Raw genomic sequence first — 144,179 nt, 5'->3', positions numbered from 1 at the left:
TATGCCACAAATGAGTGAGATCATGTGATATTTATATTTCTCTGACTGGCTTATTTTGCTTAGCATAATGCTCTCCAGTTCCATCCATGCTGTTGCAAATGGTAAGAATTCCTTCTTTTTTACCACAGCGTAGTATTCCATTGTGTAGATGTACCACTGTTTTTAATCCACTCATCTGCTGATGGGCACTTAGGCTGTTTCCAAATCTTAGCTATGGTAAATTGTGCTGCTATGAACATAGGGGTGCATATATCCTTTCTGATTGGTGTTTCTAGTTTCTTGGAATATATTCTTAGAAGTGGGATCACTGGGTCAAATGGGAGTTCCATTTTTAGTTTTTTGAGGAAACTCCATACTGTTCTCCACAGTGGTTGCTTTTTAGATCATATATTTTTCATTTTCAGTTTGTGAAAATCACTCTGGGGAATCAGTGGCAAGAATAGTAACCACAGACCTGAGACAGAGTGTAATGTGTTTCCCTATTGATTTGTTGTAAGTCCCCTCAAGGCACAGAAGAGTTTTCTTCCTTTCCCCTTTAAGAAAGATAACTGAGTTGGGCAGTAGCTGGAGTGGAAAGTTTTCTTTTCTTCTGGTGATGCCAAAAAAAGAAAAAGTAGATAGCAGATGCCCCCAAAGTCTCAGGTACAATAACACAAACCTCTCTTCATGTCCAAGATGAATTGACTTTGACCTGGACTTGGTGTCAGGACTTTGGTCCCAGAATAGAGACCACATCCTCTGCTTGCAAGCACCTCCACCAGACCCAGAAAGAGGCAATACTGCCAGGTCAGTCTCTCCTCCTGAGCCACACTGCCCTTCTATCCTGTCCTGCTGTCCCTCCTTGACCTCCAGCCAACATGAAGGGAAAGAAAGAGGCACAGAAGTCCCTTTTGCAGGAATAAAAACCACACACACTCCCATTTATGTGAGTGGGAAAGATGCCTTGCTTTCCCATCTGGTTCACCACAGTATCTAAGAACAACCGATAAACACTTTTAGGAATATTTTCCCTTGGCCTTCAGTCTCTCGTAGGCACCACTGACTTCTGGTTGAGGGTAAACCTCCAAATTCAAGCACTGGCTTCTTCATCTTGATTTTTCATTCATTCACTCAACAAATATTTATTGCTCATTTACTATGAGTCAAAAACACTGTTGGAAATTTAATACATACAAAATCAGATATGCTCCCTTTCCTCGTGGAGCTTATAGTGTCATGCAAGAGGAGCACGTGCATCAAACTATTTCATGAAATAATGTAATGTGGCACCAGTAATGGGCACAGTGGAAATATGTATGATGGTATGGGAGGGGCTGAAGGTGTGATGGGACTAACATTGGTGTTATGTGCTTATTGCAGGTATGATAATTTTATAATACACTAGAGGCCCAGTGCACAAAATTTGTTCATGGAGGGGGGTGTCCCTCAGCCCGGCCTGCACCCTCTCTAATCCAGGACCCCTCAAGGGATGTCTGATCAGGCCTGAACCAGCAGTCAGACATCCCTCTCGCAATCTGGGACCGCTGGCTCCTAACCGCTCACCTGCCTGCCTGCCTGATCACCCCTAACCTCTCTGCCTGCCTGCCTGATCACCCCTAACTGCTTCTGCCTGCTGACCTGATCGCCCCTATCTTGCCCCTCTGCTGGCCTGATCGTCCCTACCTTGCCCCCCTCCTAGCCTGATCACCTCTACCTTGCACCTCTGCCAACCTGATTGCCCCTACCTTGCCCCCCTCCTGGTCTGATCACTCTTAACTTGCCCCCCTGCCAGCCTGATTGCCCCTAACTTGCTCCCCTGCTGGCCTGATCACCCCTAACTGCCTCTGCCTTGGCCCCTGGCATAAGCCACAGTCTGGCCTCCCTCTGCAGGATGCAACCTAGTGGATCAGAGGAAGGCGCTGCCCCCATTACCCCACTGCTACTGCCACTGCCGGCCTGAGCCTGGGTCCTTTGCAGACGCGCCTCGGCCCTTGGAAGCCACCCGTGAAGGGATCTACACAGCCAGCCTGGGGCCCACAGACCCTTCTCGCCACCACACCACAGAGGCCTGGGGCCCACAGATCCCTCCCGCTGCCACGCCCCAGCGGCCCGGGGCTCACTGTTCAGTTGTCCGTCCGATCATGATGGACCCTGGCTCTTTATATATTAGGATAGTTATTAAATTTATGTGGAAACAGTGGCACATGTGGTTCATCCAAAAACATAATTTTTGGTTTTGTGTTAACGGGGTAGTATAATAAGAGATTTGTAGTCAGAAGACCTGGGTATGTGTTCTAGTTCTGCTATTCATTAGGTGTGTACCCACCAACAAGCTTTGAAGTCCTCTTTCCCTAGGTATAAAATATAAATAATCATATGATTTGTTCCTACTAAATTACAGATTTGTTGAAGAAATAAGTAACATGGCACATATAAAACCACCTATAAACGCTCTATGATTACAAAAAGATTCTTTTTTTTAACAGGCATTTTTAACAACATAAGGTACATATGTAATTTATGTTTTCACTTAATATAGGGTAAACATAGTACATTTCTAAAACGTAATTAATGATATATTTTGGTCAGCCTTTAACATTTTGTTGTCCATAGAAAGTTACATTCTTATCTTTATCAATGATGCTTCTATCCCTTGGCTGTGTTACTATTCAGGTGCACGGAGGACACCATGTCGAGGGAAAGCGAGGCATCCTTTCCAATTTATGTAAACGGGAGTCATGTGGCTTTTACTCCTGGGAGGGCCTTCTGTGGCTCTTCCTTTTCCTTCACGTTGGCTTTTCCTCAGATTGGAGGATACTGGTACCAGCCCCGCATCCTTTAAAATGAACCTGCTTTTCCTTTACTTAGCCCATAAAATCTGCATCCTTGGGGAAGGCCTGACTTTCCTAAGTGGAAAGAAATCAAAGGAAGGAGGAAACAGGGCTAAACGCAGCCGGTGGGCTTTGAGACTTACTTGGTGTCCCTTTGCAGCCTCGCTGCCTGCCAAGGGGGCAGATGTGAGGACCCCCGGGGGTCCAGGAGAGCCGCCTGAGACTGCACAGGAGGAGATTTAGGAGCAGAGGGGAACATGAACCCCAGGCAGATCCCAGCTGGGATGTAAAATGGGTCAAACCAAGAGCGCTGCTCACTCACAAATCAAAGAAAAATTCTCAGTGGGGCTGTCATCAGAAGCAATCTGGATCCTAGCCAAGGGGAAAACAGGGAGGATTATAGACTCCCATTAAAATAAATCCACACAAGCAAGCAGATCTATTTTCCCTAATGAGAAGGTGGGTGTAGCCGTACTGCCTTGGTTCACTCAGGATCGCTGCCCTCATTCTAGCACATTTTACAGGGCAAAGGGTGTCATGGCATATGCCTTGCTGCACCAAGCACAAGAGCTCATGCTTGTGTGAATTTAATTGAATCAAATGACTAAGGTCAACAAAAGAAATGAACAAACATGAACTATTTTCCGAGCACACACCGTGCACAATGAACTCTGCAAGGTGCATACAGGTGCGACTGTAAAGCAGAGGAAGACTGTGTAGCTGGTGGGAGCAGACCAGTTACTCTTCAGTGTCATGTTATGCTTTATGCATATCAAGCCCATGTTTGTTGCAAGTGTTGGGGACCACCTGGCCGGTGTGGCTCAGTGGTTGAGCATCGACCTACGAACCAGGAAATCATGGTTCATTCCTGGTCAGGGCACATGCCCAGGTTGCAGGCTCGATCCCCAGTCAGGAGCATGCAGGAGGCAGCTGATCAGTGATTCTCATCATTGATGTTTCTCTCTCTCTTTCTCTCTCTCTCTCTCTCTCTCTCTCTCTCTCTCTCTCTCTCCTCTCTCTCTCTCTCCCTCTCCCTCCCTCTCTCCTGCTCCCTTCCTCTCTGAAATCAATAAAAATGTATTTTTTTAAAAAAATAAAGAGTTGGAGAACCTCATTTAAAGACAAAATTCCCAAGAGCATCAAGAGCCCTCCTCAACTACCTTGGACTTCATTTGCAAATCCAGGCTAAAGATCATCCTATTTTACAAATGAGGAAACTGAGGGCTGCAGCTACTGCTGGGACTAGGAGTCAGACTCAGTGTTTTGCATCACAGGATTACACTGACTACCAGCAAGTTGTCTCTGCCACTAGAGGATCTAGGAAGGATCATGTCCGATGGCCTGAGAGCTCCATTCAAATAGATCTGAGCACATAGAAGCAACAGCACTCTGGTCCTTAGCAGGTAGAACCCAGGCACCTTGGCTCTGACTTAGTGGTGAGATTAAGGGGACCCCCGTGCAGGTTCTGTGCTCTGGGGAGGACCTTCTAATGACCCACCTCTCATGATTCACTGCCTTCATCCAAAAGTTCCTCCATCTTGAATATTTCCTTCTTCAATATCTACAGGTTGGGAATATCTATAGCTGTGCTCTGAAAGGTACTCCAACATCTGGAAAACAATTACTGTGGCTAGGAGTGTGTGATTTTCTGATTGGTCAGACTAACGGTTCACATGCCTACCCCTGGGACCTGGGGTTGGTCAATGACACCCAAACCAACTGGAAGCTGTTACCAGAAGAACAGAAGTTGTGGAACAAAGGAAGAGGAAATGGATGTTGGAAGAGAGGAGCCAAGGGCTGGATTTCACCCCATGAAATTCTAAGGAGTCGAAAATTCTAAATTTGAATTTGATCTTTCAGCTAATTATAAAAGTGTATTTGTCAAGGAAGGGGGATTTAACATATTTTATAATAGGCTCTTCATTTGATTTATAACATACTTTTAATTTCTAAATATTTAGACATATGGTACCGAGCCTCCACTCTAGCCACCGGTCTTGCAATTGGTAATAAAAGGTTTGGTCTTTGGTGCCAGAGGCAATTGGCAGGCGAGTGCTCACCAGATGGTTCATGGGGCATGGCTTTCCTACACTCGCTGCCTATCAAATTCCTCTCCTGCCTACCTCCTAAGCCCGGCCTCTCTCTATGGCAGTAATTGCCTTTTAGTAATGCTCTTTTATTTATTTATTTTTTTAAAGAGGGCATACTCAATTTCTCTTGAATGCAACTAAGTGCATCAAATGGGAAAAAAAAACCCAAAACACTTCAATGGCCTGTGAGTTCACTGAAAAGCATAGAACCATCTAAAGAAAACCCTCCTTTGCTGCTAGCTGCCTGGATCTAGCATCCTTATTCTCATTTATAAAAACTCTAGCCTTTCTAGCACTCATGTGACCCGGGAAGAGTGAGCTGTTCTCTATAATCACAGCCATAGTTAGAGGGCCTCTGGGGACTGTGAGCCGTGCAGCTGTGGGTCTGGGAAATATTGTACTGACTGTTTCCTACCCAGGCCTTAATCCTGAGTCACCTTTGGGACTATTATGTAAAGGATCACTCTCCAATCACAGGTTTAAAGAAAAAAATAATTTCTAAGAGCATACCATGTCTTGGCAAGGGCACCTCCAACCCAGATTTAAACTAAAATATTAGGCGTTCCACATCTTGTGCCATGATCCCAAATGTGTTAGGGATCTCTGTCCTGTCCATTATAAACTACTTTATAATTCTACATTGCACACTCACACACCACATCATATACACACAAACATACATACACATTTTATAGCAGAATGCAAAAACCATAGGATAGTCGCCCATGTGTTTACTGTGATTATTGATTGGTGGTAAGATTACAGATGATTTTTTTCTATTTATTTATATTTCCTACTTTTTCAACAATAAGCAGATTTCATTGTGTAATTAAAATCCAAAAAGCATGAAAAAGAAAAAAGATCAACTGGGGAAAACACATCAAATCCTAAAACTGAGAGTTTAAGTTTATATAAGTACAAGATCAAGGCTCATGAGTCTCCACTACTGATAAACTCAGCCAAAATCTTATTAGTTTTATTTGTTGAGAACTTCAGAATTACAACAGACTCAACGTTTCCCTGGAATCACCCCCTTAATGATGTGTTAGTAGTCATTCCAAAAGAATATTTAATAAGCTTGTATCTATTTTTTTGTGAATTGTGTTGGCCTGAGTGTCTTTCCATTCTGTGGAGTTTCATTGAGGATTCCTGGAACCACTATAAACACACATCAGTACATCTTCCAACAGAGAAGTCTTCTTGCCATTTCTCACCATAAAGGTTGGAAGCTGACTTGAAATTTGGACCTCATTTTTTCTTCCATTCAAACTTTAGGGACATCTTCACAATGAGAGCTCTTTTTTCTTTATTCTTTTTCCTTCTTAATTCAAAGACTATAATCTTTGACCAAAGCTCTTGTGTTTATGATGAAAATGTATTATTATATAAGTTCTCAACCTAAATTTGCCTCATTGTATGCAAGGACAAAAATTCAGGATCCCAGTAAACTGGTATTCTGTACAAAAGAAATATCTCAAATCACTCTCTAATATTATGGAGCCTCTTGAGTTTTCCATGTGGTACTCATTAGAGGGAGAATGAAAAATCCAGAAGAATAAGTATCTGCAGAAGGTGGACATCAGACAAGGCAAGTCTTTTTACAGTTTTGTTTAAGCAGCAAGAGCTAGAAATAGGAGATATAGGAAGAGACTGGTTAAGAGCTTGCCTTTGGCAACCAAACGTATTTGGATGCAGACCACAATCGCACCATGTATTAGCCTGATGATCTTGAAGAAACTACTTAGTCTCTCTATGTCCTGACTTTTTCATCTATGAAAAAGAAATTCTTATAATAACTATTTCCTAGTTCTTTTTTCGTTTGCTTTTACATTGTTATTCTGTTTTATTTTTGAGGATTAACTAAGATATAGCATGTAAAGTACCAAGCATCATGTCCAGAACATAGTTCTCAATACACGCTACCTTTCAAAGTCTATCTGGGGAACACTTCCAGCCAACATGAAGTAACAGGAACCAGATTTACCCTCCTGCCTGGACAACTTAAAAAACAGACAAAGAATATACAGCAAAATTTTCAAGGTATTGAACATTAGGCAATGAAGGACAATGATCCCTAATTGATGGAAACAAATGAACTGAGCCCTTTAATTTTCCCAACTTACTACCCAAGAAGAGTTTCCAGACCACAGAGCAAGGACTGGGAACCCAGGTACAACCTGGCCATCTCTCTGTATTGAAAAGACAGAGATGAGAGTCCGGGAAGGCCCAAGAGTGTAAAGTTTCAGGGCAAAGGACTAAAGAGAGAACAATACAGAGTGAGAACCCTAGAGGTCTGTCTGTAGATGGTTAGGGTGAATATATATTTTGGTGCCAGGACCCAGGAATCCGCCGCCCGCCCTCCCCCCCCCCCCCCCCCCGCCCCCGGCCTCCTCCGTCCCAAGGAACCCAGGAATCAGTCCCTTGGCTCATCCTCACCAGGGACCCAGGAGTTCAGGCCCCCAACCCCTTCCTCCCCAAGGTCCCTGGAGTTCAGGCCCCAGCCCCCTCCTCCCTCAGCTCTGAGTCCAGCCTGGCCTGTCTGCCTGGGGAAGGCACAGACAGCCCGGCCCCCTGGATGCGGGTCAGAGGAAACCTCACCTGTCTGGGAGTTTGGCCCCTGGGATCAGAAGGCTCCCTACCCACCTGTCAGGTTCAGGCCGAGGCAGCCCAGGGGCTACAAAAGCTTCAAAGCTTCTCTGGGTCTTTTCCCCTCTCTTATCCCTTCTTTTGGTCTCTCATCATTTACAGTATAATGACAACAAACATGATCCCTGAGCTCCAGCACTGCCCCAGGCCTCCGCCATCTTGGTCCAGCGACCCAGGTACCTTCAGGACTCTGCCTCCCATCCTTCCCCCCTTTTTTGCAGGTGGGAAGACTGAGCCTCAGGGAGTTTCAGGGACTTGGGCACTGTAAGTGGCGGGAGGCTTCCCAGGGTGGGCAGCACCCAGGATATGAGGGTGAATATTGACCAGCACCTGAATGTAAGGAAGCTACCCAAAGCCCGGAAAAGATCCACCTTGGAAGGATGAGAGCGAACAGACCCCCAAAATCACACCCGGCCAGGAATAACTCTTGTTCCTACCAGCCAGAGTGGAAAAACCTCATAACTCATGGGCATTAAGTAGAGTACCCTGAAGGGTTTTGCCTCAATCATGTGAGAAAATCAGCCCTACACTAAATGCTGCTTGGGTATCGCCAAACAAAGCTTGAGAGCAAGCCCCAGGAGGATCAAACTGTTACCAAGTAAGTTAATTAATATATTAGCTTTCTGCTGCTGCATTAAAAACTACCCCAAAACTTCGTGGCTTAAAACACAAGCTATCATTACTCTCTGGCAGTTTCTGTAAGTCAGGAGTCCAGGAGCAGCTTTCCTGGGTGCTTCTGGCTCAGGGTTGCTCAAGAGGCTGTACTCGAGCTGTCAGCTGGGGCTGCAGGAGCAGAAGGCCTGACTAGACATGGAGGGTCTACCTCCAAGATGACCCACTTACATGCCCATTATCTAGAGCAGTGGTTCTCAACCTTCCTAATGCCGCGATCCTTAATACAGGTCCTCATGTTGTGGTGACCCCCAATTTCATTGTTACAAATTGAACATAATTAAAGCATAGTGATTAATCACAAAAACAATATGTGATTATACATGTGTTTTCCGATGGTCTTAGGCGACCCCTGTGAAAGGGTCGTTCGACCCCCAAAGGGGTCGCGACCCACAGGTTGAGAACCGCTGATCTAGAGGCCTTGATTCCTTGCTGACAGTTAGCAAGAAGATTCTGTTTCTCACCACATGAACCTCTCCATAGGTTGGCTTGAGGGACCTAATGACATGATAAACTTATAGGCAGACTGACCAGGAAAATAAAAGAGAAGGCAGATTTCCATTATGAGAAATGAGAGAGGTGACATCACTAAAGATTCTATAGCTATTCAGAAAATAATAAGGGAATATTATAAACTACACTATGCCAACAAATTAAACAACATAGATGTAATGGACAAATTCCTTGAAACAAACTACTAATGTTCCCCAAGAAGAAACCGATAACCTGAAAACCATTATATCTATTTTTAAAAATGAAATTTTTAGTTTAAAAAATCTTCTCACGAAGAAAACTCTAGGGCCAGATGGCTTCACTGAAGAATTCTACCGAACAATTAAGGAGTAAATAATTCCAATTATACGCAAACTCTTTCCAAAAATGGAATGGGAGAGAATACTTCCCAACTCATTTTATAAGGCCAGCATTTTATTACTAAAACTAAAGATAGGATAAGAAAAAAATAAAACCACAGACAAATATCCTTCAAGAACATAAATGTACTATTTCAAGAAATCTAAACTAAAAATATGTAAAAAGAATAATATATAATAACCAAGTGGGATTTATCCCAGGAGTAAAGATTGTTTTGACATTCAAAATCAGTCACCAATCATTGTATATTGCTGTATATATATAATTCACTGTTATTACAAAACTAAAAATGAAAAGGCATAAACTATTTCAATAATGAAGAAAAAGCATTTGGTGAAATCCAACATCCATTCTTGATTTAAAAAAAAAAAACAGCTTTCAGCAAACTAGAAATACAAGGGAATTTCCTCAACCTAAAAGGGGCATTTGTAAAAATCTACAGCAAATATCATATGAAATGGTAAAATACTGATTGCTTTCCCTCCAAGATCAGAACAAGATAAAGATGTCCATTCTCACAACTTTTATTCATCAGGAACAAGATAAAGAAGTCCACTTTTACTGCATTTATTCAACAGTTATACTGGAGGTTCTAGCCAAAGCAATTAAGCAAGAAAAAAGAAATAAACAATTATCCAGATAGAAAATGAAGACAGAAAATTGTTTTTATTTATAGATGACATGATTATGATTATCTCTGAAAAAAATGCTATAAAATATACCCCAAAAGAGTTCTAGAAATAATAAGTAGATTTTGCATGGTTGTAGGACTCAAAGTAAATATTCAAAAATAAATTTTATTTCTGCCCTAGCCAGTTTGGCTCAGTGGATAGAGTGTCGGCCTGTGGACTGAGGGTCTCAAGCATGTACCTAGGTTGGAGGCTCCATCCCTGGCCCAAGTCAGGGTGTGTGTGGGAGGCAACCAATTGATGTGTTCTCATATTGATGTTTCTGTGTGTGTGTGTGTGTGTGTGTGTCTCCCCCCTCCCTTTCACTCTCTCCAAAAAAATAGTCAATGGAAAATATCCTTGGGTGAGGATTAACAAAAAATTAAAGTAAATAAATTTTATTTCCATATACAGTAAGAAACATTTAAAAATTGACATTTTTAAAGTAGCATTTACAATAGTATCAATGACAAAATCTGAGTGATAATTCTGAAAAATATATGTAAAATCTGTGCACTGGAAACCATGTAACATTGCTGAGAAAAATTAAAGAAGATCTGAATAAACAGAGAGATAGATTATCTTTATGAACCAGGCACACATTATTAAGATGTTAATTCTCCATTATTAAGATGTTAACCAACCTAAGTCCAATCAAATCCCAACAAGCTTTTTTTGCAAAAATTGACAAGCTAATTCTAAAATGTATATGAAAACAACTTGGGAAAAAATTGAAAGACTTATACTGCCTGACTTCAAGACTTATTAAAAAGCTACAATTATTAAAACAGTATGTTATTGGTGTCCAAGTAATCAAAGATCAATGGAACAAAACAGAAAGTACAGAGATAGACCCACACATGTATGATATACTTATTTTTGACAAATGTGCAAAGGCAATTCAGTCAGGAAAGGATAGTATTTTCAACAGATATGTTTTGGATAAATTAATATCCATATGCAGAAACAAACAAACTAACTTAAATCCACACCTCACACCAAATACAAAAATTAACTCAAAATAGATTATAGACCTAAATATAAAACAGTAAAATTTCTAGAAGGATATAGAGAAGAAAATATTCATGGCCATGGGTTAGGCAAAGATTTCTTAGATAACATCAAAAGCATGAGCTTTAAAAGACTAAAAATGTATACCTTGGTCTACATCAAAATTAAGAATCTCTGTCCTTTGAAAGACACTGTTAAGAGAGTAAAAATAAAATTCATAGATTGAGAGAAAATATTTGCAAATGATATATCTGTTAAAGAGCTTGCACCCAAAATTTATTAAGAATCCTCAAAACTAAATAGTAAGAAGAAAACAAATAATTAAATTGAAAGTGAGTAAAAAATTTTCCCTTTATTTTATTTTTTCCATCACCATTTATCAAAAGTGAGTAAAAATTCTGAACAAACTATATATCAAAGAGGGTAGATGAATGGAAGGAAGAGAGAGAGAGAGAGAGAGAGAGAGAGAGAGAGAGAGAGAGAGAGAGAGAGAGAGAGAGAGAGAGAGAAAGAAAGAAGAAAGAAAGAAAGAAAGAAAGAAAGAAAGAAGAAGAAGGAAGAAAGAAAGGGAGAAAGAAAGAGAGAAAGAAAGAAAAGAAAAAATTTATCTTTAGTGAAAAATCTGCCTAGGTGCATTACTGCTGATATCTCCAAAAAGGTGTTCAGGAATCTGGAACTAAGACCTCACAGCTCCCCCAACCAAGAGCAGAAAAGTAAGTAAAATAACTAAACTTCAAAGATTCTTTTTTTTTTTGGAGACTTTTCCTTCTAGTTTGTTAGACCTCTTGCTAAATTACACAAAGCTTATTTCAGTTCCAGTTTTCCAATGTATACTGCAGAATTTTTAGTCAGGCAATACCTTCATAATATAGGTTAAAACTTAATAAGTTTACAGTGTGTATTAAAAGGCTTTTTATTGGTGTGTTCCTAACAGATAACGATAAACTATTCAAGACATTTATATGTTCTTCTCTTTCTCTTCTTCTCTTCCTATTCCCAGCTTGTATCCTTTCTTTAGGCCAAATACTAAACAGTGTATGTCAAAAGTCACTGGAAGGCAATAAGGAAATAAAAATTGCTATTTTTTCAAACAGCAATTGTTTGTTTCAGAATCCATATGAAAATAAGTGGTTAACTGGGCTTGATCTTATTAAGTGAAAAAAGAAAGGATATTGAAAGCATCACACACACACACAAAAGAATTATTAAATTTCATTTATAGTACAATGAAATCTACACAATGCAACTGAAAAACACTTGCTGTAAATGACTACCTCACTATGAGCAGATGTTGCTGCCTTTAACAAATTTTAGACCAACAGTGGGTGAAGAGCTTTCTAAATAGTATACACACACACACACACACACACACACACACACACACAACACATATATTTACAAGTTATCCAATAGTCAAGTGGCATAGATTCATTTTTTTAAAATCTGGGATTCAATTTCCTCTTGATTGCCTTGATCTGTCTAATAAGTTTCAAGTAATTATGACCTTCATCAGATCCCCACACTGAATGGATTTGGCAAGAAATAAATAGGACTTTGATTTTCTCTTCATCCACTCATCAAGGTTATTATGTGCTGTTTGTTTGGTTCTTTATTCCTCTGGCTCACAATCTGTTTTACTAAAAAGACATGCATGATGCAGAAAAATTTAAGGCAGGATTATCTCCTGGCAATCAGTGACCAAATGTGATTACTAAATTTGTCAGTTGTAGGTGCCTTAAAGAGCATTTGGGAGAAAGACCATTTATTCAGTCTCACTTCATTTGTAATAAAAAATTTTAAAGTGGACCCTGGATGAATCATCACCTATTGACACTTATGTTTTTATTTTCTCTGCAAATCTAGTGAATAAAAATTTCTGCTACATTTCTGCTGAGATGACCAATATAAATACTGAATTTATTTTCTTAGATGGATTAATTCTTCATAAATATTCCCCCTTTTTCTTAAAAAAAAAAACAAAAAACACAACAAATTTCATTGACTTTTTCATATGTTAAAAAAAAAATAAGGTATCAATTTGTCTTGTACATGGATTCTTCCTAAAACTTTCTGGTTTTATAACTTAACGAGAGGCCCAGTGCACGAATTTTGTGCACAGGTAGGGTCCCTAGGCCTGGCCAGTGATCAGGGCCAATCAGGACCTCTGGCTGCCAGCCAGGGCCTCCCTTCCCCAGCTGCCAGCTGCCAGCTAGTGCCTTCCTTCCATGGATGCCAGCTGCAGACCAGGGCCTTCCTTTGTTCCATGCCACCCCCTGGTGATCAGCACATGTCATAGCAAGCGATCAAACTCCTGGTCTCCCAGTCGAACTCCTGAGGGGACAATTTGCATATTACGCTTTTATATATAGACTAGTAGCCCGGTGCACAAAATTCATGCACTGGGGTAGGGGGGGAAGGGGACCCTCAGTCTGGCCTTCACCCTCTCCAATCTGAGACCCCTCAGGGAATGTCCAACTACCTGTTTGTGCCCACACTTTTAACAGATAACAGCTCCATTGTTGTTTCTTTCTTATGCTTAAAACCATTGGCATTAGTAGGTATTCAAAGTGTGTATACATTTTGGGGGGACACCCTGTATATCTCTAGTCAGCAGTGAAATAAACCAACAGCAGATTTGGAACCCCTAGACAGGGAACCTCGCTCACTCCCCACATGTCTCCCCACTTCACTTTCCACCTTCGTGGGCAGCAGGAGAATCAACGTTTTCTCTCATTAATTCGGAAAAGCACGTCCTGTCACCCGCTGCCCGGCAGGAGTGCGCTAGGCCCCAAGCAAGCGAGGCTCAGTCAGGGCAGCCTTCGCTCATGGGTGCTGGCACCCAAAGTGCACATTCCTCCTCTACAGTCACCCTGACTATCCCACTGTTTCACTGAGAGGATGGAATTCCTCTCCGCCTCTGGGTTCTTGATCTTGAATATTGACCGAAGGCACTTCAGCGAGGGCCGCCTGTGCCCACCAGGTGTGTCTATCTGCACCTGCTCCTGCCTCAGCTCCTGCATTAACCCCCCAGAGGCGATCTCGTAGCTGCACTGGACTCCATGGGAATAGGGCATCACCACTCCGCCCTCTCACTGTCATCTCACAGGCGCCCACTCTCAGCACCCAGACACTCTCCAAAGGATGTGAGCGCATGAGAGGGGATGTGTGCACATCCTGTGGGGGTGTTAGGCATGCTGGTTTGATGGAAGTGCGGTGGAGAGGCGGGGGGAACTTGTGCATGCCTTGGTTTGCAACTGTTGCAGGCGTGGGAGGGTGACAGTGTGCTGGGGGATGTTCGCACGCCAGGGGGTGATGTGCACACCAGAGGCCTCTGGCTTTGCAGATCCGCAAACCCCCATGGTGTGGCCAGGAGGACGTCAGTCTGGCCCGCCACGGTGGCTGTCCCTGCAATCCTGCACCTTCTGGGCCAGGAGGCGGATCTTGCACAGCCACTCCTGGGCGCTGATGGCCTGCAGGCGCTACTTCAGCTCAGCCTGCAGGCTCCGCTTGGTGCGCTCACAGCTGTCACCACCGCCATGTGGGGAGTACAGGCCGCCCTCTGCTGGCCTGCCTCCCCTGTCCAGAGGCTCTCTGCGCTGCTCACCTGCCCAGAGTGACTGGGGCTGGGCGGAGGCCAGGCGTCCTGCCCTGCCCAACCCCAGCCAATCCACCCCTGTGCGAGCTGCCGCCCCACCGGGAAGGGTCATGGATCCAGGTCCCAGGACTGCGGAAAGCCTCAAGCGCTGCCCCCTGCCCAGCAGGGTCACAGATCCGTGTCTTGGTCCTGTGGACAGCCTCAAGCACTGCCCCCCACCCGGCAGTGTCACAAATCCGGGTCTGGGGACCACGGAAAGCGTCAAGCACTGCCCCCCGCCTGCCAGGTCACAGATCCGGGTCCCAGGACCACGGACAGCCTCAAGCGCTGCCCCCTGCCGCCAGGTCACGGATCTGGGTCCCAGACCGCCAACAGCCTCAAGCGCTGTCCCCCGCCCGGCAGAGTCACAGATCCAGTCCTGGGACAGCGGACAGCCTCCCACGGTGCCCCCCACCCGGCAGGGTCACGGATCCGGGTCCCGGGACCACGGACAGCCTCCCGCGGCACCCCCCGCCTGCCAGGTCATGGATCCGGGTCCCGGACTGCGGACAGCCTCAAGCACTGCCCCCCACCCGGCAGGGTCACAGATCTGGGTCCTGGGACCACGGACAGCCTTGCTCACTGCCGCCTGCCTTCAGTATGCAAATTAGCCGCTATCTTGTTGCTTCAGGGTGGGGGTCCCTACTGGGGTGCCTGGCCAGTCCGGGAGAGGGGTTGAGGGCCGTTTTCAGGCTGGCGGGTGACTGAAGCTCCCAACCTCTCCTTTTTTTCTTTTTTCTTTTACTCTGGGATTTATTTACCTTCTATGGCTGTCACTGGAGCTGAGAACCGGCTTTAGCTCTGAGGGTCGGCTCCAGCTCTGAGACCTCAGCTGCTGAAAGCAGGTACTGGGTTTGTTAGGGTTCTATAATTGAAACACTGTTGCGGTCCTGCTGGCTGAAGCCCTGCTGGCTAAAAGCAGGTTTCTGGAGTTTGTTTAGCTTCTATACTTGCAACATAGTTTCTTAGAGTGCAAGCTCAGAGGCCGGCAGCAGCAGGCGGGGAACCTTGGCTTCCTCCATCACTGGAGCAAGCAAGCCTCCTGTTCGCTTCAGTGCCTGGCTGCCGGCCGCCATCTTGGTTGGCAGTTAATTTGCATAAGGATATGCTGATTAACCAATGGGAAGGGTGTCGGGGTTATTGTCAATTTGCATGTTTCTCTTTTATTAGATAGGACTAGAGGCCTGGTACACAAAATTCATGCACGGGAGGGGCGGTCCCCTCAGCCCAGCCTGCACTCTCTCCAATCCAGGACCCCTCAGGGAATGTCCAACTGCTGGTTTATGCCCAATCTTGTTACTGTTACTGTGATGGCATTCTGGACAATTTGCATATTCCTCTATTATTAGTATAGATTCCTTCAAGTACAGTATTGACTGCCTGATAAACCAGCAATCAGACATCCCTCTCACAATCCAGGACCGCTGGCTCCTAACTGCTCACCTGCCTGCCTACCTGATTGCCCCTAACTGCCCCCCCCCCCCCCGCCAGCCTGATCACCCCTAACCACCTCTGCCTGCTGGCCTGATCACCCCAACCTTCCCCCTCCTGCTGGCCTGGTCGCCCCCAACTGCCCCCCTGCTGGCCTAGTTTCCCCTAACTGCCCCCCCTGCCAGCCTGGTTGCCCTTTACTACCTCCCCCTGCCCCCGCCGGCCTGTTCGCCCCTTAGTGCCCCCTTTGCTGGCCTGGTTGCCCCAAACTGCCCCACTCTGCTGGCCTGGTCACCCCCAACTGCACCTTGTGTTGGCCTGGTTGCCCCAACTGCATCCCCACTGCTGGCCTGGTTGCCCCACACAGCCTGCTGTTCAGTCGTTACTGTTACTGTGATGGCGTCCTGGACAATTAGCATATTCCTCTATTATTAGTATAAATTCCTTCAAAAGCTGGCTTCATGTGGGTGTGATCCATGCGCCTCACTGGGTATCTCCCCTCAGAAGGGCCCCATGCTAGGTTTAATACTCTGCTGTCAGCATTTGAAACTCTTAATAATTATTAAACAAGGAACCCCACATGTTTAATTTATACTGCCCCCCCCCCCAATTATGTAGCAGGTCCTGCTCAGTTTATGTAATTGACCATCAAAGTTCAAGTGAAAGATTATAATGGACCTTTGGGGTATAACAATAATAGAGAACATTTGTTAAGCATTATGTGCTGCTCTGAGAACTTTATTGGAATTAACTCATTTGAGCCTTGAGAAAGCTACCACAAGGTAAGTGTTATTATTGGCCTCATTTTACAGATGGGAAAATTGAAACATGGAGGTTAATGAAATTAATCACTCAGTTAATTGAGGGGCCAGAATTAGATCCCAGACAGCCTGACTCCAGAGCCTGCTACGTTAGCAGTCTTGAGAGCAGTTAAAGAAAACTTCAGAGTCACATGGCTTCCATAACAGTCTCCACCCCCAGAAGCTCACACATCCAATCTTGTTGTGTGCCTCTATTCCCCCCCGCACACACTTTCAGACATTATCTGGGTAACTGGTATGCTGTAAATGTTTTATTTAGCAGAATTTTATATAATGCTCCCATTTTTTGCTCCATAAAGTATAACTATGGACCAAAGGATCACATTTTAATATCTCTGGGAGCATCCACATTGCTTCAGTATATCAAGGGGGAGTTAAGATTTATTTCCTAATTCATTTATTTGCTAACTCAGGAGACTCTTCCTTTTTAGTTCTTATTTAAGGTGGTTCAATTCCTTGGCTGAACTAATAATGCATTTTGCCCCATAAAAGTTGCTCCAGCAGACTTCTAATTAGTTTGCCTTCTGTCAGCAATGGGGAAACCAGCTTCTGGACACTAATATTTTCAGGCAGGGAAAGTAGTAAAATCTGGCAGTCAGCATGTATGAATAAAAACAAAGAAAGCAGAAAGGAATTCCCATTTTTGAGACATGGTAATAATGCAAGGCCAAAATGTCTATGTGGTAAGTGATTGGTTTAAAAGTATTTTAAACATATAAAAGAAGGTGTAGCATAAATACCTCATTGAAGGAAACATGGCTGAAGGTGCTAGAAAGGCTTGCCAACATATGCCCAGTAAAGACAGTGAGAAGAGTTTAGCCTGGTGGCTATGAGCTCTATTGCTCAAAGACCTGGCTTTAAATACTGACTTTACCACTTACTGAAATTTTAGGCAATGGTTTCTCATATGGAAAATGAACACCTACTATGTGCCAAGTGTTTTTGCTAAATTCTGGATACATAGAAGTGTCTGAAAAAAAGCCAACAGGGTGTCCACCTTCGAGGCACTTGTGGCCTAATGAGATAATAGAGTTCCACACATATAGAACATTGTAGAAGACATATAGTGAGTTCCCGCAGCACTCTATATTCTCCTTCTCTAAGGAGCTGATTATAATTCTTAACCAAGCGCTAACAAAACTATCGGTACTGAGCCATGAGTGCCTGGTTTCTGAGTTCTTACTTGCAGTGACAAATAGAGTTCACTCTCTGCTTAATGCTCCTCAAGAAGGAAGTCTTTGCTTCTTTCCACTGGGCTGTGCACAGTATTGACTAATATATATATATATATATATATATATATATATATACATTCTCTCTCTCTCTCTCTCTCTCTCTCTCTCTCTCTCTCTCTCTCTCTGCCCAGTGCATGAATTTGTGCACTGGTGGGGTCTGGACAGCCCACCCCGATGGGGGCCCATCCGGGGTGGGGCTGGCTGGGGGGAGGGCTGCAGGAGGGCTCCAGGGCATGTCCAGCCCATCTTGCTCAGTCCTGATCGGCTGGACCCCAGCAGCAAGCTAACCTACCGGTTGACTGTCTGCCCCCTGGTGGTCAGTGCACATCATAATGAGCGGTTGAACAGCCTTAGCATATCATTAGCATATTATGTTTTGATTGGTTGAATGGGCAACCGGATGACTGGACACTTAGCATATTAGGCTTTTATTATATAGGGTATACTTACTTATTTTGTAATCCTCACCTGAGGACATTTTTCCATTGATTTTTAGAGAGAGTAGAAGAGAGAGGGAAAGACAGAGAGAAATATTGATGTGAGAGAAACACATCAATTGGTTGCCTCCGACACATGCCCCAACCAGGGCCTGGGCCAGGAAGGAGCCTTCAACCGAGGTATGCGCCCTTGACCAGAATCAAACCCAGGACCCTTTGATCCGCAGGCCAACACTCTATCCACTGAGCCAAACCAGCTAGGGCAATTATGTCTTTATGATGCTGCAACTCAGTGTGCTTCTGACCTGTGTTATGTCTGGATTCCCTCTGCAATGGAGTACCTCCAGCAACCTGTAGAAATGGGAAGGTGCATTTAAATTCCTTCGTTGGCAAGAGTCCCTCTCCACTGAGAATCCAAGCTAAAAACGATGCCACATTGTGAAAACATGCATCCCTCTGAACAGTGCCACAAAACTTCCCATATATGCAGTGACCCTTAACAACTGTACATATGCTACCCAGTATCAGGTAAATGCATACTCCCCAAGAATCTAAGGTACAACGAGCACATGAAGTCTCAATAGAAATTGCCCTGAAGCATCAATTCGCTCAAAGATCTGAGAGGAAAACATATATTTGGCATTTTTATATTCTTATTCATATGAATCTGGATTATCAAAATCTGGCATCTATGCGGTAGAAAAAATGAAACAGACTGACAGCTGGGGGGTAGGGGAATACTGGATGGAAGAAGATGAAGGGATTAGCTAAAGAACATATATTCATGACAAATAGTTACAGACAACAGTGTGGTGATGGCCAGAGGGAAGTTGGGGTGGGAGCTGGGTGGAGGTGGGCAAAGGTGGGGAAGTCAGTGCATCTGTAATAGTGTCAGCAATAAAATAAAGTTAAAAAAAGAGAGTAGGAAAAGGACCCAATGCTGACCTAATGTGCAAGGTTGGTTCTCTGCCATTGAATCCGGTTCCCAAAATTTACATAATCTATTTTATCCAGTGATCGGAAGAACAAGCAGGACTTGATTTGGGGCTTTTAAGATAAAGCTGGAGCTCTCAGAGTTCCTTGCTTGTAAAAGTATATTTTCGGCTACCTTTCCGCACTGAGCAGGCATGACACGGTAGGGCCGATGTTAATTCTCTTCTATTATTGGATGTTTCCATGAACAATATGAGGAAAACACTGATCCCGGTGATACTTGTGCACTCTGGGTGTTGCTGATTCTCACAACACCAAAGAGGTTAAATATTAGAATTTTCAATCTACGGGAACCCTTAGGTTCCTGAGGGCCTAAGGGGCCATGGCAGAGGTGAGGTGAGGCCAAGGGGGAGTAGCTCTGTCTCCCCTACATCGTTGCTTCTGCCACCGACATTGCCCATTCCCCTCATCAACCACGGCAATAGGATCTACTTTGATCTTTTTTTTCCTATTTGACTAGTATTTCCAAGTAAGATTTCAGTTAAGGAAAAGGTTCTAAGAAAAGAAGTTTGAAAGTAGCCGATCTGCTCCAACTCTCTTATTTTGTTGACTATTACCAAAATGACATCATGCCCCAACTCAGTCCCACCCACCCTGACCTGAAGCCAGCAAGCACCTAACAGGGACGCGGAGCCAGCCCCGCTCCGGAGGCTGGGCAGGCATCTCCATTCTCCTTTACGCGGCTGTCACCAGCATTATGGCTAATTAGCCAACTGAGTGAACCTAAGAAAGTATTGCTCTCTGACCATTTGTTTCAGGTGGTGTATAACTTTCCAGCATTAGGGGACAGTAGATGTGATCCTTTCAGAACAGGACACTCGGAAACTGTGGCACAAAACCCCCAGCGCCTCCAATTTGGCCCTTCTTTCCTGCAGGGAGCAGCCAGCCCCTTCCTGCTCTCTCCCATGCTCCACCCCCTTCAGAGCCTAGACTCAGGAAGGGTGATAACCCGAGTGTTTCCCGAGACGCCAGTCATTCTATGCCATTTTTATGGCTTTCATTATATCGACATACCAATTGCTCTTTCGTTTACTTAACTTACTCTTTATATCAGCTCAAGTTTCAATGTTAGCCATGCCCTAAGCAATAATATCCATTAAATCATGAGAAAGTATGTCTTTTTACTGATACACCTTAAATACAAAATTATTAAATAAAAAATTTTGCATCTATGCCAAACCATCTCACATAACTTTTTTTGGAAAACATTGATCTAATTCAGTCACTCAACAAATAGTCCCTGAATCCTTCTCTGGCAGGCACTGCACTAGGTGTTAGATATACAAAAATTAGTAAGGGGGTATGGTGAGTTGGTTTTTTCTGGCTAAGATGATGTAAGTACCTGTGCTGAAGTCCCAGGTGCTTAATGAGAACATGTACCCTTGAGAGAATCAGTTTCAATGGTGAGTGTGTGTGTGTGTGTGTGTGTGTGTGTGTGTGTGTGTGTTTTAACCAAGGCATGTTACCATCATTCATAGCAAATAATCATTTGCCCTGGAGACTCTTGCCTGAAATGAGGCATTATCCTCTGAAAGCACTTTTGCGAGAGAAAAGAGAACGCTCAAATCTCCATGAGACAGGACCATAAGTGGCTGTTGAGGACTCAAGAGGTCACAACCCCCACCCCAAAAAATAGCAATAGTCATTACCTACCCTTTTTCTCCAATGTGACTTTTTAAAATATCAGGTGCCTATACTTGTATGTAAGGATTTCTGCTACCAAGAATTAACCAATCAGATGCAACCATATTATGCGATGTGACCAATAAGATGCAACTCAGCCTGGCCGGTGTGGCTCAGTGGTTGAGCATAGACCCATGACTCGGGAGGCATTGGTTCAATTCCAGGTCAGGGCATGTGCCTGGTTACAGTCTTGATCCCTAGTAGGGGGCATGCAGGATTCTCTCTCACCATTGATGTTTCTATCTCTCTCTCCCTCTCCCTTCCTCTCTGATATCAATAAAATCTATATATTTTAAAGTCTGAAGTCTTGTCCCATACAACTGGACCAGTGTTGCCCTTAAGAAAAAAAAAGGATGCAGCTCTATTATATGGCCTATATATTTATGGTTTAAGACATGACATTCACACCAGGTGGCTATTGTTATTTTAAAAAAAAAAATAATCAGGTATGGCATGTTTTAAAAATTCTTGCAGTGCACCGGTCAAATATCGCTGCCCTATGAGATAAAAGAGCTTCGCCTCACTCGGAGGGTCTCCCACAGTCTGGGGCTAGGAGAGGACACACAACACATGACGTCAGCTGCACACAGGGGCCGGGCCCACTCAACACTTGCCTTCAGCTGCTAATGGTGTTTAGGGTTCTGCCCTGGGAACATTTAAAGTACTGAGTCAATGAAGATGACTAAATATTTTCTTAGGGCTAACACTAAATTCAACTAGAAAATTGGGAAATTTTCAACCCTATTTCTCCAAAATGTGGGTGTTTGGGGTTTTTCAAAATACTTTCCCAGGAAATTGCACACGGCTTGTCCACAGAAGTAAACAGCAACCCAAGGGCAGATGGTGGAAATCAGGGTCCTCGGAGCGTGAGCTGTGAGAACATTTCTCCCTGAAATGTCACTGACCTTCTGCAGCCAAGTTAAGCACGGCGTGTGTGCCATATTTATTCCCCGGGCAACGCTTACTCTTATTCCCAGCAGCAAAGGTTCTGCATCATGGTTGGGTGTCTTGCAGCTTCGTAAATTGTGGTAAATGGAGTCAATATTCTTTTTTCCAATGTAAATGAGCAACGAAAACCATTGCTCTTGATAATACAAAAGTAGAGTTGTTGACATGGGCTCGCTGGGCATATGACAGGTTTATAGGTCCTTTCATAAGATTTCCCATGTAAGGTCCAAGTTTGTCCAGTGCAGACCTGAGTGTCGGTTTAAGTGATTTTTCATTTTTTTTTTGTTTTGAAATACTTTTATTGATTTCAGAGAGGAAGGGAGAGGGAGGGAGAGATAGAAACATCAATGACGAGAGAGAATCATTGATCAGCTGTCTCCTGCATGCCCCACACCAGGGATCGAGCCCGCAACCCAGGCATGTTCTATGACCAGGAATCGAACCATGACCTCCTGTTTCATAGGTCGATGTTCAACCACTGAGCCACACCAGCCGAGCTGGTTTTTATTCTGATGGTCGCTCTGGATTGAAATACAAGTCTCTTGTCAAGTTAAACTTTCCAACTAGTTGTGTGCTTTTTTTTATAATGTGCTAGCAAATTTGTCAAGCAAATCTAGTTAAAAAAAAGCCCAGGGGCATGGATGAGGGATGAGCTAACAGGGATGGATAAGAAGAAAACTTTAGGTCCAGCCGACGTGGCTCAGTGGTTGAGCGTTGACCTATGAACCGGGGGGTCCTGGTTCAATTCCCGATTAGGACACATGCCTGGGTTTTGGGCTCAATCCCCAGTGTGGGGCGTGTAAGAGGCAGCTGATCAATGATTCTCTCTCATCCTTGATGTTTCTACCTCTCTTTCTCTCCATTTCTGAAATCAATAAAACTATATCTTAAACAAAGAAGTGAGCTATCAAGTTACGAAAATACATGGAGGAACTTTAAATGCATATTACTAAGTGAAAGGAGCAAATCTGAAAAGGCTACCTACCGTAGGATTCCAGCGACATGACTTCCTGGAAAAGGCAAAACCATGGAGACAGTAAAATTCCAGTGTTACTAAGGGCGGGGGGGGGGGGAGAGAGCACAGTGAAATACTCTGTATAACATTACGATGATGATGACCATATATCATCATACATTTCTCCAAACTTATAGAATATACCTCAAGAGTGAGCCCTTAGGTAAACTATGGATTTTAGGGGTTTATGATGTGTCATTGGGGGTTTCATCCTTGGTGAAAAAAAAAATTTTTAAATGTACCATTCTGGTGAGCGATATTGATAATGCGGAGGCTGTGTATGTGTGGGGTAGGGAGGAAGTCCCACATCTGCAGCAAGATGGGTGAACCTGGAGCACATTATGCTAAGTGAAATAAGCCAGTCACAGAAGAACAAATACTGTGTGATATGACTTAGGTGGAGTATCTAAAAATAGTCAGACTCATAGAATCATCAAATAGAATGGCAGTTGAAAGGGAGAAATGAAGACATTTTTCAATGGGTACAAAGTTTCTGTTATGCAAGATTAATAAGTTCTAGAGATCTGCTGTACAACACAGTACCTGTAGTTAACAATATGGTATTATACACTTTGAGACAGAACTCATGTTAAGTGTTCTTACAAAAAAAAAGAAAACCAAAAATTCATAAAAGAACATAAGGAAAGTCTTGCAGATGACAGATATGTATGTTTAGTACTTTGGTCATGGTGATGATATCACTGGTGTATGCATATGTCCAAATCCATTCAGGTGTATATATTAAATGTGTAAAATTTTTATATCTCAACTATACCTCAATAAAACCTTTAAAAGAATAAAACTGAATATATAGTTTTACACTGATTGCTGTGCAGTGTAGTGGTATGAAGCTCCTTCACACTGATGCACCGACCTTTAGCATCCACAGCTGTGTATTTACCATTGTTTGGGGAGAAAGATCAAGAAGAAGACCCTAATTCTGGAGCAATATGGAGCAGAGAAAAAAGAAACAGCACTAAGATACAAAGTACAAAACAAGACTTCAGAGGACTCAGGAAATCAGAACCTGAGGTGGCAATGAATTTCAGAATCTTAGGCAGACATTGAAGTTAACATGTCTTTATTTGGGGGCCTAGGCCACACTTACCTAGATCGAAAGGGTCCAGGAAACTCCAGATGGTGCCCAAGTTACACAACCATTGTGTTTCATCAAGAATTTCTCATTGAAGTCTCCCATCTGGTTCCATTCTTCCTGCCCTAGGCAAATGCAAACCACAGGTATTCAACCTCTGTGGGGGGACAGAGTGTCCAGACAGAGTGAATATGTGGGCTGTGATGTGTGTATTTTCCCAGCAGCCTCTGCAATTAAAGAAGTTGTAATTCAAGATTGGCATAAGTAGTTGTTTAAGAGAAAGTGGAATCTGTTTGAGGTTTCTAGATGAGGTACGAATACCTAAATCTTTAACTTGCATTGAAATTTTTACTTTTAAAAGTATGTATTCAGAGTATATGACATTTTGCCATTTTTTTAAAAAAACGTATTTTATTGATTTTTTACAGAGAGGAAGAGAGAGAGAGAGTTAGAAACATTGATGAGAGACAAACATCGATCAGCTGCCTCCTGCACACCCCCAACTGGGGATGTGCCCACAACCAAGGTACATGCCCTTGACCGAAATCGAACCCGGGACCCTTCAGTTCACAGGCCGACACTCTATCCACTGGGCCAAACCGATTAGGGCGACATTTTGCCATTTTCGACCTGGTGGAAAGTTTAATCTCAAGCTCTTGACACTAAGAACTATTTCGCTATACATTTTAATCAGTATGGTATCAATACTGATAAATTTCATATACCATTTTTCAGTACAAACTTAATTAAGCCAGTATACCAGTAAGGAATTATACTCAGCTCTGAATAAACTGAGACATGAAAAAAATAGTATATTGATCACAGTAGAGTTTATTCTCTCATGTAAAAGAAATCTGAAAATAGGTGCTCCAGGAATGATATTGTGATTCTACGTGGTCATCGGGATCCATGCCTCTCCCATCATCCTACTGCTCCATCCTCAGCCTGTGGCTTCTGCCTTTAAGGTCCCATTTTTGCCTGAAGCTGCTGGAAACTCAGCAACGACAGGAGGAAAAAGGAAGGAAGATGAAGAGCTTGTCTCCTCTTCTCAATGAGCCCCTTCAGAAATCCTCCCCAATTACCTATAGTGACACCTCATTGGCCAGATCACAGACATATGGTTACCCTTGAAAGCAAGGAACACTGGGAAATGTAGTTTTCACTAGGATGCTTTACCTGAAGTTCCACTGAGAAAGTTGGGAAAGAGGGTATGGAAGGCAACCTTAAATCTAACTGCACCACATCAATTCTTTGATTAATATTGCACTTTTTAGTTACCTCAAAAATTTTATTCTACCCCAATTAATATTTCAGAAAGAGTAAAAAGAATATGTTTCAAGACTTGGGAATTCAAACAGCCCAATGTATATAAAATGAAAATAAACATCCTCACCTCTATTGCTTTCCTCAGAGGTTACGACTATTAGACATTTCTTATGTGTCCTTCCATAAAAAGCTTAATGTCTATTATATTTATTTCTTAGCTAAGTCGAGGGGGAAATAGAGAATAATTTGGTAAAAGAGAACCTTAGGAAAGCATGGAGGAGAAGACTGCAGGAGAAACCCACAAAACCCATTTAACACAAGGAAGCCCAAGTAGACAGAAGGGCAAACAAAAGAACAACTTGCTCCATCCGCCTCAACGGATTTTGAGGTGAGGCAGGTGAGCTGGTGGTTGGGGAGACAAGAGGTCAGAAATGTGCCCCGTCTCCCTCCTCCTGATTGGGTAGAAGTGCAGTGGCTCAGTGAGGACCTCTTGCCTTGTGGGCTGTTTGAGACTAGCTGGAGACACTGTACAAGGTCATCCTGTACTTTTGCTACCTGAAAGGATTCAGTTTCTTGAATGCTGGCTTGCAACTAGCTGGTCTGCATGGTACACCCACAGCCCCTACTGCAGGTTAGACAGCCTAGACCAGAAACTAAATGGACACATGCCAGGGACTCCAAAAGAAAGGATGGAGGAGAGCATTGAAGGGCTTCCTGACTCTGACCGGTCTAAGACTAGACCACACAGGTAAAACCCACAAAGATGCAGCGATGCCAGCAGAACATCCAAAGACAGGACCAGGCCAGCCATACTTCAGGGGCACAAGTTCTGCACCCCAGAAGTCCAATACAAGGTCAAAAGTGCCCTGCCCTACAAGACCATGAGGTTGTGGAAGCCTATGGGTACCATCTTAGAGAAGAGTAGGGGAGAGAAGAAAGAGATCTGAAGCACCAAGAAATTATTCCCTGGGCCACTGGACTAAAACATGAATAATTTTACATCATGAAATCAGGCCAAGTTTTAAATTGGATTGGCTAAATGAGTTCACCCACCCCCTTCCCACTTCCCAAAGGAATTGAGGATGAGAGGAGATCCTGAGGCAGAGCTTATCAGTCGTGTATAACTACAGAAGCTTTCTTTACATATGAGATTAGGGAGGGGCCATGTGTGACTTCAACAGAACTGCTAAACTTTTTAATAATCCAAGGGTTGAAGTGTTCTGCTTCCTTCCTTAACTACTGTCCCATGCGAGTCTCACTTGAGGTGGCTCCGGAGACATGACTACCTTCATTGCACAAATAACCAGAGTTGAAGGATGTGGGTCATAAACTAGGAAGAGGCAGGGCTGGAGGGAAGGATCTGATTTCTCCAGCCAGTTCTTTCCCCGGAGCAGATGGATGTAAAGGGCTCCAGATTCGCCACCAAAGCCTGGAAGCCCAGCTTTTCCAGGACAATGGACTGCTCTCTAGACACACGGACATTTCTCACTCCAGCTTTGGACAGAGAAGGCCCCACACATCAAGGTCTGGGAGAAGCTATCTGGCTGCCCTCGGCCTCTGTTCTGTTTTCCCCAAGCATTCATGAAACCTGTGAAAGCTCCAGACCCCCTTTCTCATTTCACTTTATGCCAGGGACAACTTATTTACAGCTTTACCAAGTCCTCACTATAGCTCTATTGATCTGATGTCATTAAAATCAAGTCTTGAAAAAAACTCACATACAGGACTTACCATATCCATTGTTCTTCTTTCCTAATTTACTGGAAAACTATACATGGACCCAACTGTAGGATGACCAATTAGTTATTCCTCACTTCTCAAACTAATTACATACCCAGGTTCAGGTTCCCGGGAAGCCCCAAGATCTCATGCAACTTCTCAGGGTCCAGGGATCTGAGCTGTGTTCCCTTTAAGATGGACTGGAAATCTAGCATCGAAATGATGTTTCTAAATCAGATTCTCTCCATCTGTGGGTTCCAGCTGCTCGGATTTCATGAGGATGACTTCTCGGGGCCTTTGGATCTTATTTCACATCAAGCTAAGTCTGGTCTTGATTAAAGCTGCAGTGAGGAAAGCATATGGCCGTCAGAGAGGCCGAGGCTGGGTAATCAGCCCCTGCAGGCTCGCGCTAAAGAAAGTAAGAGCCCATAAACTGTCTGCCATCTATTGAAGTTGGGCTCCAAATGAAACACGAGCTTGCACATTCCCCGTGTTTACGTATTTGAGTTAATTGAGATTTTAATTATTAAAGGCGAGGAAAGCCAGGCAAGGGATTTAGTGAACTAAGTATTAAAATAACACATCATTGAGGCCAATGTTCTCCAAAGTCCCCCGAACACATTGCGTGTGGAGACGCTTGGCTGTGATATACTTTCACGGAAAAGCAGGGCTGAAGCTGAGACCATGCACATTGTACTAAGCTTTTGCATCTGCAGAGAGGACGAGATAATGCCTGTAGCTTTTTAATTCCGTTAGGACGAGACAAAACACTTCTCCTAGGAAACGCTTCCATTGGCTGCAAGAACGGGCCATACGCACAGGAAAGGGAGGCTCTCTTCCTGTCATCAAAGCCCCCGGCCAGACCGGCCAGAAGTCACACCACGACACCGCAGGGGAGCGTCTCTGCACAGAGGTCTCAGTGCAGAAGGCCTCGGCGATGGGTTTGGCCTTCAGTGCTCAGGAGTTCTTCATGCCGTAGGAAAAGAGCTTTAGAGGCAGTTAAGTTCCCCGGCCTCACAAATGGTTCTTTTTTAATATAACAGTGCAGAACAGCGATTTTCAACCTTTTACATCACATGGCACACATAAACTAATGTCAGTACAACATTCTGTGGCACACCAAAAAAAATACATTTTTTGCTAATCTGGCCAAAAAAAATAGGTATGATCTTGATTGGTTTACAAAAATAATAATAATAGTAATTACCTCCCCTTTTTGCTCCAAAGTGACTTAAAAACAAAACAAAACAGGTGCCTATCCTTATATATAAGGATTTCTAGTACCAAAAATTAACCAATCAGACGCAACCTTATTATACTACATGACCAATAAAATGCCACTTTATTATATGACCTATAGGGGCATTCACACCAGATGGCTATTGTTAGTTGGCTGTTGTCATTTCTTTATCTGACAATCTAAGGCAGCGGTTCTCAACCTGTGGGTTGCAACCCCTTTGGGGGTCGAACGACCCTTTCACAGGGGTTGCCTAAGACCATCGGAAAACAGATATATAATTACATATTGTTTTTTGATTAATCACTATGCTTTAATTATGTGCAATTTGTAACAATGAAATTGGGGGTCACCACAACATGAGGAACTGTATTGTATTAAAGGGTCGCGGCATTAGGAAGGTTGAGAACCACTGATCTAAGGGGTCAAAAGAGGTCAGTGTCCCTGACTAAATAGTCAGGTATTGCCTGATTTAAAATTTCTTGTGGCTCAGTGGTTGAAAATCACTGGTGTAGAATATTTCAAAATAGAACAATAGCATTGCAAGCAGGGTGCTCCTGTGTTTTAAGATGTCTGCTCCCTTTCCTGTTAAAACAGCATGCTATTCGGTTCTTTTTTTTATGCACAGTTTTTACGACTACATTTCAAAAATATTAATTCTTTCTAAAGAATTAGAAAGGTGGCCGTAACCGGTTTGGCTCAGCGGATAGAGCGTCGGCCTGTGGACTGGAGGGTCCCAGGTTCGATTCCGGTCAAGGGCATGTACCTTGGTTGTGGGCACATCCCCAGTGGGGAGTGTGCAGGAGGCAGCTGATTGATGTTTCTCTCTCATCAATGTTTCTAACTCTCTATTTCTCTCCCTTCCTCTCTGTAAAAAATCAATAAAATATATTTAAAAAAAAAAAAAAAAGAATTAGAAAGGTGTGTTTCCACTGCAGCCAGTGGGAAAACCAGGTTTGACCTGGTCACCTGGCCACTGGCGTCTCCTTCACTAGCAGAGTGAGCTGCCCAACAAGAAAGCAGTGTCCTCGTCGAAACCGTACCTCCAACCTCCCCATGTCCCCACCTCCCAACCTCTCTCCTTAACTCTGGCCCTTATTTTGCACAGAATAGTCCACTGCTCTCAAAGCTTAGCCAACAGAATGTGATCAAGTAGAGAACCCAGCTCTCTTCTCTCAATAAAACCTGGAGAAGTCTTCTATTTAGGAAGACAGCTCCACACCAGTTCTTGCTTCCACAGTCTTTGGTGTGGCCCCCTCGTGGCTCTGAGACACCATGCACAAAGCTGCCTCGGCGGGGCCAGCACTGAGGTTAGGACCCTCTGCCTGGGACCCTGCAGGGTACTGAGCGGAGGGGCTCCCAGGTCACCTGGGGTCTTTGCTACACGTGGGCCATAAGGAGCAGGGGCAACGGGACTCCTCAAGACACTCAGAACCTCTTTTCCAGTCTGGGTTCCTGGTCACAACAGGCAGGCCCGGCACCCAGGGAATCCTGATGGGAGACATCACAAGAGGCTCTGGGGACCAAGCCCGCTGACCATTTTCTCCAAAGCCTTCTGTAGACAGACTGGCTTCATGTCTTCTCCCTTGTGGGTGTTATTTTGCCTTCAATGACCTTGAGCCGGAAGAAATTATGGTGCACCACCCCCGCATTGCATTTTTTACCGTCTAAATTCAAAGGTAAGGAGGTCCAACAAAATCCTGATTTTTTTTTTTGTAGAGCTACTTACAGTACTTTTGCTTAAATAACAGACACTAAATTGTTTGATTTTGGAGGCGACCTTGCTTTGTGGATCCCCTGGTTCATGCTAAATCTGACTAGCCGCAGCCAGGATTGGTCCTGGTCCTCTTTTTCCAACTTTAAAAGTCAAAACAGAGCGTCACTACTGGTTGGAAGCGTACACACATCTGCAGCTTCATGGGGAAAAGGTAAACAAGCTTTGTTTTGTTTTCAGAATTCTGTTATCACAATTAAGAATATTTAGAAATTCAAAACATCATGTAAATATATTGACAGCTCTTGGAAAGGGGCTATTCAATGAGAGGAGGCTTAGTGGGACATCGGGATTGTCTCCAATGGACTATCTCTCCGAAGTTGCTTTATAAAATTCTCAATGTTCTTCAAATCCAAGATCAGTCATTGCATCCTGCAGTGACTAAATTAACTCTTTCTAAGGCAACTGTCCAGTGTACAGAGACTAGAGCCACACAAGACACGTTTTTCAGAAAGCTCCCTCAAGGAAAGCACCACGGAATCGCATCCAGTGACGAACAAACAAGCGCCCATTATCTCCGGCTTCCCAGGAAACGCCTGCCTCACTGACAGGAGATGCTCTCTTTCAGCGCGAACGTCACAGACTGTATTTTGCTCAAATAAAACAGTTCCTGTGTTGTTGGATCTCTTTACATTTTTATTCACTGCACCCTTGATTAGGGATGGCCGTTAGGTCCACCAGAACTAATGTCCTGACAATTCCATCCTATCTCCACGCTGGCCTGAAGCACACCTAGGAATAGAAAGGAAGCGTATTAAGCAGATCAATGTAATACGGTTCATGTGAACAGAAACTGGAATTGGGCAAGTTCTCATTACTTCTTAGATCTAGCACTTTGCATTGTGTGGCTTCCGAGAAAAGTTGCTGATAAACGCAATTTCACTGAGGCCAGAAACTGCTACCTTGGGGTTGTTTTTGTTTTCGATCCGATTTACTGAAAAGATACAGAGCACAAAGCAGCTCTCTCATCAGAGCCCAGGGATACTGGCAATACTGAGCTACTCTGCAGACGATTCGGAGCAGCCATTCAAAACCTGGGAAAATGTGTCATCAGTATCATTCTGTCTTCATTTAAAATGCTGACACTTTGGTCACCAAGGGTTTTTTCATTAATTTTGATTTAAAAATATATATATATATATATATGTGTGTGTGTGTGTATATATATACACACACACACACATATATATATACACACATATATACATATATACACACATATATATACATATATATACATATATACATATACATATATATACATATATACATACATATATATATATATTGCATTAAAGTATTATTTATTACTGAGTGTTTTGTACCCAGTGCAACTGCATTGCTTGCTTCACCCTTGTCCAGATTCTGGTCCATACTTTTCCTAAAGAACTCGGAAGAAAGGCAGAAGCCTTGTTTGAGGAATATGGTTTCTATCCCTCATCAGGCAAATCGCCAAAATGATCATCTCTTCTTACATGAGTCTTTCTAAGAACTTTGAAGATGCCATCAAACCAATACTGAAGCCTCCCTCCTCTTACGCCGGGCCCCTGCACATTATCAGGCAGTCTATTCCAGTGGTTCTCAACCTTCTGGCCCTTTAAATACAGTTCCTCACGTTGTGACCCAACCATAAAATTATTTTCGTTGCTACTTCATAACTGTAATGTTGCTACTGTTATGAATCATCATGGAAATATCTGATATGCAGGATGGTCTTAGGCGACCCCTGTGAAAGGGTCGTTTGACCGCCAAAGGGGCCGCGACCCACAGGTTGAGAACCGCTGGTCTACTCGGAGCTACTGGGTGCTACCGCCAGTCCACAAGCTGTTGGCTATAGGTTCACCATCAAAAAGAAGCTTGTGTCAGAGCTTTACATCAGCTGTGTCCCTACACATGCTGTTGGGTGCAGTTTGAGTTTTTTTGTTCGTTTCCATTTTTAACATGTGAAACTTTTCCTTTCTGTTTCCTGGCTTGGCTCTGAGGCAAAGGTTCTAGCACACTATTCTGGCTACAACAGACCTGACCCAGGATGACTTCTGGACCCCTGATGTCATGCACGACGTCTAGTTGTTAAAATTCAGTACAAATAAGGGAGAGGCTCCCAGCCTGCTGAGTGCCTATGATACGAAGCAGCAGCTTCCTTGTTGTTAATAAACCCACACCAAAGGAGTGTCCTTGCCTTCGGCCATCAGCGGCAATATCCTAGAACCTCGGGACCTCTAAGAATGCCAGCGAAGCGGAGCCCCACCCACAAAAGTCTGACCTCCATGGTGTGGACCCTGAAGAGCTGGGTTGGAGGCTGGGTGGGGTGGGGGAAATGGAAAGACCTTTGTAAAGTTTTGCTCGGAGATTTTTTTTTTTTAATATATTTTATTGATTTTTTACAGCGAGGAAGGGAGAGGAATAGAGAGTTAGAAACATCGATCAGCTGCCTCTTGCACGCCCCCCACTGGGGATGTGCCCGCAACCAAGGTACATGCCCTTGACCGGAATCGAACCCGGGACCCTTCGGCCCGCAGGCGAACGCTCTATCCACTGAGCCAAACTGGTCAGGGCATGCTCAGAGATTTTTAACTTAAACTTTGGTATGTAGTCATTGCTGGGAGGCATATGTAACTGATCAATTCATTGTAAAGTCATCAATTTTAAGATAGCTGTTCTCTGAAAAATTACCTTGTTAAAAAATAAAATAGGTGGGGGGAGAGCAGGCTTAGGGAAACCAAATAGAAATCTACATGTTCAGCAGGAAAAACCTCTGTTTCTGTGGAAATAATCTTTTAAAGAAAGTAAATAGTTTTATTAATGCCAGAAGCTTTTTTCCCCCTTTCATACTGAATTGTGGCTTTTTCAAACACTCTTACAATATTATTCTGCTGAATTCCTGCAATTTCTTAGAGAGTTTCTTAGAAATATTATTTCATCTTCCAGATGAAAACTGAAATATTTGCTTGAAATAAGCCCACGGGTTTCTGAAACTGAGATCCCTGCCCAGGAACTGGGGAGTTTGGGCTGCGTCAAACACTAACAATTTGAAAAATCTTGGAAATCTTAGAGGATCATTAAAGAAACCACCCATTTCTCCTCTTCTATGTTTAAGAGCAAAGAGCTATGTTCAAAACATTTACTAACAAACTGAATTGTGTCTCAGTAAGAACTCTAAGTTAGCAAGATGGTGGTGTTAGGTTTCATCAACGGATTTTAAAATGAACACACACATAAAATCTTTGTTTGCCATGGCCAGTTCATTCAAACAGGTTCATTTCCCATCTTCTCTTTGGCTCAGTTGATTGGAGCTTCGTCCCATTCACTAAAAGGTTACAAGTTTGATTCCCCGTCAGGGCACATACCTAGGTTGTGGGTTTGGTCCTCATACATCGATGTTTCTCGCTCTCTCTCTCTCGTTCTCTCTCTCTCTCTCTTCGTTCCTCTCTATTATAAATAAACATATCTTTGGTTGAGGATTAAAGAAAAAAAATTTTTGTTCTAGCAGAGGAATTGCTTTCTGAACCTTGGAGATCAAATGCATAAATCCCTTATTAGGTATAATAAAATAGTTATTTAATACTACATTTTCCCCCATAATCTGTATTTTATGCCTGTACACCCTCCATTAATTTAAGTCATTCTCCAAATTTGTGAAGAGCAATAAAACTAAAATTAAGTTATAGATTGTATCTGAGGCATTACTATTTATTTCTGTTTGTCTTGTTACTACTAGCATTCTCTCATTTCTTAAGCAACATTGCCATCTGGTGGCTAAGTCCATATATTTCCTAGGGCAACGGGCTTAAAGAGACCCCACAGCACCAAAGATTGGAATTTAGTTATGTCCCTAGAATTTCCTCCAATTGTGGATCTTAGTTAGAAAGGGAGAGGTCATACTAAGACATTTCACAACTTTCGTTTCCAATACTAAATGTTGTTTTGTTTTACATTTCCACCTTTGGCTATTCAATGAAGAAAAGCTGAATTCAGACAAGGAAAACATTAAGAAAAAAGTCTATCGTTATTTCCACCCAACTCTCTATTAGAACTATTAGCCCATGTACTTCAAATCCTGGCATATTCAGAACTGACGTTCCGTTTGGCCCTCTGCATCAATATTTCCTTCCTGGAACTTTGCCAAGCCTGCTTTTCAACTTAACACTGTAGTGACGAGAGTCTTTTGGGGTCTAAAACGAAAAGAAGTGCTTCAGTTTTTGCCAATAGGTATTGAAACAGGTTCATTTCCAATCTTCTCTTTAAGACATTTAGTACTTTGCAAAGTAAACAGAAAAGGCCAAACTTCTCTCCTCTATTCAACGTTTGGGATCATTCCAGTTGAGATGGGCCACCTGTGAGGTCTAATATTTGGATGTCAGTTTCACTCTACTTTAGATTTTTCTCTAGAGACTCACATGAATATTCATAAAGATGCTCCTAACTCTGAGTCATCCAGGTGACTAGCTCCGTCTGGCAGACAACCACGAGGAGGCAGAACATGGCCGATGGGGTCTCATTGTTCTCACCATGACTCTAACTCTCAGTTATACACAGTGAACACAGGTCTACAAGGTGGAAGGGAACGGCTTGTGGGTTTACTATGAAATATATTTCGTGTCAGCTCAACAAAAAAGCTGTCCAAATACAAAACATGAGAGGAAAATTCTAACCTTTAGGGAAGAAAATTAAAATTGCTATTCTTTTTCATCCCTTTCTCTTATTGAAAATCTAATTGCATAGCCCATGATTGGCCATGTTTTTATATGTATGTATGCGCATAAAGAATATGTGTATTAAATCTTTAGTAATTTGCATATTACTGGAGTGTAGCAAATAATATTCTTTTAAATAACATGTAACATATGCAATAAAGCATTTATGCAATATCTTGTTTGTGGGTCATCAAAGCCAGATCTAGATGAGTGTTTCACAAACTCATTCACTGATATTAACAGATGCCCCTAGGGAGTCTGATGCAGTGTACTTGGCGTGGAATTCAGTAATGTATCTCTGATAAGCGTGCCAAGTGAGTTTCGTCACCAAACAAATTTGGGAAACACAAGTCAACATGTATATTGAAGCGACATAAGATGTAAATCAAAGCATAGCTCTGACTTATTGGAAGTTTATCATTCAAGAATCGACTGTCACTTTAATAGCGCAAGCATTCAAAAATTTAGAAAATAACTATTTGACATTTTCATAAAATCGATGTATTGTATAAATCAGAAGTGAAGATGCAAAGGTGAGGGATTTAAGGAAAAACACGAATGCTGGAAAAACAACAATGACAACTATTGGGCTAAAGGGAATTTTATTTCATGATACAAATGATAGAAGGGTGAAGAAAATAAGATGAAAAGAAAAGATCAGCAGAAGTATAAGGAACAGGGATAAATAAGACATGTCTTGCTTTGGCCTTTCATTAACTAATTTATTGTATGAAAGTCTTGTCAGGTGATAAGAGTCAGGATTCTTCCTTCACTTGTAAAAATGGATAAAACCTAACTCCCAATGGTCAGCAGCATCTGCAGTTCTCAAAAATTAAATAGGTCCTAAGGAAGCATTTCCTGAAACAGGTCTTCTAGCACAGTACTTCTATAAGAGCTGCATGCAAAGAAAAGGGTTCCATGGTGGGATAAATTAGAATCCTGCACATGACATTGACCTTGAAGTTGCCCATGAACAGTAAACAGTGAGGCTCTGCAGATCTGTTCAACTCACTTTATTTTTTATTCTCTAAAGTTTTACATATGTCTCCTTTTTCCCCAATTGGCGCCCCCTCCCCTGCCCCCAGCCATTCCCACCCCGGGAAAGCCTTTTTTAACTTATTTTTCAAACCTACATGACCACAGACACTTTTTTTTCAATCGACATCTTATTATCCTGTAGAATCAGTGAAAAGAGTATGAGTTCAACATAAGAAAACTTGGCTTTGAACTTTTGCTCCAACATTTATTTACTAGGATAGCTTACTTAATAATGACCTGGAGCCTTAGTTCCTCCATCTATAAAACAGGTTTAATAATATAAAATGCTTGCCCTAACCAGTTTGGCTCAGTGGATAGAGCTTTGGCCTGCAGACACAAGGTTCGATTCCGGTCAAGGGCATGTACCTTGGTAGCGGGCACATACTCTGTGGGGAGTGTGCAGGAGGCAGCTGGTCGATGTTTCTCTCTCATCGATGTTTCTAACTCTCTATTCCTCTCCCTTCCTCTCTGTAAAAAATCAGTAAAATATATTTAAAACAATAATAATAATATAAAGTGCTTAACACATCTGGCATACAGTAAATGTTAGGTTAAGTACTAGTTATTTGTATTTTACAGATGATATTCTGGGAAACTTAAGGTCATCTTAAACTTTCCATCAGATTATCAATACTAAGTATATGTATTAAATTATGTCAATCATTTATAACACCCAGAAAAAAAACAAAACAAAAAACACCTACCCTCTTCCTTTCAGTTAAACCATTTCAAATCAAAACCAAGAAAGGTTAGAAGTCAGTCACATCAAGTCAAGGCCAGCGAATGAGTGTCACATCAGCCACTGGATATACAAGAATACCAATGGGTCTTGGATCAAAGATAACCATTGTCTTAGTCTGTTCGAGCTGCTGTAACAAGAACGGCATAGACTGGGTGGCTTAGGCAACAGACATGTATTTCTCCAGTTCTGGAGGCTGGGAAGTCCAAGATCAAGTGCCAGCAGATTTGCTATCTGCTGAGGACCCACTTCCTCCCTCATAGAAGACTGTCTTCTGCTGTCTCCTTGATGATGAAGAGGTGAGGGTGCTCTCTGGGGGTCCTTTTATAGGGGCACTAATCTCATTCATGAGGGCTCCACCTTCAGGACCCAGTCACCTCCCAAAAGCCCACCTGCCACCTCCCAAAATCCCATCACAATGGGATTAGGTTGCAACATATAAATGTGTGGGGGACACAAATACTAGCAGCTAATTCATAGCAACCATTTCCAAGATGAAGCAGCCTTTGGGGAGACAGAACTTTCTCTGGCCGGTAAGTCTGTGCTCACACCAAATACAGCAGCAGGAGGGGTGAAACCTGGTTCTCATGCCCTGGGCCATCTCATTCAAAGCGAAAAACCTTTCCATTATATACCCTGAGCTCTAACCATGTTCTAAGGACCCTAATAGTTCCTCATCTCTCCCTTTATCCATAAGACTTTCAGAAGAGAATCTAAAACCTAATTCGTACTACGGGGTTACTGCTCCAAGGCATTCACGTTTGCGCTCTAACAGCCTTCAAAATCTTAAATCTGAGCATAGCTTGAAAAGTGAAATGTCAAGAGAAACCATGAGTGGGGAGGCCTTCCTGGGAAGGCTCCTAAATTTACTTCTGTGGAAAGTAGGTTCTCCGAACTCGACCGTGTGTCTTCTCTTGCTGTATTAATGCGTCTTTTCCACGGGTAAGTACATTTCTAGCCCATTATTTAAGCTGCATCTGTATTTTCTCTGATCATTCTCATCATGTATTACTTTATGCTGGGTAACCTCCCTGATGAGATATCACCTGGTGCTAAGTCTGGGCTTCCAGGAGGCAGTGCATGGCAGACTGATTCGACCCCCTATCCACGTATAATTGACTTCAGCTTATCTCCCAAACAAGAGCTCATTACCAGTCATTGCCCTGTCTTTCAGAGGGAGCACAGACCCACCCCTTTGGCATAGACTGCTCTCGAGTGTGAGCACCTTTTCTCCACAACTGAAAGTCTTGGTCACTGATGTATCCCCAGAGCCTAACACAGTGCCTGGGGCCTCCGTTAACAAGCATCAGCAAATGCTTCTTTTTTAAAATTTATTTTGATTATTTTTTTATTGGTTTCAGAGAGGAATGGAGAGGGAGAGAGAGATGGAAACATCAATGGTGAAAGAGAATCATTGATCAGCTGTCTCCTGCATGCCCCCTACTCAGGATCGAGTCTGCAATCCAGGCATGTGTCCAGACTAGAATTGAACCCTGAGCTCCTGGTTCATAGGTTGATGCTCATCCACTGAGCCACGCCAACTGGGCAGCAAATGCTTCTTAAATGAGTAAATGATGAATGAACAGATAACTTTTTCCATTCTCACTTCAACCTGCGGCCCACAGAGCGAGGCCAATCCAATCCTGAAGTCTGTTGCTCTGTAGCAACGGCTCTGAAACTTGTTCTCTGGCCTAAGACAACAGAGAAAAGTGTAATGTCTCATCGCCAGCATTGCAGCACCAGAAATCGATTGCAAATGGGTCCCACTCATCAACGACGCTCAAGGTCTTCTGATAATTGTCCGGTGACTAAAAACCTTTTCTGAAACATATTTCACATCACATTTCAAGACATTATTTTGGTTGTATCACTAAAATTATGGCTTAACCTATATTAAAATAAAGCTGTAACATACTCATTTATCATATCCTTGTGTTTTTCACCCAATAGAAAAGAGAGCTAGCTGCCCAGTTTTGATATATAATTGCCAGTGATACTATGGAAAGTATGACATTCATGCTGGCACCCAGTGGGCAATTTTTTTTAAGTGTGAAATTGTCCCATCTTTAATTTTAAAAATTAGTTCCAGCTTCATTTTCAAGGTCCCTGTTCACTGACTGTATGAAGGCCAACAAAATTCACTGCTTTGGTATTTAAATGGCAAATACCGAAATGTCACCCATATGGTTCCTGGGCTCACATTTCAGTGACCTAATGCAGTTTGTAATACTAGTTTCGTAAACGCTCTGCTTCCCTTTCCCCTTAATTATAGATATGATACCATTCGAAGTCATACTACTAAGAATTCTTCCACTCAAAACTTTATAGAACGTTATTGGCAGCAATCTGCCCCATGAAGGTTTGTGGGGTGCCTCAAAGTGAACTATAATGGTCTGCAAATTGTCCTGTTACTCAGGAATATGGCAGCGTGGTAATGAGAAGTGTTGGAATTTATCTTATGAGTTTCTCCTCCCCAGACTCATTTTATGATTAATGATCCTAGGGCAGTGATGGCGAACCTTTTGAGCTCGGCGTGTCAGCACTTTGAAAAACCCTAAGTTAACTCTGGTGCCGTGTCACATATAGAAATTTTTTGATATTTGCAACCATAGTAAAACAAAGACTTATATTTTTGATATTTATTTTATATATTTAAATGCCATTTAACAAAGAAAAATCAACCAAAAAAATGAGTTCGCGTGTCACCTCTGACACGCATGTCATAGGTTCGCCATCACTGTCCTAGGATCATAGGTTCAGTAGGTATTTGTTAAAAGACTGAGTAACTCACCGTGGATGACATGACTGAGTTGCATTCTCTTGTGCAGCTCACCACACTTCCATCATTGCCTGGCATAGCTCTCTATATTGCAGGTATCCCCCCACCCCCAAAAAAATTAACATATTTAATCTCTTCAGTTAATATGTGGCATTTCCTCTTTTAAATTTACTGTAGGACTCCATTTTTCCTTTCCACCATCATATCTGCTCTCTATGACAGGGAAATCACCAAAGAATACAACTGGACATGACATTAAGAGCCATTGGAGACGGAACCCCGTCCACCACCATATCCCTAGAGTATGTGTTGTGTCTGGCGCACAGGAAGTACTCACCAAATGAGTATTGGTGACTATATGAATGAATGAATGAGTGAATGAATGAATGAACGAATGAACCAGTAAATAAACGAACTGATGCTACAGGCCGTGGAGGGACAAAAGAAAACAGGGTAGAATATTATTCCAAAATGAAAGGCCTTGGAAGAGGACTGTGCGGTACATTGAACAGGTTCCTGATCTGTAAGGCTGAAGACATCTGCATTTGTTTGGGGCAGCAACTGAAATAACTAAGTGAAAGCTGCATGAGGATGGTAAAGTACTACTCAGAGAGAGCGTCTTGAATATGATGACAATGAATTGTGAACAACATGAACTAAAGCTAGCAATTGAGCTACAGCATGGGATTGCAGCAATCACAGCATTAACCAGACAGGGCACAGCTGGTATTATTCACTGAACGAACTCCGCCCTGCTCCAGGCCCCACAGAATGGGGGTGGGTGAAAGGCATTGCTGACCTTGGGAACCTGGAAGGAAAGCATTTTATAGCAAAGAACCTACAGTTAGTTACAGAAGCAGTTTTTTTCCTCAATTTTATTATTCGATATTAAACCAATAATACAGAAGCTAATATTTACCCAGATTATGAAGTAAGAGCTTTTCATTTTTCAAAGTCACTCAGGTTAAGGTGCCTACCCAGGTGAAAGGAGCACAGGTCGGCCTCCTTTGGTTTTGTGGATTTTTTTCCAAAAATTACTCTAGACTACCCACCATTCCCTGTTGTGGTTATAGTTCAAACTGGAGACCTGAGAAAGGGCACGTGGCCAGACAGGGTACGGAGCACATACACTGAATACAGGTGTCCTTTTTCCAAATCAGGGCATGAACTTCCACATCCAACTCCACAAAGAAAATTCTGGTATGTAAGCATTCTCTTTACTCAGTGAGATGTTAGAAATGACCTTTCGACATATAGCTAAAGGTAATTGTTGCATGGTTTTACTATCCAGCGACTATTCCAGGAATGCGTGTACAAGGCACAACTCTAAGACTTTTGTTCAAAACTTTCCAAGAGCTGTCTATCACTTCAGAGAATCATACCCAGTGACAACCCTATGTGGAATGTTGCCAATGCAACACACACTGGTCTGCCCTGGGAGCTTGTGATGCTACACACGGTGAAAGCATCTGATGACTTCATTCTGTCTTCCAGATGGTCACACCCAAGCTTTGCTATTAAATACATTTTATTCTCTTAAAAACTGCCTTTCCTTTTTACTGCATCCTATTACAGTTAGGGTATTATATTCATTGTTTAAAAATATATGTCATGTTGACCCCATTAACTTTGAATTTCACTTCAGAATTGCCAGAAAAAAAATATTTGTTTGAAAAAGGGGGCACTGACACTGGGAGGGTGCAGAGAACCACTAATCTCATCCAGCCTCTCACTCCACAGGGGACAAAGGCTCAGAGAGGTGAAGTAACGTGCTCAAGGCCACAAAGCCAGCTAATGACCAAACGGAACTGGAGTTACCCGACACCAGGTTCTCCTTCTAGCACCCTGCATGGCCCCGCAGAGAGAACTACACAAATACTCCGCGTAGGGAAAACCAACTCACCCTGCAGGATGCGCTGGTGACATTACACCCAAGGGCAGCACTGGGCGATCTCTCCCCCCTCTCTAGGGACAGATGTTTTAGAGAAATTCGGCAGGGAAGCGGGGAGGTTCCACCTGAAAAGCTTCAGGTGCTGGGATTGGCACTGAGTTGATGCAAGCTGAGCTGTGGCCAATTCAGAGTTCCTCTCTAAAAGGCACTTGGCGAAAGCAGTCATTTGTCAGGCTTGTGTACAAGGCCGGTGTTAAAGTAAAAAAATAAATAAATAAACAAAAAGCCTAAAAAGACTATTGCTTATCTTGAAAAGCCACATTCCATTTTTATCTTGAATTTACAACAGAACTTCACAGTGAAGAAATTGAAGAATAAAATCAGTAAATGGTGTTCCTAGTTTTAGGCCTTGAGTTTAGGTATTTGGGGTCAGACAGAGTTCATAGGAGGTCTGAATTTGTGACCAAGTAGGTGGAATAGGGAAAGGGCGTGGCCCAGGTAGCTGTTATATTTAACACATACATTAAAGCTGTATGAAACATTCCCAGGAGATAAGCATAAGGTAATGAACATTTATCTCAATGCTGCCTTCTGTCCAAATCACTGCTCCGCACTTATGAAGCGAGAAAACTCTCTCAACTCAGTAGCTTCAACGTACAGTACTCAGCTCAACCAAACTGGGCACCCAAAGTAAGAAAGCAGAAGCAAGCCAATGAATGACCTACAGCCTGGTCACTCACCATCATCTGTATGCAGCCTAAAGTCACCATTCCTGCTACAAGTTCCCCAACCTGAGCTTAGGGCTGGCTTCCAAACCTCAAAAGCAAAGTAAAACACCCAATTTTGTTTTCAAGTTAGAGCTAATCCTATTAATTATAATGCTGATGATCAAACTGTAAACTACGACCTCTCCTGTCTTTTGGACTCGGCATGGTAAAGGTTTTCCGAGGGCGTTCACCCAGTTGCCATGAGAACCCTGAACCTGGGCAATGGACTCCTTCGAATGAATGTGATCCTAAACACCCATGCAATCGTTTTTATCAAAGTCATGGGGTTGGTACCTATCAAATAAAATAAAATGCAATATATCTGAAGTTACAAATGCGTCAAGCCAAAACATTTAAGTCTCTGTGTGGAGTGATACACAGAATTGCCCTTTCACATTATCCTAAGTGAGGAGTGCGGCAGACACAGCGGGCGGGCGGGCGGGCGCCGGGGAGGCTGGCTGGTGCAGATGCGCTGGTGCGGGTGATGTGCTGTGGCAGAGGAACACGCCTGGTGGTTTAATACCCTAGGGAGGGGAAAAAAGTTCATTGTGGCCCTTCCTGCAGGGTCCCTCCTGGTAGGACCTAAATGAAGCAGGGTGCTTGATCTAGGTTTATGTCCATCAAGTCTCTCAATTGGAGGCTCCGTCTATGTCTCCCCCCACCCCCCACCCCCACATGGGACCTGCTCAGGGGCCACCCATCCAGAAATACAAGGTGTCAGGTGGCGGTAAAAGATGTTCCCTGTGAAGCAAAACATTCCTTTTGCTGCACAAGGCTGAGTATTAAAAGGAGCATTAAAAAACAGGAGACTGTTCTATCTAACATCTAAACCAGCCCACTTACTTGGCAGTGCACATCTTATTGGAGAAGGACTCCGGCTTCGAGATATCTGGAAAATATACAAGTGGAAAGTGGCTTACACAGTAGGTGGAGCCCGATGAATGATTCCCTTTGACTTTTTTTTTCCCTGAACCGTCAGCTAGCTAGTTGCTCTGAGACACTTCAGAACGTGATTTCCCCGCTCAGGCTGGGCACCGCGTTTCCTTTTTTACTTCCTGAAATAAATGGGCACTCGATTTAGTTTAAATTATTATTAATTAAAACCTGGGCCCAGTGTCTTCGTTTGTTTTTGTTGTTGTTGCTTTCTGTTGTTGCTGTTTAATGGTTTCTAAATACTTTGAGATTGAATGCTCAGTGGCCATAATGAATTCAAAGCTTCCCAGAACATTATTATTAACGAATTAAAGCGCCAACGGTCAGATACTGTCTGGCAGATCCTTCCTATGAATTGCCCCCTGTGTCCCAAGCACTGCCCTATGAAGGGAAGTCACTAGGCAAGTAAAAAAAAAAAAAAAAAATTGATTTTTCAAATCTCACCTTTACTTTCACTAAGCAAAAGCCAGCGCCTGTGCCTGCAAACCTGCTACAGCTCAGAAATAACCGCCTACAAGCTTCACTCTTGCTCTGAGCTCTCAAACACTTCAGAGAGGCACTCGCGAAGATGGAAGCTGTTCTGCACACAAGACCTCAAATAAGCCAGCACCAGATCAACCAAAAACATTTGCATTTCATTTTGCAGGTGTACCAGACTGGCTATAAGGAGGGGGTGCTGGAGAGGGACGGAATTTTGGCAGCAGTTTCGCCTTTGAGAATATAGTTTATTCTCACCTAAAGTTTAAATTACTTTGTTCTGCCTGTGCACACAATGGGGAGGAGGAGGCAGGTCGAACCATAGAGGGGCTTATTGCAGAGGGATGGTGCCCATCATCCCTGGGGCATGTCGGAGGGAACATTTGCCAGGGATGTCAGCACATAGATATCTGATTTGCTCTCTTCTGACATGCCATTTCCTCTTAGGTTGGGGAGAATTGTGATCTTCCAGATAAAATTCCCAAGATTTCCTTTTTATTTATCAGTTTACTAAAAGCACTATCCTTTTGCTTTTGCTTACTGTAAAACTTATTCCTGGATGAGGACCATTAAGTGATATTAAAATCTCCAAGAGCAAAAGAACTGTGTCAAAATCATGCCTTTTCCATTCTCAGGCCACTTCCTTCATCAGAATTTTTTCTCCCCAATTCCCCAGCTCACTGAAATTCTGCCAAATCTAATAGAAACTCCCTCATGCACCCCTTCCTCACCACCAAACCCAGAAGGCATCTTACCTCTCCTAATAACTCTAGCACTTCCTGCTTCTTTATGAACCAAATCATATACCCCATTCAGTTACTTTATTTACAAAATATTGAAGCCCATCCATGGGAAAGACCATGTTTCAGTTATTTTTGTGTCCCGTTCCCCCATCCCGAAATCTAGCATCCATCCGATACGGAAGGAAGGAATGTTTGGTGAAGAAATGTCAAACATAATGGAGTGGTGGCGTAACAACAGATGCTCACTAAACTCGGCTACTCAGGTGGGTCTTATCACTACAAGGGGTTTGTTTCTGTTTTGCCGGGGGCGGGGGGCTAGAAGTGTGGGGCTAGAGCTGCGTTGCTAGAGATAACTTCAGAGAAGTGGGTGTGGTTCTCCTTTCCCACCACCCTCTCTAAAACAAGGTTGAAGCAAACATTTTAATTTTTTTTATTTGAAGGGACAGGACCTTGTTAGCCTGCCTGGTGTCCACATGTCTTGGTCCAGCCCTGTATTCAAAAGGCATTGACTAAATATTATTTGTTGAATAAATAAACATACTTATTTATGATGAATCATACTAACCTTTTTCATTTTCAGAGGTGTTATTGCTATCTTCTTCCCTTTGACAGAAGTATTAGTCATTCTCTCAAGAACTAATATAAAAGGAAACTAATCTTATTTTTCCTACTTTTAAATTGGGAGGAAAATTAATACCTGCAGTGCCCTCTATACAGTACTGAAATCCAGACTATTGGATCAGTTTCTCCAAATCACAGAGTAAGTTCCAGAGGGAGCAGGGACCTGTGCTGAGATCAGTTGACTAAGGTGTCCCACTCTCTATAACTGACACCTAATAGCCCATTTTCTTTAAAACAAACAAAAAGACTACCTCTACTTCTTTCTAGGTCAGTGGTTCTCAACCTTCTTAATGCTGCAACCCTTTAATACAGTTCTTCATGTTGTGGTGACCCCCAACCATAAAATTATTTTTGTTGCTACTTCATAACTGTAATTTTGCTACTGTTATGAATCGTAATGTAAATATCTGATATGCAAAATGTATTTTCATTGTTACAAATTGAACATAATTAAAGCATAGTGATTAATCACAAAAACAATATGTAATTATATATGTGTTTTCCGATGGTCTTAGGCAACCCCTGTGAAAGGGTCGTTCAACCCCTAAAGGGGTTGCGACCCACAGGTTGAGAACCGCTGTTCTAGGTGATCAATTCCTTAGTCCAAAGTAGCATAAAAATCAGTTTGGGGTTATTGCAACAGGTTCTCTTTCTACCTACAGACTTATAATCACCTCTTTGATAGGCTACTGTTGAATTTTAAAATATCAATCATAGGATGATTTTGTATAAAATGATTAGATACCTACCAGGCTCATACCAATACGGCTACGGGGGCAGATGGGACTTAAACTCCTGCTTCGACTTCGGCTTAGCGGTCGCACAGAATTCCACTAAAAAGAGAGAGAAATATAGTCAATTGTTCATAAATGCTCACATGGCTTATGACAATATGCATATCCCACCGGTAGAGAGGTTTTGCTGATATGATTACATTTGCCCATTACTGGTCATCAGCATTAGGTATACATACTCCTTTCGTTTACTACAGCTGCCCAATATTTGACAATAACTTTAGAGTATTTCTCAAATAAAATCCCATTACAATGAACTTTGGGATATTCAAACTCTTGGTGCTAGTAGAATTCTGTTTTGATGAATAAGTTGCAAAGTGCATTAAGTTTGCAAGTGTTGGAGAATGTAAGCTCCCTGTGGGAGGTGTCTGAGTCTGTTTTGTTCACTGCTGAACCCCAGCACCCGTGTTATAGATGACTACAGAGCAACTATTGTTGAATGAAATGAATTGAGTGACTAAGTAAATCACCATTGCTGTCCACCTACTCTTCAACTAAATTAATCAGTAAGAAAATAGATATATACATATTCACTATAGTGAGATCCCACTAATAAAAAGCCTTCTTAAAAATTTCCCTTCATTCAACCCTTTCCTTCTCCAAGTTCTTCCTTTTAGGGCAGCGGTTCTCAACCTGTGGGTCACGACCCCTTTGGCGGTCGAACGACCCTTTCACAGGGGTCGCCTAAGACCATCCTGCATATCAGATATTTACATGACTATTCATAACAGTAGCAACATTACAGTTATGAAGTAGCAACGAAAATACTTTTATGGTTGGGTCACAACATGAGGAACTGTATTTAAAGGGCCAGAAGGTTGAGGACCACTGTTTTAGGGTATTCTCATTTTGTATGAGGAGTTTAAGCTTAGGCAAATGTTGGTGCCATGCTTGATGAGAGCAAAGGAAACTAAAAGGCAAGTGCTAATAGTGGCTACTTCTTCTTCTTCCCTTCTAAATTGTACTGCAGACAGTCTACAATAAGAATCTTTCAACGGGAGTGATTATCATAGGGGCAAGAAGCATGGTTTATGAGCTCATTCATTGCACAGCACATGTGGTTGTCAGCACAGCACAACCCAACTTCTATGGGCTCAACTTTCATTGCACAAAGTGTTTTATTGAGATACAGTTAGCTGGAGTGGGCTGCTTCCGCTGCGAAAACCCTTGTCTTGAGTTCTGTTACAATGCACGACTTCCCTCCTCCCCTCTATGGGTGAACGCTGCCTGAAACACGTCCCCTGTTCTCCAGCTCAAAGAGTGCAGAACAGAAGTCACCCGGATGGTGGCTTTGATCTGGACTGAGGAGCTTCACTTCAAATTTGGCTTAACTCTTTCCAGGAAGGGCAGGGTCAAAACTGCATCATGTTCACATCGTGTCCAGCACTTGTGGGCACTAGTTCCAATACCAAGTCACACTAAGACTCTATTTTGAAGGCTGTCCAATTATTTAACATGCTCAAAACATTCTATAGCCACCGTAGACAAGAAGCTAACTTCCAAAACTGATTGGACCCTCTCTTCCACCTCCTCTGCCCACTTTTTCTCCATCCCTCCCCTCTCCCCACATCATACCAAGGAGAGAAAAATGGCACATTCATCATTTCCTGAAATGGCGACTTATCAGTAAAAATTTGGCAAACTCTTTCTTGAAAGTTTATCCCTTTTAAATGCTTAGCGTTACAGAGAGCCTCTCATAAGATGAGCTCAAAAGGTTTTGCCTTTGTAATGGTTTAATATTTCTAAGATAGGGGAGGCAGGTAGGACTAGTTCTATCTTATAAATAAAGCAACAGGCAAAGAAATAACTGCCAAGAAATTATGAAGAATTGTGGACGAATCAAAGAAAAGAATCTGCTCTCTCCCAGCCAATCCCTTTCCTCTCCTTTGCATGAAATCTTATCAAGCAACTCTTTATGAGCTTCTTTTATAGAATCTCTGGGTGTATAAATGTTCTCGAACTTGTGAATCAAACACTTGGGACGAATTGTCACAACGCAAGGCCACCGTACAAAAGCCCCTCTCTTGGTGACAGCTTCCCCCTTCATAGCGACGATGTCATTCTCCATGAGGGCAGGCCACACGTGATAGAAGACCAAGGGTGCCGTGAAATCCGAGTCATAGCTGCGACGGTACCTATTTGAAACACACAAAAGAAGGAGAAAGAGAAGTGAAGCAATTAGGTAGCACAACCGGAAGAGGGGAAACAGCCGTGTAAATTTCCATTTTGATTATGCTTAGAACTAGATAAACATGGATCCTGATTCTGTTATTAAAGAGATGGTTACAGACCCTTAGAATAGGAACCAGAGATAAGGAGGATCCACATGGACTGACTAAGAACAAGTCATGCCAGGCTAATCATGCCCTTCTCTTCTCCAGATTATAAGAGTTGCAATTCAGGGAAATGCTAGAGACCATGTGAAGTCCCATAGGTTTCCTACAAGATTTTTCATGCTACCTTTGTGGACAAAACAGGAGAAATATAAATGGATGATTAACTCAAGTAGGTGGGTTGGAAACTGGTTCAAGGATCAGACCCAAGGAGAGGTAATTAATGAATCCATGAGAATGTGAGTGAAGGTGCAAAGGGCTTTCTCTCAATCCCATGATAAACCGATATTGTCATCAATGATTTGCATGAAAAATCACTCAAAGGTGGGGAGTGGGTCAAAAAAACAACAACACAGATCACAGTATCAAAAAATAGCTCGCCTGGCCAGTTTGGTTCAGTGGTTGAGTGTTGACCTATGAACCAAAAGGTCATGGTTCGATTCCTGGTCAGGGCACATGCCCAGGTTGCAGGCTTGAGCCCCAGTGTGGGGCATGCAGGAAGCAACCTATCAATGGTTCTCTCTAATCACTGATGTTTTTTTCTCTCTCTCCGTTCTCCCTTCCTCTCTGAAATCAATAAAATACTGTTTTATGAAATTGTTCAATTGGCTGGGGAAAATAAGCTAAATCTAATAAGACAGCATGTAATTTGGATACCTATGGGTTCCTGCAATTAAATATTAAAAAAAATTAACTACAAAGTTAGAGGTAATGAATGGCTTACATAGCTCAAGTAAAAATATAATAACAGATTTCAGTTGAACTCAAAATGAGTGAATAGTGTTATATGGGGGGCGGAGAAAAAAACTTTAAAAGTTAGCTGACAGCATGGATGGAACTGGAGAGCATTATGCTAAGTGAAATAAGCCAGTCAATGAAGGAAAAATACCACATGATCTCACTCATTCAGGGATAATAAAGACCATTATAAACTTATGAACAATAATAGATACAGAGGCAGAGCTGCCTCAAACTGATTGTCAAACTGCAGCAGGAAGGCCAGGGAGGGTTGGGGGGCAGGAGGGAGGGGGGTAAGAGATCAACCGAAGGACTTGTATGTATGCATATAAGCATAACCAATGGACATAAGACATTAGGGGGAAGGGAGGCCAGGGGATTGTCAAGGGCGGGGGGAAAAAAAGGACACATATGTAATACCCTTTGTAATACTTTAAGCAATAAAACAATTTTTTAAAAAAAGTTAGCTGAATTAATAGAGAAGAAGAATGGAAAGAGTGTTGGTCTCTCCAGACTGGCCAGTCAAACCAGGGGACTGCATTCAGTGTGGACACTCAGTTAACAAGGGATGCTCAGCAGAGCATGGAGCACAGGCCAAGGAAACAGATATATTTGTCAAGAAGTCTCAACCCCCAGCCCCTACATATGGAAAAAACATGAAGGCGTGAGGCCAGAAGGAGGAGAATTTGAGTAATTGCTTTTAAATGTGTGAAAGGCTGCCAGAGTTTTTTAAAAAAAAATTTTTTTTTTTAAGAATTATGCTTGTGCTGTGAAGTCCTAAAAGGAGAACCAAATCCAATCGTTACTAAGAACTCCAGTTTCCGCTCCACAGCCAACCAGGACAGTCCACAGGATGCTCCAAGATGCTGCCTACTCCCCCTGATAAAGGCATGCAAGCAGGAGGCCCGCCAGAGGTTTAGGAAATGTGCGGACCTCATAAACCAAAATGGATGAATATTTCTTTCTTTCTTTTGTTTCTTTTTTTTAATCCCCACATAGGATATCTACACTAATAAAAGACAAAGATGCTAATTGACTGTACCTTCGCTACACTCACCAGCCAATCAGAAGAGTATGCAAATTAACCCAACAAAGATGGCCACTAAATTTGCATACTGCAGGTGGGGCGGGCAGCACCAGACGTCGCCCACAGGATCCGGGCTGCAGATCGGGGACCGGGGAGGTGGGGCAGGCAGCGCCAGATGCCACCTGGGGAGGCGGAGCCGGTGACCGCCCCAGCCAGAAGCCTGAGGCCTGGGCAGGGGCAGAGCCTGCCATCGCACAGGGCTGGGGGACCCTGCCCAGGCCTAACACCCCAGCCAGAGGCCTGAGGCCTGGGCAGGGGTGGAGCGGGCCATCAGAGCAGGCTGGGGGTTCCCTGCCCAGGCCTAATGCCTGGCCAGAGGCCTGAGGCCTGGGAAGGGGTGGAGTGGGCCATCAGAGCAGGCTGGGGGTTCCCTGCCCAGGCCTAATGCCTGGCCAGAGGCCTGAGGCCTGGGCAGGGGTGGAGTGGGCCATCGGAGCGGGCTGGGGGTCCCCTGCCCAGGCCTAATGCCCTGGCCAAAGGCCTGAGGCCTAGGAAGCAATCAGAGTGGCCTGGGGGTCGCCTGCCCAGGCCTAACACCCGGCCTAAGGCCTTAGGTCTGGGCAGGGGCCGAGCCGGAGATCGGTGTGAATTACAGAGGAAACACCTATTCTGACCGTTCATTGGCTAAGCTCCCTGTATGCCACTGGTAATATTCTTAGTAACTTGGGTAATAAGAATCCAAGAAGGTGATGTAGGGTTTTTCCACCTCACTCCTGGAGAAAAAAATGAAGGTCTGCTGCTGGAGGGGCTAAGAAATATCATATCCTGCCCTAGCCGGTTTGTCTCAGTAGATAATGCCTCAGCCTGCCTACCTCAGGGTCTGGGTTCAATTCTGACCAAGGGCATGTACCTAGGTTGCAGGCTCCTCCCTGACTGGGGCCCAGGTCAACGTTCATGCAGGAGGCAACCAAGCAAAGTGTTCCTCTCACTTTGATGTTTCTCTCTGTCTTTCCCTTTCTCTTCCACATTCTCTAAAAATCAATGGAAACATATCCTCAGGTGAAGATAAAAAAAAATAATAAAGAAATGTCATATCCTATGAAAGACACATCTAAAAAATGCCTAAAGTAAGTTGTCATTTTTTCATGGTGAAGGGACTGGAGTCCATGTTGATGAAAACACCTTGGTCGCTGCGGTGACTGGCAGTGGCTGCAGCAGCGGGGTGATGGGGCTGGTGCCTGCCCCTGATCAGCCTGGTCACCTCCCACAAAGGGAGGCCAGACTGCAGCTTAGGCCCGCTCCCCAAGGGGAGCAGGGAGCGAGCCTAAGCCGTCAGTAGGACATCCCCTGAGGGCTCCCAGTATGTGAGAGGGGGCAGGCTGGGCTGAGGGACCACCCCCCCCAAGTGCACGAATTTCATGCACCGGGCCCCTAGTGGTTAGATAAAGGAAGCGGGGGGGAGAGAGAGAAATATCGAGGTGAGAGAAACATCTATCAGTTGAGTCCCATACCTGTTCCCAACCCGGGAATCAAACTCGCAACCTTTTGGTGTATGGGAAGATGCTTGAACTAACTGAGCCACTTGGCCAGGGCAAGGGGATGAATATTTCTAAATGGGAACAGGCATTCTCTAAGAGAAGAAGGAATTTTTTAAAAGAGGGATGCAAATATGTTCTCTAAGAAAATCAGAAAGACCCAGCAGCAGTGTAATTCAGCTCTTCCTTGAGTGGAGGAGGCCAGGGGCAGTCATCTGAAAGAAACAAGGCAATGGCAAGAAAATATGACAGGCTGTAAGGCACTTAGAAACACCACCGCTGTGATTTGCATCAGCAAAAGGTATGTTAATTATGCCTCAATGGGTCGGGGGCTGCACCAACCCATCCCTCTGCAGCCTGAATGAAGACCCAGAGCTAGTGTCTCCTGTGTGTACACAGTATGCTGGGCAGTGTCCGTAAGTTCTTTATCTGAGTGATTTCAATGAAGCTTCTACAGCCCTAGGAAGTAGGGGTTGATATTTCCCCCATTTGACAGAGAAGAAATAAGGAACAGAACAATTAGGTGATATGCCCAGATTGTACAGCTAGTTACTGGTGGAGATGGAACTGGAGCCCAGGTAGCTTGACATCTGGCCTCCTCCCAGATCATCTCTAGCTGTATCTTAAGATCTCACAAAATCCCAGGAAAATGTTCCAAATTAACTTAATTTCTTCTCATTTATAAAGGAAATATTTACCATGATACACCTGGTAGAAACCTAATGGTCCCAGATAAAAGAGTCAAGAGCATCATTGTCAAATGTTAGTGTGCATAGAGAATACTTGGGTGCCTGCTAAATTACAGATTCCCAAGCCCCACTCCAGACCTACTGCATAAAATATCACGGCATGCGATCCAGGAATCTGCAGTTTTAACAAATATCTTGAGCAATTCCAATGCAGGTGATCTATGCACCATACTTTGAGAAACCTGGTCTAAATAACGCAATAAAAACCAATAGAAGAAAACAACAATCTGATTTTAAAATGGGCCAATACTCTGAATGAACATTTTTCCAAAGAAGATATACAGATGGCCAACAGGTACATGAAAAGGTGCTCAACGTCATTAATCATCAGTGAAATGTGACTCAAAACCACAAGGAGCTGTCACCTCACACCTGTTAGGATGGCTATTATCAAAACGACAAGAAATAAGTGTTGGCGAGGATGTGGAGAAAAGGGAACCCTTGTGCAATGTGGCGGGGGTGGGGACATAAATTGGCTCAGTCACTATGGAAAATAGTATGGACGTTCCTCAAAAAAATTCAAAATAGAACTAACATAAAATCCAGCAATTCCACTTCTGGGTATTATCTGAAGAAAACAGAAACACAAATTCGAAAAGATATATGCACCCCCATGTACACTGCAGCATTATTTACAATAGCAAAGAAATGGAAGCAACATAAGTGTCCACTGATGGATGAATAGATAAAGAAGATGTGACACATATATACAGTGGAATATTATTCAGCCATAAAAAGAATGAAAGCTTGCCATTAGCAACAACATGAATGGACTTTAAGGGCATTATGCTAAGAGATATAAGACAGACAGAGAAAGACAAAACCATTATGATCTCACTTATATTCCTTATATAAAACCAAAAAACAGGTTGGTTGTTGCCAGAGGCATGGGAGTGGGAAAAATAAGTTAAGGGGGTCAAAAGATACAAACTTTCAGGTATAAAATAAATAAGTCAAGAGATGTAATGTACACCGTGATGACTATAGTTAATAATACTGTATTGCATATTTGAAAGTTGCCAAAAGAGTAAATCTTAAATGTTTTCAGCCCAAGAAAAAAATTGTGTAACCATGTCTGGTGACAGTTGTTGCAATACATAAAAATCACATCATTATGTTGTATACCTGAAACTCATATAGAGTTATATGCTAATCATACCTCAATTAAAAAGTTTTAAACAATAAACATTAATACATGCTTGTATTTATACAGTACCTTTCTTTTAAAATGTTCCAGACAGGCTCCAGGTACTTATTAATTCTCCCCAAGACCAATATGATCAATGAAAATCATATCGTCCCCTCTGAAGCCCATTTGACTGAGAAGGAAAGTGACCCCAGGAGAGGGCCCTGTCCTGTAGTAACAGAGAAGTATATGGCAGGGCCTGGAAATCAGGTAGTATCTGGTGATTTCCCCACCCAGTGTTCTTTTCCCTAAATTGTTCCCAGAAAATAGAGACGAGATCACTTATTTCTATTAAAAAGCTTCTGCTCCTGTGTCTCTTACTTGCAATCATTAAACATTTCTCCATCGGCCCCAAATGCAATATCTAGGGGTGGCTCTAAAGTCTGCATCGCAAAGGCAATGCAACATATCTCCTGGATGAAGTTACTGAGGAGGCAAAAATCAACTTCCGGAGGGAATGAAATCTTGGGATTGACATTCATGGCTCGAATCACGTCCTGAAAAACAAAAAGATGGCATCCCCTTGTTACCATCCTGTGGCCAGAAACTCTGACAGCCCCAAGGACATTATGACCGATGGAGTTGGGGAAAGAAAGGGTGAGTGAACGCAAGTTAAAAATGAGAGGAGTGCATGTGCTAAAAGGAGGAAGCCTTATGAATCGGAACGGGAGAAGATGGCAGAATACGAATGACATATTAACAGCCAGGAGAGGCTCAAAAAAACTAAAGAAAAACCCCTTAGTAGCTTTTATTTATTCTTTCCCCTTTTTAAAATTCTGGGCAAGTTATATGATAATGCCCACACAGAACTCTGACTTGTTCATAATCTATAGTAATACCAATTATAATAGCTTGCGTTTATTGAGAGTTCACTATATGCCAGGTCTTGTGCTAAGCAAATGACCTGCTTTCTTTCATTTAAGCCCCTCAAGAACTCGATGGGGTCGTGACTATTGCTGTTCCCATTTAAAGATTAGAAAACTAAAGAACAGAGAGGTTAAGTAAATGTGCAAGGTCACACAGCTAGTAAGTGGCAGAACCAGATGCAAATCCACACCTATCTTTCCCCAAATCTTAGGAACAATGATGTTCTATCTTCCGATTTTAAGGGCCCAACTAAAGAAGTAATTTTCATCTTTTTTCATCTCATGGCACACAAACTAATTACTAAAACTCTGCGGCACAGCAAAAAAAATTTATTTTTTGCCGATCTGACAAAAAAAAAAAATATAGGTATGCCCTGACCGGTTTGGCTCAGTGGATAGAGCGTCGGCCTGCGGACTCAAAGGTCCCGGGTTCCATTCTGGTCAAGGGCATGTGCCTTGGTTGTGGGTACATCCCCATGGGGGGTGTGCAGGAGGCAGCTGATTGATTTTTCTCTCTCTATGATCGATGTTTCTGACTCTCTATCCCTCTCCCTTCCTCTCTGCAAAAAATCAATAAAATATATTTAAAAATATATAGGTATAATTTTGATTCATTCACAGTGGACAGCTATTGTTGTGTTGACTGTTGTCATCTTTTTTACTTGACAATCTAAGGGAAAAGAGGTCAGTGTCCCTAACTAGTCAGGTATTTCACGTTTTAAAAATCCGTGCAGCAATCAGTGTGTTGCGGCACACTGGTTGGAAATCACTGATTTAAAGACTAGAACTAGCAAGCTCAAAATATTTCTTTCATACAATGTCTAAGAAAGAGCGAGCCATTATTGGCTGGTTCTACAAAGTAACTTGCGTGCTGCTCGTTTCTGCTTTTCCATTACCTAAAGAAGCACTGAATGGGTTCCTGAGTTATTGAAATTCCATGTAAATATCATTAGCAGCAAACTAGCCCCAAGAAGAGACCCAACACTTACGTTGACACTGTTTTGGGAATCGTATAGATCAAGGTGACAAATTATATAATCCGTGACGGCATCCTCAAAGTCATTTGCCCCCATATAAGATGGTGTCAAAGATTTCCTTACGCGGATTTTGAAATGTCTGAACGCCATTTTAGCTACATGGAATGCCTCCTGCACATAAAAATTGCAGCAAATTTATTTGGTGAGACGAGAGGAGCAAAGAAGTTCAAAGCAAGGAATGAAAAAATTCATCAAAAATTAAACATCATATGGGTTTTCTGACAGCTAAACACAAATGGTCAAAACTATTTTTAATCTAGGAGAAAATATATCTCTCAATTTTGAAAAGGATATAAATACAAATAAGACCATTCACGTTCTCTCATTTTAAGACAGTGGACCATTGTTTTGGTAATACAGAGTGCAGGACGGTACAGAAGTTCAAGGAAGTAAATCACCTGTGGTTACATAAATATTTGGAAGATGCTAGCTGATGCTATCTATGATCCCACAGTAACACCATATTACTTGTCTCTTAAGAAATAAGAGAAAAATTATCAATTGAGTGTTTACTATACATAGACACATAGCAGGTATTGGGCATGTTTCTTGACATATATTAATTCATCAAACACTTATTAAATGCCTGTTATATAGTCAGCACTGAGAAAACCTAGTTATACATGCAATACATGGCCTCTATGCTCACAGAACTTTAACCAACCCCGTAAGAGATTCTCAAACCAGGCACTGGCAAACTTGTTTCTGGAAAGAGCCAGATATGTATTTTAGGCTTTGCTGGTCACATACTGTGTCGCATTTTTTTTAACAACCCTTTAAAAATGTAAAACTATTCTTATAGTCTTAGCTCTTGGGTGGTATTTTTCTTAGAAATTTAGGTCACTGTCAGATATGGCCCGCAGGTCCTAATTAGCTGACTCATGACATCAATTCATAAATACAGGATAAAGGTCAGTAGATTCTGATCATTCTGCTCTCATACCAATGTCCTGTTTTATTTAATATTTAATTGTTCTCATGTTGAACTCAGTATCTCAATATGGTACCAAAGGAACAACCCTTAATTGCTTTGGGAACTAAGGATTACAGATGAGCACTTTGTAATCTGCCATATTCAACTAGCTATGTTCCCAGTGTGGGTAACTACTCTTCTGATCTTTCGAAGAACAGAAGGAAGTCAGTCAAATGATAGCCATTAGCAATCATATATACACTGGTATATCCATGCCCATTTTGAAGATTCCATGCACATCGACTAAGGTATATAACCACTCCAGATTATCCTATAATTATAAACCCTTCAACAAATGTCTGGTCAATATCAATATATTAATACATATGAATAGTTACTGATTGTGAAAAAATGATTCATCCCAAATACTTGCAATGGATGGAAGGAAGGAAGGAAGGAAGGAAGGAAGGAAGGAAGGAAGGAAGGAAGGAAGGAAGGAAGGAAGGAGGAAAGAAGGAAGGAAGGAAGGAAAGAAGGGAAGGAAGGAAGGAAGGAAGGAAGGAAGGAAGGAAGGAAGGAAGGAAGGAAGGAAGGAAGGAAGGAAGGAAGGAAGGAAGGAAGGAAGGAAGGAAAAGGAGAGGGAGGGAGGGAGAAAAGGGAGGTGGGAACGCATGGAAATCCCATCCTCTTGCGGGGACCTCAGGATCTAAGTCCTTTTCAGCTGTGCTGTTCAGTTTCCCGAACCCACTGTCCCGCGCGCGCCCAGAGGTCCCCCGCACCCACCACGGTGGCGATGTAGATGATGCGCTGCACGGTCTCGGCGTTGTCGATGCATTGCCGCAGCATGCACTGCGCGTCCAGGCGGGCCTGGGAGTAGGCGTCGCTGAACCGGGACAGGAGCGCGGCCTTGCGCGCCGCACTGGACAGTTTGGCGCGGTTCGGGGACGGCGTCCTGATCTTCACCATCGCGTTGGAGGGGCTGCCCGACCGGCTGCGGCTGCCGCTGGGGCTGCGGCTGCGGCTGCCTCTGCGACTGCGACTGCGGCTGTGACTGCGGCTGCGGCTTTCGCTGCGGCTGCCTCTGCGGCTGCGGCTGCGGCTGCGGCTGGGGCTGGGGCTGGGGCTGCGAGCGCCTGGGCTGCGGCTGCGAGCGACCGGGCTGGGAGACTGGCTCCGGGCGGACCTGTTGGGAAGCAAGAATCAGCGGGGAAACACTCGGATTCACGTTTCTGTCCCTCCTGGACTCTGCTTCTCCCCACAGCAACTGCAAAGGAGGCTCAGGAGCCGCGGGCCCTGCAGGCCCCGAGAGCCGCTGCCTCCGGGGCCTTCCACTGCGCCTGACCCGGGCACCGTCTCCACGCGGCCTCAGATGGGACCACGGACATGAAACAAGACGCGTTGGCCGGGCGCAGGCCGCTCGGTAAAGCACGCTCGCTCCTGAGCACCTGTTTAGCCTGTCGCAGCCGGTGAGCCCAGCATTGATGGTTGGCCACGTTACGGATGAGGAACTGGAAGCTCAGGAAAGTTAGTGGGGGCCCTGGAGTCACACAGCCAGGAAGCCAGAGGTAAAGGAGAAGCCAGTTGTCTTTGCTTCGTGCCCCAGCCTTGGCGAGCTTATGGTATAAAATGAGGTGCACACTGAGCAATGAGGAAATCTGTGCTGTAGTTCCGGCCCCACCGCGTCACCCCAGAAGGAGCGACTGAAATCCTTTCTCCCCTGCGGAGCTTCCGGCCACTGTTGCGGGCTGGGGTGGAGGATGGGGGGTGGGAAGAGCAGGTGAGCTGATAATAATACAGGTGGAAGTACTTGGCGAATGGAAAGCACCATATCAGTAAAACGTTTATGGCCACCAAGTACAATAGAAATTACCAGACTAGCTAGCCCAAAGGCAATGGGCTCCCCCCCCCAAAAAAGGAGGTTTTGTAGAAGAAACTATAGGGCAAGGTGTGTGATGTCACTAAACTCAGAATGAGGCAGAAATGCACGCCAACAGGAGCCAGCAGCAGCGCAACACTGAAGGAGTGATTCCCCACCATGAAAGACCAAGGTGACATTTAGGGACATGGGGACCGGGCATGGGGGCGGCTTTAGTAACTTGAATCGGGGCATGTTATCAGGCTGGGAAGGGGAGGGGGGTAGCCAGCACAAGGAACGTTGCAACGACTACAGAGAGAAACACCCTGCTTTGTCCTCACTCAACACTGTTTGAACGGCCTGCCTTAGTATCTGTCCGTCGGTAGAAAGGGATTCCACAGGAGCAGGTACCTACACCTTCATCAAAGGGAACCACCCTACAGTAAAACGACAGCTGGTCCTCCCCGGGGCTCACTCTCGGGCCTTAAGAGAGCGGCCCCTCGAATCCTGGAACATTCTCGCAGTATGGGGACCACCTCTTGCCTTACGGGCTCGCTCAGCTCTGGTTTCAAGCCGAAGAACTTCCCTTTCTCACATTGCTCAGCCCCATGCCTTACGCTTCCGCGTCAGCCCCACACCCACGAGTGCCTGGATTTGGCAATCCAGGAGGTAGTTTCTCTCTCTCCGAAGGGTCAGATAGAGAAGACAATTTACCATTCAAAGCTTCCCGTATTGTTGGGGTCTGGGTTCAAGGGAGTCACTTTGCTTGGTTTCCCAACCACAGTAATAGTTACTGTGTTGTTTCACTAGCACAGGCACTAAGAGAGAAGCTGTGTGAGAATGTGTCAGACCTTCCTTGGAGGGCAGACTTTTCGGCCGTCAGAGCAGCGATCTCGTCCTTCAGCGAGCGGACCTGCTTCTCATAATCGGATATCACTTCGGGGTCACACCGGTCACGGTCACGGTCACGGTCACGGTCACGGTCACGGTCACGCTTGTCCAAGCCGGAGATGCGCTTGTCCAAGCCGCTGCGCTTTTCGGAGCTGCGATGCTCTGACCGCCTCAACTCTGAGATCCTCCACTCCGGGCCTCTGGACTCCGCACCTCTGGGCTCCGCACCTCGCTCTGAGCTCTTTTGCACAGCGGCTCTATGCGCTGAGCCTCTCTGGCGGGACTCCTCCTGGGATTGAAGAGATTTAAGCCTGAAGAGAGAAAAAAAAATTATTTTGTAAGTCAAGAAAGAAGCGAGGGAGGGAGGAAAGGTAATAAGCAACAGTTGGCATAGTACTTAAAACAGAGGCTACTCTACTTCGTGTGCCATTATTGCATTGGACAACTCTAAAGGAAATACATAGGAGCAAACACAGATTAGCAAAGAGTAGATTGCAGGGTCAGGGGGCCACTCCACCTCTGCAGCTTGCATTGGAAAATACTTCCGAAGAAAAGAAAGCTATGCAGACCCTCCAGCAAAAGCAGAGTGGACCTGTAGTCATATTGTTCTAGATTGGGCTGATATGAACCACACAAAATTCTAGAAGCATCTGACCTCCAAAACCTAGTCCAGAAGCTGGGCAAAGGTGTTATGAACTATGGGGAGAAACTACAACGGAAATTGAACAACACCTACAAGACTAGGTGGCAGTGTGGACCTACGAAAATAATGTATTACAGAAACAAACGGAGGTTCAGAAATAATATTGGCATCCTCATAAAGATACAAAGAGGCATGGCCATCGTAAAACGGGAGCAAAAGCCACACAAAGAGGACATGCTGTGATGAAAATGACAATGGTGTGAGACGGAAGTGTAAGGGGTAAGATTGAGAAGGATGTAGAGAAGCTAAAAACGCCAACAGCAGAATTCAAAGCTGTGCTAGAAGCAGTAAAGAACAGAATCACTGAGTGATCTGATCAATGCATTTGAGAAGGTATATCAAATAGGAATAAGAGATTAAAGTGATGAAAGGGGAGATTTATGTGGAAAATAGGAGAGTTCTCCAAGCTAAAATTTAGGGGGATTCCTGAAGAAATCAGAACAATTGGAATGTGTGTGAAGCAACAGAACAGTATTCATATATTAAAAAATATATAGTATATATTATATGTTAAATATAATATAAATATATATTATATAGTATATTATATACTTAAAAATTATTATATAATATATATAATATATATTTTTAATACAATGTTTACTTGCTCTTTGGGATGGAGGGAAAATCAAAATGAAAATCAAGGAAGGTATATAACCTTAAATTATCAGTGTTTGTTTTCCCCTTCTAGAAATTTATCTTTAGAGAATACCCAGAAATTTAACTAAGATTTGCTACAGAAATCATCACAACGTTATTTCCAATGCTGAAAATTGGTATCAAAGTAAATAGTTGATATTAAAGAAACACCCAAATGATGGAACATGATGCACCTATTCAGAAGTAAGTTCTGCAGAAGGTTTGTTTGTTTGTTTTAGTAAAAGGGGGAAACAATGTTAACTGAACAATTGGGGTCCAAAGTTATAAACTTACACTTATTTTGTAGCCTTAACTCTATTTCTAATGTATGAATTGGAAGAAATGTCAGATGGTAACAGTAACTGGTTCTGGAATTATGAGCGGGTCTTTAGTTTCCTTTATATTACACTGTGCTTTGGAAATTCTCTCCAGTAGGTAGGTAACGTTTTTGAACAATATATAAAACACTAATAAAAATATTGTTCCCTTTCCTCTTTGATTGTGAACAGATTCTTTCGTATTGTAATGGAACACCAAAAAAGCGAAATGCAAAGATTAATCAGCAGGCTGCAATGCTCCTGTCTTTTTTATTTTTTTCCTTACTGCTTTTTTAGCTGATTTATTTCCTCCTCTGCAGCCAAAAGGGATATGGCCGAACTGTTCTTGGTTGCTTCAAGAGTCTTTGGAGAGTCAGGCAGACTGTAAGAGAAATCAGTAACTAAAGACAGATTTTCCAAAATAGGCAGACTTTCTAAATCAAGGCATAGGTTCCTTCTCTCTTGGGAACTTTTGGCATATGATATAAATTCGACATAAACAAGATCAAATTATAAGACATCTGCATTCAATCAGGTGATATTACAAATATTATAATGCAATTATATGCAAAAGCATTCTAACATCCTTCTTCAATGTCAAACACAAAGAAATTATAAATCTACTACCCCCTAAAAGACTATGTAATAATTATTCATATTAAAATGTAAAGGATAAAAATACTTGTTCAATTCCTCCTTCTCACCCTCCTAATTCATTTGCTCTAATTCAGTGGTCAGCAAACTGTGGCTCACCAGCCACATGCGGCTCTTTGGCCCCTTGAGTGTGGCTCTTCCACAAAATACCACATGCGGGCGCGCACGTACAGTGCGATTGAAACTTCGTGGCCCATGCACAGAAGTCGGTATTTTGTGGAAGAGCCACACTCATGGGGCCAAAGAGCCGCACATGGCTCGCGAGCCGCACTTTGCTGACCACTGCTCTAATTATACCAAGTCCCTACATTGCCTTACTCTATAAAATCTTCATTTTTCTGTAATATACTAATACCTATTCTGATTACTTTGCACTATAAAGCTGAATTTGACTTAATTTTTCGACTTCCTAAATATAAAAAAAATGTGCTCACCTATAAAGCCCTCCACAATTATACTTGACTACCAACTATTTCATGTCTTCCTGCCTCTAACTTCCATCACTTACTAAGCACGAGTTTCCTGCGTTTTCTGCATAGCTCAGTTACTGTTAGTTTTAATGACTCCCTCCATTGTAGATGTCATAGTAAATTATACTATTTCTTTACATCTGTCTAAATTTAAAAGGAAATGGGAATGTACTGGATGGCAATGGATGAAGACCAATGGTCCTCAATTAAGTTGCCCCAGTGCAGTGAGAGACATGGGTTGGCAAAGGTTTCTTGACTTAGCTGACCCTACCTCCCTGGAACATCGCTTTCACCAAAGTCCTGCGGCTAAGAGAGAGCAAATGCTATCTAAACTCACCGTTGTCCTCATCCTTCAAGTGCTACTCTCTACCACCCTTAACTCTCTCAAGAAAAGTTTGTCTCCCCTTCTCTGGGGCTCCTTTCACACTCAGCTCACACTTACAACCTCATTACAAACACACTGTGAACGACTTGAGGGCAAAGATTTTATTTTATTCATATCTTTATCCCGAGCACCTAAAACAGTGCCTGTCACAATGTAGATTTTTCAAACACACACACACACACACACACACACACACACACACACACACATAAAAAAAAACAAACCCTGAAAATTAATGAACAAAATGTCTAAAGTCTAAAACAAAGCCATAGTTGCAATGACTCCAGGCCTACTGGAGGTTGACAGGAAATTGTTGTGATCTAATTCAAATATGAACATGTTATAATTTTTTAAAAGTATATATGAGGAAAGTAAACATTTTATTAAGAGAAAACTGTAGAAAATTAAAAGAACAAGATAGACTAAGAAATGAAAGAGTATGAACAGGAATAAAGTAGGTTTTTTCCCCTCTCAAAACATGGCATATATGTGTGAGTACATTTACATATAAGCAAACATACATGTTAATTTGGTAACCTTGGCTGACATACAGAGAGAAAAGAGGAACATTCATGTGCCAAGAATTGTTTTAAGCTGATGAGCAGCTTTTTAAATATTTTATTATGGACTTACTCATTCATTGATCAAATTACTGAGAATTTACTATGTGCCAGGCACAATGCTGGCTGCTAAAGATACAACAGTGTCAAAACATCAACACAAATATGCAGTTCATCAGAACACAAATATGCAAACAAGTGTTTAAATGTTCCAAATTGTGGAAAGTGCTATTGTTAGGTCATCGTGAAAGGGAACTTAAGGAGGGGAAGAAGAAAGACCCTTTGCTGTATAGTGGTCACGAGCAGACTCTGAGAAAGTCACATTTAAATTGAGGCCTGAAGATACTCAAGAGGCAGCCTTGCAAAGAGCCCGTGGGAGACTGCCATTGTTCTGAAGGAACACAGGCAGAGGCCTCACAGTGAAGAAGAAATGGACAGTAGACTAGGTGAGGGGAGTCTGACATGAGATGAGGGTGAAGCCAGAGGTGGGGTCAGAGCGTGCAGGGCCCTGGGAAGGCTGCTCACAGCGTGTAAGCAGAGTGATGACTTAATAAAGTAAAAACACATCTATATGTTCTATGTGAGAAATGGTTTGTAATAGAGCAAGAATGGGAACAGGGAAACCAGTTGGGAGGCAATGAGTTGAGGCAAGAGGTATCAGAAGCTTGAACCAGGGCAATGGCAGTGCAATAGAAAGAAAGGGACCAGTGTGTGGGATGCTTAGGAGGCAGATTCAACTCTATTCTAATAGACTGGGTATAGGAAATGCAGAAAAGCGAGACTCCTAACCAGAGTCCAGGCATAAAATCAATGAGTATATTGCAGTCTTTCCACGTCTAGAGTTCATCAAGCCTGGGCAGACCTGTCCGCACTCAGCACTGTATTGGAATCTGCACCTTTGTAACTGAGTCACAACCAAACTGGTCTCCTTGAGGACAGACATGGGAACCTCCTTGGGTGGGTCACTCATTCCGCCACAGGTAACACCCTGGCTTTAGAGACAGAGGTAGGCAGAGTAAGAGAAGGAGGAGAGAGCTGACTACCACAGAAGGTGGGGAACAGCCTTCATCATGTGTAATACCTTCAATAAAAATATAATATGAGCCACATCTGAGTTCATAACAAAAACAAAACCAGGAAATTCAGAGAAAAGCAACAAGCACCTTCCAGTGTGCAACTTTCAAATGGACGGTGGGGAATAGGGGCCGTTTACACAGATAAAGAGAAACACACACATGATCAAGCAAGTAGGGGAAAAGGTATATTAAAGGGTATATGGGTGTTTCTAGTACTATTCTTTCAAATTTTCTGTATTTGAAATTACTTCCAAATAAAAAGTTTTAAAAATGCATACAGTCCTTTTTTCTTAGTCCATGGTGCCCCTTACAGCTAACTACTGATCCATAGTGACAAGAGAGAGAGGTAGGAACCTGGCTCCTATTGCTACTGATAAAAGAGAGAATCAGCAAGCTCCCAAGCAACCATAGGCAAATGGAGAGACCTGGTCATCAGCAGCAGAGGCCAGTAAATGCCCCCAGGCGGCCTAACCAGACAAGCCACAACTCAGCCTCCAGCGGCACAAGACGTCAGTGTCCCAGAGGAACTGAGGCAAGAACCCAGCAGGCAGAACACAGCCAAAGGCCCTCTCCTCCGGCCCCAGCATCCCTCACTCCTAGATGTCAGTCTAAGGAAGCAGGAGGGCAATTAGACCCCTTGAGAGAGCAAACACAGCCCCTAAGGAAAGTCTGAACTTGGAATTAACTGAATATTTACACAAAAAGAACTACCATAAACCAGAAAAGAAGTGGCACATTTAAGGATCCTCCTCGCCCCACTCCAGATCAGCTGACATTAGTTGAAATGAGTTGTAGAAATTCAGAGGAATTATCCTTTTTGTACCTTGCAGTTGTAAACTTTGTTGCAGCTATAAAACTGCTCATTGATGATGGCTCCAATTAGAAAAATGCATGGGGGGAGGTGGGGTGTGGAGATGCATGCAAGCACACACAAAGAAAAAGGTCTGGAGTAAAATATACCAAAATATTAACAGGGATGAGATAACAGATGATTTTCATCTTTTTTTTTCTTTTGATTTTCATCTGCATACTCTTATTTATTGTAATCATTTTGAGAAAGAAACTTGTATTTTCTAATCAGGCAATTTTCTAAGTCAGTAGAGATGTTTTCTATGAGGAGGAAAGCTCATCAGAAAACAAGGCAGAATGCCATACCCTATTCCATTATTAGCCTGAACTAGTTAGAAACAGAATCCCCTGTTTCCCCATACATGTCAGCAATGAAATGATGCTGTGGGAGGAGAAATACCTTATTGATTGATGGGCTCCTGTTAGGTGTGTTGAGTGCAGTTTCATACACACAGGTCTATCTTCCTCAAGTATGACCCAAAGTTTTCAATTTTCTTTGCAGTGATTCCTTGAGCTTACTAGCCTGGTTTTGTACATACCAGGCATCTGATATGCTGCCTGACACTGCTTAACTTTTTAAAATACTTTTTTATATCAAATAGTTATTCCAGAATCTTGAATTATTCATCATTTAAAAAGTCTGATCTCTCAGTCCCACCCCCTAAGTAAGTACAACAAACAAATACATGCAGCCTGCTTTCATCTTGCCTTTGCTCTCTTTCTCTTAATTTTTCTATTTACCCTCCTTAACCCTTTCCCTCTGCATCCTTTCTCATTTCCGTCCCTGAAAATAGATTTTCATATAACAATTTTCCTCTGTTTATAAATATGGGCTGACAACAGGCCTATGGAAAAGAGGGGGCTCCAGGAATGGAGCCAAAGGGACCAGGGCCTTAGGGATCATATGGAAATCCTGGCCCCAAACTCAAAGACACTGACTCCCAACACACACACATAAACACACACACACACACACACACACACACACACACCATATTACTTATTACTTATTAGCAAATGCCTACATTTTACATGAGTTTCCTTTCACACTTAAAAATTAAATAAAGAACAAACAACTCTTTTTGGGAAAAGATAACTTGCATTCCTCTTACTCGTCTTGAATCTGGTTGATTTGATTATGAGTTGAGCTCAGCTCCACTTCTAATTGTTTCATCTCCCGATCTCGAGCCCCAGCCTCTTTCTGTCTCTCCCTTTCAAACGTGTCCTAGAAAGATACACATGTCAAAAAATCGTCTGAGTACATGAAATAGCAGAGACAGGTTGCACAAGTATTGTGCTGAACAAAGGCAGTCAAGCACAAAAAAGCATATAATGTATGTTCCGTTCACTGGCAGACAAAATTAACCTGGAACGATAAAAGTCAGAGGAGTGGTTGCCCTGGGGGCAGAGGGGCATGCTTGGGAAGTGGCACAGGCATGCTCTGGAGTGATGGAAATGTTTTAGATCTTGATAGGAGTGCGAGTTACCTGGACATGTGCATTTGTCACAATTCATCAACCTATGGGTGCCACTGTAGGTAAGTTATACCTCGATTCTAAAAACAGACATTTAAACATCATCCTATATGTCTATACCGAGAATAACATGCATAGAGGGTAAAAATTTCAAAAGCATATGAAAATCCCCGGGGGTGGGGGGGAGCGGGGTGGAGATTGCTTTAAGACAACTGATGACTATTGTACTTACCACATAGCTGTTGCTTCTCATGCTTATCACGTTTAATTCTCACAATGACTCTATTAGGCCAGCAAAAGCATTGTCCCCATTGAGCAAATGTGGACACTAAAAAATAAAGGTTAGACAACCTCCCCAGGACTATAGAAGAGGGACAAAAATTCTGTCCGGTGACCTCCAAAGAAGAATCCTTCAGCCACTACCTCATGAGACCCTGTTGCTTAGAACAGCCTGCTCGACATGCTTTAATTTTGGAAAGAATTTTATGGAGATCCATGTAAGCATTTAAAATCAAGGTCACTAATGTTTTGCTTAGCCCAATATAATAATGCCAATGCCTTAAGCAAAGTATATGTTCTGTCTCCAGTCTGATCTTCCCCTGTTAAGACACTGACACTGTCCATGGAAACCACCAGGACCAACCACGAAATATGAGACCCTCTGTGAGTCTACCAGAACTGAGCTTTCTTCTTATCTTGGAATTTTCCAATTAATTGTATTTCACTCTTTCCGAATACTGAGCTTTCCCCATCTGATAATCTCTTTCTCTCCTGAACCCCTTGGTACCTTGTCTGGAGGACTAATTCATCGTTTAAAAGTTACTATTTAAGGCCTTGTGTGGGGCAAGCAATGTCTCAGATGTAGATCCTCCCCAGGCCCTTTTTGTAGCTGAGGAGGCTGAGGCTCATTGATTTGCCTGGTCATCCCACTAGTGAGTAAGCGAAGCTGAGATTTGAATCCAGGTTTGTCTTAAGAGAAAATTCAATCCAATATGCCCCAAAGTACTGTAAACAGGAACTCACCTTTTATGCCTGTGTCCCAACTCCCCAAGTAGAGTTGAGTCCCTCTCTAGGTCAAAACCATATCATGAATGTTTGCGTTCACAGAGCCTGACCATGGTGCTGAAAATCAAGGGGAATCCTTTAGCATCCTTACCTGCAGAGAGGGGACCTTGCTGTCAATAGGTTTTCCCAGGGAAGCAGCAGTAAAGGCGGTCTCCAGCCAAGGCAAAAGGCGTGATTTGATTACTTCCACACCATCATAACGTCCTCCTAGAAGAATCCACAAATCAGGTCAGCGAGAGAAACCCAAGCACGCCAACTCAGTCAGAGCGCACACAGAAAAGGGGTGGGGGCTGGATGGGAAAGTTCAGGACATACTCACCTTCTTGAGCTGTTGTAGTGAGGATTCCAAAGAGTTGTCCCTGAATCTTGGCAACTTGTTCAATGAATTCCAGGCAAAAACTTAGATTCTGATCACATGAGTTTGTCTGCAAAGCCAAAACAGTAGACATCAGTGTAATTCTTCTCCCCCACGGCAGGTAGACAAGGGCCTCACTTTATACCAGGGCTGCCTGGCTCTGGTATGCTCCCAGAGCCAAACACTGCTGTGCATTCATCAAAACACGGTTACCTTGCCTCCTGGGCACACAGCTAGAGCGCTTTCCCCAGCTTGTTTGTGGGGCCATGTAACTGAGTTCAGGTCCATGGGAAGGAAAGTGATGTGTGCCACTTTGGGGTGTGACCCTGAAGAAAACCTCTTGAGGGATTCTCTTCTTTTTTGCTTGCCCCATCTGCCAGCTAACTGCAGAGGACCCCAAAGGCTTAGCGGGTGATAAAGCCACAAGATTTGGGAAGCTGCTAATTGAACACTTACAAAGACTGTTACATAACTGAGAAAGTACTTGTGGGTCTTAAACCACTAAGGTTTGGGAGTCATTTTAATATCATTAACCCTGACTCATTATTACTCAACAGAATCCTGCAACAAGTCCTTTCATAAAGTGAATAAGCCTTTTATAACAGTACAAATCATTGCTCCCTAACTTACCTGCTGTATTGGTTCTTGTCCTCTACCTAAGTTCCATATGTACATAAAGAACACTACCTGTTAACAGTAAGCAGGTATTGCTGGGTTGAGGATAATGGAGAATAAGACAAAAAAGATGGGCCAGGCCATATGGCACTTGCAGACGAGTGGGGGAGACAAGAGATAGACAGTTACCCTGCAGTGGGGTAGTCAGTCTTACCATGGGGGTGAACACAGGTCTACTCAAGAGCCCATTGTCTTCGAAAGTCAGAGAAGACTTCTTCCCAAGAGGAAGTGAAATCTAGGTGATAAGACATTGGCAGACTAGGGGAAAGGGTTGGTTCAAGTGGCTGTGGAACATCTAAGCAGTAAGGGCAGAACATGAAGAAGCCAAGAGGTAGGTCTTGTCGCTATTATCCTGCTTTTGTCATCTCCTTGGTGAACTGCTACTCTTTCTCATTAGCTGAACCTCTCATTGCGTCTAATACTAAAGGAAGGGACATAACTGTAAGCAACCAACAAATCATGTGGGAGTAAACATGCATAGACTGATATGTCATCTCAAGCCATTATAAGGCACTAGTAGTGGGCACTATAAATCCTGAGACAGGAAGTGCCTCACAAGGAGGATAGAAACTAGAATAGATAAGAAAAGTTTAGATGACCTCTAGCCAAAAGTTGACAAGAAAAATGCATATCGGTATCACAAGGGAAGTGCCCTGTGGACAGAGGCTGTGCCTGCCCTGATCATTCACTGTTGTATTTCCAGCCCTGCATTCTAGAGTATATATTCAAACACAGTAAGTAACTAGATGGATGAGTGAACATAGACAATTCACTCATTTTGGATTTATTACATCCCTCCTAAGTGCCAGGCATTATTCATGCTTCTATATATAGGCTCAGTTAAGCCCCACAATAGCACACTACGAGATAGAAGTACCATTGTTACTATTCCCAACTTCAGATGAGAAAACTGAGATGCACAGAAGTTAAATAACTTGCCCAAGATTGCTTAGCTAATAAAATGTCAGAACTGAAGTCAGAACCTTAGCTGCCTAGTTCCAGATCCCATGCTCTTAACCACTAAACTATACTGACTTTTATTTTTTATGTTTTTTTTTATTGTTTTTATATGTTTTTTTTCTTTGTTGATTAAGGTATAACATATGTGTCCTTATTCCCCCATTGCCCCCCAACCCCCATCCCCACTCATGCTCTCACCCCTCCTGGATACTGACTTTTAGATGGTGATTATTGCTGGGAGTAGAGGGAAGACTAGATGATGTGGCAAAGAGGGAATGAGAAGGGGGGTTAGGGAAGGCTTCTCTGATGAGGAGACCCTGAATTAAGTCCTGAATGCAGAGGCTAGAGAGGGAGTTTGTCGGGTTGTGGGAACAGCAGGGGAAAAGGCCACATGACAAAAAGGAGTTTGAAAACCTTGAGAACCAAAAGTAGGTTCTCAAGGAGACCACAGGAGGTCAGAGAGGTCGGCAGGCCTTCCAAGGAGTTTGGATAGAATGGACTCATCATTACTAGGGGAGCTGCTGGCTTCTTTTCCATGCCAGGTAAATAATACCTGGTGACGAGCTCTGTTGTAGCATTTATTTCTGTTTTAGCCATTTGTTTCTCTGTCTCTCCCTTTTTCCTAAGAAGACTATGTGTTTTTTTAAAATGATTTTGCATGTCTCGTGTTTGTATCAATTGCCACTCGTATCCATAGCAAATCAAAGGGCCCAACAATATTTGATGGATGAGTGAATAAATGAATGCGTGACTTAGCCCAATACTGAATTTGATTAGAACATTTGGAGCACACAGCTTACACAGCTATCTCCATTCCTTCCTTGTTGAACCAGCAGCTCCCTGCCGTTGCTGTTTCGCTCCTGCACTTGTAACACTGACCTTCAATTCCCCTTTCAGCCTTCTGCCCCCTGGCTAGACCATACCACGTACCAGGGGTCATGCTGACCTGAAGCAGTGTCTCAGCTTTGCCACTTGCCACAAGTTCTATGTGATGCGGCACAGGTTGCCTCTCTGAGCCCATCTCCTCTCCAGAAATAAGGATAGATAATGCCTTGCAGAATGTTAAGAGAATTAAATCAAAATAATGCATATTCAGCATCTCAGAGACAGAAGTGTTCAACAATTGGTGCCTTGAAGTGGCATTCGGTATTGAAAGGACCAGTGGATTTAGGAATAAGGTAGACATTGGTTCAAATCTGGTTCTCCACTTATTAGTCACATTCCCCTAGAAAATAAATTTCAAATATGAGCCACCGTTGCTTGTATCTAGGAGGTGGTTTATCTCATGAGCTAACTTAGGTGCAGAATAGAGGAGATACAAAATAATTAAAAGTATTATTAGGGTACTGTTACAATACTAGAGGCCTGATGCACAAAATTCATGCAAGAGTAAGCCTTCCTTTCCCCAGCTGCTGGCACGGGCTTCCCTCCAGCACCTGGGACCTGGGCTTCCTTCCAGCTGCCAGCAGACACCTGGGACCTGGGCTTCCCTCACAGCTCTGGCTTCATCCAGAAGACCGTCTGGAAGGACGTCCGGTCTAATTAGAATATTACACTTTTATTATTATAGATGCTCCTTCGCCTTGCCAAATGCCTGGTATAAGTACGTGCTCAATGGAATGTTTGCCAAATGTTTGTCTGCACAACTTAAAGAACAGAAGAGAATATACTGTCAGTTCCTGTTCCCAAGACATGTCATAACACGCTGCAACTTCTAACACAAAACATTGCCCAAGATACTCAAGTTTCAATAGGGTCACATTACCAAACATGTACTCAACAGGTAAATAAAATACAGGTATGAACTAATTATACTATCTCCTAATTCCAAAGCACAGACTCTCAAGATTCCTTCATTCATAAATCATTGAGTTTCTATTGTATGTAAGGACTTGGGCTGGCAGCTCAGGACACAACACCATATTAAAAATAAATAAAAATTTAGAAATGTTGCCTGCTGTCAATGAGCTCACTGGCTGGAGAAGCAGGAGGGAGAATGGGAAACATACCTGACTTAAATAATTACCTTATAGTTGATTAAGGGTTCTGGGTGGATAGTGAGCTGCTGAAGGGGCAAAACTCACACTGGTGATGGGTGAAGGGTAAAAGGTTAGGGCATTTCAAGGGGAGAAACAGCAGGTAACAGGGCAAGAAACAAGGTATATTATAGGGGAAAGTGGAATACAGGGTCCAGGGACCAAATAGCAAAGGCTTTATTCGTCACATGGTCTCTGGGCTTCACCCCATCCCTGAAAGATTTAGCAGGGTGAGTGAACGAGTGTGGGTATGACCTGGTCAGATTTGCTTTGCGTTTTACAAAAATCAATCTGGCAGAAGCAGACTCTAGAGTTTGGATTAGAGAGTCTGCCTGGCAGGGCAGGAGGCAGTTTTAACATCTGGCTGATAGATGTTGAGGGCGGTGGAGATGCCAAGGGTCCACTAAAGGCCCCATATCACATCTGGATCTACTAAGGTCCCACGGATGCTGGCATTACCGGAGGAGGAAGTTGGGAGGGTTGGAAACAAGTGAGAGGTATAGCTGTTTTGGGGACAGGTTAGGGGGTCTGCAGGACCTTCAGATGGAGATGTCCAGTCATAGGGCCTAACAATTATTCTGAGACTTTGCAGCAAGTAGGCACTTTTAAGGGGGGGAGGGGGCATGGGAGGGACCCAAGGCCTTTGTGATAAAGAGGTAAATCTTAATTTCCTGCAATCTTGGAGAAGGAATCATCAGTGTGGGTTCTTTAAAAGAGGACAAAGGGGATAAACACTAACACTAGGAAGGAGGTCCCAGGAGAAAGCTGTAGTTGTTCTTGAATTACCCACCCACCTTGGGAGCTCTGGTTAAAGGGTGAGTGGGAAAGTCTAAGGGACACAGGCCGGCAGCCAGTTGCATTTTTCCTGTGGGATTTTAGAAACAAGCAGGTGGAGACTCAACAAACTGAGATCCGGAAGGAACGTTATGTATGATCTAGTCCAGTCTCTCCCCTTTCACCGGGACCCAGAGAGGTTACATAAACAGCCCAGGTCATTCAGCCAGTACCAAGCAGAACCAGACCCAGAACCTAGGGGTGTTGATTCCGGGTCCCCAGCTCTGTCTGCCTCGCAGTTAGTTCTACTTGCTATTAAGAGTGGAAGGGTCTTATTTAAGACGGACGGACCAAATGTCAAGTAAATTTAGCAGTGGAGTTCTATCTTCTCCGTGGGGAGGGGGTTAGAGACTTGAAGAGCGCTTTGGGTCCAATGACAGAATATTGGCCTCTTACAGACGCCCTGGCAACAGGCCTTCTGAAGTCTGCCTTGGTGTTGAAGCTGCGCCTACAGGCCATGTGGACCAGCACACCAGTGAAACCCGCAAGGTTGAGAAGTGACCGTTTCACTCACTTCTGGATAATAAATACTGGGTGTGTTCTTTTAAAAATCTATTCTGATGCAACCCCTGGTATCTTCCTAGTGAGAGACTTGCGGAGAAGCCGGGGTTGGAGTGTAGTAAAAAACAAACAAAAACAAACAAAAAACATTCGAGATGAATGACGATAGGGAGGTGGATTGCTGGCGGAAGCGACTGGAGGGAGCGTGAAGGGCTTGACCTTCAGACCCCTGGCAGATCGAAGGCCTTTTCCGTTGCTAGGGCCGCCAGCGTCCTTGGTTACCACTAAAGGGGCTGCGCTCTCTACAGCTCACTCGGGCCGGAGCGCATCCCCAGCGCCGCCTCGCGTCGCGGGAAGAAAACGGCGCCGCCAGCAGACACCTGCCGGTCCTGCCTTCCCGGCAATCACAATCCCCGGGGCTTTGCAAAGCGGCACCCCGATGCCAGGCCTAAAAACCCCCCGCGGAGGGCTGTGTAAGGAGGGAAAGCCAGCCCAGGCTCTCCCACGCCGACTCACGTTGTAATCCCTCTGCCAGAGCTCCAGGTTCTCGTACATCGTTCGTAAAAAATCGTTGGAGACCAGTTTCCTCAGGGTTTCCGCCATCGCTGGTTTTTCCGCTCGGTCCGGCTCGGGGAGATGGAGACTTGGAGGGAACGAGTCGGTGGCCTCCGCTGGACCGCAGGGCGACTGGGCGGGAAGGGTGTTATCTTCCTGAGGGGCTCAGAGTTCGGCCGATGTTTCCATCCTCCCCCTCGGGTCTGACCGGGCAGGGTTTGGGGAAGCCGGGGGGAGGTGCCCTGGGCCACAGCCTCCGCGCCTCATCCGCTGCCCGGCGCGGTCTCCTGGCTCCCCCGCGGCCCGCCGCGAGCCCAGGCCTTAAATCCCCGGGCGATTATTAAACAAACCTTGACGTGGGCGGCGGCTGCTAGGGACGCGCGCCCCGGGCACCGAGGCAACGCCGGTGCCACCGCCCAGCCCCCACTGCGCCCTCCCTTCACCTCCGCCCCGCAGCCCTCCTGCTTTCCTCCGCCCCCCCATCCTCCCCATCCCCCCACCCCCCCAAAGGCGCGCAATGTTGCTGATCCTGTTGCTCTTCCTCCTGCTGCTGCTGCTGCTGCTGTTGCTGCTGGTAGAAGGCGAGTGGCGCCCGTGCCGCTGAGACTCCAGGTGGGGCCCGGGGCCGGAGGACGCCGAGGCTACACCCGATGGCAGCGATGGCAGCGGCGCGGGACGGGCGCAGTGCGGGGTGGCGGGCTGGGGGCCAGCTGGAGGCCTCTTGCCTAGAAAAAGCAAAGGTTCCTTCCCCATAGAAGTTTTCGGTCAGGAAAGCACGTTTGGCTCCTCCTTTATTCTTTCACTTCTCAGGCTTTTAATTCTTCGTCTGTGACACCTAGGGCTGACCTGGAAGAAACTAGCTTTAACTAAACTTTCAATTCTTCCCTCTTCAATGGCCCACTGGGTGGGTGCCCAAGTCATTAGATTTTAGTTCCAGGATGTTCACAATTTAATCCCTCAGGATTGGACCAGATTTGGTAGTGTATTTTTAGACTCGTTGGGCACTTTAAAGTTTCATTGAATTCTGAATTCTCCGATTGAGACTGTGAAAGTTCAGACCTGGTTTGACACTGTTTCAAAAGGATGTAGTGAGCCACAGTGGATAGTTTGAACTACTTAAGAAATGAAACCATTTCAACCTTCGTTAAGCACTTTAGAAGCCCTGACTTTACATGCCATCAGACGATGTATTGATTGCAAATCATCCTTATCTACTCATTAAAACAGTGGGAGTGAGGCAGGGCCTCAGCTTGCTAAATACTTTCATTCAGTTCCATTTCCTCAGATACTTAAAATTATATGAACACTAGAGGCCTGGTGCACAAAATTCATGCACGAGTGGGTTCCCTAGGCCTGATCAGTGATCAGGACCAATTGAGGCCTTCCTTCCCCCAGCTCAGGGATCCTCAAACTTTTTAAACAGGGGGCCAGTTCACTGTCCCTCAGACCGTTGGAGGGCCGGACTATAGTTTAAAAAAAAAACTATGAACAAATTCCTATGCACACTGCACATATCTTATTTTGAAGTAAAAAAACAAAACGGGAACTGTTATGCCCAGAGTTCAAGATCTCCAAGAAACCACGCCAGGGAGCCAGTCCGATGCAAAAGCAGAAGGTCCTTTATTGAGTTAGCTAACCCGACCCGGGCCTCCAGTCCACGCAGCGACCAGAAACCGAGTGAGTCCCATGAGAAAATCAGGGCTTTAATAGTGAGGGGAGGGAGCTGGCTGTGGGCCCTGCCGATTAGCCAGGCGCAAGTCGGGTCTTGTTACACAGGATGGGGTCATCTCTATGGCGCACACATACCTTGCTTGTCATTGGTTAGTTCAAAGAAATCCTGGGCGTGGCCAGCAGGGGCCTGGGCTCGGGAAGAAGGCACTTCTCTGAGCACATGGCCTCTGCCCCAACATGGAGGATCCAGGGTAAGATGGAGGGCGTAGCCCTCGCCCTTTCAGGAACAAATACAATATTTGTATTTGCATGTGGCCCTCGGGCCGTAGTTTGAGGACCCCTGCACCCAGCTGCTGGCTGCCAGCAGGAGGTTCCTTCATTCCATGCCGCCCCCTGGTGGTCAGCGCAGGTCATAGCTAGCAGTTGAACTCCCGAGGGAACAATTTGCATATTAGCATTTTATTATATAGGATTGTATGTGTCCAAGTACCATAAAATTCAGAATTTTTATCACCTCTTGTTTTTATTTCTCTTCATTACAGTGGTTTTATTGTTCTCTAATAAAAGATGAGAGGCTAACTTCTGGGACCAGTGTTCCTACTGTTTTCTGTAAAACCCAAAAATAAGGATTCTAAGGGTACATAGCACATATTATTTTATCACTGTAGAATAATTACTAAAGAAAAAAATCACAAACATCCCATTAAATATTTATTAGATGCTCTCTTCCTTGAAAAGAATATAAAGGAGGACAAAGGGGATGGAGAAAAACTTTACAAATTTCTTAATTTGGAACCAATTATTTCTATTTTTATGGGCAACTGGAACAGTCCTATTTACATATTCATGAAAAGCAAGTTGAAATATTTTGTCAGATTAGAGATTAAATCCTCTTCCTTGCTGTGGGCACTTTAACTGCTAATTCTTGGTTTCATCATCTTTAAGAAGGGATGACAGTTCTTATGTCACGGAATTATATGAAATAAATAATTCATGTCAGGTACTTTGAGCACAGTGCTTGGCATATACTGGTACTGTCAGTGCTTCATAAATGCTGTGCTCACTACCATTACAAACGTAGATCACAGTATTATATTTTTTATATATATTTTTATTGATTTCAGATAGGAAGAGAGAGAGAGATAGAAACATCAGTGATGAGAGGGGATCATTGATTGGCTGCCTCCTGCACTCTCCCTACTGAGGATTGGCCCGCAACCTAGGCATATGCCCTTGACCAGAAGGGTCCCAGCCTGGGACCCTCAGTCTGCAGGCTGATGTTCTATCCACTGAGCCAAGCCAGCTAGGGCCACAGTATTATATTTAACTAGAGGCTCAGTGCATGAAATTCATGCCCCCAGGGGAGGGAGGTCCCTTAGCCCAGCCTGCACCCTCTCTAATCCTGGACCCCATGGGGGATGTCTGACTGCTGGTTTAGGCCCGATCCCTGTCTCTCGAAATCTGGGACTGCTGGCTCCTAACTGCTCGCTTGCTTGCCTGCCTGATCACCCCTAAACCCTCTGCCTGCCTGCCTGATTGTTCCTAATCACCTCTGCCTACCTGATCACCCCTAACCACCTCTGCCTGCCTGATCACCCCTAACCACCTCTGCCTACCTGCCTGATTGCCCCTAACTGCTCCCCTGCCAGCCTGATCTCCCCTAACTGCTCCTCTGCTGGCCTGAGTGCCCCTAACTGCCTTTGCCTCAGCTCCACACCCAGGACCCAAGATTCGCTCCTCTGGCCAGCCATAGGCACCGGGGACCCAGGTTGGCCGCAGCTGCAGGGGACCATGGACGGGCAGCTTTGCCCAGGCCACAGCCGCTGGCACCCAGGACCACAGGGTGGGCCGCTTCTCCCTCTCCTGAGCCACAGCCACAGCCACAGCCAGTGGCACTTGGGACCACAGGCAGGCGGCTTCACCCAGGCCCAGCTTTGTCAGGAAGGACGTCCAGATGGTTGTCCGGAAGATGTCTGGTCTAATTAGCATATTACCCTTTTATTAGTATAGATGGGGATAGTTAGGTTGGAAACAATCTAAATGTTCAACAATAGGATTCAACAATGATTATTTTGCAACAATCATTGAGCGATTGTCTTCAATAATCATTCAATGAAATGTTGCAAAATAAAAATCTTATGACCAAAGAATATCTAGTATCTAAGAATTCTCACAATATAGTATAAAGTAGAAAAAGCAGGATATCAAGTGTCATTTATATTGTGTAATATTATGCAATATGAACGCCAGGTATGATTATGGTGACTTTAATTTGCTCCTTTATACCTTCCTGATTTTCCAAATTTCTACCAGGAATACAAATTGCTTTTATGAAAACTTATTCAGAAACAAAGTTACCCAAGAACTTTGACCACCCTCAGAGAAATGTTAGCCAAAATATCAATATTTAATCTGAATCAAAACAGAATATGCTTTGAGCAAATGTTCATATTACTAAGTTAATAATTAAACTTATAGAGTCCTAGGACAGAATGCGTCTTTGAAATCCCTTAAGAATACGCTACCTGACATTACTTATCTCCACAGTGCTCTAGCCACACAACTGGATTCAAGGCCCTTAAGATCTGTAGTCATTTTGTACTTCGTGGTTTCCTTAGAACTCTGGAGTGTGGTGGTGCATAGCAGAAACTTTTTATTAATAACACAGAAGCATACCCTGCCCGCGAACCCGGCGGACATGGCTCCGTGGTTGAGGTTCGACCTATGAACTAGGAGGTCGCAGTTTGATTCCTGGTCGGGGCACATGCCCAGGTTGCGGGCTTGATCCCCAGTGTGGGGCATGCAGAAGGAAGCAGATCAATTGCTCTCTCTCATCATTGATGCTTCTATCTCTCCCTCTCCCTTCCCCTCTGAAATCAATAAAAATATATTTTTTAAAACTCAACTCTTTAAAAATGTAACAATGAAGCATAGCACTCAATGAGTCAAAACAAAGGAAATGTTTTAATATTCATAATTTACCCTCACTACTTCCAAAAAAGGATCTGAAATGGTTTACAGTAAAAGACTTGTAGAAAATATCATTGCTATTTTTTAATGGAAAAGCAAAATTGAGCGTTGACCTATGAGCCAGGATGTCATGGTTCGAGTCCAGGTCAGGGGCACATGCCGGGGTTTCAGGCTCGATCCCCAGTAGGGGTCATGCAGGAGGCAGCTGATCAATGATTCTCTCTCATCATTGATGTTTCTTCTCTCCCTCTTCCTTCCTCCCTAAAATCAATAAAAATATATTTTTTTAAAAAGCAAATATACCCCAAATTTAAGACTATGTAGTAAGATTGAGCCATATTTTCCATTTCTTTCTGAGCTCTGTGGAAGCCAATGCAGAAAAGAAAATGAGGGTAATGAATAGTGATTTTTAAAATATAGATATCAGTTCTTTGAATGTAAATGCATTTTTCTGGTACTAATTCCAAAGCATGCTTATTCTTTTTCAAAGAGTATAGAACAACAGAGATTAAGGTGTTTTTAACAACAACCCCCTATCTTAAAAGAAAATATAGGGACAATCTTCATGTGACTGTTTCTTGCAGTCACCTTCCAGCAATGCCAAAAGGATAACACTGGAACACATGTCATCAAAGAGAGGGACAAGCAACTGACACCCGGCTCTCAGCGCTGGTGATGTTACCTGCTACACACTTAGAAATTCCATACCTGTAGGAACAAGTGGACATCCTCATAAGTGCCCTCAATAATGATCCCCTCCTCAGAGCTTTGAGTGCGGCATAGCAATCAATTAAAGAAAGAGCTAGAGCCTGGAGTGCAAATAGTCTTTCCAATTAAAGAAGAATCCATATGCTTCAAATTCCAAGCATGCTGTCAATAAGGTAGAAGTTCTGTTCAAAAAGTTGGTAAGCCTACTTTTGTCTATATATGGAAGAAAATGTCAGCGAAATAAAGGTTCTATTTGGAGAATATTTTGACATTCTAATTTTATCCTGATTTGGTTATTTTAGGATATTATCAACTAGGCAAGTACTTGGAAAGAAAGAATACAAAGCAAACCTTTCTTTTGTGATACACTTTTAGGGGTCTTGGAGAAGTTGAAAGAACAGCTAACTTGGAACGTGGACTCTTGCTTTATCTCACACTCTGCCTCTAGTGTTTTCATGACTTCACATAACACTTTAATCACTCTGAGCCTCATTTTTCTGTATCTGTATAATAAAAAAATGGACTAAATGAGTTCTAAGGTTTCTTGTAGTTGTGACATTCTTTAATGCTTGTGTAGTTGTTTTTAAACATACTGGCTAAGGTTCAGATTGAGCAAATCTTGCCCTTTGTTTCAATTTTTGGTTCACAGTTCAGTTCGAGTCAAGCCTTGATTTTGAGAGCATTAGCTAATCATCAAAAGTTGAGCATCTTTCTTGAGTACAATTTATTCTCTGGAATAACCCTCTAAGAAATAAACAAGGCAACAACCTAACCTCTAAGAAATAAACAAGGTATTTTTCCATAGCTGCACTTTAAATCAATTTACACCCAGCTCAAACTGACAAAAATCTTCCTAAATCCCCCAACCCCTCAGAGCTCATCACTCTCATTGATACGTTTTCTGTCTTTAACTTTCAGATATGTTAATACTGTTGCAATGATCACAGGATGTTGTACTCATTTGTCTGCCTCCGACATCAGCTTGTGAGCTTCTTGACGAAAAGGAAGAGGCTTATTTAGCTTTATTACTTCAGCAGAGCAACTGATATGTTACCCTCTGCATAGTTTGCTAAATTTAAAAAAGGGGCGGGGGGAGGGGGGGGAGAAAGGAAGGAAGGAGGGCGATGATTGGCTCTTTTGTATCTGACGTCATAATCCCTTTGAGCTTGAAGAAAGCAAATGTAATAGCCAGTTGGTGTTCTGTGGCATCATAATTCTCTCACCCACCCAGAAACCATTTGTTCTAGAGAAGGTAATGTGTCGAACATCTGGAAGGAATAAGCTTCTGAATGTCCTTAGTTTTTGTCCACTCTGAATTTTACCTACATTGGTCAGCGGGAGAGATTTTTAACTTGGGATTTGAAGAAGCCAGTGGAAGATTAACAGAAACACTCAATGAAGTGAGGGCTGTGTGTGTAGTTTCATGCGCCACCAAACATGAATATAGGCAATAAGCTACAAAGACAGCTGATGGGATCCTTATCAGATGTCCCATCCTTCCCCACTCAGGACAGTGTGGCTAAAGAATAACCTGTTCTGCTCTGGTCCGCTGCTTTTTCAGGCGCCCCTGATCCTCTTCTGTGTGTGCCACGCCGCTCTGGCCCACAGCTGTCTGCATCAGGAGCTTACTCCTTTGGGCCAGGGCCCTACTTGCATGACGTTTCCTTTAGAGTCAGTTTTTACTGGTGGTACTGCCAAGGCACTTTGTCTCCTTGTAGGTGGCAAAACACTAATGTGTCCATTCAGTGTTCTGTAGCCTGACAGCTTGTTGTCCCCAATTTACCAGCTTCCTTTGGTCCTTGTTCTCTGCCACACTGGAAGGGAAAAATGTTTTTAAAAACCCACCCACTGGAGAAAGAACTACAGTTGACCCTGGAGCAAAATGGGGATTAGGGGTGCTGACCCCTGCAAAACGGAAAATTTGTGTATAACTTTTGACTCCCCCAAAAACTTAACTAGTAGCCTACCATTGACCAGTGCCTTACCGATAACAGACTAGTAAGCAGTTGATCAACACTGTGTGTGTGTTATATGTGTTACATATTGTGTTCTTACAATAAAGTAAGCTAGAGAAAAGAAAGTGTTGAAATCATAAGGAAGAGAAAATGCATTTACAGTACTGTATGTATTTATTGAAAAAAATCTGCATGTAAGTGGCCCTGCACAGTTCAAATCCATGTTCAAGGGCTAACTGGAATTGGTAGGGATCTGAGCTGAAGGCAGGCCCTCCCATGGGACAGCAGTTATAACAATAAGCATTCCCTGCTCAAAACAACAGTTCAGAATTTTTCTGAAAAATATATACCCACTATTTTTTTAAATACATTTTATTGATTTTTTACAGAGAGAAAGGGAGAGGGACAAAGAGTTAGAAACATCGATGAGAAATATCAATCAGCTGTTTCCTGCATGCCCCCTACCGGGGATGTGCCCGCAGCCAAGGCACATGCCCCTGGCCGGAATCGAACCTGGGACCCCTGAGTCCGCAGGCCAACGCTCTATCCACTGAGCCAAACCAGTCAGGGCAATATACCCACTATTGAGTAAACCACAAAAACAAGAGGAAATTTTTAATATATCACAACTGTATCACCTTAGCATCTAAATCTAAGTAAACCATAGGACATTTGTAACAAACATGGTATAGAAGGAAAAAATAGATTTAGTGAGGTATTTTGGGGTCACGAGATAGCCCTCCTAGTTCAACCCAGGTTTCCATCATTACAGTTAGTTCAAAAAAGAAGGCATCCTTGCCCTCAGTTTTTCAGCTCTGCTAGCTAAATACATGGCTCTGTGAAGAATTCATTGAAGGGGTGAGCTTAGGGCACATTAAGCTATTGCAAAGGTGCAGTGGGCAGGATCCACATTGTAAGATACCCTTAAACACCCCAGGAGAGGGACATGGGACGGCATGAGGCAGTCCTTGGATGAAGGATGTTGAAATACATCTTTTCAGCACATTTGATAAAACATTTACTAAATTTCTCGTGTGGCAGAAACATCTGCCTTCATCAGAAAGCAAAATCAGACTCAGTCCCTACTTCCTAGGCCTCACAATCTGTGCAAGAGAGAGATACACACCATAGCTGAATGCAACAAATTACATGAGGTAAATATTAAGTCCCATGGCAACCCGGACTCTCCCCTTACCTCCTCCTCCATCCCCCTGGAGAAAGGATCAGGGTAAGTCACAGAAGAAAATGACATAAAGAGCCAGCTCTGGAAGGATGGAGAGGAGTTCACCCGGAAGAGAAGAGAAAATGGAGCAGCAAAGAGACATGAAATTGCATGGAGAGGCAGAGAATGATGAACACTAGTTCAGTGGGATAACAGAATCAGAGAAAAGACTGGAAAGACAGTTCTGAGCTCAGCTATGATGAGTCTTATATAACAGGCTAACAAAGTGATAACTAGCCTGGCTGGCGTGGCTCAGTGGTTGAGCGTTGACCTATGAACGGGGAGGTCACGGTCAGGTTGGGGGCTCAATCCCCAGTGTAGTGTGTGCAGGAGACAGCCAATCAATGATTCTCTCTCATCATTGATGTTTCTCTCTCCCTCTCCCTTCCTCTCTGAAGTCAATAAGAAAAATTTTTTTAAAGAGAGAGATTTATTTTGTAGGCAATGGGGAAGCAGCCAAGGACTGTAAATAGATAAACAGTATGTTCTGGTATCTCTATTATATCCCGTTGGAGGCCCTAGGGGCTAACTTTGGAGGGGGCAGGACTGGACCCAGGAAGCACACTTAGGAGACACAGAGAGAGAGTGAATGAGGTTCTTCTCTGGGGTAATGCCTGGTGAGCATTAGAGTGGACACATGTCAGAAACACTTAGGTATTAGTAATGTTCTTTACATAACAGGAGAAAATCAGCCCAATATGCATCCATCAAAGTTAGCAAGTACATATCCTATATAATAAAAGGGTAATATGCAAATTGACCCTAACGGCAGAATGACTGGGAATGACCGGTCGCTATGACGCACACTGACCACCTGGGGCAGATGCTCAACGCAGGAGCTGCCCCTGGTGGTCAGTGTGATCCCATAGGGCCGTGGTCAGCAAACCACGGCTTGCGAGCCACATGCGGCTCTTTGGCCCCTTGAGTGTGGCTCTTCCACAAAATACCAAGTGCGGGCATGCACATACAGTGTGATTGAAACTTCTTGGCCCATGCACAGAAGTCAGTATTTTGTGGAAGAGCTGGTATTTTGTGGAAGAGCCACACTCAAGGGGCCAAAGAGCCACATGTGGCTCGCGAGCCGCGGTTTGCCGAGCCACAGTTTGCCAACCACTGCCATAGGGGAAGCTCTGCTCAGCCACAAACCTCTCCTGCCTCCTGGCAACACTAAGGATGTCCAACTGCAGCTTAGGCAGGGAGCAGGCCTAAGCCAGCAGGTGGACATCCCCCAAGGGGCCCCGGACTGCGAGAGGGTGCAGGCTGGGCTGAGGGACCCCCCAAGTGCACGAATTTTCATGCACCAGGCCTCTAGTTACTGGTATATGCATGTCTCCTAATGTGTTCAGGATTTGGAGCAACAGAAATAGTAACACATTGCCCCTGCTTTGTAATGAGTGTACAGTTCCCTTGGGAGCAAACCATACATGTATGTGTGAAAGGTAAAATAACATCAGATAGTGTTTTATTAAGTATCAAATGGGAGTCACAAGCAGTTGAGAAGAGAGCAAAAATGATTGGCTGTTACTGTCAGGAGGAGGTGGAACAGATGAGGTTAGTCCTTAAAGATGAATGAAATTTGGGGAAGGATAAATTCAAAGACAAGACAGACGGGCGAGTAAATAAATGTCAGCGTAGTAGGATAAATGTGGCAACAGAAACATGCTTGGGGATCACAGAGAGAGGCACAGGAATCCGAAATGTGTGATGAGGAGACAGATGAAGGAAGGCTTTCCAGAAGACATATTCCTTGAGCTGAGTCTTAGTGGACAAGTAAGAGGATGGATAGTAAAAAAAGAGAAATACCCACATTTGCAAAGGCACAGAGACATTAAAGACTTGATGTGTCAGGGCAAATAAATGGGAACGGCAAATACTGCACGTGGCTGGAGTAAAGAATGCGTTGTGGAAGGGGCAGGAAAGGAGGCCAAGAAGCAGCATATGGAAACCAGTGTTCAGGACCTTATGTGCTAATCTAAGGGGGAGTCATTTTTATCGTGAACGGTCCTGGAGGGTTTTAACGCTTCGGGTGAGGAGTGACATGATCAGCTTTGTATTATAGGAAGACCACAGCAGAGATAGTATAGAATGACTTTGAGAATTCTGACTGGATGGTGGTGCCATTCACTAAGGCAGTGGTTCTCAACCTTCCTAATGCCGCAACCCTTTAATACAGTTCCTCATGTTGTGGTGACCCCAATTTCATTGTTTCAAATTGAACATAATTAAAGCATAGTGAGTAATCACAAAAACAATATGTAATTGTATATGTGTTTTCCGATGGTCTTAGGTGACCCCTGTGAAAGGGTCGTTCGACCCCCAAAGGGGTCGCGACCCACAGGTTGAGAACCGCTGCACTAAGGGAATTCACAAAGAGCGGGGAGCGGGGGGTGGCGGGGGAGAGATTTTGAGTTCAATTTGTAGATGTATTGCGCATCAAGTGTGAATTAGTTTCTTAAGGGCTGCTGTAACAAGTTACCACCAACGTGATGGCTTCAGACAACACAATATATTCTCTCACAGTTCTGGAAGATAGAAATCAGCAGAGCAAGTTCCTCTGAAGTTCTGAGGGAGAATCTGCTCTGTGCCCCTCCCCCAGCTTCTGGTGACAGTCTTCCATCCCAGGCCTTGTAGACACATCACCCCAACCTCTGCCTGTCTCCACATCGTCCTTGCCTCTGAATGTGTCTCTGTCCTCTCCTCTTATTTTAAGGACACCAGTCATTAGATTTAGGGCCCACCAAAATCCACAGCGATCTTATCTTGAGATCCCTGACGTAATTACATATGCAAAGACCCTATTTTCAAATAACATCCCATTCACCCTACCAGGAATTCTGACTTGTATATATCTTTGGGGGGGTGGGGATACTATTCTACCCACTATAAAGTGAATGAAGGGATAACTGTCTTCATAACCTGACTAGTACTGTCACCTTGGTTTGCACTTCTAAGTGCTGATAATATGCAACAGGCAAAGGGAAATGCAGAATGAAAGACTCTTACATGGTAGGAAGAGCCAAGACTTTAGTCAGGTGGGCCCAGGTTCAATCCTGGCTGTTTACTCATTGAAAACCTGGTTTGCTGTTTAACCGCTATGAGTCTTGATTTCTTCATTTGTAAAATGGGGGAAATATGACCTATCTCAATAGACTGTTGGGAGAATTAAAGAGGAATTGCCAGGTACACAGTAGCCTCTAGAGCAGTGGTTCTCAACCTTCTGGCCCTTTAAATACAGTTCCTCATGTGGTGACCCCCAACCATAAAATTATTTTCGTTGCTACTTCATAACTGTAATGTTGCTACTGTTATGAATCGTCATGTAAATATCTGATATGCAGGATGGTCTTAGGCGACCCCTGTGAAAGGGTCGTTCGACCCCCAAAGGGGTCGTGACCCACAGGTTGAGAACCGCTGCTCTAGATATGTTTTTTAAAGCTTGAAGATAATACATTATGAAATGAACCCATTAGCCAAAATTGGGGGAGAGAAGGGAAGAGTTTATTAGGGGTTCCCTGTGCAACAGATGATCTATTTAAACTTCCCAGCAATCCTATGATGTGACGTAGGCAGAGCAGTGAAATAGCGGCTCCAGACATCAGAAAGCAACACTGATGTAGGTCCTAGAGAAATACAGGTGTTGCCAGGGAGCCTCTGTGCTTCCTGCTGGCCAGGTAGCCCTCGCGCCCAAAGTGGCTTCTGAGAAGTGGCTTCAGCGACCTGAGGGCCAGCTTTTGCACCTTGGTTGCTACTGCCCTCACTGCATTAAAAACAAACAAAAAACCAAACCAACAAAAAACAGTGGGCGGGTTTTTGGATCATACTGAGGACTGGGAACAAGGAATGTGCACTCAGGTGGCTTGTACATTGGGGTGCCTCCTGATGGGCAGTCTTACCCGTTACATTATGCCCGCCCCCCTCGCGCCCCGCACCATCTCCAGTTCCGAATGGAAGCAGCAGACTTTACAGGCCTCCAACGTTCAGCGGCGTCCCCGGAGTGACTGCCTTCCTCGAGGGCTCCCTGTTTTCAAGATTTTAGTGGCTAATCGGCGATTTGTGACTTCCTGTCCCCACTCCGTCTCCGCCCACGTGTCCTTTCCAAAACGCCCCTTTGCAGCCCAGCCTGGGAGACCCGGCGGTGATGCGCGAGGGGAAGGTCCCCCCGGGACGGCACCCGCCCCCCCACCCCCCCACCCCCCCACCCCCCCACCCCCCCCACCCCCCCACCCCCCCACCCCCCCCACCCCCCCACCCCCCCCACCCCCCGGGCGGCACCCGCCCCGCGCGACAGGGGCCGAGGGGGCGGGGACCGAGGGGGCGGGGGCGGGGGCGGGGGCGGGCCCTTCCGGGACAATCCAGAGGCCGCCGCGCTCCCGGGGAATCCCCACGCGCGGCGGGGTGCAGGGGCGGCAGAGAGCTGACAGCGCCGCCCCCCCCCGCCCCCGTCTCCAGGGCGCATGCGCAGGCTCCAGAGGGGGTGAGGGGGCGGCGGCGGCGGGAAGATGGCGGCAGCGGCGGCGGCGGCGGCCGAGCAGGTCTGAGACCCCCGCCGCGGCCGGAGGGCTGGAGGGGCTGGAGGGGCAGGAGGGGCAGGGCGCCCGGTGCTGGCGGTGGGGCCGCTGCGGCGGGGCGGGGCGGGGCGGGGCGGGAGGAGCTGTCCGAACCCGAGCTGCTGGCGGAGGCCGGCGGGACCCCGGGGCTTCCGAGCCGAGAGGGCGAGCCAGCTGCCCGCGGCCTGGCGGGGCTGCCCCTCGGCCGCGGCCCCGGGAGCCCGGCCGGGACGGGCCGGCTCAGCCGCCGGGGAAGATGCGGGTAAAAATAGCCTCCGCGCGGCGCCAGCTGCCCGGCGCGGCCAGGAGCCAGCTGCGCCCATGCGGACCTGCGGGCGCGGGGTGCGCCTCCGCCCTGGTTCTGGGAGCTTAGAACCGTCCCCTGGCCGGTTGTTTTTAAAAAAAAAAATGCTTTATCAAGTATGTCCTGATCTGCATGGTAAACTTGGAACTTAGAATAGCTTTGAAGGCTGTTTTCCCCCCAAAGCAAGATATACATGTGAAAGTGTCCAAAAAATACATATACACGCATTGAGTAATTATTAATTCCAATGGGTTAAAGCTGCAAGAGAGAAACATTCATTGAGCTGTCAGCTGTTAAGTGTGCGTACATTTTGGGGGGACAACCTTTATATAGGGTGACTTCTTGCAACAAAGATCACTTTAATGGTCACTTTTTCTTTTCGTTAACTGTTATTTCCTTTTAGAAAAAAAAAACAAAACTATGATGTGATAGGGTGTTTTTTAAGTCCCCTTCTTAAACCGTGTTTAAAAAATAAATACGAGTCAAGTAACCAGCATTCTGTTTCCAGAAAATCTCTTTTTTTTCTGGAAAGGTTTTCGTATGTAATTAACTGCTTGTAGAGACCTCATCCGTATATGTCACTGGGAGAGGCGTTCTGAGGGATATAAGATACGGAAGACGTGAAGTCTGCCTTCTCGGAGCTTAAAGTCAAGTTGCCTAATCGGTGCAGAACCACCAACTGAAGACCATAGGCAGGTCCCACCAGCTGTAGCAGGTCCTACCCGGAGTCATCGTGGATCCCACTCTGTCCCGTTCACATCCAGTCGTTCACCAGGTCCCGTCCGTTCTACCTTGTACCACCTCTGCCCAGGCTCCTTCACCTCCAGTGCTGCAGCCCAGTCCAGCCCTCACTTGGGGCTGTCAGAGAAACCCGCTGTTGGTATCTTCTAGTCCAGCTCAGCCCTTTTTGGGTTGATTTTGCTTTAATGCAAATCTGAGTTATCACTAACCTATTTTAAATTTTTGGTAGTTCCCCATCACCTTACGGATAAAGCCCATCGTTCTTGACATGGTACTTATGTCTATTCATTTATTGGCCTCTAACCACCTCTCTCACCTCTTTTTTTGCCCCGTTTCTGTACTTATCCTCCTCATCACCCACTTAAAGCTACCAAAATTAGTTTGCCCAGAGGTGACCTGAACTCAGAATCTCCATGCTGTTCCCGCTGCCTGCACGCCTTTCTCTGCACTCTTGCCTGGCGAACTCCTGTTTATCCTTCAAGATTCAACTGAAACCTCAAGTGTCCTTAAAAACCTTCAGTTGATGCCCCTGCTTGCTAAGTGGAATGTCATCCCTCTGGTGTGCCCTGTGGTGCCCTGCGCATGCTCCACCGTGGCCCTTGCCTGGTTGAACTGCAGTTGTTAACTGCCCCACTTGCTTGTAAGTTCATTGAGGGTAGGTGCTATGTCTTGCTCATCTTGCTGGCCTGGGCATCTGGCATACAGTCACTCTTCAGTACATGTTAATGCATGCGGTGAATAAATCATGTACATGAAGTAGCAGAGAAGACTAAAGAATGCATCCCAGCAGGGATAAATTTTGCCCTGCCTGTCTTACGTAAACGGACATTCAAACTCTGACTAGGACTGAAATTGCCCACCTATCAGCACTGTCACAAGTGTCTGTGAAAATGAGAAGAAGGCACACCTCCCTTCAGGGAAAAACTACCATCATGCATATTCGAGGCTAAAATGTCTGCTGTGCACCTCATACAGATATACAACCTACACAACTGTACCAGCATTCTGTTTTGTGATAAAATCTGTTAAGTAGATTGCATTAAATTCTATTGAGCCTTCCTACTTGCTTTGTGGAATTTAAAATTTTTATCTTCCCCATTACTCACAGTGCTTATTCCTCTTTTTTCGTAAGCCCCCAACCAGCCTGCTGCTACTCCTGACACATAAGATTCCAGATGGCCCTGCCTGGAACCTCCCTAGGAAAAAGAATGGCTTCCCTTAGTGGTGTGACCATTTCAGTGAAGTCCGAGTCCACCCTTTAAGACTGTTCTTTTCTCCTGTGCTCGGAATCCCTTTCTTTCCTGCCTCCACGGATCTTGTTTCCCACATTACCCTGCTCTGCTCAGACACCTGCCTCGCTTGACGTCTTTCCCTCTGCCGTCAAATATACAAGTGCTCCCCCAAATTGGGGAGAGGGAAGGCATAACAAACACAACGGAAGAAACACAATTTTCCTCTGACAATACATAATTCTTTAGATGTAATTTTTCTTTCCTCTCTTCTTCTTCTGGATTCGGAAATAGATGAATACATGCTGGCTTTTCAGTATTCCCTACTTATCAATTTGCTATACAGAGTTCATCTTTAAGGTTGTGGAGGCACTTCCTGACAAATCAAGTTCAGCAACTGTACATCCTGGATTTTCTTGACATTTATTGTATTTCTTATTTTCTATTGTTCCTGCACACTTAAAGTCTCCCAGTACTGTCTCCTTAGCTCTTTGTTCTCCTCTTTATACTATTTTTCACAATGAACTGATGTGGTCTCATAGATTTACCTTACCTCGAGGCTGAGAACTCTCAAATCTGTATCGCTAGTCCTAACGACTTAATATCCCATCCCATTGCATTTGAGGCATGTGGTTATTTCTCATTGAGTTCAAATGCAACGTATGTGGAATCGCCTCCCTCCTTCATTCACATATTTAACTAGTCACCATTTAGTAAACATGAGATTCTTTTTTGAACCTGGCTACAGATTCAGTTAACTTTTCTCTTGGGACTGTATTTTTTATCCTTTTTCATTCCACTTTAGTTTAGGCCTTCATTACCACAAACCTCTATTCCTGCAACATCTCCCAACAGCCTGCTTCCTGGTAGTTGTATTTACTAACTCTCCTACAAACGCCTACACTGAGCATCCTGAAACACGTCATTCACGTTCAAAAACTTCTAATAACTCCCAGTTAAACAGCATAAAGACTAGAGTTTGTACCCAGCAGTCCAGTAACTTTCACAACATGCCCTAGTTTTCCTCCTTTACTCTCCCTGAATTGCCAGGTCTGGCCCACCCACTCCACCTGGTTTCCCTGACAACTCCAAGCCATCCTGTTTCTGCTCCCATTACACTCCACAGCATGCATTGTCTATCCAGTGGTCGGCAAACTCACTAGTCAACAGAGCCAAATGTCAACAGTACAACGATTGAAATTTCTTTTGAGAGCCAAATTTTTTAAACTTAAACTATATAGGTAGGTACATTGTTATTAACTTAATTAAGGTACTCCTAAGGCTTAGGAAGAGCCACACTCAAGGGGCCAAAATACCACACACAAAATACCACGTGCGGGCGCGCACATACAGTGCGATTGAAACTTCGTGGCCCATGCGCAGAAGTCGGTATTTTGTGGAAGAGCCACACTCAAGGGGCCAAAAAGCCGCATGTGGCTCGCAGTTTGCCGACCACTGGTCTATACTATTGATTTGGGTCTCGGGTACTCTTTATACTCTTAAAAATCACTGAGGATCCCAAAGAGCTTTTGTCCACATGTGTTATATCCGTTGATATTTACTGTATTAGAAAAACTGCCCTGACTGGTTTGGCTCAGTGGATAGAGTGTCGGCCTGCGGACTGGAAGGTCCCGGGTTCGATTCCGGTCAAGGGCATGTACTTTGGTTGCGGGCACATCCCCAGTGGGAGGTGTGCAGGAGGCAGCTGATCGATGTTTCTCTCTCATCAATGTTTCTGACTATCTCTCTCCCTTCCTCTCTGTAAAAAATCAATAAAATATATTTAAAAAAGAAAAGAAAAACTGGAAAAATTTTTCAACACAGGAATACATAATGCACAATTTCATTAGCTGTTAGAGCAATGATGTCATCCCATATAGTCATGGGGCCTATGGAAAATTCCTCTGTACATTCACAAGAGGAGAGTAAAAAAGAAAAAATAACATCTTAGTGTTATTATGAAAATGGTTTCACCCTCCAGACCCCTCCGGGACTCCCCAGCTCATACTTTGAAAACTGCTGGTCTAGGATAATGTTAGCTTTAGCCCATTTTTGGCTTTGATAAAGAACAAAATCTGTCAGCCTCCCCAAATTCTTTTCATATAAATGAAAACATATATAATTTAAAATAATTATGAATCATTAATTAAAAGATTACCCACTGTAGAATGTATATATATCAACTCTTGCCCCAAATGAGCTTCACTAGAAGTAGGACTATTCAAAGCAGAGAGTAGAAATCTGTTATCAAATAGTCACACTGTAAGTTCTTCCTGCCACCCCTTTAAGCAGAGTAATTAATGTCCTTTCTTGGAGCCTGAAACTCAATGTGATTTGAAGTTTATTAGGGGAAAATATATCACTGACCGATTTAGCTTTCTTTGGTTATGAATATGCACTTAACAAATAAATGCATCAAAAGCTGTCCCAATGTGTTGTACTTTGTTTTAGCAGAGTTCCAATGGTCCTGTAAAGAAGTCCATGCGTGAGAAGGCTGTGGAGAGGAGGAATGTCAATAAAGAGCACAACAGCAACTTCAAAGCCGGGTATATTCCAATCGACGAAGATCGCCTCCATAAAACGGGCTTGAGAGGGAGAAAGGGCAACTTGGCCATCTGTGTGATTATCCTCTTGTTTATCCTGGCTGTCATCAACTTAATTGTGAGTATGCAGTACTGAATATCCTTTTTTTCATTACCGTGGGAATTTTGCTCTGTTTTTCAGTGAAATAATAGAATTTGTTTCTATAAGTTCTTTCAGGATCCTCTTACTTTCTGTTCTCCTATACATATTTTATCTCTTATTGAGTTTTAATGATTACATATATATATAAAAATACATATATATATATATACATACACATATATATATAACTTAGTGTGCTGACATTGCCATGTATTCATTTTCTTTAATTAAAAAAAAGAAAAGAAAAGAAAAAACGGTGTTCATGGATTCTTCCCTTTGAAGACTTAACTTTTAAAAGGGTAGAATCAATTCAATAGAAGAGACCTTTGCCAGGATGATTTTATTGCTTTCACCTCTCCTAAAAAATATAATCTTTTCTACTTTCATTCAACTTTTTCTGCATTTAGTATTGTCTCCTCAGCTAGATTTTTAAAATTATAAACCCTTGGATAGCAGTAAAAGATAAATTTTACTAGTAGCCCTGCGCACTAGAATCTGTGCGCCAGTAGCTCGCTGCCACCCTCCAGTAGCTCCTTCCAACCCCCTGCCTTCCCTCATAGCTTGCTGCCGTGTCCCCTCCTGTAGCTCTCCCTCACCCACTTGTAACCGGTAGCTTGCTGCCACCCTCCTGTAGCTCCCTCTGCCCCCCTCCCCCGCCCCCGTTCCCCCTCATAGCTTGCTGCCCTGCCCCTTCTGTAGCTCTCTGCCTCTGCCTGCTTATAGCTTGCTGCCCCACCCTCCTGCTGATCTGTGATCCAGTCGTTATGGTCGGTCCGGTCGTTACACTTCACGGTGTAATGATCATTTGCATATTACATCCTTATTATATAGGATAGTCTTAAATCTCTGTTGTCAAAGAACGAAAAGATCTGGTAAGCTAGTGTACACTGAGGACACGGTTTGTTGCCTTTTACAAAGATATTCCTTTTTTAGGGAGAAGACTTTTAATCCAAGGTTGTAACTATGTGAGCGTTAGATTTTCAGAGAGTGATTATTGGTATACCTAAGACCAATCACGAACGTGAACTTTGGCAGTTCTAAAGTGATTCCATTTATTTTTTACTTAATAGTGATATATTTTCCCCTAATATTTCCTTTGTATTTATGTACACCTAAAATATTTTGTGTCTAATTCTTTTTTTTTTTTTTTTCTTTTTGTTAATCCTCACTCGAGGATATTTTTCCCATTGATTTTCAGAGAAAGTGGAAGGAAAAGGGGGAGGAGAGAAACTGAGAGCAAAACATTGATATGAGAGAGACTCATTGATCAGTTGCCTCCTGTACCTGCCTCAAACTGGGCTGGGATCAAACCTGCAACCCAGGTACTGGGCTGGGATCAAACCTGCAACCCAGGTTGAGGAACCAAACCCACAACCCTTCCGTGTGCAGGCTAGTGCTCTAACCATTAGCCACACAAGCTCTTTTTGATTGAAGTAAAGAGTTAGCCTTGGCCAGCATGCTCAGTGGTTAGAGCATTAGCCCAAGCATCAAAGGGTTATGAATGTGTAAGGAATAAAAATCAGAGTGGCATCAGACCTCTCAAAAGTAGCACCAGAAGCTAAAAGGCAAGTAAGCAAGGACCTTCAAAATTCAGAAACAAAACAGTGTCAAATGTGGAAACATCTACCAAGCTAGACCATCAGTCACGTGTGAGGGATTATGCAGATATTTTTAGCCATGCACACTCAAAAAATTTCACTCCTCATACATGCTGAGAAAGCCACGGGAGGATGTGCTCTACCAGAAGGAGGTACTAAAGCAGGAAAGTTGAAGACACTGTTACAGGAAACTGGGTATCCACAGGGAGAAAGACAAAAGGGAGTTCCAGCATAGACACGAAGGACAAGTTCATGATGACAGCTGTGCAGCAGGCCCAGAGGTGACGTCCAGACTGGAGCAAGAAGACAGGGGTTCCAGAAAGATTTCCTGAGAGAGAAAAATAGAACTTACAAATTATCTGGGAGGCTCAGGCTCCTAGAATATTCTACTGAGAGACATTTGACAAATACTGGAGGGTTTGGAAAGATTTAGTCAGATTTTCAAAGAAACTAAGCAAAAAAAAAATGTATTAAACAAGTATTAAACTCTGAGAGACACAAAGTATGAGAAAGGGTCGGCTACCATATATAGTATTTGACTTAGCAGTGAGTAATATTTATATGGTCATTATACTGACAGTGCTAAACATGGATTTAACCAAACCTTGAGATTGAAGTTGGAGAAGAAATATAAATGAGCTAAAATGCTCACCTATTGAAATAGAAAATCAGTAGATAAAACCTAAACTTGATGAGAGAAGAAATAATGCACAAATACTATGTTTAAATGTGAAGATAAATTCTAGACAAAATAGATAAAATTGTTAAAAGTGGTTGTTATATGGATGAGATATGGAAGGGATAGAAGAAATAAACTGCTCTGTTTCTATTAGAGACCTTTTAGCACTTTTTGACCATCAGCTGTTTGCATATAATATTGTGATAGAAATTAAATGTGTGTTTTTTATAAGTGGAAAGCCAACTGATATGTTCATCTCACTGATGACACACTTTAAGAAGTTTTATCCTCTGGCAGTGATCTCTTCTGTTTGTTTTCCAAGTATGTTAAATGTTTGCTGCCTGTTAATAGCGGGTTGTTTTCCTTTTTAGATAACACTTGTTATCTGGTCTGTGATTCGCATTGGACCAAATGGCTGTGACAGCATGGAGTTTCATGAAAGTGGCCTGCTTCGATTTAAGCAAGTATCTGACATGGGCGTTATCCACCCTCTTTATAAGAGCACAGTAGGAGGAAGGCGAAATGAAAATTTGGTCATCACTGGCAACAACCAGCCTGTAAGTTATCAGACTTAATTGAGGGACATTAGAGAAAAATTCATAAATATATTTAATAATATTATTGGTCTTTATTAATGTTAAATGCTTTCTTAATATTCTAGATTTTGTTCCATTGTAGCATGTTCTGTGATAGACATAATTACTATAAGAATACATAGTTTACTCCTGTCTTCTCCATACAAGAAAACCATTTTTTAAAAAGTACCTTTCCTGCTCAGCCAGTGTGGCTCAGTGATTGAGTATCAACCCATGAACTAGGACAGTGGTCGGCAAACTGTGGCTCGGCAAACCGTGGCTCACGAGCCACATGCGGCTCTTTAGCCCCTTGAGTGTGGCTCTTCCACAAAATACCGACTTCTGCGCATGGGCCATGAAGTTTCAATTGCACTGTACGTGCGCACCCGCACGTGGTATTTTGTGGAAGAGCCACACTCAAGGAGCCAAAGAACCGCATGTGGCTCACAAGCCTCAGTTTGCTGACCACGGAACTAGGAGGTCACGGACTGATTCTCTGGCAGGGCACATGCCCAGATTGTGGGCTCAATCCCCAGTAGGGGGCATGCAGGAGGCAGCCAATCAATGATTCTCTCTCACCATTGATGTTTCTGTCCCTTTCTCCCTCTTCCTTCCTCTCTCTGAAATCAATAAAAGAACTTTTTTTTTTTAAAAAAGTACCTTTCCTGGTTAGAATATTCTCTACTCTCTGGGAGTTTAGAAGAGAATATGCCCATCTAGTCAGTGGTAGCCCATGCCAGGGGGCTGCTATAGCGAAGGTTTTTAACCGCATAGAACCGCAATGTATCCTTACATTCCATGCCCATCACAGGCCTAGACCCATGTATTTGTGCAGAGCAATATCTTAACATATAAAAAGCCAGTGTCCCTAACAACCAAACGACCAGAACGACCAAACAACCAGAACGACCAAACGACCGGTGGCCATGAGGTGGCATTGACTACTTCTCGGTCCCTCTCCCTGCAACCACACCCCCTGCGAGTGGGGGTGGGACGGGACTGGCCACTGGCCTCTTGGTCCCTCCCCCCTGCCCACAGGCTCGGATGGATCAGCGATGGTGAACGGGGAACCAGGGTGGGTGGCAGGAGAACCATGTTGGCTGTCAGGCTGTTGGGATCACCAGCTCATCCCCCGCTGCTGGGGGCTCAGGCCTGCGAGAAAGGGGGCACCTGCACTTCACCTCCATGCGCGTGCGCCGGGCCACCACTGGTGAGACACGCTGCCCGCTTGGGGCCGCTCATGCCGGGTAGGTCACGGGCGCGCCCCGCAGCCTCTGTCAGTGCCTCACGCCCCAGCAGCAGTGGCAGCAGCGGCATGAGCAGCTGGAGCAGGCAGCACGTTCCATCAGTGGCCGGCCCAGTGAGCTGGTGATCCCAACGGCCTGACAGCCCGGTAGCGGAGGCGGCGTTCAGCCTGGTGAACGGGCAGAAGATGACCCTGATCGCAGGAGGCTAGGCCTAGGGACCCTACCCGCACGATTTAATCGTGCGCTGGGCCTCTAGTAAGCAAATATCTGCATAAGCCCTTGTTTTTGTGTTTTGTTGTGTGTTTTTGGGGGATGAGATTATACTTTTTCTAAATTATTTCAGTTTATTTTTTTCTTTAAATTGAATTTATTGGGGTGACAGCGGTTAACAAAATTAGGCAGGTTTCAGGTGGGCAGTTCCACAATGCATCATATGTGCATTGTATTGTGCGCTCACCACCCCAGTGAGCCTTGTTTTAAAGAACTTTTATCCCAAGTGTGTGGAGGGGGCGCAGATGGACAGTTAAAATATTTGAAATTAGTCTGTTGTTACAGAGTGTTTTGATAATGTTCTTGATGAATTTTGGATGCAATCTTCTTTGAAAACATATTCATGATAAAGTGTTTTTCTGAAGATTGTTTTTCAGCAAGGGACAACAAAACTCAGTGTAGAAAAGAACAAAACTTCTATTACAAGTGACATTGGTATGCAGTTTTTCGACCCAAGGACTCAAAATATTTTATTCAGCACAGACTATGAAACTCATGAGTTTCATTTGCCAAGTGGAGTGAAAAGTTTGAATGTTCAAAAAGCATCTACTGAAAGGGTATGTTTTATTTTCTTTGCTTTATTAATGGAAGAGAGTTACTGTCCACAGCAGTGATTTTCAACCCTTTTCATCTCATGACACACAAACTAATTACTAAAATTCTGCAGCACACCAAAAAATATATTTTTTGCTGATTTGACCAATAAATAGATATAATTTTGACTCATTCCCATAAGACAGCTTTATTGTGTTGGCTAGTGTCATTTTTTTATTTGACAGTATAAGGGAAAAGAGGTTAGTGCCCCTGGCTAATAGTTGGGTATTGCATGTTTTAAAGATTCGTGCAGCACACCAGTTGAAAATCGCTGCTCTAAAGGTACAAATTGGGAGGGGAGTTTTACTGTTTTATGTGGCATGAAAGAAATTCCAGAACAATGAGAAGGACAAATTCTAGATTTGTCATTTCCTAGCTTATGTGATCATTATCAAGTCATCACTTTACCTCAACATCTGTAAAACATGAATTAAAACACTTGCCTTTCATATTTCACGGTAAAACTCCTATTCCTCTGTCTCTGATAATAATATTCACTTTAATTTTGTAACTCTTTTCACTGCTTTTTTAAAATTTTCAGATTACCAGCAATGCCACTAGTGATTTAAATATAAAAGTTGATGGACGTGCTATAGTGCGTGGAAATGAAGGAGTGTTCATTATGGGCAAAACCATTGAATTTCACATGGGTGGTAATATGGAGTTAAAAGCAGTGAGTATTTTTTAAGAATTTAAGAGAATTATAAGATTCTTGGGTATATATAAATCCGTATGTGGAATAGTGTACAATGATTAAAAAATGGTATTATAGTTGTATATTTTTGACATGGAAAGATGTTCAAAATGGATTATGAAGTGAAAGTTATAGAATAATTTGTGAAATACCTCATTTTTACATTTCAAAACATGTATAATTATAAAATCTGCAAGGGAATGCCAAATGTCACAATAGTTAGCTATGGGTAGCAGGATAACAGATGACTTTTATTTTTATTTTATTTCTGCTTGCCTGTCATTTTCTTTTAAAAAAATGTATATGATTATACCTATATTATTTTAAAAGACAAAAACAAAGACCAAACAACACCAACAACAAAAACTTACAAAAGAGAATTCTGAAAGATCAAATTAAGTATCTATTCTCTGAAGGTGGGTTTCTTTTCAGTTAAAGATTTTTCATATCCCTTCCTGGGTTTTATATCCAGTGTCATGAAAGTCAATTAGCAAACATATAAAATGTTTTTTTATTTATATGTCCATTATTAATTCTAAGGGAAAAAGGTTTCCCTTTATTTTAGCTGTGGAAATGTGAGATTCTCTTTGTGCTTTACAGATTATATCTGAATTTTAATAGGTAAATATTTCATAAGGGAGCAATAAGTCTGAAAATGTTTTACCTGCTCATAATTCAGGTTAAAGCATATTTTTTCAAAACTAGAGGCCTGATGCAAAAATTCATGCACCAGTGGGGTCCCTTGGCCTGGCCTGCAGAATCGGGCTGAAACCAGCTCTCCGACATCCCCCGAGGGGTCCTGGATTGCGAGAGGGTGCAGGCCAGGCCAAGGGACCCCACCGGTGCACAAATGGGGCCAGGGAGAGATGTGGGAGGTTGGCCAGCCAGGGAGGGACCAAAGGAGGGCTCCAGGGCGTGTCCAGCCCTTCTCGCTTAGTCCTGATTGGCTGGACCCCAGCAGCAAGCTAACCTACCAGTCGGGGCGCGTGCCCCCTGGTGGTCAGTGCACATGATAGCGAGCGGTTGAGTGGCTTTAGCATATCATTAGCATATTACACTTTGATTGGTTGAATGGATGACTGGACACTTAGCATATTAGTCTTTTATTATATAGGATGTCTTTGGGCACCTGCTATATGTTCATTAATTCAAGCTAATTAACCTTTTTTTACCAAGCACTAAATGACAAAAGTTAACTTAAACCTAAGGACTAAAATAATTCTTTCCTCATTTTAAATTTAATCTCATAGTTCTTAGAAAAAATAAACTTAAAAAAATTAAGTTCTTTCACTTTCATAAATAGCTTTTCCCCCCTAAAGCACATATTCCAATCTCTGAATAAAAAAGATGGACATAAAATGTGATTCTTGCCAAAAATTCAATAGCAATACAGGGTATTTTTTACATTCCTCTAAACAAATAGTGTTGAAGAATGGTCACAGTAGGGGCATTGTTCTCTGCACTAGAAACTCAAAGAAACAATAAGTGTGATAGATTTGTACCTAGCCATTAGCAAGTGACCTAAGTCTTTTACTTTTTTCTACCTGGAAATTCTACCTGTTGTTAATATGACAGTTATTAAAATAATTTATAATATACATACACCATATCCATTTTTCCACAGTTAAAGAAATAAAGGCCAATATTGAAAAGATAATTAGCTTTGTAATTTAGTTAATATTAGTGGTTAGTTTTAAGTGTATAGCTAATAATTAGAATTTTATAAAACTGCTTTTAAAAATAACTGCACTAGCAATTTAAAGAAAATAAAATTAAATGACCACACGATGGCAGCATTGGAACAAAATTGGACTATATTTAGTCCATTATACTATCACTTCCTGATCAATGAGCCATTTTCGTTACATCATAACCAACTTTCTCTCATTGCTTTAAATACCCTATATAAGTTGATGATTCTCAAATTCCTGCTTTAATCTTTCCTTTGAACTAAGATTCACATATCCAACTACTTACTGTACTTTACTATCTAATAGGCATTTCAAACACAACAGTCCCATCAGCAAAGCCTTCAGGCTCTGCTACCGCCACTGCCACCACCATTTCCTGCTGCACTGTTGAACAGCCTCCTAAGGGTCCCTGACTCCCCTTTCGCCCTGTAGTCAGTTCTCTGTACAGCAGCCAGAGTGATCCTTTTCAAAAGATCATATCACTTCCCTATTCAGAACCCTACAAATGGCTTCCCATCTAGTTCAGAGTAAGATCAAAGTCCATTCCCCGGCCTTACATGTGGCCCCTAGTTATTTCTTTGACTCATCTCTTACCAATCTACTCCCTCAGTCTCTCTGCTTCAGCCACACTGGCCTCCTACTTGTTCCCGAACCCCAGGCACATCTTCCCCTTGGAGCCTTTGGTGTATGGTTTCCTTCCCCATTAACCCACATGGCTCACTCCTTCACATGACCCAGTTTCCTCTGGACTTTGACCTCATCAGAGAGGCCTTCCCAGCCACCTGTGTAAAGTGGAACCCTGCCTGGTCCCTCTCTACGTACCCTGGCTGACTTTTCTCAGATGTTGTCCTGTTAGCTTTTCCTGTTGGTGTGTTTATTGTCTGCCCCTCCCCATTTAAATGCCAGCTGCTGCTGCAGAACTTGGACTTTGCCTGTCTGTTGGCTGCTGTATCCCCAGCACCTAGAATAGTGTCCAACACAGAGTAGACATTTAATAATTATTTGTTGAATGAATGAAAAGAAGAAAAGGAAACAGAGCAAAGAAGGGAGATAGAAGGGCCTGTAATACAAGAAAGTTCCTGGAACTGAAGAAGAGACCCTCCAGGCAGTTCCTTGGAGCCCCTGGTCTTCAAAAGTATGCGCTTGAATCTGTATCTGTGTGGTGCAGAAACAGTGGGAATTAAAGTAAATTTTCTCTTTTTCTTAGCATCATCAGAAACTTACCAAGCAGTAACTGTGAAAACTCTCTCAGGAAGTAAATAAAATGGTCTGAGACCTTGTCAACATCAGCCTCATTATGCACTTAGGAATTCTGCTGTAATAACTAGTGAGAAGTAAATTGCGTAACAAGTGTATTGGTGTATGTTGTAAACTATTACTAAAAGGTCACTGGTTGAATCTTGACATAGTTTTGGTTTCTGTGTTGTCGTTTTGGTCACGACGTCACTCTCGCTTACTGCCTTCTTTACTTGTTAATATTCCAGTAAGTTCTGTTTATTAAACTTGTTGTATCCCCATTTGTGAAGGTAAATAGGTCTTATTATTCTCCTCCTAGGAAAACAGCATCATCCTAAATGGAACCGTGATGGTTAGCACCACTCGCCTGCCCAGTTCCTCCAGTGGGGACCAGCTTGGTGCTGGGGAGTGGGTGCGCTACAAGCTCTGCATGTGTGCCGACGGGACTCTCTTCAAGGTGCAGGTGACAGGCCAGAACATGGGCTGCCAGGTCTCAGACCACCCCTGCGGGAACACTCATTAGAACAACCGGAGGGTCTTCAATATGTTCATATCTTGACTTGACTTTTTTTTAAGAGTATGCATGCAATTATGTTTTTACAGAGTTTGTGATACTGGTAATTATTTTATCTGCAGAGCACTACTGTATCTATTATAATCTCCATATTTAAAGCAGTCTCAGAGAGCCTAAATTCTAATAGACCTTTCATTAAGTTGCACTGATGTTCAAGTTAATGTTTTCTAAAATAATTATCAGATAGGAATAAAATCCAAATTTTTTAAAAGTGTTTTTAAAACTCCACTATTCCTTGTCTAAAAGATAAAGGGCTGAAGCAACTGTTAGATTCACTGTAAGTAAGCTTTTGGTAACTAATGGGCATAGACCCCCTCGAGGTGTTTGAAAGGTACACTGTCAATAAGTGTTAAATGCTCTCTTTTCGCTTCTAAGAGGCAAGACAGGTTTCTAGTGCATTAACTTTCAGCCACATTCTCACTGCACATATGTGAGGTGGTAAAAGACTATGTGTGGTTCCTTAGTTTTGCACTAGGAAGAATACTCTGTAATAGAATGCTTACTTGTTACATATTAATAAATATTAACCGTTCACCATGTGGTAGAAATTAAAATACCATCCTAGCTTTAACTTTTAGGTAATGATGACAGTTGTCATTTATTAAGCTTCTTATACATCCTAGGCATTGTCTAGGCATTGCATGTGTACTCTCTCTAATTCTCACTCGAGCTCTGTAAGTAGACGTTTTTCTCCCAGTTTTTACCATTAAGAAATTGAGGATCAGAAACTTAAGAAGCTTGCCTGATCTCAGGTAGAAAATAGCAGAGTTGGGATTCAAACCTAGATACACTTGCTTCCAAATACCTTGTTATTTTCACTTAATGCATTGGTTTCAATTATTTAAAACTCTACAAAGACGAACAAAGACTAATTCAGACTTACAGATAAGAATCAAATCAACTTTAGACAATAAATTTTAAAAAAGAAATCAAGCAGGTATACTTACTCCGGTTAAAAAATAAACCAATCAGCCTCATGTTTAAAAAAAAAAAAAAGCCAATCCCTTCAGATTTTAAACTCTCCTAAGCTAGTTCCAAAATGTCAAATTGGCCTGGTAATGGGTTTCCCAGTTTCCTGACTGGTGGGCCATGGCGCACTGGAGTACCTGAATTGGGGAAAAGGGTTGCCAAACACATACCCTCAGCCCCCAGTGCAGCACAGTAAGAAGTGGCAAGTCCTGCTGTCCAGAATGGCTGGTGGGTTCACCCCAGTGTGCACCATATAGTTACTACCCCTTTTAATGTGTGCCATGCCTTGAAAAAAGTTGAGAAGCACTGGACTAAGGGTGCAATGCAGAAAATAATACAAGTCAGTTTTAAGTATGAGAATTGATCTCTGTTATAACATCACCATTCCACTGGAATGATTTTCAACCCTCAAGGTAGTGATTTTTAATGTATTTTCTATTCAACTTGAAAGGCACTCTCTGGTATTGTTAAGACATGCACAGTGTCAGGGACAGACTTTGCAGTAGTGTGCTGTAAGGAGGCAGCAGTGATAAATCGTAGGCCCCGGCCTACATTCTGGGATGGGCACTTTGAGCTGTGTGGCTAGGAAAATCAATACAAAAACAGTTTGCATTCAGCATGTTACAGTTCTCTCTGACGGAACAACCAAATGCCTCAGAGATTATGAATAGTGTACTAAAGCATACTAACACAGAAACTGGCTTGCTATGCAGTACCGAGTGCAGTTTTTAAATGAAGAAAAAGAATGAAATTTGTGACCTCTGGGTATTACCGTTGCAGTGATATTCAGATCGTATTTTAATATATTCAGTACCAATTAACATCTTAGTGATATTCAAGGAAAAATCATTGAAATGTCCATTCAGATGCTCAGTATATTTTTAAATTTTACATCCATCACTTGTCTGCTCTATTTAGATTTGTTTTGAATATTTCTTTAAATATTTTTACAAAAACTACAAAACACTATCTTAACAATGTTTTATTTATTGAATATAATTCATGAAATATCTATTTTTGCTCCTCTTTGAGAAATACTTCTGTTTTTGATACATCTCCATTAGGTGCTTTTGACATTAGAGGATATTTTGATGTTTTATAGAACTGATGGTTAAGGTAACAGGTATAGTATTTGAGGACACTTTGAAGGTGGTCCTTGCCTTTTCACTAAACTGTAGAGTGGAAAATTCATTGGAGAGCAGATCAAGAACAAACCATCCTTTTTACCTGTGACCTATTTTGCATAACAGTAAAGCTTCAGCTACTCATTCTCACCACCAGATGGTATTTTTCTATAAACTGAAATGTTAACGTTCCTCTTTCTACCAGCTCTTCTTCCCCTAAGCTGAGCACTGCTGTGACTAGCAGCAGGCTGGGGGAGGTGGCTAATGCGGTACTTCAGAGTGGATTGCAGTGTTCAGGGGGACACATGAAATAAAAGAAAGATACTTTACAGCAGGTAGGAATATGCAAAACGACACAAGGTGGGGACTGCTCATATATGGTCTGTAATATTTAAAATATACTTATTTGTGTTCTTTTGCATTGTAAAAAAAAAAATTGTGTAATAGCTTTGATGATAAAAGGTGGAAGTTCTACCTAGTTTTGAATGAGTTTTCTTAAGAGGGTAAGAATGTTCTGGTTCTAAACTTGACATAAAGGAGACCATTGATATGCTGATAATTTTAGCAATCTTTTTAAAAGTGCTGCAGGTGCAAAGATGACAAGTTACGCCAAACAAAAGGAAACCTATAAATCTGATTCAGATTGCTAACTTTGAGTTTCAGTTCAGTTTGTAACAACTACTAATGATCTCTGTTTACAATAAAGATTCTGTCAACTGCTTGCTGTTCATTTTTTAATGGTTAAAATATTATCAGGTTTCCACATAATCATACAAGCATGATGAGCTTAAATATGGCTGGAGAACGGAGCACCGTCCGCATCTGTGAGCTCTCTGATCCTCCAGCTCAAAGGTAGACGCTGTAGAGCTTGGACAGTCCCACCTCCCTCTGCGCGTTCCCTCGGAGTCCCAGGGACACGTGCACGCTGTCACTGTGGCAGGAGGCCAGGGCCTTGTGACGTAAGGGTGAAGGTTTGCCACAGGGCAGGCTCCACGGGCAGATGGGTGGAGCCTCAGAGGCTCGGTCTAAAATTCCCACCTGGCTGGATCCAGGTAGAGACCCATTTGGAAACTACCTAAAGATCACAAGGTAGGGCTTACAGCGCTGCTGTTGTGTTCTTTCTACACCTTATCAGAAATAGCCTCTTCTGATTTTTTTCTTCTCATTTCTTTAACTTCTCTTCCTTTTATATAAGAATGAACTCTCCTTTCTACTTTGTTTTTTTACTGCCCTCCCTTATCTCGCTCACTCTCTGACACCCGTACACACCCAGTAGTTCTGCTTCCTCAACTTCAGCTTGAATGTGTCCATTTAAAGATTTACATTTTACCAAGTTGTCTTTCATTTCCTCAGGAAATTTTCCTAGAGTTCTCAGGGGTTCCTTACCTAATATGTATAAGCTTATATGTAGTACATATCATTTTTCTTTACATATTAATAACTTTTACTTTAGGACATAAGATTACCATTACCTAGCTGTTTTGAACTCAAGTCTGTTAGATAATGTGTAGATCTCGTTAAATTAGAAAGAACCAGGTCCATGAAAATCTTTATCTCCCCTTAAGAATAAGTATTTCTTAACCACATGTTTCTGTTCAATATTGGAAAGTAGCATGCCTGTGAATTACTATATTTTTGTTGCTGATACTGCATTAGTTTGGTATTCAGATGTATATATAACGATTGCAGCTTTCATTGTAGAAACAAATATCTTTCCAACTAGAAATTAATTCAATTTCTGAAATTGCATAAGAGCCACACTATAAAAATAAGTCACTTCTCCATGCTGCAGGGCGCCTTTGCAGTTCATGGCCCCGTGTCTCTGAATTTAGATGCCCTTCAACACATGGAGAATTGACCTTGTGTGAACAAAGTTTAAAAGTTGCCTGGTACATTTCATTCACTGCGTGCATTCATCCAAACAGAACATAGCCCTGCAACAGACTGCAAACTATTAAAAATGTAAAACAGAGAAATTTACATATGCAGCACACACGTGGAAAACGTGGCCCTTAAGGAACTTACTGCCTTCCAGGGAGTTTAAAACAGACACAAAACAAAGAAATGGGAATGCGGGATAATACTGATATTCAGTCACACTGAATGTTACTAATGCATTCATTCAGTAAATACTGACTGAAAGATTTCTGAAAAGGTAAAATAGGCTAACGCTGGGAAAGGGGTCTCCAGGCCATATGTAGGATTTGGAGTGAGGAGAGGAAAAGGCGTTGAGCTTGGAGCTGGGAGTTACAAAAGCTCATTTCAGCATGAGACGTCCATACATACATAGTGCTGAGCACAGCCGCGTCTTGTAATGGCTCCATGTGTACTGACTGGTCCGTAGGTTAGCTAGCCCTGCCTGCCAACCTGAGGGACTGGACTACAGGCACTCAGGAGCTCTTTGAGGCTTTTGAATGAGGGAACGATAGGAGGAAAACAGTGTTACAGGGCAATAACCCATTGGAATAGGATGGGCCAAGAAGGAAAATCAAGAGGCCGTGGCAGGAGAAACAGTTAAGCCATTCTAGTATTTAGGACGAGTGATGAACTAAATGGTGCCATTAGAGCAGAAAGTGACAGTTGGTTGCAAGCCTACATACTGAATAATGTAGTTATTCATGGAATTTGGTGTCATTAAAACAAATAAAAATTATCCATTTACTTTTAAAAACATTTTGTGTATATATTTAGCCATTGAAATGTGTAAATACTTGTTTTAAGACTTTTCATTGCTTCTCAGAAATCTTTGGTGAAAAACATCCTTGATGTTTATATCTTAACTAGAGGCCCGGTGCACAAAAATTTGTGCACTGGTGGGGGAGGGGAGGTGGGGGGGTGTCCCTCAGCCCCACTTGTGCCGTCTCACAGTCTGGGACCCCTTGGGAGATAACCACCTGCTGGCTTAGGCCCGCTCCCCGGGTGGCAGATGGCAGGCCCGATCCCTCGGTGCCTGCCCTGCCTCCCCAGGTCGTGCACACAGCAAGGCCGATCCGGGGGTTGGGGCACCACCCTGGGTCGGGTCGCACACGGAACACCCCAGGCAGGTCACACACGGATGCCCGCTGCCCTGGGTCGCAGATAGCAGACCCAGATGGCGGTGGGGCAGGCAGGATGGCACTGTCCTGCCCTGCCTGCAGTATGCAAATTAGCTGCCATCTTTGTTGGCAGTTAATTTGCATATCGCACTGATTAGCCAGTGGGAGGCATAGCGAAGATATGGTCAATTACCATGTTTGTCTATTATTAGATAGGACTAGAGGCCCAGTGCATGAAATTGGTGCACAGGAGGGAGGGGTCCCCTCAGCCCAGAATGCACCCTCTTGCAGTCCGGGAACCCTCGGGGGATATCCTATCCGCAGAGGTGGGAGAGGCTCCCGCCACCACAGCTGCGCTTGCCAGCTGTGAGCTGGGCTTCTGGCTGAGTGGTGCTCCCCCTGTGGGAGTGCACTGACCACCAGAGGACAGCTCCTGCATTGAGTGTCTGCCCTCTGGTGGTCAGTGTGTGTCATAGCAACTGGTCATTTCAATTCGGTCAATTTGCATACAGTAGGTCCTCAGGTTATGTCAGAGATCCGTTCCTACAGCACGACATAACGCGATTATCCCCGTAAGTCGGAACCCACCTGCATAAGCACCTACATCACTCACATGGAGCACATACACAGCAGTAATGAAGTGAAACAGTAAAAAAAATTTAAAAGAAAGATAACAATTCCTGACCTTGTAGTAAATAAATAATAAAAAACATAAAGCACATATGTACATACATTGAAATGACGGAACTTTTTTTTTTACAAATACTGTAAATGGGAGATGGCGACATAATCACAAAATGACATATGTCAAGTCCAATGTAACCCAAGGACTGCCTGTATTAGCCTTTTATTATATAGGATGGTCTTTGATTGATTACTTCCCACCCACCCAACCACGATTGGGGCCAGGGAGGGACGCAGGAGGTGGGCCAGCCAGGGAGGGACCCTGGGAGGGCTCCAGGGTATGTCTGGCCCATCTCGCTCAGTCCTGATCAGCTGGACCCCAGCAGCAAGCTAACCTACTGGTTGGAGCGTCTGCCCCTGGTGGTCAGTGCACATCATAGCGACTGGTTGACCAGACAACTGTCTGCCCCTGGTGGTCAGTGTATGTCATGGCGAGTGGTTGAGCAGCCTTAGCATATCATTAGCATATTATGCTTTGATTGGTTGAACAGATGACCGGGTGACCAGACACTTAGCATATTAGGCTTTTATTATATAGGAGGATACATCTTCATGTTCGGAGAAAATATTTTAAGAGCACCCTTTTTATAACCCATTTTATTTATGTTGAATATATCTAAATAATTTCAAAAGGATTTGAAGTCAGACAAAGCGTGCAGTTCTTCTAGTCATTAAAAATATATATAACATCAAGGATCTCGTTTGTGAGTTGAACCTTCCACCCAAACAGTCCCACAGTTCAGTGTACCTGGATGGCCTGCCACTCCACAGTAAGTCACGTGGCTGACTATACTGTTGTAGATACTAGACTTTGCTCTGTTCTAATGACCAGCAGGAAGCAGAGAAGCCTTTGATCTTGGTAGGTTTCCCTTACTCCAAAGCAGCCTGCAGCCTGAATGGTCCTGGAAAAGCAGGCACAGAGGTGAGGCCCAGGTGAATACGTATTTTTCTGAAAAATCGGGGGAGTTCTTTCTGTAGAATGTGACATAAATGTAATTTTATACCATAATTATACCAATTTTGGAAGCTACACTTTAATGCCTTTATTTCTAAGAAATTTCTAAGAAATCAAACATTCACTTAAATTGGCAATCACCGCAAGATAATTTTCCTCAATCTTGAAAAGTAAATTTTCTGCTTACTTGCTGTTAGTTTTTATGCGCTATAATGAATAAGTCAATTCATTTTCCTTTCTCCAGGCATTATGAAAAACCTTTGTTTCAGAGCCATTACCATGGCCCTGGGTCTTTATTTTACTGGAGCCATGACAAACCCAGCAAGGAAGAGCAGTATTTTTTTCAATTCTGAGCACCAATGGAATGGATATCGTCTGACAAATTGTTCCTTCACTGGAAAGCAGGATATACCTGTGGACATATCACAGACAGCAGCCACTGTGGATGCAAGTTCCATTTTCTTTAGGGTTCTCTTACAATCTCCCACAAAAGAAGAAAAACAGAATATAAAACATCTGGACCTCAGTAACAATCTCATGTTGAAAATAGCCTTAAGCCCTCTTGCACATTTACCTGGTCTGGAAACCCTAAACCTCAGCAACAATGCCATCCACTCCATCTCCCTGGATCTCCCCGGTCCTAAGTGCTCATGGGTGAAACGCCACAGAAGCAGCTTGAGACGTGGGCTTCCACATCTAAAGCTGCTAATTCTTCAAAGAAATAAACTCAGTGACATTCCCAAGGGTAAGTACAATCTTAAGAGGCGGACTAGACCGAGAACTCCTGAGTGTGTGGAGAGTTCATGTTTTATGCCAATGAGAATTCCATGTTTGCTTTCAGTTTTGAGGAAGTGGCTGAAAGTAAAGCAATTTGATCCAAGCGAATATAATAAAAGGGGTTTCTTTGTGGAATTTGAAGTTAAAATATGTGGAACTTACAGTCAATGCTTTTTCATCTTCTGTCACTATCATTTATATTCATGTTATGTGGATTTGCCAAGAGACACTAGGAAGTATTAAGTGCTAAATAATAATGCATGATTTTAAATTTTACCTGAGAAATAACTAGTTCAGATACTTTTAATATGTAACACAATTCAAATTTATTGCCATATTTGTAATTTTTTCTTAGAATACCTTTTCTTTCTACTTATCCAGTAGCCCTCCAAGTGTAGACTAGAAAAATGCTCATTTTATATATTAAGATGTAAACTTTCTTACTAAGTCAAAATCAGAATTCCTTATCCTGGTTTCTAATGGGATACTCTACATATCCTACTATTCTAATAAACTCTAATCCATTCTGACATTCACTAACCTACATGTTGGCGTTCCTCAGCTAATCCACCAACGTTTCATTTAGAAATTGTGTCAGGTTCATTAGCCAGAGCTTCCTTTGCCCTTTCTATAGTCAGGAGTGATAGGCCATTTCCTTTCCCTGTTTGTGTTTGGTGTTGGGCATTCTTTGCCAAGTACTTACTTTACACAAGACACTATACTATAAAAAGAAGTGGGAGGATATTGTCATTTTTCTCCATCCCAAATGATGCATATTTAGTTTTTCTCATTTTTCACTTCTTTCATTTATTTATTTTTTGCTCTTTCTCCACATCTGGTCTGGTTTTAAGCACCATTTTGACAACAATAGCCTGAAGGGGTGACGGAATTACTATTCCAGCCATCATATCAGCAGAATTGTGTGAGAATGGCAGGAGTCTTCTCTCCCTGACCTTTTCCATAAAAGCAGTGTGCAGTATTTTCAGTGTAAACTAATTTCATCTTATTTTACAATTTTTATTGTATTGTTCTTATTATAAAAGGAATACCTGTTATTTGTGGGACATTAGAATTTGAAGAAAAAATTTAAGGGAAAAATTGAAGTCCTTCATGTAGTGTATATTATTTAAGTTTATTCTTTAGGTCTATGTACATATTTTTATTTCAAATTGGAATATACTTTCCATAATATTTTTATACCATCAAATTGTTTGAATATTTTTACCTAATCAAGCAATTAGATATAATGGTATAACATATGTGATGATATAATATTTTTTAACTAGTATGGTAGATGTGAATCTCAACCCACAAATTCAAGTGTACTAGAGATATAACCTTTTATTGCCTATAATTCAGCATAGTTTCTGATTCTGAGCCCGAATTCTACTAGGATAGGTTGTGGGTGGGGTATAGGGTACTTGTACTTAACCTCGGTCTTTTGTGAGCTTTCCTCTGCCTTTTCTCAGACTTGTACCACAGCTCTAGAATCTTATACCCTCACAAGGCATCAAAGTGTGTGTGTGTGTGTGTGTGTGTGTGTGTGTGTGTGTGTGTTGTCCATCTGTCCCCCTAACCCCATTAGCCAAAGAACATTTCTTTCAGTCTTTTCAGTTTGGAAAAAATCCCCTTTTTGTTTCTTCAAAACCTTCTGTCTAGTTCTAGAAATTCCTTTCCTTTAAAACTTTAGGCCTGTGGAAAACAAAAGCCAGAAAGACTTGTGGACTCCTCTGCTTTGTGCCTCGAAATGTGCCTCCCCTGGAGCACCGACAGAGCTTTCTGCTTGAACGGAGAGAAAGGAAAGGGGGAAAACAGAGGTAAAAGATTAATATGTCAAATATTATCCACCACAAGAGTAAATAGAGAATTGCCGAATGTGTCTCCTGAAGGCAGATGAATTTCCCAGAGCTCATCGGAGGTTAGGGCAAATACAATTCCATTTAAGGACCAGATATCCCTATAAAATGCAGATGCAGCCCCTATCTTCCTTTTCTGAGTTAAACTTGGCCTCCCAAAGTATCAGGGGAAATGTTAACTCGCAAAGGAGAAAAAAGAAGGGAAATGACAAATCCTGTGCCTGATATTCTATTAGAATTCTAGCAAATGAAACCACAGAGAGATGAATGAAACAGCTGGGTCATGGAGTCCAGTGTAAGCACAGAATCTAATTGGATATAATTCAGAGTTCTTTCAACCATAGAATTTTGTGATATGAGTTATTTTTCCAAAATCAACATGCATTTTCCGTTTTTACTGGATTGAGTCCCCTCTAACATCCCTTCCCATTTTATGATTCTGTGACTGTGGCTGGGTGACTCTGGCTTTAAAACCCCATTTTGGAGGGAAAAGCTGGTAAGAGGGGGCTGCCTGCCATGCTGCTTCTGACATTTCCTTGGTGCTTTTTCGATTCCTTTATTCTAAGGTTCTCAACCTTCCTAATGCCGCGACCCTTTAATACAGTTCCTCATGTTGTGGTGACCCCCAATTTCATTGTTACAAATTGAACATAATTAAAGCATAGTGATTAATCACAAAAACAATATGTAATTGTATATGTGTTTTCCGATGGTCTTAGGCGACCCCTGTGAAAGGGTCGCGACCCACAGGTTGAGAACCGCTGTAAGCCTTTTTAAAGGTAACATCTGGATAATGTGGAATTTACTCACAGAATTGCTGTGAGGTGTAAAGAAAAAAATGTCTTTCAAGAACCTAATTTAACATAGTATTTGGCATAATAATGATATTGTGAAAAGTACTTTGTAACCTTGTAAAGCAGTATGCAAATATTAGTTATTATTATTCTCTTGGCACAAACTAAAAATAACAGCCTATTCAGAAACAAATAATAAATCTGTTTTTGTCAGAATCTCAAGTTATCTTTTAAAATGCTAAATAGCCCTTGCCAGTGTTCTCAGTGGTTAGAGCCTCAGCCCTCACACCAAAGGGTCTCAGGTTCAATTCCTGGTCCAGGGCACATACCTGGGTTGCAGGTTCCATCCCCTGACCCCCCATCAGTGAACATGTTGGAGGTAACCAATCAATGTGTCTCTCTCACATGGACGTTTCTCTCTCTCTTTCTACCTCTTTCCTATTTCTCTCTCTACCCCTCTCTCCCTCCCTCCCACTCTCTAAAAACCAATAGAAAAATATCCTCAGGTGAGGATTAACAACAACCACAAAGTAAGTTAAATAACTTCGCAGTAGATGGGACTCCTAGTCCACTGTAATTCATGAGCCAAGAATCATTTGTGTCTAACTATTTATATAGGTGTTTGGTCTGATCGGAAATAATACCTTAGAGATATGTATCTTGGGAAGCAGGGATCAACAACTGGCCTGCCAGCACACGTGTACCTGTATAACTCATGTCCCGTGAGTCTTAAAGCAGTGAGTTTATAGAGCCAACAAAGAGTTGCTTTCACCCAGGAAAGCCCACTTCTGTGAGGGTGAACTATCACAGCGACTCACCCAATGTTAGCCCTGCCTGTCTTCAGAGGCAGCTGTGAAGTCACCAAAAAGCTTCATGTTGGGACAACAACAGAGGAGGTGCCAGCCGATGTGTTTACAAGACAGAAGCCAGCCATGAATTCAACCTTAATGATCATTCTACCTACCTCCCATATATTTGGAATATAGTATTATTAATAATGGAAAATCGGTTTTAAAATTTTAAAACAATGGGGCAGGTCTCCAGTTAAACTATCCCACCTTCATCAGGCAGTATTTCCGGAATGCCCACAGAGTGCCTAGAAATCTCTCAGGTCCAACATGTTACTGGGATTCCAGTTAGGTTGACAGTCCAGATGTGATAGCCTGACATCATTTAACAACGAAGTTTCAGAACCCAAGAGATAAATGTGTTAGAAATGAGATGAAATAATACCTGACTTTGAAACTGGTAGAATTAAAAAAAAAAAATACAACCACAAAATCATGTATTACTAATCATGTAAAAACAAAAGTACATTGTATTCTTTTCATTTGTAGGAAATGAAGCATTTCCTCTTGATTGCTATGATTATGGGAATACCAGTAACCAATTTTTTCAAACAGTTCAGGTTGGCCATAGGTGGTTTAACTCAGTGGATAGAGCATCAGCCTGCAGACTGAAGGGTCCCAGGTTCAATTCTGGCCAAGGGCACATGCCTAAGTTGCGGGCTTGATCCCCAGTAGGAGGCAGCCAATCAATGACTCTCTGTTATCATGGACATTTCTCTCTCCCCCTCTCTCTTCCTCTTTGAATCAATAAAAAAAATTTTTTTTTTCAAAGTTCAGGTTGTAAAGGAGTAACAAAATGTATGTCATTAAGCTAAGAGGGCAAGGTCTTTGGCTCACCTCTACTAGTATAAATTTAACTACATTAAGGGCTAGCCTTATCAATAATTCTTATCTAGGACCATTCCAGACTCTATTCTAATTCTTAGTACTCTTTGAACTTGAAGCCATGACCCTTGAACATTATTGTTCTGTGTTATTAGGTATCATACTTGGGAGAACATTTAGGAAGTTCATAGTCCAAAGGAATATTTTTAAGGTGGTGTAATGTCTGGGCATACCTTCTGTGGCCTTTTTTCCAATAAACACTGAGATAATTTCTTAGAAGTAATAAAACTGCCTCTGGCCTTTTAAATGCAAAGGCTAATCAAATTCCTGCTTTCCCTAGCTTATACGATCATCAGAAAGCAATTCAATAAAAAAAAAGTGCCTCCCTATTTTCTTCCCAACATTTGACTCTCCTCTCTTGAAACAGAATCTACCCTCTGACATCCAAACTCAGCTAATGCACTTCCTAACCTCTTTTAGTCACCTGAATGCACACCCCCTCAACATTGATTCACCATGCAAAATTTTTAAAAGAACATATTTTCCCCCATTGAGAGTGTCAGCCAAGTATCATGGAAGAGTTCTCAAATTCCCGGTCCGTTTTTCAGAGACCCTAAATGAATAAGGTCATATCTCTCATTATCTTTGGATCAGCAGACTAATCAGGACATGTTTCCATAACTGTTCTTTGGCAAAATCCAAGGGAGCAATCCCCATCACATTTCAAATCTTGGCTCACATCATGTCTGCTAACGTCTCGTTACCCGAAGCAAGTCACATGACCAACCTCAACTCAACGGGACAAAGAAGTAAAGTGGATATTTGCTGAATGATGATCTAAACTGTTACACCTGGCTTCCACTGAGCTCAAAATACCTGACCATAGTAATCAAAGATAGATTCAATTTCACCTGCAAGAAACAATTTTTAAGGGAGGAAACTGAGGCATGGAGACCTTAAGTGATACTTTCTGATTCACATCAAAAGTGACAAACAGAGCTGGATAAACCGAACATCTTATAGCCCTATTTGCTATAAGACACAAGTAGAATCACTAAACAATCCCAGTGCATTTGGCATTTTATGTATTCCATGGCCCATACCATTCTCTTTCGTAGACAGCCCAGCCCTACTCCCCGCCTTCTTTTTCCTTTTCAAAACTCAAGTTATCTTTCAGGACCTTGACCATGTCCTCTGTGTGTGTGTGTGTGTGTGTGTGTGTGTGTGTGTGTGTGTATGGCAAAATGGTAATGAATGGTTAAAAGGTCTGAATTTCAATCCCACCTCCACCCGCCATGACGTGGGGCAAATTCTTGCTGCACCTAAGTTTTGCAATTTGTAAAATGGTAATAACCCCCAGGGCTTTGTGAGGATTAAAGGAGATGTTTGTGAAATGCTCAGAGCACAGAAAGAGTACACAATTAAACGGAGGTTTAAAAATAACTTCTTCCTTCCACTCAAAGCTAGCCATGCTCTCCCTTCCGCTGATCTCCTGGCCTACATATTCAATTCAATTAAGTACTGAGAAATTGCAGAACCACAAATTCTCATCCCTGCATAGGACAGGCAGGTATCACAAAAATGTCAAGGAAACTATAGCTCCTTTCATATTCCTGTCTTCTGTTTCACTTTTTCCCCCCCTCACAAACCCATATGTTTGCATATTAAAATATGTAGGAATATTCTCCACAAAGAAACATTTTCTCCAGGGGCAGGAAGGGAAATATTGAAGTGCCTAGGACAGCAGAGAAGCTCACAGATGCTGGGGCACTCAGTCAGGAACGGCAAATTTACCAACCAATATTGAAGTATTTCCCACCAGCATATGCCAGCTGAACATCAGCCCTGGTTCTCTCCCATTTTTTTAAAACATGCAGGTTTCTTGGCCTATTCTTTGTTTTCCTACTTTTGATAGAGACATGAGTAGAAAGAAATCACATTTGTCGGTAAGTCCATGCCCATCTAAGACAGGCGCCCTCATTCAGCTCCAGCCAAACGTCTTGTGCCAGTTGAAACTTCCAATAATCCAAGAGAAGCTAGATATGCAACATTTTTGTATTGAATCTTTATTGTCAGCTCATTAATTTTTAAATCTCTGTGCAGGCCAAACACTGTGACCTCTAATTTATTGCGTGCATGTTATATTCCAGGCATTGGAAGAGTTCACAAAGACATGAAATCTGACCTGAATCATCTTATGGACAGTTGGATGGAGGGGTATAAGTGCTTTGTATAACTAGCAACTTTTTCTAGGTTTTATCATTCAACCAGACACAAGGATTCTATGCTATATTTGTCCTCAGCACCAAAGACAGTACACAAGGAATAAATCCTTCTGGAATTGAACCAACTTGAGCTGTTTTGTGGTAGTTGGTTAAAGACACAGACTACACATGAGAGCAGAGCAGAAGGAAATGTAAAAATGCAGGGCTTCCTTGCGGGACTCAGATGGTAAATCAAATTTGGGAGACGCTGTGATTGGCACCTCCTTCTCAAGCTTTCTTTTCAGTGCCAAATGCACCTCCTGGTGACTCTGGCATCAGGTGAAATACAAAGGCAATTAGATTATTTTGCCAGAATACAAAATCTAGCTAGAATTTACTACCTTCAAAACATACAAGAATGCCTAGAAAATAGTTATAATATTAACCATAAGTACATAAAAGAAAGGATATAGCTACAAAATGAGTCATGAAATTTGAAAACTCTCAGTTCACCCATATAAATAAATCATCAAACAACTATTCAGTTTTATCCATAGTTCAATCAAATGAATATTTACTTATTCTTCAAAGTTAGATTTTTTAATTAATGCTTTTATTATAAAACTAGAGGCCCAGTGCACAAAATTCGTGCATGGGGGTGTCCCTCAGCCTGGCCTGTACTCTCTCCAATCTGGGACCCCTCAGACATCCCTCTTGCAATCTGGGACCACTAGCTTCTAACCACTTGCCTGCCTGCCAGCCTGATCGCACTAACTGCTCTCCCCTGCCAGCCTGATCCCCCTAACTTCTCTCCCCTGCCAATCTGATAGCCCCTAACTGCTCTCTCCCGCCAGCCTGATCACCCTAACCACCTCTGCCTTGGCCCCACCACCATGGCTTTGTCCAGAAGGACATCCGGTCTAATTAGCATATTACCCTTTTATTAGTATAGATTAGCACATGCTCATTGAAAAAAAGAGTTCAATGATGTCTAAAATAAAGCTTCCTTCCTTCTCTAACCCCACTTCTCCTTCTAAGTGTAAGTACTACTAATAGCTTAGTTTACCTCTTCCAGGCGTTTTTTTTTCCTGCTCACTCAAAATATATGATATATGTATATGGGTACAAATGGCTCCTTTTTTCAAGAACACTGGAATTATACTTGATACTGTTCAGCAACTTAACATTTTCCTTCTCATGCAGTCTTGTTGCTCTACCCCATTCTCTTTTATAGTATTCGGTTCCATAGTATTTTATAGTATTGACATACCATGCTTTGTAACCACTTCTCTATTGAAAACCATTTAGGTTGTCTCTAATCTTTCACCCTTACAAACAATGCTGCAATCAATATCACCAGTTTATATTTTAATTTTGTTTTTCTACATTTCCATTGATATTTTAGAGAGAGAGGAAGGGAAAGAGACAAAGAGAAACGTCGATGTGAAATCGGCTGCCTCCTGCATGCCCCTTACTGGGACCAAGCCCAAAACCCAGACAGGGCATGTGTCCCAACCAGGAATTAAACCAGCAACCTTTCTGTGCACAGGACGATATCCAACCAACTGAGCCACACTAGCCAGGGCAATATTTTAACTTGCTTTTTAATTTTAATAGGATTGTGGAAACTGAAGTCATTACAGAGTTTGGATCTGTCATTCAATGGGATATTGCAAATTGGTATGTTTGATTTTCATAACTGCCTGCAATTGGAGAACCTCTATTTAAGGAGCAACAAGATATTCAGAATTCATCCGGAAGCCTTCAAGGACCTCAAAAAGTTACAGGTTATAAAATAATTTTTATAATATTTCAAATACACAGCCATATGAGCAGTGACATTAGAAGAATGTTTGAAGAGTGTTTTCATGTCCAGTAGTACTGACTATTAGTCAAAACATGTAAGTCTATTTTAAGATTCCTTTAAAATCGCTGAAGTCTCTCTCTTGCCTTAAAAATCAATGGTCTCAGTAATGGACATGAATTTTTCTTGAACACAATACTCAGCAGCAACAATTGGCACATTATTTTTTTCTAAATCAAATTAAACTTGTCGCTGGCTTCAATCAAGGTGTTGGCCAAGACTGGATTCTCACCTGAAGGCCTAGGTGAAGCTCACGGGGAAAAGAAGGGGAAACTTTCATTCAGTTCCTTGTGGGCATTGACTGAGGGCTCTGTTCCTTGCTAGCTGTCAGCCTGAGCCTGCCCTCCGTTCTGTGCCATGTCAGCCTCTCCATAGGGCAGCTCACCGCATGGCAGCTTGCACCACAGCCCAAAGGAGAGAGCCTGCTAGGACAAAGAATATGAGATCCATCGAAGTGATGTCCCATTGCTTTTGCCATACTCTGATGGTTAGAATCAAGTCACAGGCCCCGCCTACACTCAAGGGGAGGAGATTTCTCAAGGGCATGAATACCAGGAGACAGAATCATTGGGGACTCTTTCAGAATCTGCCAAATTATAAGAACAGATGAGAAAGCCCACTGAACTTGACAGTGCTCCCCAATTCACCACAAATAGGTAGTCAGATTGCCGGGGGATCTCATTTAGTATAGTGTCTACTGATTATAAGTATATGTGTGTGTGATTGCCCTATTTCTGTTTTATTTCCTATGCATTTTTATTGTACTTTGTAAGTCTTCTGCAGCTCACAGGTTATAGATGCTGCAGGCAAACTAAAAAACAATCCCAAGAATGATTTAAATCATCTGTAATTCTCAATTCACCTGAACTGCCCAGAATTATACAGTCTCTCCTTCTCTAATATTCCTTTTACATGTTTGGTAATAACTTAAAAACTGGTTTTGAAACAGGATGAACATATTTGGTACCAGAAAGCTGCATATTAAAATAGATGGTATGTGGGTTGTTGTTTTTTTCAGGAGATGCATTTAACATTTACACAGTGCAATATGTCTTCCCATGTCAGAATCTTCTCAGAAGCCAGATAGAGTTTTCATATGATGAATTCATCATCATGTTTAGATAGAATACATTTGCATTAGCATTTCAAATTAGCATCCTTTTTCTTACTCTTACTCCATTCTTCTTAGATTCAGTGATTTGTGTAGCAACGTATGCTTCTCCCAGGCTTTCTCTAATGTACACTCCTGCCACTGATGGTGGATGGCTGTTTCTTTAGCCACATTGGACTATTCTGTTTTAATCTTTTCTCTGAAATTATTTCTCCTGAATCATCTTATTAGGTTTCTGGCCAGTTTTGCTTTCAATTCAATGATTTGTCATATCATAGTTGCTAGACTAGGGAAAAAAAAAGAAAAAAAAGAAAAAAAAAAAAGCCAGACGTGCACTAAAAAGAAAAGAACTACCTGAAAAACAGTAGAATATTTCACTCAGTTGTTGAGGAGGGTTACGTAAGAAAATTATTGATCCTTGGCAAGACCAAGCCAAAAAAAAGTTTTGTTTTTTTCATTCCCAATCCCAGTCTCCTACTTCCTATTTTTGGCAACCTTCCTTGGGGAGTCAAGACTGCTTGGTTACTCAACATGGGAAAGGTCAGCCTCATTGCTCATGTCCAGGGAGAATTCTGACTCAGCATGTAGTGGTCTTGGTGATGGTGCCATTGGATTAATTGTTTGAATCAGCTCTTAGGAGTTTATTTAACCCAGGATATCAACGCTGCTTTTCCCGTGATGTTTATAAAACATCTGACCTAGATAACATCCAGCCTCTCTAATTTTCACCCATAGCCCTCTTTTTATTTTTCAACAAGGCTTTTATGATTTTCCCTTCTGATAACCATCTGCCCCTTCCTAGGCCCCAAGACCCCACTCTGGTGCCTCATGCTCCAGGCCTCCTCCACCGAGCCCTTCACTCCAGTTTGGTGAGAGCTCAGGCTCCAGGAGGGCGTGTTGTGGAATAGAAGGCACACAGGGAAGCCAGATCAGATTTCAACGCTGCCATTTCATTCATTCATTCTTTTCTCCACTATTTAAGGAGCAGCTGCTATGTACTAGGGGCTTGTGGAATATACTGTGTGCCCTAGCCCAGTTTCCTCCTCTGTAAAAAAAAAAAAAAAAAAAAAAAAAAAAAAAAAAAAAAAAAAAGTGGGGGGGGTGGAATGAGTAAAAAAAAAAGGGGGGGGTGGAATGAGGAGTTTGTTGGGAGGTTTAGAGATAATATATGTAAAGCACCCAGTGAGGTGCCTGGTGCACAGCAGTGCTCTGCGAATGGTAGCTAGAGCTGTACCTAACTGTGCTTTCCCTGCTGCATCATGCCACGGACACATCCATCTTCAACGGGTCCTTCTCTGTGTTTCTAATGTCACTGAGTCCTTTTTGTTCCCTGGTTTCCCCTTCATTTCTGATTAGACTAGAAAAACTGGTCATCTTGTGCATACTAAGTAGTGCAGATGCAGAGAAATGTACTACTACCCTTGAAGCAAAAGATCTCTCTTCGCTACTTGTGGTCAGCCGCAGTTTTGTGTTGTATGGGCTCATCATTCAGTATCTTCTGCCACTTTCAAGAACACTGTGCTCCTAGACATTTTAGTTCTGGTATCTAATTCTAGACCTTGATCTAGGCCTTGATAACAATGGTGAGTCCAGGTTTTATCTAACAGTACAAATCACAGCTCATAGGAAAAAAGGAAGGGAAAATGATTGATCATCTAATGTAGGCACCATACTTAAACCTTTTGCATGCATTTCATCCTAACAACAACCTTGGCAGGTAGGCTCATGGAAAGTAAACAGTTTGCTTAGGCTCACAGAACTGTTAGAGACAGAGCAGAGATTTACGCCCAGGTTCCTCTGACTCTCAAATCAGCGCTAGCTTCTTATTGCCTCCATAAAGGCACAAACAATATCTGGAACTCGTCTATTGTCTCTAAGTGTCTTTATTCAAAGACTGGCCCCAATGTGCTTCTTCTTGAGCAGGTTGTGGACCTCAGCAGCAATGCTCTGACCGCCATCCTGCCCATGATGACCATTGCTCTAGAGCTTCCCCACCTGGAGGCTGACTTGGCCCATAACCAATGGCAGTGTGATGACAGCGTGACCATCTTCCAAAATGTCATTTCTGAATCCTGGAGGAGAAAGTGGGATGTAATTTGCAACAAGTCTATAGGTATGTCAGTAGTACCGCTTCTCTCTGAAAGGGTTCCAGCTGAACTGAAAATAAATAAATAAGCAAATAAACAGACGAACAAAAAACAGGACCAATTTAGTCTCATTGGAAACAATGACAGCAAGAGTGGTGATCCATGGCCTTGGGCAGCCTCAGGCTGTGTCATAGAGCAGTCATTGGTTTCTAACTGTTTTCCTCAGTCATGAGTGAGTTTCTTTATGTGGCCAAAGAAACCTAGTTCCTCTGTCTCAGAAACTTCATAAGGAGAGAATTTTGCCCTGAAGACCCCACAAGTGTCATATTTTTATTTTTATTTTTTTATAAAATATATTTCTTTATTGATTTCAGAGAGGAAGCGAGAGGGAGAGAGGAGAGAGAGAGAGAGAGAAACATCAATGATGAGAGAGAATTATTGATCAACTGCCTCCTGCACACCCCCTACTGGGGATCGAGCCTGCAACCCAAGCATGTGCCCTTGGCTAGAATCGAACCTGGGACCCTTCAGTCCACAGGCCAACACTCTATCTACTGAGCCAAACCAGCTAGGGCAAGTGTCATATTTTTAAATCCCAATTCTTAACAAATAATCAAAGAAAGAACTTTTAAAACTTGAAACATGATTAGTTTAAATGTTTGCCAACATCCTAAAAATATAATCATACACAGACACAAACACACATTTTAAAAGTAGATTTTTCTTTTCTTTGTTCCCTGCCACTCTCCCAACATGCTAAAATATGTTATTGGAGTTGAATATTCTGGAAAGTGGTTTCCACTATTTTTAAAAATATATATTTTATTGATTTTTTACAGAGAGGAAGGGAGAGGGATATGTAATGGGGTGACCCACAGAGACAACCACCAGGGACTCAGATCAAAATTTAGGAGTCTTTATTAAGCTGGCCAGCAACTACAGTTACATAACCCTTTCGAAGCAGAGGCTGAACTGCAGTGCCGACTACAGGAGTTACATTTTATTATTAAATTCTGTGAAGGCCCAGAGAAAAATGTGTCTTTCAAATTCTGGGCCCCCAATATGGAGGAAACTCCTTTTATTTATACTTTTTCCAGTCCTTTGTCTCCCAAATTTGGAATGAGACTTCCGGGAGAAAGAAGGCCTGCATGCTGGGATGGGGCCATGAGGCCACATCTCAAGGCCTGGCCTGATGTCAGTACTTTCCTATCTATGTGTTTTAGGACAGCGTGCCCCGCCTGGCCGAAGCGCCAGATATGCAGCCCAGCACAGTATAGTTAGAAATATCAATGAGAGAGAAACGTCGATCAGCTGCCTCCTGCACACTCCCTACCCGGGATGTGCCCGCAACCAAGGTACATGCCCTTGACTGGAATCGAACCTGGGACCCTTGAGTCCACAGGCTGACGCTCTATCCACTGAGCCAAACCGGTTAGGGCAGTTTCCACTATTGTGTTGGCTTAAACTTCTAACTGGGGAGTGGGAAAGAAAGTCAGATTTTTTTTTTTGAATAGTCCTGGATTCTGTTCTGTTCAGGACTGACATTAAAGTAGGAACATGGCCACGCTTCCCACGTTTAGAAGAAGACCACGAAGATCGGAGGCAGGCCAGTGTTGTCAGCCACACGTGTCCTGTCCTCTCTCAAAGCCGCCCTGGCTTCTGAGTGTGGAGGGCAGAACACCAGGAGCCACTAGAGAGCCCTGGGCAGTGCTGTGCTCGCCAGCACTGGGCACGCTGAGGAAATGATGCTGCGAACATGGGTAGGGCTGAGGCAGACTTTGCCGGGGGCTGATGGGATGTTCTCAAGAACGTGCAGTAGGTCAGGGTCTGGAAGAAGGAGACGTAAGGAGGTTACCCCTCCAGCCTGGCTTCTTTCCCTGCCACAGGTAGCCATCGTCAAGAAGCCTGAGAAACACACCGATCCTGGGCTGGTGAGCAGCAGCCCTGAGCCCACAGCCACGTGTGAATGCACACGGAGCCGTACTGCCGGCCTTAGACATCATCGGTCAGTCAGGAGCGCTGCTTATCATCATGCAATATGCACTTTAAATATAACCATGGGCTCTAATTTCCATGTGTTTTACCCCCACTTTCAGGGCACGAGGAGGCATACGGGTGGACACCCAGAAGCAGAATTCCCAGGGAGGCCCACCTTCCTCACACGAATCGGAATCACAGGAAAAGCCTCCTAAGGAGCAAAGCTGGGAGGCCCCAGGCAGGGATGCATGTGGGCTCATCCACGCCGGGGAAGAAGGACCGCCCAGGCTCCGATGCCGGCGAGCAGCACAGACGGCCGCCGAGACGGGTGAGGAGCACCCAGGATGTGCAAGCGGCTGGCAGGACGGAAGCCGCGTCCCAGGACCTCGCCCTGGCCGTGTGCCTAGCGGTGTTCATCACATTCTTCGTAGCTTTCTGCCTGGGGGCTCTGACGAGGCCGTATATCGACAGACTGTGGCAACGGAGGTGCAGAAAGAAAAGACCCGGTCCTGCCCTTGGGTATTCCAACCAGGGCTTCTACGATGAAACGGAAGCTGCGGGGGCCGTCCAGCACCCAAGGGTGGATCTGCACCAAGCTCACCATGGCCTAAGCCTCTGTGCGCCCCAAGACGCTTTCTCGGGGACACAGGCCAGCCCACAGGCTGCTGTCATTGCTGGCAAAAAGGAGCCTGGCCACGGGCAGAGCAGGGGACCGCGTGGGGTCAACACTGGGGCAGGGAGGAGGAAGGATCACCTGCTTCCCAATGGCCAAGCAGCCGGTTCCGTTATCCGCGGAGGGCCCGGTGCTGACAGTAACCCCCGCGCGTTAGCAAGACAGGACCGCGTCTGCAGGCATGGTCTCCGTGGAGAAGTTGATTCTGAAACGGAAGATTCGCTCAGTGAGCACTCAGTGGGCATCCCTGCGATTGCTGGCAGATTACGAACTGGCTCTGGCTCCATCCATAAGGATTCGAATGCATTAGACCCACCACTGTCAAGAGAAATGACGGCTGCTCTCTCTCAAACGCAAATATGTACAAAAGCACAGAGGACGGGAGGGCCCGGGGACAGAGAGGGCGCGCAGCGGGCACCGCTGGAGTTTCCTAAGGAAGTGCCAGTGCGCACTCCCAGTTTGCTGGACGCACAGGGAGCCAGTGCTGAGAAGCAACATCCCACCTACTACGGTTCAGCCCAACTCGGTGACCTAGGACATGTGGGCCCGTCCCCAAAGGCCTTTCCCCCAGCACGGGGCAGGGACCTACATGTCACTCCTGCTCACGAGGACCCAGCCCAGAGACACGCTCCTCCTGACACGCGGGACGAGCTGGACACCAACTCCGATTCCGATGAAGGCTCTTTATTTACTCTAAGCTCCGTGAGTTCAGAGGGCGCACGAAATGTGAGTGGAGAAGAGGCAGATGGGGAGGAGAGTCCTGGAACCAGTGAGCTCCCGGAGGACGGGGACCCAGGGGTGAGGAGGGACACCGTGACATCATCCGAGAGTCTTGAGGACATCACCTTCCGGAAGGCTCAGGGGAAATGTGAGAATCAGGAGGATCCCTTTGGAAAACCTCTCATTTCTGGTTCAGACTCTGGTTTGACCAAGAGTCATCGGGAAAGTGCCTCTGACACCCACACATGTGAGAACCCAGGGACCGTCCCCGGGTCACTGGGTGACAGTGCTGCCCGTGACACGACCCCGGGCACGTTCACTTATGGCTGCGTCACGGCTCCTCGGTCTGAGGCAGCAGGGTGGCATTGCTCGCTCAGAGACCTAGAATTTTCCACTGTGGAAACACCACCGTGTCCTGCAGAAGCTCCCCCGGGTCCTGATAAGACTGCCTGTGGTGAGAGAGATGCAGACATGTGTACATATGAACCTCTCACTCAGGGATCAGACCCGGATGAAAGCAATCGTCCCTCACAACACGATTCTGCAGGGGGCAGCACGCATTCCAGCCCGATGGACACAGGTGCCCCTGAGGCCCATGAATCCAGAGAGGCTATGAGTCCAACACAACTGTTACAGTTCTCTGGTGACGAACCAGCTCCTCAGGGTGAAAGAGGAGGAGGGGACTATTTTGAAGAGGGTTCCAAGAGCCAGGTACTATTATTACAAGCGCTTCCCAATAAAACCAGTCCGTTAAGAACACGGGAGCCCTTCGGTGATGGAGACGGGGGTAAATATTCAGAGGAGAATCTATTGCAACTAGAAACAGATGATTCTGACTTCTGTACTCAAATGCAGACCCACAGCGACCTGATGGGGGTTGCCCGTCTAGGTGAGGACCGGCTCTCCTATAACAAAGACGAAGATGTTCAACGTGAAAGTCAAAGGCAATGCAAGTAACATTCTTAGTACAGATTGGAGCACTGAGGTGGAACGGCTGAACAGATTTTAACAAATTCTGCACAAAGAACAGCACAGCTTTTGGGAGGTTGATCACGAACCTACACAACTGGAGGGGTTCAGAGATTTTCTAAATATTTGTAATAAGTTGTGTTAAAAGTTGGACCATTTAGCCATGGCTGGTATGGCTCAGTCGGTTGGTGGTTGTCTTGTGCACAGAAAGGTTGCTGGTTCATTTCAGGTCAGGGCACATACCGGGGCTTCAGGCTCGATCTCCACTAGGGGGCGCGCAGGAGGCAGCCACTTGATGTTTTGCTCTCACATTGATGTTTTTTTTCTCCCTTCCTCTTTCTCTAAAAATCAATTTAAAAAATCTAAAAAAAAAAGTTGGACCATTTTATAGAACAAAGAATAAATTAAAAATCAATTTTCAAGAAGGGAAGTGATGGTTTTTGCAAAAGAAAAAGAGTCTCCACCATTATCCCTGCTTCTCCCTTCTTTGGCCTGACTTGCCAATCAGGGCTCTCATGATCTGTGATCTTCTGTTTATCCTCCTGCTTCTCTGACATTTTCCCCTTTGCTTTCCTGGCACTCCTCCTCGGCTGGTCCTCTTTAACAGCATTCCTCAGGGGTCTGTTTCAAGTCCCCTGCATCTCCCCTTTGCCCCTCTCCTTGGACCCCGCTGCTTCACGACCAGCTCTATACAGGTGACGCCCAGGTTTGCACCACTAGGCCCAACCTCCCTCCCAACTTCCAGACTCACATTCTCAATCCAAATGCCCAAATTCACATAGATCTTCCTGGGACCTAAAATCCATCGTTTTCCTTCACAATCATGATGTCCCATATTCTTTGTATTGGTCAGTAATATCATCACATCCATGCAACAGGACCGGTTCACATTTTTGACTTATCTCTGACTCCTCTTTTCTATCCTATATCTGAGCAGCCTCTAAGTTCTATGCAGTGGAAGTTCTGTATGTCGGATACAAGGGGACATTTAGTACGGCAACCTGGAAGGGTCCAGCCAGTTTATGTCGGACCAGTGTTTGCATAGATAGCAGCTTGCTTTTACTTCAAGTGTATATTTAGGGTAGATTAAGATAGAAGGTGACTGAGTTTGTGGGAAAGGCCCTAAGGATTCCCCCAGTCCAACTGTTGGCATCACCACTGGTCTTATAGATCTAGCTCCTTAGTAACCCTACTCTTCACCCCAAATAAGGCACATTCCTCATCTCACATCTAGATTATTTTAAGGGCTCTTTGTGACCTTTAGTCCTCTCCTCGCCCCCACTCAATCTTATATCCTATTCATCTCTCCACAACTCAGGAACCTTTGGTGGTTCCCCATTGCTTCTATGAAGACCAAATTCCATAGACACCTCCTACCTTTCCAACTTTATCGCATGACATTATCACTTCACCACACATTTTTATTCTGATTTACATCATTTATGTCAATCATTTATTTCACTTATTTCAGCAAGATTTTGAGGCCTTCCCTGGTCCCTGATCAATTCCCCTCTCCATTCAAAATTGCTATTTTGAGATTTCCTGTCCTTGAACTTTCACTGAGAAAATTTAGACTATCAGAAAGAAACTCCCCCACTCCCTACCCCATAGCAGCACACATTTCCCTAGTCATACCTATACTCACTCCTTCCCTCCAGTCTAAGAAGAAGTCTGGGTTATGTGGTCAAGGTTAGTCCCTCCCGTCTGCTCTCGGTGCAGTTCTGGGCATGGATCTATTCATGTTTCCCATTCCCGCACTTCCAAGCCTTCCCTATCTAATGGCTCCTTCCCACAGGCTAAAGCAGGCTCAGGTCCCTTCAATATTAAAATGAAAGAAAACCACCCTGTAGCTCCCTCAAAATACCACCTTCTTCTCGCTTCATAGCTAGCAGCTCACGGGAATGGCCAGTGACTCATTGGGTCTTCAGGGCACTGTGGCCAGGCTTCAGCTCACCTCTCCTGTGCCAGGAGACGTCACCAACAATCCCTACTTGCCACACACTGTGGACTTCAAGGTATCCTTTGCCGCATTTGTCACTGTAGATCACTCCCACTTGACACCCTGTTCCTGTGGTTTTGTGATATGACTATAAAGACGAGGATCCCAGCAGGACACAGAAGGCAAGGACCAGGGATGGCTAGAGAGAGTTGAATGAAGGAACCACTTGGGAAGATCTGGGCAGGATTAAGGGAAACTAGCAAGGGAAGGGGAAGGAACGAAGAGCAACAGCGAAAGCCTTTCCCATCCTTAGGCCAAAAAGACAAAAGAAATTGCAGCTATGGGTGCACAGCAGGAACTGTGGTCTTTGGTAGAAGAATGTAGCCACGGAAGAACTGCAGCCCAGCAGGAGGAAGCCCAGAGAATAATCACCTGCCTCTCTCTTCCTCTCGCCCTCCAGGCTTTCTACAGCGCCCCCCAGTGGCCGGGTCCTGGAAGCCAGAGGGGAAGTCCACAGAGGCTGGCCTCCAGGCCACAGAGCTGGGCGGAGAAGGCTGGAAAGTAGACTTGGAGGGGCAAATAGAGCCCATGCAGCACATGCTTTCTTCTGATTCTTCTGCTTCTCTGGTCATCCTTCCTCGAGCTCCTTTTCCACCAGTTCTTTCTATGTCCGCGTCTTAAATACCTGTGTTTTCCAGGGCTCGGTCCAGGAACCTCTTGCCTTTTTACTCAGTTCTGAGTAAAAACTCAGTACTGAGCCATCAATTGTGAAGGCTTCCACCTCTACCTGAAAGCTGATATTTTCCATATCTGTAACTCCAGCTTTGAAATCTTTCTGGCACGTTCCCCTCCCATCCAGCTGCCTGCTGGGTGTCTCCACAGGCACTTCAAGTTCAGTGAGTGCGAAAGGAAACTCATTGCTCCCTCTAGCCCTCCCCACCCACCAAATCTGAGCCTCTGCATCCCAGTCCACTACGCACCCGTTGCTCCGTCCAGAAACCTGGGAGTCATTCTTTTGACTCCCCTCTCCTCACTTCCCACGTCTAATTCTGGTCATTAAGCACAGCACATTCCAGCCCCCAAATAGCTGTCAAACCTGTTCCCTCCTCTCTAGCCACACTGTCACCACTGTCACAGCTACAGTGCTCACCTTGACACTCCCACCAGACCGATGGTAACAGCACACCGACTGGCTCTTTACCTCCATCCTATGTGCCTGTAATGATTCCCACACATAGTGTGTGTGTGTGTGTGTGTGTGTGTGTGTGTGTAGAGGGAGGAGGGTTTCTGAAATACAAATATGATCGTGTGGCACCCTGGTTAGAGCCCACCCATAGGCTACAGGCTTCTCTGTTTCTCTAAAGCTGCGTGTAACCTTTGCCCACATGGCACTGGCCTGAAATGGTTCTTTCCAACCCACTCAACAGCCCTCCGCCAAACAAGCCCTCCTTCAGCTCCTACTTGGTTCTCAGGTAAATCCCCACTTCCTCCGGGAGCTTCCTTGGCCTCCAGACTGTGTTAGATTTCCCCATTGCAAACCCTCTCACAACACAAGCACTCTCCTTCCCAGAGGAGAGCTTTCATGGGGAACATTAAACAATGATGTGTGTGAATTTTTGTTAAATTCTGTTCCCTTTTTATACTATAAGCACCATGAGGACAAAATAAAGTGTCTTGTCACCCCTGAGCCCTCACCACATAGCTTGTCATCTTTGTCTGTGGGCTGTCTTCCACGGAGCCCTTTTCTGTTCAGTCCCATGCATGCCCTCAACCGAGCGGGCCTCCTACCCAGGGCGGTGACCAGGCTCTTTATTGAGCTTTACTGATTCCAAATCAACTTTTACATCAGTTTCACAGCTTGTGGAAATGGTCTGAGAGTAGAGAGAGTGAGGTCCCCGCGGAGACCACTACTGTAAAGTGGGCCTTTGCTAGAGAAGGGGGAGGGGGACACAGAAAGGAAAGGACCAACCGGAGAGACAGTGTAAGATTAGGATCTACAGTGCTGATTGGCGAACCCAGTGCCTATCATAGAGGAAGTGTTTGGCAAGTACACGAATGAAGGGAGGAAGAAGAGGGGAAGGGAGAGAACTCTGTTACCATGAGGTGCAGTGGGGTATTTGCATCCAGCTAGTCCTCCCTCCACCAGCACCTCTTTCCCGGCCATCGACTTGCTAAAGGAGCAGGGTACTTGTCCTGCAGAGTGGCCTACACCCTGGACCTGGCAGCTTGCTTCCTCCCAGTGTCATTTTTATTCCATCTGGCATTTGGAAGTCGTGCTGTTCCTGTGTCCAGGAATCCTGTCTCCCCATTACGTGCCTGGGAATATCCACCCGCCTCCAGGCCCAGGCTCAGAAGCTGCCACCACCGTCTTCTCTCTGTGCTCCCCAAATGCACACCGTGGACTTCTATTTGGCCTTTGAACCACATCGTTGTTTGGCATAGCTGCGTCTTGGCAGAGGTCCTGGATGGTTTCCTTCAGGAGCCTGCTCCTCCCCTAAAACACCAAGACTCACGCTGGCTTTCTGTAGGCATCAGATGTCCGCAGACGTCTTGAGACAAACAGCTGGCTGGCGAAACCTGGTTATTAACTAGAAGCTTACATTTAGGCCCCAAAATTATGTTTGAAATGTACACAGGAGACTGACTTTTTGCCATAGCTTTTGAATAGGATTGGGGGTGGTCCTCACTGCTCCCGACAGGGCGGTACTGCTGGCTGGATGGGGCCCTGTGCTTCCTACCGTCCCAGCATGAACTTCCCCTTCTTGCCTTCTGTAATGGGCTCCAGGTGCCAGCTTTGAGGGGCAGGGTTTCCACGCTCTCGCTTTCCCTCCCTCCCTCAGACCAAGGGGAGCCCTTTCCCAACCTCCCCCTCCCTCTCCCAACCTCCCCCTCCCCCAAAGCCTGCCCCTTAGGTCGCTTTGGTGCCTGCTGCCAGGCAGCTGGGACATCTATGGCCACCAGAGAGGTAACAGCTCAAACAGGACTCAATTCCTTTTCCTACTTCATTTATTATTTTATTGTTTTATTATTATTACTAGAGGCCTGATGCACAAAAATTTATGCACTCAGGGCGGGGGGTCCCTCAGCCTGGCCTGTGCCCTCTTGCAGTCTGGGACACCTTGGGGGATGACCACCTGGTGGCTTAGGCCCGCTCCCTGGGGGTTTGGGCCTAAGCTGGCAGTCAGACATCCCTCTGGCAGCCGGGAGCCCTTGGAGAATGTCCACTTGCCAGCAGGGAGCAGGCCTAAGCTGCAGTCGGACATCCTTAGTGCTGCTGAGGAGGCGGGAGAGGCTCCCACCACCACCGCTGTACTGGCAGCCATCAGCCTGGCTTGTGGCTGAGCAGAGCTCCCCCTGTGGGAGCGCACTGACCACCAGGGGGCAGCTCCTGCATTGAATGTCTGCCCTCTGGTGGTCAGTGTTTGTCATAGTGACCAGTCATTCCCAGTCATTCTGCTGTTAGGGTTTTTGCATATTACCCTTTTATTATATAGGAGTGCCTGGCCAGTCTGGGTGAGGGGCTGATAGCTGTTTGCAGGCTGGCCATGGTCCCCAGCCACCCAAGCTCCCAGTGGAGGCTGGCTGGAAGCAGGTATCTGGGGTTTGTTTTTCTTTTATAATTAAAACTGTGTTGCTACGAGCGGAGGCCACAGCCAGCTCAGGGCAGGCAGGAAGTTTGGCTTCCTCCATTGCCCGGGCAACCAAGCCTCCTCCTTGCTCCAGCTCCATGGCTGCCAGCTGCCATCTTGGATGGGTTAATTTGTATACAGTCCCTCTGATTGGCTGGTGGGCGTCGCTTGGGGGCATAGCGAAGGTACAGTCAATTAGCATCTTTGTCTTTTATTAGTGTAGATTATTTTCCACATTTCAGCAGCTGGAGTGTTGTTTGTTCTGGACCTGTTCAGCTGTGGACAGCCCTGTCCCAGCAGACGCAACCCCAGTTCACTCTAAGACCAGCCTCCTCCCAGTGCCATACAGGGCTGCAGATTGTGGACCTCGCTCCCCCTGGGAGGGGAATGGTGGGGGCAGGGGGGAGGGGGAGGCCAACTGGGCACAGCCTATGACCTTGAAGAAAAGAGAGATGTTCACTCATTGTCTCCCCATTTACAGAGGGAGCGTGTCAGCTGGCAGTGTTGGCTGGCACTGTGAGTTCAGCTAGGCCTGCCAGATTTCGCCAATAAAACCACAGTATGCCCAGTTGAGTGTGCCTTGCAGGTAAACAAGTACTTTCTTACTATTTAAGTATGCCCCGGCAATATTGGGCGTTATTTATAGTAAAATGCTATTTGTTGTTTTTCTGAAACTCAGATTTAACAAGGTGACAGGATGTTACCTGGCAACCCATGTTAGCGTTCAAACAGTAAAATGAACTGGAAAATCTTCCACGCAAGGGACTGGAAGGGCCTGCCGTTGGAGCAAACATGGCTGAGCTCCCTTTGCTGCAGCAGAGAAGTGATCAGATGGCTGGCAAGGTCTGCATCAGGCACTAAGCACGTGCCACCCCTGCCTGCAAAAGCGCCTCCCTCTGAGCCTGGGCAATGATTTACAAAGCAGTAAACATGGAAATTCACTCACACCCAAATCCAGGGGCAAGAACACCCAGAACAGCAAGTCCTGCCTGCAGTTGCCAAGGAAGGAACAAAATAAACCACGACCAAACCAAATACCAGTAGCTGCGAAAGTGGTTGTGCAGGGAAGCAGTTTCTCGTAGGGAGAGTGGGTGACCTGAAGCTTGTCGTTACAAGGAGAGGGTCCTGAGGGCCTTCCGTTCTGCAAGCGCCCACCCCACTCACACGCACACTCCGCCCAGGCCCAACCTCACGGCGCCGACCTGCTCCAGCTTTGCTTTGGCCGACTCCGCAGCCTGGAGTGCGTTACTTTCCGTTAACTCAGTGGCACATTTAAAAATTCTGTAAGTGTTCCTGGCCAGAGGCTCCGTTAGTCGGGCATTTCCCCGGGCACTGAAAGGTTTCTGGTTCAATTCCTGGTCAGGGCACATGCCTGGGTTTCAGGCTCGATTCCTGGTTGGGGGCATGCAGGAGGCAGCTGATTGATGTTTCGCTCTCATATCAATGTTTCACTCTCAAAAAACCAATACACAATCTTTTTAAAAAATACTGTGCCACTTTGGCTAGTATTGGTACACATATATGCCCAGAAACTTGCTTGTATTTACCACTTAATTGAACTGAATGCCTCATGAGCAAACTGCTGTGCAGCTATGGGGTGAGGTTGGGATGTGGGGTGTGAGGGAGCATGGGGGTGCGGGCTGGACCACACAGTCCTGCCCTCAGAGCGCTTAGACTCCAGAGAGAAAGACTCACAAGGATAAGCCTCCGACGCCAGAGGTGTCTACAACTGTCCAGAGGAATCAGCTCCATGGCTGGAAGGGAACAGTGCAGGGGAGAGGGTAGGAGTGAGAGGCTAGGGAGGCGGGAAATATGCATATCGTATCAAATATGCAAATGTCCATATCATAAAGTAATTTATGGAGGGGTGCAGAGGGAATGTCCATGTATCATTTAGACCACATATCTAAATAATGGATGTTACATTGAATCCAAAAGTACTAAAATGTAATGGGCTATAGCCCTATGTGGGTCAGTAGAGGAAAAATACAATTTATAAATGTATGAGCAAGATTCAATTTACATTTCATGATGAAGGCCCAGCCATTTTGGACGGTCTAAATCCGGAAGCATGTGGACATTGTGTCTTTGAGTTCATAATGCTATGAACTGTGGTATGTAAGCAAAATTCCACACCCTGAAAGAAATGCTAGTAATGCTAAATGCTAATGAATACTATGACCATTAAACAAAACATGACTTCTCTTTTAAACAAAATGTGAGCCCTGACCCAGAAGTGAATGCATAGATTGCTCTTCTGTTATTCTCCATGGGAACATGGTTGGGACATACAGAGTTCCCGCGTGGTAGCCAGATCACATCGCTGTCCTGTAGAAAACCTAAATCAGCTCCGTCCTCGGCCCACACCCCCCGGTGTCACCTACACCGCCTCCGCCCCAACAGCCTCTGCACCTGCCAGTCTCCTGATTGGCTTCGCTCAGCGCCAGAACACACCATGTTGGGGTCCCACAGGCAACCCAGAAGGATAATGGACTAATTTGGAAATGACCTCAACAGCACCGCGATCCCACTGTCGTTGGCTTTGGAACACCTATAGGAACCTGACTCAGTCCCACTCCCTCCAGAGCCGCTGTGGAGCCCGACCTCTGTGCGTCCCACCCCCCAGCCCTGACTGGAATTCTAGGGATTCAACAGGAAAGCCCTTTTCGTTCTTTCCCAGTGAACTCTGCCTCTACCGCCTCTGAATTCTCCCTAAGAAGTCTGTTGTCCACAGAGAGTGTACGTGACTGTCTGCTAGGGCCAAAGCGCTGTTCTCTTTCAGTAACTGGATATTAATCAGTCATTGATCTTTGAACTCTGGCTGGGCTCAAAAAATAAAAAAGGAAAAGCATTCATTCTTTCCCTTTTCCTTGCTGGGTGACTAACACCCAGGTGCTATGGTGAAGAGGATAGTTCTGGGGTGAGAACTAGGTTGCATTAATGTGCAGGGAGGTGCTGTTGGGGGGAAGTTATTGAACGCTTCTAAGCTGAGGCGCAAAAGAGCTGGCTCCACACAGGAATGAATTGTGTGCAACTCTTCCCAATTCTGTGTTCAGTAACGTCGGGTTGATAGTGTGAAATCAGCCGTGGCGATGTTTACACCATGGAAATGGGCAAACACTACAAATTGTCATCCCTCCCCCTCCCCAAGCTCCATGCTACCCACTCCCCAGCTCATCACTGCCTCCAAGCCTTAGTTTCCTCATCCAGGTAATGGGGATGACAACAGTCTGCACCAGAGGGTCGTTGTGAGAGTCAAATAAGACCAAGCATGTAAATGCCCAGAAAGCCTCAGGCACGGAGTGCTCAGCAGAGCACTGTTACCATCCACTAGTCTAGTACCTCCAAGCTACTTCCATTCTAACCCATCACTTTCTTACTCACTCAACCAATATTATTGTCAGCCCAGCCATGGTCCAGGTAAATGCTTCTACATCACTTTCCCATTCTTTCCTACTGTCTACGGTAATTTCCCCCAGTCCCAACTATATGGCTGACCTAGGCTGGACCATAGGTTCTGTGAATAGGGAAAGAGGAGGACAGGGGATGTGAGTAAGAGGAAGGGAAATATAAAGTAAATGTAGCACTGAATTCCTGCTTCCCCGTGTCAGGGACTGGATTTTGTTCCTGGATCTTCCACTAATTCTTTGTTGTCCTGGAAATTCTCTTCATGTCTCTGTTTATGCATCAGAAAAACCTGGGCAGATGTACCTGTGTGTGTGCACACATCCCACCCCCACCCCAACGTTAGTGTGGGGAGGGCTCTGAGCTTTAAATTGTGATGGACAATCTTTTCCGATGGATGGCACCGCCTGCCACTCCATTCGTCAGGGGTGCCCTCCAGGCATTGTGCTGCCTTTTCTGTTTCCTGTTTGGCGTTCAGGTTTTCTTGTCTGTCAATATCATCGCCTCGCGATGGAAGAAGGAAAAGGAGGGTCACTGAGACTGTGCCCACAAAATGCCAAAAAGCTACTGAGCCTGAATGTGTAGAAAGCTAACTTCTTCCAGAACTCACTTGCTGTGTATTGGTTTGCTGGCTTTGGAAAATCTGCCCTGTGATTGGCTCTGAGCTCCAATGGAGTACTGGGAGGAAGATGAAACTAGGAACTGTCCTTACGTGTAGAGTTTGCAGGGTTAATTATTTAATCAGGGTTCTTGCACACTCCCTTGAAAAATGGGAAGTTAGAGGTGTTTTTCCACTAGCTCTTTCCAACTGCTCCTTTCTGCCCGCATCCTTACCACAGCTCACCTAACTCTGCCCTGATTTGCTGGCTGGCCTGCGGCTACCATCCGTCTTCCCTGACCCTCTCTCCAGCCCATAAACCAGGTCTAGGACACTTGGCTTCCCCTCACTGGTTTGCTCCAGATGCAGACAAATCTCCTGCTCAGCTCAGTACCGCAGAGTAGGAATGTTTTTACTTTAAGAACCTAAAGGGCATTGAGCTGGCATTCGCCAGTATGATCCTCCTGATTATTAAGATATTGAAACACTGCAAATGACATGATCTTCTATATAAAAACACCTGCTAAAAATAATAAATAAAATCAACGTACAAAAATCAGTAGCATTTCTATAATTAACAAACCATTTAAAAAAGAAATTAAGACAATTCCACTTACAACAGCATCAACAATAATAAAATACTTAGGAATAAATTTAGTCAAAGAGGTGAAATATCGGTACACTGAAAACCATAGAACGCTGATGAAAGAAACGGAAGATGACACAGATAAGTGGAAATATATCCTGTGCTTATGGATTGGTATTTTAATATTGTTAAAATGCCCATATTGCCCAAAGTGATCTACAGATTCAAAGCAATTCCTACCAAAATTACAATGGCATTTTTTGTAGAAATAGAAAAACAATCTTAAAGTTCATATAAAACCAAAGACCCCCAAATAGCCAAATCAACCTTGAGCAAAAGGAACAAAGGTGGAGGCACACACTTCCTGATTTCAAAATATACTACAAAGCTATCACAGTATGGCACTGGCATAAAAACAAACGTGTTCCAGCCCAAACCTGGGCTCCCTCCAGGCTGCATGAGGCCTCCTGGTCCAGTGATTCTCAAATGCCACTGAGGATCAGTGCCCATTTGATGGGGAGGAGAATGAAGGCTTCCCTTATTTTATTTTTCATGAATTCGTGCATGGGTGGGGTCCCTCAGCCTGGTCGGCAATCAAGGCCTATCAGGGGGCCAGTTGGCCAGTGGGGAGGGGCCACAGAAAGTTGACCGGCCATGGGAGGTTGGCTGTGAGAGCACACTGACCACCAGGGGGCAGCTCCTGCATTGAGCGTCTGCCCCCTGGTGATCAGTGTGTGTCATAGCGACTGGTTGACCGGTCATTCCAGTCATTCAGTTGGAATGGTCACTTAGGCTTTTATATATAGAGATTGTGATGAAAAACACATAACAACATTTTCCATATTTTTTTCAATTATAGTTTACATTCAATATTATTCTGTATCAGTTTCAGGTGTACAATATAGTGGTTAGACAAACATATACTTTACAGAGTGGTCCCCCTGATATTTCAAGTACCCCCCTGGCCTATACATAGTTATTACAATATTATTGACTATATTCCCTATGCCAGTGATGGCGAACCTTTTGAGCTCAGCATGTCAGCATTTTGAAAAACCCTAACTTAGCTCTGGTGCCGTGTCACATATAAAAATTTGTTGATATTTGCAACCATAATAAAACAAAGATTTATATTTTTGATATTTATTTTATATATTTAAATACCATTTAACAAAGAAAAATCAACCAAAAAATGAGTTCATAGGTTCACCATCACTGCCCTATGCTATACTTTACATTCCCATGATTATTCTGTAACTACCAATTTGTACTTCTTAATCCCTTTACCTTTTACACCCAGCCATCAACCCCTTTCCCTTCTGGTAACCATCAGTCTGCTCCCTGTATCTGAGTCTGTTTCTATTTTGTTTATTTCATTCTTTAGATGCCACATGTAAGTGAAATCATAGGGTATTTGTCTTTCTCTGTCTGACTTATTTCACTTAGCAGAATACCCTCTAGGTCCATCCATGCTGTTGCAAAAGTAAGATTTCATTCTTTTAATGGACAAGTAGTATTCCCAAGTGTCCATCAACAGATGAGTGGATAACAAAATTTTCCATCTTAGCCATCTTTAAGCACGCAGTTCAGTAGTGTTTAATATATTCACACTAGAGGCCCAGTGCACGAATTCATGCACAGGTGGGGTCTGGCTGGCTCACCCCCGGTGGGCGCCCATTGGGGCCAGGCCAGTGGGGGGAGGGCTGCGGGCAGTTGGCCAGTCAGCCTTGCCCCCAATCGGGGTGTTGGGGGCCGATCAGGGGTGGGTCTGGCTGCAGCGGGAGGGGGCAATCAGGGCCCAGATCAGGCTGGTCAGCTGCTGCAGTGCATGTCATAGTCACGGTCATTCTGGTCATCCCGCCATTCTGGTTCCTGGGCATATATATACACTGAGTGGCCAGATTATTATGACCACCTGACGTTTGTAGGCAAATTAGCTATAATTTTGCACTGAAGTTGCTAGAGGGCCAGACCATTATAAATAGGGAAGCAGGTTGTTTACCATGACAGAAGTGATTTTTTTTCTGAAGATATGGGTAAACAACGCAATTTAACAGCCTTTGAACATGGGATATATTTGAACGTGAGTGGCCAGATTATTATGACCACCCCATCAGTACTTTGTTGGGCCACCTTTTGCCTTCAATACTGTGGCGATTCTTCTTGGCATTGATTCCACGAGATGTTGAAAGGTGATACGAGGAATCTGACACCATGCCTGATGAATAGCACTGTCCAGTTCTGTGAGATTTGATGGCTGTGGAACCAGCTGCCTGATGGCTCTTTTAACTTCGTCCCACAAGTGCTCAATTGGATTGAGATCTCGTGATTGTGAGGGCCACTTAAGCAAGGTAAAGTTTCCCTCATGTTCTTGAAAGCACTCCTGCACAATACGAGCACCGTGGCATGGCGCATTGTCTTGTTGGAAGAAGCCATCTCCATTGGGATACGCCATCAACATGATAGGATGAACCTGATCAGCAATGATACGTAGGTATGTTGTGCTATTCAGACGTTGTTCCACACGAATTAAAGGGCCCAAATCATGCCAGGAAAACATGCCCCAAACCATAACACTGCCCCCACCAGCTTGAAGGATTGTACTCATGCATGTGGAGTGCATACTTTCATGCTGTTTCCACCAAATTCTCACTCTGCCATCTGCATGATGCAACTGGAAATGTGATTCATCGGACCACATGACTTTTTTCCAATGCTCGACTGTCCAATCCTTGTGTTTCTGTGTGAATTTGAGACATTTTATCTTGGTAACTGCAGACAGCAAAGGTGTTTGAACAGGCCTTCGGCTTCCATATCCCATACAATGCAGTGTACGGCTAACTTGCCTACAAACGTCAGGTAGTCATAATAATCTGGCCACTCAGTGTATATATAATTGTGTAACACATCCCTAGAACTGTCTCATGCAAAACTGAAACTCTGTACCAGTTAAACAATAATGCCCCACACCCCCATTCCCCAGTTCCTGGTAAGCTCCACTCCACTTGTTCCTATGAGTTGGACTACTCTCAGCATCTCATATAAGTGAATTGGACAGATTTATCTTTTTGTGACTGGCCTATTTTACTTAGCGTAATGCCCTCAAGGTTCATTTATGTTGTTCATTCCTTTTTAATATGTGCAAGGTGGAGGAAAGTAGGTTAACAGTTGTTCATATGGAAAATAATACAATCATAATAAGTAATCCAAGAATAAACTTTGTGTTTCATTTACTCACAACTATAAACCCACTTTTGCCCAATCTGTATATGATGTGGATTATCTATAATAATAAAAGCATAATATGCAAATTGACTGAATGACTGAACAGCAGAACAACCGTCAGGACGACCTTCCAGACGACCTCACTATGACACGCATGGTGCCAGGCCAGCCAAGGTGGGTGTGATACGATTGGTTGGGGGGCTCGGCCATCACCCCACAATTGCCCCGCAGAGGGAGGCCCAGGCCACCCTCTGCACAGTGATCGATCGCGGAGCCCCAGCTGGGTGGATAGGGCCTCACTCTGCTAGGCAATCTATCGAGGGGCTCCAAAGAGGGAGACCCTGGCTACCTTGCCAGCGGTGCTGTGGTAGGTGTGTGGGGCCTCCTTCTGCGGAGTCATTGATCTCAGAGCCTCGCAATCAATTGCCCCACAGAGGGAGGCCCAGGCCACCAGCTGCAACACTGTGGCAGGTGTGTGGGGCCAGCCAGCGATCATCCCACAGAGGGAGACCCAGGCCAGTCAAGCGATGGTACCCCACACCTGTCGCCCTGATCACAGGCCAGGCCTAGGGACCCTACCCGAGGGGTCCCAGATTGGGAAAGGGTGCAGGCGGGTTGAGGGACACCCTCCCTGCCCCCCACGCCCCATGCACAAATTCATATACCTCTAGTGTGGTATAATATGTACCATCTTTTGTTTATCCACTTATCTGTCAATGGACATTTAGCCTGCTGCCACTGTTTGGCTATTGTAAATAGTGCTGCTAGGAATATGGGTGTACAAATATCTCTTCACACCTTGCTTTCCATTCTTCTGGGTATATATCCAGGAGTAGAAAAGCTGGATCATAAGGTAGTTCTGTTTTTAACTTGTTGAGGAAACATTCTATTGTTTCGCACCAACAGTGCACAAGGTTTCCAGTACCACCACAGCCTCATCAATGCTTGTTATTTTCTCTTTTTTTCATAGTAGCTATTCTAGTGGGTGTGATCATGTATGGTGAGAAAAAGATAAATCTATTCCATTGTCCTTTATTATAGGACTAGAGGCCTGGTGCACAAAAATTTGTGCACTCGGCCTGTGCCCTCAGCCCGGCCTGTGCCCTCTCGCAGTCTGGGACACCTCGGGGGATGACCACCTGCTGGCTTAGGCCTGCTCCCCGGGGGATTGGGCCTAAGCTTGCAGTCAGACATCCCTCTGGCAGCCCGGGAGCCCTCAGGGGATGTCCACTTGCCAGCAGGGAGCAGGCCTAAGCTGCAGTCGGACATCCTTAGTGCTGCTGAGGAGGTGGGAAAGGCTCCCACCACCACCGCTGTGCTGGCAGCCATCAGCCTGGCTTGTGGCTGAGCAGAGCTCTCCCTGTGGGAGCGCACTGACCACCAGGGGGCAGTTCCTGCATTGAGTGTCTGCCCCCTGGTGGTCAGTATGTGTCATAGTGACCAGTCATTCCCAGTCATTCTGCTGTTAGGGTCAATTTGCATATTACCCTTTTATTATATAGGATTATGTTTTTCATTCATTCTCAAAGGTTAAAATCTACTTTCTTTCATCAAATGATGGCCTTCACAGAGGCTTCCTTATTTTAAATATTCTTTACATGAAAAAAATTAGAAGTTGACATCGCTGTGTCAGTCCCTGAAATGAAAAGGAAATGTTCAGACCATGCAATCCAAGTCTAGAAACCTATTGGGCAGGAAAGCGCAGCAAAAGCACCAATACCTCCTTGGGGTAAGAAGAGAATGTGTTTAAAAAACAAAAAGAAAAAAAAAAATTGATCTTATCACAGGTGCAACAGAGACAGAATAACATCGCCCAGCTCAAAGCCAGTGCCACAGGCTCTAATCTAAGTGGGACAGCAGATGGATATCGGAAGCTGCAGAGTAGCACCTGCCTCACCCACCCTGTTCTGGGGAGGGGGAGGGCTGCTTTTATATGGCAGAATTTACAAGGAATTATATCCCAGCACAGATCAAAATATCCAACCCAGATAAAATAAATGACATGAAGCCTTATATTAGAGGCTGGCTTTTAAACTACTATATTAAATGTGAAAAGATGAATTGGCGTGTCCTTTTAAATGCCATTACCTTGAAAGCCATATATGTATTTTAATGATTTTTGAACACATTCTTTTGAATGATTCCCCAGGCAGTAATCGCCATGCATTCAGAATGGACGTGATTCCTGGAAATAACTAGAAGTGATTCAGAGCCGCATCTGGTGAAGATGATTGGCATCGCGCGGGGAAATGCTAGCGTCATCAACAAAAAGATACACGGCTACAGAATAATAGAGCCGATATGCAAACCTCTCTGAAGGCAATTCCAAAAGAGGAATTCCGGAAATAGTTTGAGCAATGGCAAAAGTGTGTAGGTGTCCAACTTGACTCTTCTGAAGGAGAACCGGCGAGTTTAAATTCTGCTGTGAATATTTTGGGGAAAACAAAACAGAGGCAAAAACCTCATTCTCTTGGAATGCTCAACACAAGCTCGTCACTCGCAGGCCATGGCTTGGACCACACTTTGGTTCTCTCCGCCTTGCAGTCTTTTTTTTTAATACTCTGAATATTGCCCTGGCAGGTGTGGCTCAGTGGTTGGAGCTTCGGCCTGCAAACCAAAGGGTTGCAAGTTTGATTCCCTGTCCGGACACATACCTGGGTTGCAGGTTTGACCCCTTGCCCCAGTTGAGGCACGTATGGGAGGCAACCAGTCGATGTGTCTCTTTCACATTGATGTTTCTCTCTCTCTCTCTCCCTTTCCTCCCTCCCTCCCTTTCACTCTCTCTAAAAATCAATGGAAAATATATCCTCAGGTGAGGATTGACAACAACAAAAATTACTCTGAATATTTAAATTGGGAGATTTAAATACTTTTAAATCTCAATTTCTGACTAATATGAACAATCAGCAGAATCGTGCTGTCCTTCTCGGGCATGCTCTGCAGCCAGATTGCCTGAGTCTGAACCCCGCTCGCCCACTATCTTGTGTGACCTTCAGTTTATTGACCTCGGTGCCTTAGCACTCAGAGCAACTCATTTTCCTCATCTGAAACATAGGGATGCGACAGTCCCTCCAGCATAGGTTATTGGGAGCCTGAAAGGAAATAATGGGTTTGTCTCATCTGGGAACACTGCACCCTCTCCTCTGCGGCAGCTGAGCCGTGGCTGCCCTGACTAGGGGCAAACATTCTCCAATTGGACACAGTTCCCACTTGAGCTACAGTAGTGCTTCCCAGATGTCTGTCCATCCAGGGCCATTCCTAGTGCTCCTTGGACTGTCCCTATCATCTTGGCAAAGGCTCTCCCCTCTCACACCAGTGAGAGTCACTCCCAAGGCACGCAGCCTTGCAGAGCAAATGGAATTTCTTTCTTTCAACTATAACTGATATCCTTCCCAGGAGAGCAGAAAAATATATCTCTTCCAATCTGGGGCTCTTCTTGCTGTTTAGGGTTTTAGTCTGTTGAAAATTAACTGAATTCTACCAAGACTGGTTTAAGGAGTTTTCATGGAATGACTTCACATCTCTGATTCTGGCCTCATCTCCATTCTTTTCCTCGGGTAGGTGTCTGGGTGTATGAGGGCCACACTCTGTCTTCGAGGCTTTGGGGAGAAAGGGTCCTCAAATCAGGCTTTGCAGGAGGTGCGCCTGGGCTGCCCAGGGCCTGCCCATTGTCATTGTCCGGCTGTCACTTGTCTGGATGACCTGCCCGAACTGGCCCGCCCTACCTGGGCTCTCACAAGCACCGGGGTCTGACTGATGCCCCTGCACACCCATCCCTGTCGCCCTGCTCAAGGCCGCCCTGTCCCCTCTCTGTGATCCTCTTTGACAAGGACCCCAGGTAAGCCTTCAAGAAACTCCATACCTGCTGCCTGAGCCTGGGTCCCTAGGAAGACAGTCTGCAGTAAAAGGGAAAAGCCAGTGCATGATGGGTAGAGGGATGGGGAGGAGCAATCCAGGGGAGTCAGAGGTAAAGGTAACTGCAGTAGGAGATGGGGGAAGGCAAATACACGAGGTACACGAGGACGCACAGGGGAATGACTGGTGGCTCTGGCACAGGGACACCCCTGAGAGGCTGCGTGGAATCACTGAGCCTTAGAAGAGTCAGGAGGCGGGAGGTGGGGTCGAGGGAAGGGGAGGAAGGGTAAGAAATGTCTCTGCTCGCTTCTCCTAGTTCCTGTCTCTCTCTGTTCAAACGTCACCCCAGCTCTTCTGTACTTCTGGGCTGTGTTCCCTGTCCCTCCCGGCAGCACTGGGAGAAGCCCAATCCATCCCATGGCCCTGCATCTGAACTTGAAAATCCCAGGGCTCTGGCTTCCGCGCCAATGGTTCCCTTAGGGCCACACTGCGGACAGGGAGAGGGTGAGGTCACCCGCACAGCCTGGGCAAGGGCATGCTGCAGGCCGGCCAAGTCGTCACAGCAATTGTCCCAGGTGCCTACAGGGAGTCAAGAGCAGCTGAGGGTGGAAGGCCCAGTGTGGCTGGCAGCAACCCCATCACCAGGCCCAGGAGCGCGTGGCCAAAGGAATCTGCAGAGGCAGATAAATGAGGGCCAGTTCACCCCCTCTGGGTCACTGCCGGGTTGCCTGGGTCTGAGCCACTCCCCAGGGGTGCAAAGAACAGCTCTGGAAAGCTACCTTCCAGCCCCACCTCCTAACCAGGCCACACCACTGAGTCTGCTTGGCTCTGGGGGCCCCAGGGCAGTGAACAGGGGGAGCACCTCAGGTGACCCCCTTCCAGAGTCCCTGATGCTCTCAGCGTGCTCCTGGTCACATTGACCCCCAGTGTACTCCTCCCTCCCTGCTTCCTCCTGCCACCTCCTACAATCCCTCACGACCAGGAGGGGCAGGTTCCTACCTTTCCCGTCCACTATCTCACAGCCGCCAGTCCTCAAGTCCATGGGCAGAAAGGGGGTCTTCCCTATTCAGTGAGAAACCTCTGGCTGGGTCCTCAGAGCCTGGTTCTTGACCGTGTTGGAGAGGGGATGTGGGTCCCTGCAAGTTCCTACTGGGTGTGCCGGCCACGAAGGCTCTCACCCCTTCTCCTGGCCACTTGTCAGGGTTGTGTCTGTAGGGAGCAGACTGAGGGGTGAGGTAACACCTTCCCCAGACAAAGAGCAGGCTTGCTGTGCAAGAGGTGAGGCCCTAAACGCAGTGCCGCTTGGCCAGGGGTGGGCAAACTTTTTGACTCGAGGGCCACAATGGGTTCTTAAACTGGACCGGAGGGCCGGAACAAAAGCATGGATGGAGTGTTTGTGTGAACTAATATAAATTCAAAGTAAACATCATTACATAAAAGGGTACGGTCTTTTTTTTTTTTAGTTTTATTCATTTCAAACGGGCCGGATTCTGCCCGTGAGCCGTAGTTTGCCCACGGCTGCCCTTGGCCATAACACAGCATTCTCGCCTTCCCCAGTGTTTCCTGTGAGCACCCGGGAGGCCCAGGGAAGAACCTACAAAGGGAGCAAATCGTGGGGCTCCATGGGGTTCTGTACTCTTATGTTAGTCACACTCAGCCTTCAGCAACTCATTAAACATCTTGGTTGAATTCTTCTTACCAGCCTGTAGGGCATGTAGAGGCATCTGCCCTGGCCAAGCAAGTAAGTGCTCACAGCCATTCCTCCTCGGATGTTCCTGGCTTCCTTGGACTTGGAGTTGGTTGGTTACATGCAATCGCAGCTCTCTGACAGGCTCAAGAGAAGTTGGGAATTTGCGGCTATTTTGGCAGATTATCACTTGATTGAGGGGTAAAATGATGAACTAACTGAAGGCAGTGACTCAGGAGTAAACAGATAAGCTGGAGAACCAACCCTCCAATAACAAGAGAAAACTCTTGGACATTAAAAACACGATAAGGCGTGCACTGAGCTGGGACAGAGCACTGCAGATAACTGCTGATCTTCATCAGAATCCTCTCTGAGTTAAGCAGTTCACAACCACGGCCCTGCGTGGCTTTGAGAAAAAAGAGTTTAAAGCTACACAATCTTATTGACCGCTAAGTCGTGAGCAGTAAGCGAAGCATCCCAATTGTATGTGGTGGGTTGTTGCTCCAGTTTGGGGACACATCAAAACCCACTGAGAGAATTTGAATCAGCTCGTCTCCAAGAAACAGAGATTAAAGTTCGGGAAGCACTGGCTCACGGTAAAGTTGGCGTTTCTATGGCTCGTCTTAACTTCTTCAGTGACTGAAAAAAAATTGAGTTGCTTGCAGCACCACGTCGGCATCCAAGAGTGTCCTTAAAATTAGTGTCAGATAATCGAACTGCACGTGAGGAGCCAGGCAGAGCAGGCCTCACATGTGAGACCGCTGCCCAGACAAGCCGAAACACTGCAGTTCGACTTGGCTTCAGCCGAGCTTCATTCCAGCGAACAAGCCCGCTGCCATCTGCTGGCACCCACAGTTGCCTGGGTTGGAACCACAGCGTTCCCAGACAGCCTGGCACCCCGACACAAGCTGAGCCGAGTCAGGGTTCTCCTGCTTGTCTTCTCCTGAAGCTCTTGCTTTAACTAAGGACTTCCAGAATCACATTTACGGAAAAGAAATGAGTCATGGGAAATGATGTGTCGTGTTTTAGCTGCTAGTGAATTCCTTGGGCCCCTTCCATTTAGTGGCTTAGAACCCAATTTGAAGAAGTAACTGGCTTCCGCTTACTGTAAGATGAAGTCAGGTCAAGCAGAAATGGAAAGTTTGTGTTCTCAACCGCTTAAAGGAGGGAGGGGGAGGTGTCAAAATCTGTGTGGCTGGTTCCCACATGGGCCCAGTTGCTCATCAGAGAAGCAAATAATAAATTCATATACGTTCGTGTACCTTCAAAGCAACAGATAAATAAAAACCAAGAAGCTCTGACACCTCCCCCCGCCGAAATACTGAATGGGGTCCCAGAGAAAAGAACTTGCTATTACAGTATGATACGCAGTCTATAGTCTTCCTTCTTCCTGGGGAATTCGTGTTGGAACCCGGCAGGGTGTTGAGCAGAACAGGGCTTTGCAGAGAGAGGACTCCTTCTGCTTCCAAACACGGGGAGCCCCTCGCTGTCTCCGCCAGGCCTCCCAAGGGCAGGAGCGTCTTCTCCTTGTCAGCGGCCTCCCTCCCTCCAAGCTGCCCCCAGGACTAGGGGGAGTTCTCTTTGGCAAAGCTGCCCAAGCAAGGCCTTTCCGCACACAGAGCGTTTCTGACCACAGCCCGCGGAGCCAAAACTTGTGTTTTCTTTGGGTGGGGAGAGCATTCCTCCCGAGCATACAGAACAGTATCTTCTGTGCCATTATTGAGCCATATGTGCCGGAGCCGTTTGGAAAGCTGCTCATTAGCCTCAGAGCCGTGTGGACAGAAGTGAAGAAGCTGGGAAGTTTCATGCCCGTTAATTCCCT

At 44.1% G+C, this 144,179-nt stretch overlaps 3 protein-coding genes across 8 annotated transcripts; 2 read left to right on the top strand and 1 right to left on the bottom strand.

Moving 5' to 3' along the window:
* Positions 1-40,077: 40,077 nt before the first annotated feature.
* Positions 40,078-73,208, bottom strand: SPATA18 (spermatogenesis associated 18). Of its 4 annotated transcripts, none has more exons than XM_036333739.1 (13): positions 72,733-73,208; positions 67,175-67,280; positions 66,947-67,062; positions 65,428-65,540; positions 60,608-60,703; positions 58,623-58,973; positions 56,700-57,099; positions 54,956-55,114; positions 53,422-53,597; positions 47,544-47,667; positions 45,488-45,571; positions 42,808-42,853; positions 40,078-42,488 (listed from the first exon to the last, which is right to left on the bottom strand). In XM_036333739.1, exons 1-13 carry the CDS (start codon positions 72,817-72,819, stop codon positions 42,481-42,483), a joined length of 1,866 nt encoding a protein of 621 aa, XP_036189632.1. In that variant the 5' UTR covers positions 72,820-73,208; the 3' UTR covers positions 40,078-42,480. The 4 variants fall into 4 exon arrangements, with proteins under 4 accessions (XP_036189632.1, XP_036189661.1, XP_036189651.1 ...); XM_036333768.1 differs by lacking the exon at positions 66,947-67,062 and adding an exon at positions 66,814-66,946 and having other exon boundaries at positions 72,733-72,753; XM_036333758.1 differs by lacking the exon at positions 66,947-67,062 and adding an exon at positions 66,814-66,912 and having other exon boundaries at positions 72,733-72,751.
* Positions 73,209-85,704: 12,496 nt separating this feature from the next.
* On the top strand, positions 85,705-102,773 carry SGCB (sarcoglycan beta). Of its 3 annotated transcripts, none has more exons than XM_036333704.1 (6): positions 85,705-85,829; positions 90,570-90,779; positions 93,452-93,637; positions 95,538-95,729; positions 96,308-96,439; positions 99,707-102,773. In XM_036333704.1, the coding sequence occupies exons 1-6, from the start codon at positions 85,797-85,799 to the stop codon at positions 99,908-99,910; spliced, it is 957 nt and encodes a 318-aa protein (XP_036189597.1). In that variant the 5' UTR covers positions 85,705-85,796; the 3' UTR covers positions 99,911-102,773. The 3 variants fall into 3 exon arrangements, with proteins under 3 accessions (XP_036189597.1, XP_036189608.1, XP_036189619.1); XM_036333715.1 differs by having other exon boundaries at positions 85,706-85,829; positions 90,573-90,779; XM_036333726.1 differs by lacking the exon at positions 85,705-85,829 and adding an exon at positions 87,192-87,529 and having other exon boundaries at positions 90,573-90,779.
* A 4,172-nt stretch (positions 102,774-106,945) lies between these two features.
* LRRC66 (leucine rich repeat containing 66) lies at positions 106,946-123,685 on the top strand. The gene is made up of 4 exons (XM_036333688.1): positions 106,946-107,473; positions 115,650-115,819; positions 118,931-119,120; positions 121,191-123,685. The coding sequence occupies exons 1-4, from the start codon at positions 106,978-106,980 to the stop codon at positions 123,419-123,421; spliced, it is 3,087 nt and encodes a 1,028-aa protein (XP_036189581.1). The 5' UTR covers positions 106,946-106,977; the 3' UTR covers positions 123,422-123,685.
* The last annotated feature ends 20,494 nt before the right edge of the window (positions 123,686-144,179 follow it).

The sequence above is a fragment of the Myotis myotis genome, unplaced genomic scaffold (assembly GCF_014108235.1).
Source record: "Myotis myotis isolate mMyoMyo1 unplaced genomic scaffold, mMyoMyo1.p scaffold_m19_p_1, whole genome shotgun sequence".
In the NCBI taxonomy this organism is placed as follows: Eukaryota; Metazoa; Chordata; class Mammalia; order Chiroptera; family Vespertilionidae; genus Myotis; species Myotis myotis.
This window is presented reverse-complemented; position numbering and strand designations above follow the sequence as displayed.

Bases quoted from the DNA above. Each gene is read 5' to 3' on its own strand.
- SPATA18 (XM_036333739.1), bottom strand. From the start codon at position 72,819: ATGGCGGAAACCCTGAGGAAACTGGTCTCCAACGATTTTTTACGAACG. The intron at 60,704-65,427 runs GTAAGAGGAATG...TTTCTCTTACAG, and splicing joins ATCAACCAGATTCAAGACGA to TCTGCCTGACTCTCCAAAGA. The intron at 42,854-45,487 runs GTAGGTATCTAA...TATATTTTCCAG, and splicing joins GCCGTATTGGTATGAGCCTG to ATATCTCGAAGCCGGAGTCC.
- SGCB (XM_036333704.1), top strand. From the start codon at position 85,797: ATGGCGGCAGCGGCGGCGGCGGCGGCCGAGCAG. The intron at 90,780-93,451 runs GTGAGTATGCAG...TTTCCTTTTTAG, and splicing joins TGGCTGTCATCAACTTAATT to ATAACACTTGTTATCTGGTC. The intron at 96,440-99,706 runs GTGAGTATTTTT...TTCTCCTCCTAG, and splicing joins GTAATATGGAGTTAAAAGCA to GAAAACAGCATCATCCTAAA.
- LRRC66 (XM_036333688.1), top strand. From the start codon at position 106,978: ATGAAAAACCTTTGTTTCAGAGCCATTACCATGGCCCTGGGTCTTTAT. The intron at 115,820-118,930 runs GTTATAAAATAA...CTTCTTGAGCAG, and splicing joins AGGACCTCAAAAAGTTACAG to GTTGTGGACCTCAGCAGCAA. The intron at 119,121-121,190 runs GTATGTCAGTAG...CCCCACTTTCAG, and splicing joins AATTTGCAACAAGTCTATAG to GGCACGAGGAGGCATACGGG.